Genomic DNA, 144179 nt, shown 5'->3' with positions numbered 1-144179 from the left:
CGACCTTCTAGAGTGGAATAGATTCTTACAACGATTCTATACTACACAATCAAGTTTTCATCAAGGCTTCATCAAACGCCTCTAATGGAGGTTTAACCTTGATTCATCAAACAATCCTTTCCAATTGAATTAAAACTAGACATAATATAAAGATTTGAACTTTACTAATTTAACTACTCAAGAATTCAATTCAAAATTAAACAACTAAGGAATGAATAACAAACTAAGAATTGAAATGAGATCTAAACAAATGTAAATGACAAAATCGAAATGATCAAGAATAAACTATTTTATTTATCTAATGAAGGATAATGATTCAAATAATTACTCTAAAACAAGGAATGAAACCAATTAATTAACTAATTCCAATTCAAAAACTAGATTTACAAGCTATTCTAATGGCTACTTTCTATTTTAAGCTATTTAACTATATTTTATTAAGAGCTAAGTCTTGTTTTATGTAAAGGAGGAGACCAGATCCACAATTTCGTGCATGGGCTGAGAAGCCATGTTTTGGGCCGGAAAATAGAGCCCAAAGCCCAATTTCTTCAGTCCACAGAGCCCGTTTCAGCTGACTTTGACTTCAGCAGACTTTTTGTCCACTTCTGCTCCTCTGATTGGGTCAAGACTTAGACCATTGGAAATCTCTTTCCGAGCCGGTCGGTTTGACGTAAGGTAGGCCCAAATCCGAGGCCTGAGTCAAAATATATGGTCTTCGGAAGTTCTGCTGACTTGTGCACTGTTTCTGCCCGTGTTGACTTTTCAGCTTTTGACTGGGCTTTATAAAGGCTTTGTCTCCTTAAATCTTGGCTTTTATCACATAATGTTTTAGCAACCATCCCTTTGCTCCTTTATATCGCCAAAGTGGCACATTTCTACACATAATTGAGTTCCATGCCTAAAATACATAAAATCACGTAATTATAGCATTAACTCTTATTTATTACTCGCATAATTGGTCTAAAAGTAGTATTATTAAGGGGTTAAAACTATAGTTTTGGGGTCTTATCAAACCACCGCCAAACAGCATTTTGCTTGTCCTCAAGCAAATATGAGAAATTAGTATAAGTGACCAAAAATGGAGTTCTAACTAATCTCGTTTCGCCGAGTGCGATTGCATTGACCATATGCAACAAGGCCTTAAACTACTAGGAATTCCCTAGTGAACGAGTTATAACCTCGTGAGAGTTTTTCAGTGAAGGTACTCACAAACTTCATCTATACTACAACGACTCAGAAATAAAACTATTGTTTCCTTATCTATGTCTCAATTATTCATACATCTCACTAGCAATGAATACAGAATAATCAAGTCGAAACCTAAGCTAATATATGCATAATAATCTATCATCTACGAATAAACATATTTACAATGAGTAATACTATGAGATGAACTAGCAGGTTCGTTTATGAAAACTCGGAATAACGTCTTTAAGTAGGTCCTCACATAGATGTCAAGACAAAAACCACTCTGATTTTTCCGCTCAAGTTTCGCTACTCCAGTGTGTAGTGGGCACATTTTACTTTACAAATCAATGACACACAAGGAAGCCGGAGTCGATCAAACACATCTGTCATTTACTATCACACTACCTATTCCTAATTGAGCTAGAGGTCTTTATTAGGTGTTGCGGGGATTAGGAGATGGTTTTAAGAAGGAAGGAAATGGATATTCAAAAAGGACAAGTCTAAGATAATAGAGGCTTCATATTATGTAACTAGAGAAACCCTTGTTCTTTACTTTTGCTTCTACACTTTGTTTCCATCTTTAGCCATATTTTTCTTTTTTCTTTGGCTTTCGACTCCTTTGATTCTATTTTTTTTTTGGAGTTCTAATTTTTTATTTTATTTTATTTATTTATTATTTATATATATATTTTTATTTGGATGGAAACTTCCTTTTCTATCTGAAGCGACTAACGAATTCTTGATTTCAAAAGTTCTTCTCTTTTCTATTCTTCATCTATATTCTCAGACTTATTCAAAGAATTGGGTAGGTTGACTTTTTTTTTTTTTGTTTTGTTTTGTAACATGGTAAAGGATTTGTGGTTTATGAAAGGCTAAAGAAAGGCTTAGAGGGGCGACTAACGGAAAATAATTCATAGGTTTGAATTTCTGGCTATATCGATCCAAAGAGGGCCTAAATTCTCGCTTAGGATATGGTATAGTAATCAAGCAAGTTGACGTGTGATTTCTCTATCCGGATTTTACTTCTCCCTTGTGTTATTTCTCAAATGTTCACTCATATAAGGCTTTAGGCTATATTCTCACAGGATTTGTAGAATAAGTACTCTAGCCTAGATTTCAGAAACTTACTGCCAACAATCATAGATACTCATGTAACATATTTATAGATAGATGTAGGATTATTACCTACATATTAGCCTAAGTTTCTAAAAACTATTCTAATGCAAAAGCTACGTGAGACTTCTAGATTATTGAGAGCATAGAGAAAGAAAACAATACCAATATTCCTAAGTGTATAGCATACTTTTTATTTATATTTTTAAAAATTTTGAATTTTTTAGCTAGAAAACAAGTGCATATTGTACATATCTATATCCTAACAGATGCCTTAATTACATGTGTTTCTATGCCCCCCAAACAAGAAGCATGTTTTGTCCTCAAAGTATTTAAATAAATAGGTTAGAGAAATACTATTGAAACGCGTGAAATTCTGGAACATCTGCAAAATAAGGTTAAACATACTAATATAGAAAAGAAAAACTGACACAACTCTATAAGAGTTCCACCCGTTATGGGGTTAATGAGAAACAAATTGCTTGGGACATAAGCAGATACTAACTGAAATAAAAACTAACCTTAACTCTCATTTAAGCATTTCCCTCCTCATCCTTAATAAAAAAATGAGGTTCCTTCGCATCCTGCCATGCCATGATAATTTTCCAGGCTTCACACCACTTATCATCTACTATAGCTAACCTGTCAAGCGCCACTTGGTCGGATGGGGTGTAAGGCACAACCTGATGAGGTTGTATCCTCCACCCTTGCCAAGTCATTGCAGGAAACGATCGAATAATACAATTGGTGGGTCTCACAATGTCGACCCCAACCCAATCCGTGAAACGGGCACAAAAAATAGGCAAGAAACATAGCATTATACGACAAATTAAAACAGGCACAAGAAGGTACTCATGCCTCTTGCTATGGGCTCGGGCTAAACTAGACATTAGGGTATGGGGAATATCATAGAGTGTACGTCCCCAAGCTAAAGCAAGGAAAATATCACAAGTTTCGTCATTCACAGAAGAATAATGCCATTCCCTTCTAATGTTTAGCATAATCCAAAACATAACAGTGCCCACGTTCATAACCCCTTGGTCCTCTATCCTAAAGATTCCTGCCCCGTAATGCTCATGCAAATCATCATAGTTATACATGTACATATTATCTACCAAATAGGCCCATGAGTCTTGTATTTCGGCCGGCATAGCCAGTCCAAGCACAAAGGCTATCAAGAACCTGGAAATTTCCATTAGTTCATCCCCGATGGTGATGGAGAACACTTGTTCTCCATCTAGTCTATCAAAGAACTTACAATTATCATAAAAATAAGATGTAAGTGTGAGAGAATAAAGTTCATCAGGACTTACCAATAGTGGCTCCCAGCCTGCTAGAATGATCACTTCGCAAAACCATGCACCATAGGTGTCACTTTGGAACAAGTCTTCAAAAGACTGTTCCGGTATGATACGAGGGAATGTCATCCCCAATAAACTTACTGGAATATATAGCTGCGAAGGATCCTGGAACAACCCACAAAAAATTAGAATTTTTCTTGGCCACGGGGTTCTGGGCGCGAGGTGCGCTCCACCTATGCCTGGGTAGGGCGCGGGGTGCGCCTTGGTGATTTTTTCGAGTTCCGAGCACTTGGCGCGAGTGTGCTCACTTTGTGCCCGATGGGCGCTGGTCGTGCTCAAGATGAAAACTGGAATTCCAAAGTTGTTGTGCAGTCGCTCACTTCGAATTGGTAGGGTCTTGGTCGCTCGATGAAATTCTGTCAGACAGTGCCTAGGCCTAGAAGTTTGCGTTAATCAAGTACAAGGCCTGGCTCGGAAATGAGAAATTGGCGATAGTGCTAAAATGGATAAGAAAGATGGGAATCGTGGGAGTGAAAGGTGAGAGATGAAAGTGAGGTGTAGTGTGTGTTATTAGTGTAGAATGAATGAAGTTTTTATAGGTTTTAAGTTGCTAAAACGAATCGGGAAGTTGCCAAAAAGTTTTAAGGCAATTGCCGAAATTAAAAAATTTTCAAAACCGAAAATGGAAACAACCCATATTCTCTATTCCAAAACAAACCTAATATCTTTTAGGTTGAATTTAGGATAGAAACTGCCTAACTCATTGAGATTTCATACTACCACAACATCTAATCATAGGCATGCCCATATCGGCAACATCCCCAACAATCATCGCAAAATTATCTAATAAATTTTGGATCATATAAAAATCATGCTAGACTAAATAATACCACCCCCAAACAATTCGGGAAGGTGGGATTAACAATAAAATCAATGCACAATTTGAATAGAACCAAATTAAATTCAAATATAATTAACTATCGAATTCAAAATTTAACTACTGAATTCAAAAACTTAACATCCGAACTAATAAAAACAATAAAAAACAACATCAACACAACAAACAACAAGAAATCTAGCTACGAGATGAGGAAGGGATAAGAATAGGAATTTGAGTGATCAAGAATGGAAAAACCAAACACCCTACCCCCAAACATATTTTTGAAAACAGGTTTTTGAAAATTTGTTTTGAAATGTGGGTCTTTTAAAGTCAGATTCCCGTAGACTTAATGTGGGGTCATTTTACGTCAGATTCCCCTAGACGGTGCACACCCCCGAACAAACAAGAAACTGGGGTGACATAAAATAGATGATGCGTGGTCAACTATAAACTAGTAGTCGAAAGAGTTTGGGGACTAACCATAAAAACATGATACTAAATACACCCTCAAATAGAATAAAGTTGTATAATTGGAAGCAATCATGTAGAAGAATGAAAGAAAACTTATGCAACCCATCAAAGAACATATGCAAAGCATCATGTTGTTGCTGTTTTAAAGAGTTAGAATGACCCAAAAGATGAATTAGTGATATTTTATGTGAGAAAGGAATGAAGTATAGATTTTGATGTCTTTCTTCAGGCTTAGATGAGGAAAAATAAGACAAACTAGGTTTCTCACTACACTCGGTCAAAGCTTGACTCTCAACTACAAGAATGGTGTACTTATAGGATTATGTACTAGGCAAACACTCTTCACCGTGAGGGTTGAAAAAATTATAGAGGGTCTCTGAGGCAATAGGCTCAAGTGCAAATTTGAGGTTCTTCTGAAATGGTGGGTGAATGGATGGCTTAGTTGTGGTAGATGGTTGGATTGTAGGAGGTGGTAACTCAGGTGGATGGTGGTCAGTTGATGGTTTATCAGTTGGTGGATCCTCACATGCTCTTAAGAAATCATAGAATTCTTCATCTAGCTTAGCTGAACCTATAAAGTTGTGGTTCATGGCTTTATCTGTAAGAATTTCACCTATGTTTTCCATTGTTATTTTCTCAGCTGCCAAACTAAATTTAGATTCATATTGCTCTAAAGATGTTACTTCCTTTAATTCCTGCACATTACCTTGTTCATGCCTTAGATTAGAATTGTTGATTTCTATTTCCTCACTCTCGTCCTCTAAAACAATATAAGTTTCCTCAATGGCATCATGGTCATCCGAAACAAGTCCTACAGAGTCGTCTTCAAGAATTTCCTCATCCAGGTTATGTGTGGAGTTAATATAATGGTTAATAGGAGGGTCATGGGAAGGTAATGGTTCATCTTGTGTGTCGATCTCTGGCAAGGTTGAAAGTTCTGTGTTAGGTGAGAGGATCATGGAAATCATTTTGGCTAGATTCTGAAGCATAGTTTGGGTTTCTGCATTTTGTTCTCTAAACATTTTTCCATTGTTGGCTATTTGTTGGGAAATTTGGTCTGGGAAGGGTGGCGAGCTAGATGGGTGGGTGATTTCTGGCATGGTGGAAAGGTCTGGCGTAGGTGAGGTTAGCATCAATCTTGTCCGTTCTAGGTTCTGAAGTATTATTTTGTTTTGGGCCATTATTTTATCAAATGTTGTTAGTGGAGGGGTAGCTTATTGGTGTGGTTTGGGTTGATACGGTGTTTGATAGTCATAGTTATTGGCGTTTGAGTAACTCTGGTTGATTTCGTACTGTGCTGGGTTAGGTTGACTCCATGTATAGTTTGGATGACTAGAAAACTCTTGATTGTATTGGTTACTATGAAAATTTGAAAATTGAGGCTCATAATTATTATTATATTCTATAGTAGGTCCAAACTCTTGGTATGATGGGCAATGAGAAGCCCCATGGTAAGGACTACCGCAGTATGAAGACTATGAACATGGTGAAGGGTTTACATAATAATCACATGATTGTTCATCTACATATTGATATGCCATATTGGTTTTAAAAATATATAACTATAAATTTCTAGATAGGCATGTGCGTTGATGTTTACGAAAAAGAAACCTGATTATACTAGAATTAAACTCCTCTGACAGAAGAGGCGAGGAGTGGAAGAAGGAGTACTTGAATGCCTCCTTGCTACGTGTTTGAATAACGTCTTGTATACGCGATCTCAGTGTTTGTATAATGTTAGAAACACTGAATAACTTTGAAGAAAGGGAAGTTTGAATCAAACCTGTGGAAATCGGGCAGTTTCAGCAGAGGGCGCGGTCGCGCTCAGAATAGGCTTAGGCTGGGCGCAGGTCGCGCTCAAGTCAAGGTGGAGTTCCAGGCGGGTGGGCGCAGGTCGCGCTCCAAGTTAGCCTTGGGAGGGTGCAGGTCGCGCTTAGGCAAGAAGTGGAATTCCAGGCATGTGGGCGCAGGTCGCGCTCAGGCAAAAAGTGGAATTCCAGGCGTTTGGGCACAGAGTGCGCTCCAAGTTGGCTTGCCCGGGGCGCGGGTCGCGCTCCGAGTAATTTTTTCGAGGAAAATTTCAGTGCTGAAACAGACAACCACAGTGAGAATCAAACAAGGGTGGGTGGGTTATGGGACTTTGAAAAACTATCAATTCTAAAGAAAACAATACTAAAGAGTACTAAGATGGCAGTGGCCATTTGATAACCGTAAAAACGATAGTCTTACTCACAAATAAAGCGATAAAACTCTAAACGAAAGTAAAACTATAAACTATTGCTTATACTAGACTTATCAAAGATATTTGTTTTCTACTCTCGAATCTATTGACGTAGAGTTGGAATAGAAGATTCGTTCCACTCCTAGTCCTTTAGCATTAAAGTTTTATACAATTGATGGTCTATCCAAAGTAAATAAGAGATTTACGAAGGGAAATTTATACTACGATGTGAATTCAACTAACAAGATACGAATAATGAAATAACATAATGCTAAGGTTTGAATCTAGATAAAGAATTAAAGGGGAATTGAATCCGCCTTGAATCCAACTTAATAAACTAGCATAGATTTGTTGTAAACCAATTCTTACGTTCTTACGGTAATAATTGGTCGTTCTAATCCCTAATTATACATGACATTTCTACCAATTCATAACTAGCATGTGAGGTCATCCACCCATTCTCATGGCAAATCAACGACCTTTTAGAGTGGAATAGATTCTTACAATAATTCTATACGACACAATCAAGTTTTCATCAAGGCTTCATCAAACCCCTCTAATGGAGGTTTAGCCTTGATTCATCAAACTATCATTTCCAATTGAATTAAAACTAGACATAATATAAAGATTTGAACTTTACTAATTTAACTACTCAAGAATTCAATTCCAAATTAAACAACTAAGGAATGAATAACAACTAAGAATTGAAATGAGATCTAAACAAATGTAAATGACAAAATCGAAATGATCAAGAATAAACTATTTTATTTATCTAATGAAGGATAATGATTCAAATAATTACTCTAAAACAAGGAATATAATGAAACCAATTAATTAACTAATTCCAATTCAAAAACTAGATCTACAAGCTATTCTAATGGCTACTTTCTATTCTAAGCTATCTAACTATATTTTCTTAAGAGCTAAGTATTGTTTTATGTAAAGGAGGAGACCAGATCCACAATTTCGTGCATGGGCTGAGGAGCCATGTTTTGGGCCGGAAAATCGAGCCCAAAGCCTAATTTCTTTAGTCCATAGAGCCCGTTTCAGCAGGCTTTGACTTCAGCAGAATTTTCGTCCACTTCTACTCCTTTGATTAGGTCAAGGTTTGGACCATTGGAAATCTCTTTCCGAGCCGGTCGTTTTGACGTAAGGTAGGCCGATATCCGAGGCCTGAGTCAAAAGATATGGTCTTCGGAAGTTCTACTGACTTGTGTACTGTTTCTGCTTGTGTTGACTTTTCAGCTTTTGATTGGGCTTTATAAAGGTTTTGTCTCCTTAAATCTTGACCTTTATCACAGAACTTCTTAGCAACCATCCATTTGCTCCTTTATATCGCCAAAGTGGCACATTTCTGCACATAATTGAGTTCCATGCCTGAAATACATAAAAGCATGTAATTAGCATTAACTCTTATTTATTACTCGCATAATTGGTCTAAAAGTAGTATTATTAAGGGGTTAAAATTACAGTTTTGGGCTCTTATAAGTTTCGAACTTCTTACTTAAATTTGACTTGGGCCTAACTCGGTTCTAAGCATATTGGGGGTGGGTAATTAAAACTAAAATTTGGGTGTACTAGAAGTGAATATTTTAGAATACATTCTTGGTCTTGATGGGCTTTAAGCTCTTTTCAAGTGTCATATGATGTACAAGTATATATATTATTTCAACAAAAGGCTTAGTGTGTATACTTATGGCTTTCTGAGCAGGAAGATTAATGTTTACTTCCAAGATATTTGCTGCCATATTTAAGCCTTTCTTCTTCATGTAATACCACAAGAATTGATCTAACATGTATATAAATAATTGATTTATGTAAATCAAATATATATAAAAACCACCATACATAATTAAATAAGCAAACAATAATTAAAAAGATCGATTACACTCGCCCCTGATCTTTACATCGATCTTCATCGATAAGAACTTCTGATGGCAGCGATCTCAAGCTGCAACATGATAATAATGCATATTGTAAGAAGAAATAAAAAAGAAATTTGTATTCAATTAAGCAAGAAATTAAATTTAAGCTTGAACAAAAGCAATGAGATGATGACGAACATATCAAATTCTTCTTTGTCATCGTTAATTGGTGGTTTTGCAGTCTTGATGTCATCGATTGAGGTGAGCCATGATCTGCATGTATATGAACACATGGAATTTCAACACTCGGTCAGTTAACAAATAAAACATGAACCAAGATTTCCCTCTTCACTTTGATGATTTCACATGAGTATAGTACGTACTCCAATTTCCAAACGTTTGATTCACAATCTTTCTACAAAAGTAATAAACATAGCAACCAAATCAACGAACTAGATTCATGATAAGTTAACATGGGACGTCATCCAAGATTTACATATAAATCCAGTGATATATTCATTTGAGGTATACTGATATTTGACCCAAGTACTATACCATGCTGTAATAGAGAATTGAGCAAAGTATATCAATATAGTCTAAGAAATTAATGACGTGTTTTATAGTCTTCTATGTTTGCCGACTCTTAAACACTTTGCATGATACTCAAGTGATGTCTCCACAATATATTTAACATACACCAAAACTCTACTCCAATACTAAATATACATGTCACGACATGAAAAATTCATAGAAGAATAAATGAATTAATGTAGACAGAAAGGTATATAAAGCAGGTGAGGGAGCCAAGGAGGTACCAATACTAACATAATCCATGCAATAAGATTAAGTTAAGTTAATAAAACTTTGAGGGAACTCTAAAAAACAAAAGTGGTCAAGAAGTGGTGATTCTTACTACCTCAAGAAGATGATAGTTGGGTCCTCAGGAGATGGTACGTATATGCTCTTAGCCACTCAACGTGTTGATCTGCTTTATTGAAACTACAATTGACATATAAAAATCAAAGAGGAAGCAAGCAGTTGCTTATATTGAAATGAAGTTCCCTGATCTTCGTACAGTATGTAAGTCCCAAAACTTAAAATCAAAACAGGAAGTTGCACAATCTAACTCACACAACACATCCGTATAACCACCAGAAATAGACCCCCTCCCTTTCTAATATCTCAAACAGTCTCGCTTAAATCACTATCCAACGCTTAAAAAGTGTTACTAAGTATGCAACGGTAAACAAGTGTTGGTAAGTGAAAATATTGTGTGTTGCTAATATCCAGTTATCATTGTGGTGCCTTGTCCTATATATTGAGTTCAGTAGTAAGAAGACAACCAATGTGTACTTGTAACAAGCACATGCCGTCAAACAATTACTCATTAGCTTAAATCCACATTGCTTTCAATCTTCTATGCTTATTCCTTCCAAGTCTCCAACTAACACTAGATAGCTAGCTTTTCTCTTATTGGTGCTACTATTTCCATCGAACCTTAACATATAATTTTACATCATAGAAACCAAGTAACCCTTCAACAAAATAATTTCCAAACCTCCAACATACACCAAAGTAGATCTACATAAAATATGTGTGAGTGTGTGACATTCAACATAAACAAAGCTCACCTACTTTCTGGCTTTTCTGCTCCAATCATACTGCCTGACCCCAGAAGCAAAAGCAAATTGAAGAAGCACTAATCCCTCTTTCGACAACCTATACGCACTCGACTGCACCCATAATCAACCATTAAACAACACATCATAGAACCCAAAATTTGAAGGTAATCAAGCCATTATATTATTTAATACGAAATATAAATCACCAAATAGTTCTACGTTCGAAATACAATCTTACTGTATCAAGTATCAAATGTGTTCTCATTTCTTAACTTTAAATATGGGCATTGAAGTGATTGAACACTCCTCAATAGCACATGTACTAAAATTGACAATTTCTCATTCAACATCCAACCAAAGGTATGACAACACTACAACAGTATTAGCAAAAACCAGAGACACTAGATCACAACAGTTTATTCTATTATTAATTTATTTTTTTAAATTGTGAGTTTATAGAAATGGTGCAATATAGTTGTAAGAAAGATGAGGGACCTCAACTAGATTCTCTTTACAGTTTACACCTTCCTTTTTGCCGCCTCGCAAAATACATCACTCAAAAGCAAACCAAGTACTACTTCCACCAGCACCGCTATCAACAGTCAACTTTGAGTGGACTGCTAAAAGAAAAAAAAATAGAGGAAAAGAAATGAAGAAGAGAGTGTAGAGAGTGTAGGGAGGCTGGAGAAGAAGTGAAGAACAAAGAACTGAAGAAGAAAAGAAGAGAACTGAAGAACAGAAGAAGTGAAGATTGAAGAACAATAAAAGAAAAAAAAAATAGTAGAGAAGAACGTAACTGGAGAGTTCAAAGTTGAGACGAAGAGCACCAACAACCAATATTTCAAGTTTAACACAACAAATTGGCAACAATATCAACACCTAGATTATTCTCCCCAACCAAGTTTATCCATAAAAAACCAACTTTTATAATAAATACCAAAGTAAACTCACTAACGTACAACACAATCCCCAACTCCTAATTCCATCAAAAAACCATTTTTTTCTTTGAATTACTTACATTCAATAATTCAAAAGAAAATAAGATGTACCTGAAGACCAGCTCGATTTGATGGTGGTTCCGACTTCTCACTACAAGAAACGGGGTCTTTAGTGACAAAAATAAACGTCACTGAATATTTATAAAACGTTGCCCATGATATTTAGTGACGATTTTTGGAGTGTTTCGACATCGTAGCAAATGATATAGTTGGCAATTATATAGAGCCGCGATTTTTTAACGTCGCTAAATGTGGCACCTTTAGCGATGATGGTAACTGTCGCCATTGTCCGAATTTCGTTGCTAATTTATTTTCACATTCTCAATACAATAACGTCGCAAAAGGTGAATGTTTTGCGACGTTTGCCAAATCGTCGATAATGAGGCCTTACTTAGCAACGTTTCTATCATCAGTAAATGCCCAAAAAATTTGAAAAATTTAGTATTATTGGCGACGTTTTGATCATCGTTACAAGTCCAAAAATTTTGAAAAATTGGTGTTATTAGCAACGTTTTTATCGTCGTCAAAAGTCTAAAATATTTGAATTTTTAGTGTTTTTAGCGACATTGTTATCGTTGTCAAAAGTCTAAAATATTTGAATTTTGAGTGTTTGAGCGACGTTTTTACCGTCGTTAAAACTCTAAAATATTTAAATTTTGAGTGTTTAAGCAACGTTCTAATCGTCGCTAGAGGCAATAGATATGAGACTATTTTCATTACTAATATTGTCGTTAATTTTGCACCATTTGCACAATTTTCACCTGTCCCCCCTCCCAATTACTATTCAACAAATAAACCTAAAATAAAACAATTAGAACATCAATTATTTAATAATATATAATACACAATAAAATTTTAATAAATAAAAATGATTCAATTCACTCGATTATAAACAAAAGAGAGTTGCATCATCCCCTTTCATAAATTTTTTCTAAAGTCATCTTAATAAAAATATTAACTTAAACAAACACAATTCTAAATAGCCCTCAAGTAAGTTGCAAATGAAACCGTCTTCACAAAAATATAAAAAATTGACCAATAGCATTTTAGATTCATCGGAAGCCTCTTGTAATTCCTTATCACCATTTCTTCACAAAAAATAATATCACTTCTCTTTTGACGTAAAATTATCTGCACATTAAAATGTTATCCATTAGATCACCCAAAAAAAATGTGAAACCAAAAATATAATAGTTTTATCACGTCAAAATTAAAATCCAGTGAACACAACTAAGAAAGACAGAATTCAACTAAGATAGGCCACCAGACATGATGCAGCACCACTACCAAGAGACATATAAATACACTTACACCCATTTGCCAATGTTGATATCTAATCGGAAAAATAAAAAAAGATGAAAGATTAAAGATTACATTATTTTTTTTGTTTTGCCCATATACCACTGGAATAGTGTCAGTTAAGTGCTCATTGACCGATGGCGATCTTTGGCGAGCAAAAACAAAGGTTACAAATAGTTCCATGCTATGTCATGCAGATCAAGGACAAGTCATGTGAAATAAAATAGAATGCAATATAGTAGAAAATTACACCTTAAGCAAGCCTTCCATATCCCAAACTATTAAGATTCCTAAAATACGTGTTTAGTTCACATACAACCACATGACAAACTCCTATAACAAATAAGAAAATGAGACTGCCTTAACCTACTCATCCAATTTATTAGGCATCTGTCAAGCATATTTAACTAAATATATTAGCTAAGTAATCATGTCCCAATCTGAAATACATATTGCCCATTGCCTCATAATGATATCATCTGATCAAGGAGAGTTCACTTAGCCAATAAACTGAACAAGCATATTCAACATCAGATCCCACTAGTGTAGAACAGTAACAAAGCTATCATCCACTCCTACTTCAGGAAGTGACGAAATTGCTAATACATATTCCACTACACCTTTGAGGAGATACAAGTATGATATTCAGGTTTACACCAACTTCATCATAGTGAAAAGCCCAGGCAGAAATTTCAATGAAGGCAACCCAGATAGCGATGCATAATACGGAGGCTTATTCATTCCAATGGTGCAGTGAATTTAGTTTTCTATGGGACTTCAAACAAATTAAAACCCAATCAATCAACACCACCACAGATCAGAAAACAATTAAGTTCATAAATCATACCACATTGAAGGAGGACCACCAAACTTCTCTATGAGAAAGTCCAACTGGCGTTTTTGTTGGTCAAATTGTCTCGTGTGCTGCTTGTGTTTCTTCAGCCGCTACCTTCCATGCTCGCAACTCTTCAAGTTGAGACTCTGCCTCCTCTGCCCTTGCCCTCACTAGCTATGTCATGCTATTAGATAATAATTGACTCACCAAATTGTAATCTCAAAGATCTTGAACTTGTGTTTACAACCTAATTAAATAACCTTAAGTCTAACCATATAAAAAAGAAAGATATAGTACCTTCGGTACGTATAGTAGTTCATTTTCCACCAACGATTGTTATCAATCCAGGGCATTCGACATTTACAATATGATCCATGGAGATGCTAGAAGTGTCTTTCGATGAAGGATCAGTGGCCAAAGGACGTATTCCACTCCACGTGGAGAGAATATCAGATCTCTGAACCTGAAATCCAATTAACTTAAGTACCACAAACCTTATCACATATTACCGTCTTAAAACAAGGTAGCTATAATCTAATTAAATTTTTAAATAACAATATCAAGGTAAACATATAGCAGGTGCAGTTGGTAGGTACCCAAATAACATGCGTATAGAGTATCAACCTAAACTTGCCTGAAGCTAGGATTTGATCTACGTACAGATCAATATATATGAGAGGTATAAAATGTTAACAGCAAGCCTAGGCATTCATTTAGAGATGATAGTACAAGAAACTTTCTTTTTCTACTAGTTGGGAGTTTTCTTTTAATCTGAACTGAAATAGTAATATAGGGCCAGGTAAGAAAGTGTACCCGGCCTGAACCATGGCGAGATGGTGCTGTTCCGATTGTCAAAACAGAAAGCTCGGTTCAGCTAACTAGCAGACGCTCAAGCAGCTTTCCCGTTGCCGAAATTTGAAATAGCGAGAAAATGCAAAGCCGCGATAGGACTGATCTATTATCCCAATTAAACACGAGATCTGACTACTAGTTCTGCCCCTAATCCGTAATTTTGACATGTAACAATTCAGACTGACGAATTTGTCCGTATGTTATCTCAGTTTCACAAACAGTGATGCCTAGAGAAGAAAAAAACAATGATGCCTAGAGAATGCCATTAATTTCATTACGACCATGTAAAGAGAGTAGGTGCCCTAAAACTGCCATTAGTTGAATGTAACTTGGTGACATAACACTGTTGGGTCAGAATGAAACAATGTTCAAATTTTCATATAGGTAACATTGGGAGGTCTTTTCTGCATTTTCAGCTTCTACTAATGTTCGTAAACTTTTGATTACTGAAAAGTGAAAACTAAAAACTTTCCAAAATTATAGAGCAGCGAGAAGTAATATAGCTCTAAAAGAAAGTGTTAAGCATGGACCACTAGACCTAAAAAAACAAAAAAGATAAAAGAAAAAGAAAAAATAGATGCCCAAACAGTTTGTGATAATGATACTCAAGGAAATACATTTTAGGGTACATTTTAAACAGAATTACAAGAACCTACAAGGAATTGAAAAAAAAAATGGTTATAAACAGAATCTGAAGACATTACCATTTAATAAAGGTGCTAACAGAATACAAAACTTTACTGCAAAATTATATTGCCAGTATCTGACATGTGTAATGTGTATTTATGATTGTTTAGAGTGCCCACCCCTCCCTTCACCGTAATCCAAAATTCAGGAAACATGGGTATGAAGCAGGAGGTGGTGGTCTTATAATTTTACTAAATATATCTATGACTTTGACAGCTAGAAACTTCTACATTCGATCTCAGATATACAAGATGATAGAGCTTCTCTTACTTGAATATTATTAGTATCCATAGAGAGTGCATCTTCAAGAAGGCTTTTTGCCCGATCACGGAAGCCTCATCTTCTCCTTTTAGCTTTGCTTGGCCGTAGGCGTGATCTTTGCTGCAATACCACACCTCATCTGAACAAAGCTATTTTACACCACAATGTAAAACGAGCATGTCAAAATTATTTTTCATAAAGATGCCAATTTCTTCAAAGGGGCATATCGAATGAAACAAGCGCATACAAAAAAAAAAAATGAACCAAGTAATTTTAAATTAAGACGATAGAAGTATCTAGCGAAAACCCTGCATTTGAGCAACACTAGCTAACTAGGTGCTAATATGTTACAGGGAGTAAGAGAATTATACCATCACAAAGCCATGGGTTGGTGTATTGATTTGATCGGTGATTCATTGAAAAAAGATGAAGTGTGAGAAGAGGAAAGATGGCTCTCAAATCTGTTTATTTCGTCCCTTTTCTATTTACTTAAGGTTTTCAATTTAACTTTTTTTTTTTTTTGTGGTTGGGCTTCTCTCTGTTTTATTAAAACAATGGGCGGCAATAGGAAAAATTGAGCAGGCTCACCAAAAAATATAGCGCCATCAATAAAACATTTGTCACTAAACTAATGAGATAATTTCCAACGATAATTTTGTCCCTAAAGTGGATTAGCGATGTATATTATACTGTCGTTGAAACTCCATTACTAGCGACGATTTCAAATAACGTAGGTAATAAAATACAATCAACACCGCTCTAATGTAGCTAAATATAAAAATCAATTTACAACGTTGAAGTCGTCACCAAAAATCTATTTTAATTATAGTAATTATGATTACCACTTTTGCCAACGCTAAAAACGTCGGCAAAAATAATTTTCAAAAGTAAGTTAGAATAGTATGGGCGACGATTGAAAACGTCATCAAAAGTGATTATTGGCTACAATATACTGCCGTCGCTAAAACTTTTGTCGCCAAAGACCCTGTTTCTTGTAGTGTCTAATCCCATCAACCATCGGAGCTCCATTCTCAGATTTTGTTTTTAGGGCTTTCAATTTTCTGTTTCTCCCAAAGTTAATGAGTTGATGGGTTCTAAATAACTTATATACTCCGCTGATTTTGTCACATGTATAAATTCGAGATGGCGTTTATTAGGATCTGGGGACAGCGTGTGAGCGCTAAACGCAATTGAAATCGAAAACATACAAGTAAAGGATTGCGTTATATTTGGCAAACGCAATGGGTATTTTTGGGATAGCTTTTTTTTTTTTTTTTTTTTTTTTAAATGCAATTAAACAAATGCAATCTATTGACTTTATCTATTGACTTTTTTTAGTAGTTAGACAGATTTGGATAGTGCTTCTTGTGATTGGTTGATGGGTGTTGGATGAATATGTGCAGTTACATGATTGTTCTATGTAATGTTGTTGCAGAGTCAGATTGTTCTTTCTTGCTTTTAAGTTATTATATATTTTGTACCGTTAAATCTCTTCAATCATTAGCTAATGATAAGTTTCAACTTAGGGATTTTTAATGAATAGGGTTAAATTCGGTTGTTGGAAACCCAGCCATCACTTAAATATATACCCACTTCTAGTTATATCTGAAAACATATAACATCCCAATTATAATTAATAAAGCAAAACTTGTAGACATCAATTGTGTTTAGGTGGCTCTAAATAATTGCATATTCTCGAAAAATAAAAAAGTGGCTGTGACTGTTTTTTTTTGTTCGATGATGGTGGCTCTAACTGTAACAACCAATTTTTTTAATATGGATTTTCTATTTAAACCCAATGTGCCATGTCCATTTTCATTACAGCATTCAACCAGTTCTTCACAAATAATAACTTCACACCAAAACCAAGAAAAATGAGTTCAATTCAAAACTTTAACTACCTTACACCAGAAGAAGAAGAAGAAGCATGCTTATATGCCATGCAATTATGTAGTGCAGTAAACTTGCCCATGGTACTGAAAGCAGCTATAGAGCTTGATGTATTTGAGATCATTGCCAAATTTGGTCATGGTGATTATATCACCCCTTCTGATATAGCTTCTCGAATTTCTACCAATAACACAAATGCACCTATTATGCTCGACCGTATGCTACGTCTACTTGCTAGTCACAAAGTGCTAAAATGCAGCCTTCGCAATTTAGATGACGGAAGGGTTGAGAGATTATATGGGCTTGTACCTGTTTGTAAATTTTTCATTAGGAATGAAGATGGTGTCTCTTTGGCTCCTTTGGCTCTCATGGCTATGAGTCAAGTTTTTATTCAAAGCTGGTAAATATGCTCCACTTTCAAATCAATATGCTCCACTAGTTACTTCAATGTCCTCTAGATCTACACCTTACAAACGACTAGATAGCTCCTGGTATTGCCCATACACTCCACAAAGTTTCTAGCTAGATACATGGTAATGGTAATTAAATCACGTTGGCTACTTAAAAAGACTTCGAAATTTGCTATTATTTTTTTTTGGCACATAGCTTTCATAACAACAACAGAATTGGAATAGGGTTTCTAAGAATTCTATCCCTATTTTATTGTGTTTATAAGAAATACAAGTATGCAAACCATGTTATGCATCGAGGTTTTTTTTTTCTTGAAGTCTTGAAACCCGTCATTCGAGATCCATAATTAGCATGGTTTTTTGGGATTCTAGTTGTAATTACATAGGGGAGGCACATCTAATTTAATATAAGGGATAATTATATTATTTAAGTGACATTAGGGAGTTTTTTTTCTAAATTATTAATAAAAGAGGGATTGTTCTAAATTCAGGGAGAAAATGGAGAATAATATAATTTAAGTTACATTAGGAGGGTTCTTCTAAATTATTAATAAAGGGGGGGGGGGTTCTAATTTTTGTGAGGGAGGTGTTTATAAATTGAGCAAATATAAGAGATTTCAATTTGCCTACTCGATAGTGGAGAGTGGGTTCCTCAAAACCCTCATATAGTGTAGAGATAAGCTGACCCAGCTATCCACAACTTTATAGGTACTACTTGAAGGATGCAATCGTTGATGGTGGGAGCCCTTTCAACATATGTCATGGAATGGCATCATTTGATTACATCAGAAGAGATCCTATAACGAGCAAGTTGTTCAACACAGGAATGTCGGTTCACTCAAAATTAGTAATGAAGATGATTCTTCAGATTTACAAAGGATTTGAGGGCTTGAAAACTGTGGTTGATGTTGGTGGCGGAATTGGTGCCACAATCAACATGATTGTTGAAAAGCATCCGTTAGTTAAAGGCATTAACTTTGACTTGCCTCATGTGATAAAAGATGCACCAGCATATCTAGGTGAAGTAATCCCATTTATGATTTTTTTCATTATAAATCTTTTTCGCTTTTAAATAATGACGGGTGTTACTTTTAGGTTGTGTTTGATAGGAGCTATGGCAAACACAAATTTTGTCACCATTTGCCAATGACAAATTTGACGTGGTAATCAAAGTGGCAATTGTAAATAGTTTGTGGCAAATCTAGATTTGTTGTTGTTTGATGTGTGTGTAATTTGTTGTGGCAAAATTTACATAGCTCTCTCTCTCTCTCTCTCTCTCTCTCTCTCTCTCTTCAGTAAATTTTGCCATCAAAATCATAGCAAATCACTAGTTGTGGTAAAACTCAAAAACATTTGCCATAGGTTAGAAATCATATCAAACAGTGGTAAATAGTGGCAAATGTGTGAATAGTGTTATTTGTCATGATTTGCATTTGTCACAACTCCTATCAAATACAACCATATTGTTAAGTGCAAAAGGGTGAGTAACAATTGTTTGTCAATAAAAGTTTTGAATTGAAGAAAAAAAATAATAGGGATTCAGTGAGGATACTATAGAATTCATGTCGCCCAATTTAGTTTTTATTTTCTTTTAAGTTGTCAATTTTCCAAATGCATACATACATGAAATAGCCTTTAGTTTTGTTCTTGTTCCTTTATTTATGTTCTCGTTCAATTCCTTCATTTCTTATACATCTAAACTATTCAATTCTAGCTGTGCAGGTGTAGAGCACATTGAGGGAGACATGTTCGTTGGTGTTCCAAAAGGAGATTCCATTTTCCTGAAAGTAAGAATATCACCTCGCTCCATCAACTTGTTTCTCATACGAGTGCTGAACGCTGATGCACCAATAAGCACTCGAAACACACACCCACCCACCCACCCACCCACCCACTCACCCCCGCACTGTACCATATATAAGTCCATACTCCATAACAACGATGAATTTCTCTTTAAGTCACAAAAAATCCTTAAAGATCATTTTGTGGTAAGGTTTAAAGATCCTTAAAGATCTTTAAGTCACAAAAATCCCCCACCCCCCCTGCATTGTACCATAAGTCCATACTCCATAACAACGATGAATTTCTCTTTAAGTCACAAAAAATCCTTAAAGATCATTCTGTGCTAAGGTTTACACTTACAAAGTCAGACTCCCAATTGTTTAAGAAGTTAGTACCTGATTTTTGGTCTTCTTATTGTTGGGAAACTTTTCCGACAAACTTAGCAAACTAAATTGCATGCAAGAATTGCCAGGCAAAAATTGGGCAGTGGGGGGACTGAGGTAGACCCCTACTTGTTTCATTAAAACATAGCAAAATGCTTACGAGCTTACAATCCACCCCACCCCAAGAGTATGATCATTGGGGAGGGGGGGGGGGGGGGGGGGGAGTTCATTATGAAGAAACTTAGATCACCTAAGAAAATTAGTACAATTGTAAGAAATCAACTTAGCCTCTTTGAACCTTAACCATGAACACAACAAGAGAAGAACAACATAAGCCTAATATTTTCAATTGAACCTATAACACGGCTAGGCGTACGTAATGGAGCTCTCCATTGACCACCCTAAACCTCTATCTTCATCTTGTTCCTTAAAGACACAAGCAGCTAGTTGAGTCTCAAACATAAAATCATAACCACGAACCAAGGCAAAGTCCATGAATCCGATCCATTATGTACTGTGGGAACTGGGAAGAAGTAGGAACTATGGGTTAAAAAACAACCCAAATTCATCATTCCTTTTACCCGATTCAGAGAAAAGAGAAATTTCTCATTTGTTCCTGCACAACCCCTCAACCTATATTTCAATTTTTAGTTCGTTTCTACTGCGTTCAAGGTAAGTAATCTTCTATGCATTGTAGTTGATTTGAAGGTTTTGCGTGGTGGTTTGTGGTGGTGAAAGCTGTTTTTGCTATGGAAGTTACATTGCGATACTAATTAATTGATTTCAATATGCACGTATCTCTACTACTTTAATAATTCGCGACCCCTCATCTACCTCCAATATTGAAAAACTATTTTTTGGGTTTTAGTTGCAATTAGGATTACCCCCACCATTATAACTTGAATTAGTGATTCCCTTTTACTCTCTCATATATATTTTTTATTATTATGTGGGTCCCACAAAACTTAAAAAACAAATGGGGATTAGTGTTTGTGGGACCCACATTTTTTAAGAGATTTTTTTTATGATGGGGCCCATAGAAAGAAAAATCAATTTTAAAGAAAAAACCAAAATTTTTTTTTTTCTTGTGGCCCCACAAAAAAAAAAAAAAAAAAAAAAAAAAAAAAAAAACTATGAACCCCACTTATTTTTAGTTTTCTTGTTTTTTAAAGTGAATAAAAAAATAATAAAAAATGAAGCGAGGACTTAGTGTTTGTGGGACCAATATTTTTTTTGAGAAATTATTATTTTTTCATTATGATGGGGCCCATAGGAAAAAAAATCAATTTTAAAGAGAAAAATCAAAATTTTCTTTTTTATTTTCATGTGGCCCCACAAAACTAAAAAAACATTAATTTTCTATTGTGAGCCCCACTTATTTTTAATTTTCTTGTTTTTTAATTATTTTCTTATTAAAAACATTGAGAACATTTGTTTTTGTGGGGCCCACAGAAAAAAAAAATAGGAGAGTAAAATGATATAAATGTACGTAATTTCATGTGCCTTGATTGGTCAAAGGACGGAAAAATTAGTCGACTGTGTTTCACTGTCAATTTGGAGGGGGAATTACTAATTCAAGTTATATTGGGCGGGGGGTATTACAACTACTTGGGGGTGGTATAACTCTTTCTTTCTATGTATCTCTAAATCTCTTGGTCACTTTTTTCTCAAAACTGTTTTGCCCCTATTAAAAAAAAGTTAAACTCCAACCAACATTAATTCATAGATAGATGAGTAAATATCTAATTTTTTTAGGATAAAAATGTAATAGTAGTTCTAGAGTACACCCTCTTATGGGTGCGCTAGTACAATCCACCCTTGATTAAAGACTCTGCCATGCAATACACCCTCACCCCTTGCCTGATGGAGGGCCCAGATGTGATAGCGTAGGTACAACTTGCGTACTCTAGAATTTGGTAAAATGTAATTATGAAATTTAATCAACAATAACGGCTTCACTACCCCCACCATTTCTTTTCTTTCTCATACATGAGCACGTGCCACATACTAGTGAGTATAAAACCACCAAAATACATTAGTGTCAACCTCCTTTTCCATCATATATATATAAATTTTATAGAGCGTTAAGATAGACCCACACTGGTTACAATAAAAAACCCTAGTCCGAAGGCTGCTTACATTGCCCAAAGGCTCATCTCCCAAAGGGAACCTAACTCGAAGGCTCTCATTGATGTGTCATTTTGAGTAGACCAAACCGCCTCCACTTTGTCTATGAAAACTTGTTTTTGCTCCTTGGTCTATTTATCGTAGCAGCACTCTATCTCAAGCCTAGAGGCTTACCTAGCCAAAGGCCCGTCACATAATTACACAAGAAAAAATCACAACTAACACTTAGTAGGATTCTAACTTGCAACTTCTCCCATGAAAAGAGAGATACACAACTAATTGAACTAAAAGCTCTTGTGTTTCATCACAAATTCTGTCTTACAGGCTTGAAAAATTATCTTTTATGTGTATAATTATATAGGCTTGACTAATTATCTGTATTGTGTATATGAATCACAGAGCGTTCTTCATGATTGGAACAATGAACATTGTTTGAAAGTTTTGAAAAACTGTTACAATGCATTGCCCGCCAATGGAAAGATGATTATTCTGGATTCAATTATCCCTGTATACCCTGAGACTAATGTCACTGCGAAGCACATATTCGGTCTTGATACCGCTATGATGGTTCACACTTCTGGAGGAGGACAAGAGAGGACCGAGAAGGAGTTTAAGGATTTGTCACTTGGAGCTGGATTTGCTGATTATAAAGTTATATGTTCGACTTTTGGCATTTCGGTAATAGAATTCTATAAGAAGGCATGAGCTCGAATTTATCAGAATGCAACTTCCTTGGGAATTGTTTACTCCCAATGATAGTACGTTGCCATGTCAGTCAATTTGCTTCGTTAATAAAAGTATAATAATGTGATTTTTGTAACAAGTTAGAGGGGAGTATGTATAAGCTCCTTCCTTGCTTTATATATAGATAGAAATTACCCGTGATTTCATCATGATGATAAATTTGGGTTGTGTAACTCATTTTAAACTAGTTTTCGAATCCGTCCTACGAACGGGGCGATGCCGCTATATGAAATTATTCTTAAAAATGGCTTTAGTGTTTTAATGGCAATAGGGTAAGCCAATTACAGGTACAAAGCATAAAAAGCAACTTGTATCCCCACACCTAAAAGTATACCAAGGATTCGCTCTACAAGATAAATTACAACATCAAAGGTTTAACAAACACAAATAGAGCAATAGGGCAAAAGTAGCCACCTGAAACATATTGGCATCCACAGATGACTTTCTCAAGAGTTAGATTATAGTATGCACTCTCAAATTTCCAGAACAATCATTATTGACTCAACAACTTTAGGAACCGCAGCAAGCTGATCTCTCAGTAACTGTACTTGAACCTTTGTCGGGATCAGGTTTACTAATCCTAATGGTCTGGGGCTGAAAAAACAGGAATAAATTAGTCATAACACACTATTCAAGGTATTAATCCTCATTCCACGAATTAGTTCAAAGAGTAGAGTGTACCTCAGCTTTAGAATCACTTTATGCAAGTCTTTGTTTTATGTCCCTTACAATAGAAAAGAAAACCTGCTCGGCATTCAGGTTGGTTTTTGCACTCTGCATAAAACAGGTTTCGTGTGGGTCAATATGTTGACAATGGGTTAGTGGGATGAAATGTGATACTGGTATGAACTTACCGTCTCGAAGAACTTGATGCCATATTCATCAGCAAGTGCTTGACCCCTCGAAGTTGGCACAACCTATTAAAAAAAATCAATCAAGCCCAATTCAGAAAACTCTTGGGGAATTTGACATTTTGATCCAAGTTTGGTGTTACCCTCTTGCTCTCATCCATGTCACCTTGTTTCCTACTAATATTTTGTTCACATTATCGGATGCGTGTTGTTCAATGTTGCGGATCCAATTCCTAATGTCTACAAATTCACAAACATATAGAATTGATCGACGAAGAGTGTTTGGAGAAGATAAAAAGAACGAAACTTCTTCTGTTTTCTCTGTTGTTGTTTTTGTTGAGGTTATGGGTGACATAGAAATATTTGCAAAAAATTTGGATTAAGATTCGGATATTGGAATATCCGACTGGTATCCAACCGTTCCCTGCCCTACCTCTATTCCTTGTAACACTTACACATTGTTTATTGGTTTAGGCATTTAGCAATTATTCCATATGTATAGAGCTCGAGCATTTGTAGTTCTTGCGGCTCCGAGGAACAATGTAAAAGGTTGTACATTTTTCATTATGTCTTGACATTTTCTTCGAACATTCACCCCAAATTTGTTTAACTACACACGAAAAAGAAGAATACATAACCAACTGACTAAAAATATTGTTACGCTATGCATCCTAGATTCCCATGTGTGGAAGTTTGTACGTCTTCCATATACTACCAAGGTTCATTGATCGACGTTGGATGCCTCATTATGCCCACTCTACACACAAAAAATGTGACGCTAGATGAGTTGGGATTGAATTTATCGTGCATTTCAAAGAGCAAAGTAGTATCCCCATCATTGAAGAAAAAAAATCCTCTAAATGTACAAATCACATTGTAGGCAAAGTATGTACTGAGCATAAATCATATTTCATTGATTTATACATAGATAATATATTGGCGGTGATTAGACTTCCCTAGAATATATTAAAAGTACCCAAAAATAATATCAAGATGAAACTTTCTTTAAAATAATTAATCTTGACAAATTACATTAACAAACAAACAAAATATAAAGTAATCATAATCAGGTTGAGTAGTTGAGTTACATAAATAAAACTTGATCTACAATTTATCTTGCAATTGAGTTCTCTAAACGTCTCCCCATGTGCATATAATATTACTGGGATTATTTTTCATTATATTCTACCATGGAAAATATGAGGAACGACAATTCTAGTATATGTGAATGATCATGGTAGGTTCCGTAGGGAATGATCATGAGATTTGGTAAGCCCATCTAGTGATGTGGTCCAAAACAAACATTTGCAACTGATAATGGGAAACAAATGTGAGGCACACTGATCAGTTGATCTCTAATAAGAGGTGGCGTGTCAAGTATTTTGTAAAATCAAAGAAGTCTCGTAGTTCTGGTTTCAAGTTTCAACACAGGTCTAGGAACTTTTGTTTTCCTGAAAGACAGGTCCTCCACATTTATTGAATACATGCAATAGCTCTCCTGAATATGAGTTGTTAACCAACATGAGTTGGTGAAAGGATTCGTAGTTGATTGTTCGTTAAGTAGCTTCCTATTAGAAGTTGTTTTCGTACATTCAAAACAATTGGGATCTATAGTAGTTTCCTTAGTTGTATACAACACTCTCAAAAACCCATGTGGCAGAACCAATTCAAGGATTTTAAGTGATCCATGTGGCAGAACCAAATATCGGGAAATTGCCACATAGGAATCTCCAAATCCACCTCAGATGTACTCTGCTTTAATATAGAGAGAGTTGATACCAGTCCTAATAAGGACTTTAAACTTTAACTTCCAAAGTGATTTCTAATCTCTATTCACAATGCATTGGGTTAGTCTCGGTCTAGCATCTAAGTTATGGGGAAGGATATAGCATAGCATGGTATCTAAGTTATGGGGAAGGATATAGCATAACATGTTTAGTTCACGGATTCCTAACCACACAACGCAATCCAAAAATAACTTGAATCAGGATTCATCATACAAAATAATTTACGTAAGAAATACAGAAATCACATATAATAAAAGGATATTACACAGTGAAAGGAAGTAGACAAATCATAAACAATAACAGGCCAGAGCTCCACTGCTGCCTTCCTTCAAATGGACTCGTTAAGATCGTCTGCAGTTATTTGGTTGCAGTTAAGTTAACTCTCATTCCAAAAAGGTCAAAGGAAATTACCATATTTGTATAATTGAGGGCCAAGAGCCCATCTAGAAAGTGAGCCACATCGAGGTGTGCTCTTTACTTGCCCACACGATTTGGTTCCTAGAATGTACATCACACAATAGAGGTAATTGGTTTATGTTCTAACATACACCCAATTACAATGAATAAAATCAATGAAGCGGAAGAAACCAATTACAATAAAATAAAGGCATATACCGCTCCATCGGGATTCAGGAGAACTACCACATAAAGCCTAACATGACAACTTGAGATCTGCAATGTGACTTAATCAACTAATCGTAGATACAATTTCAATGATGATGGACAAACCCTAATTGTGTTTTACTTCCAAAGTCAGTTCTAATCTCTATTCACATATGTAAGTTATGGGGAAGCATATAGCATAGCATCTTCAATTCATGAATTCCTAACCAAATAACATCAATTCAAAATAAGCTTGAATCAGGCTTCAACACACAATTAATTAATTAAATTACCAAGTACAGAAATGACATATTAAGCAAATAATGCACAACAAAAGGAAATAGGAAATACTTACTTTCACACTTGATCGTCTTGATAAGGACACGGAATTCTCAAGTCATTTCTAATCCCAAATCACATTTCAGTGGGTAGGTATGGTATGTATGTTATAAGACAGCATATAATAACATCTTCAATTCACGAACTCCTAACAGCAAAGCCTCAATTCAAAGATAATTATTCGAAAACAGATCTAATTTGGAGATGAAAAAGGTTTTGGGATTTTTGAGGATTGGGAATTTTTTTTAGGGTATGCGGAAGAGAAAAGAAGAAAGGTTTGGTTTTTAAATCGCGGGGTTTTTTTGGGTTTAGCTTTCTATTTTGAGTGGGAGACTTGGAGGGCCACTTTTCTCGGGCAGTTTTTTTCTCCTGAGTTTTCGTAATCCCCCTGGATATCCTTAGAGAGCTTGAAAAGGGACTGCTATATATATATATATAAAGAATAAAGAAAAAAAAATTGGTCTAAATCACAGAAGTATCACTAAAAAAGGATATACCCGTATATACTCTACAGAGACATACCGTACTCACATGTTTCCTACAAAAAGGTGCCCTTGCATCCAAAAAGTTACAAATACTATTAATCTCCACTTCGAGATTTATTCATTACTATTATAAGTCCACGGAAATAAGAGTAATGATTGGATTACAAAAAAAAAAAAAAAAAAAAAAAACTTACGAATTTGAAGACGCTTACAAATCAACTTAAACATGAAGATAGTGTGGTGCAAGAAATCACAAAATCTAGTTCTTTTAGCCTTAAATTGCAGCAGGAAATACTTAATTAATACACCCAAAGTATAGTTTGCTCACTAATTCCTGTAATATATGATATTAGCTTTTTTTTTTTTTACTACGTTAGAGATTTGACTCTCTAATTTGATGCGAAAGCGAACTCAAAGTTCCTTACTCACGATCTTCGTTTCGTAAAGTTGGAATAAGGATTCGAACCAACCTAAAGTCCAGGACATCTACAAATTGGTTGTTACTCTTAGGGAACTAGTGAGTAAGTTTACTACTACTGCTAGGTTTCTTTCCTATACAAATATTAAAGAAAAAACATTAAGATTTGAAATCATGCAATTAATACAAAATTCAATTTACTAAAGAAAAGGTGGAGAGCTAATCCTCCTCATGTGAAAATAACATTTAGTTGTTGATTTGAATATGTTGATTTGATTCTTCCTAGACTCATAGACAAGTCCTAATGGAAGAAAACTTGATCCTTAACATGTATGGCTCATTAAAGATCGAGTTCATACATGCTAGCAAGTGGAACCAAGCAATGACTTATCTCTAAGCTCATTACTTTGATTCCTAACTAGACACTACACCAACTATCATTTTGGGATAGGATGTAGGTCTAGTTGTTCTTCCTAACAACCTACCAAGCCAACCACAAATATTCTCCCTCACATGAGATGGATTAACTCCCCAAAAGAGAAGTTAGCTCATGATCCTTGGGAGGATGAATTACAAGCTAGAAGAACAAAAGAGAGAGAAAGAAGAAGAAGAAAAACTTACTAAACTCACTTGCTTTTTATTTATTTTCTAGAAGAAAACCAAGGTTTCCTCCATTAAAACTATTACAAGCTTTCTTACAAAACAAAAAACAAAAAACTAAAAATGGCTAAGGAACTAAAATAATACAAGGAAAGGAAAATAAGTCAAGGGAGTAAATGGAGTGTCCCCCCCATTATTTTGTTTTCTTCTCCATTTGAGAGACATCTAATTTCCTCCCATGTGAAACATCAAACCACATTTACTTCATTTTTATCCACCACATTAAAACAAAGTGATACCTTGCCTTTTTTTCACTATTAACACCTAATCTAATAAATTACATGCAAGGTGTCAACTTTGCACCAATAATTTGTCATTTTTGTCTTGACATGCTCCATGATTGATGACTCATCCAATCTTGTGGGCCCGCATAGTGGGTCCTATGTGTAGTCCAGTGGCGGTCCGGTCTTTGGGCAATTTTACAACTTCCCGTCTATGCGTAGAGTTCATCGCCCTGATTGTCTGAGCAGCTCACTTGTCGCATTCGGAGTCCTGGTTCAAGAGGTAGGAGCTTCGGAAGTTTGATGCTTCTGTGTGGATTTGGAAGAATTCATATATATGTCGTTCCTCGTGCTTTATCGCAGGTTTAAACCATATTTCCATGTTTACTGCGAATACCTACAAAAGTATGAAAACATATTTATTTCATGATTATTAAACACATAGTTAACCAAATTTATATGTCTCAACGGGGTTTCATAATACACTTTTGGGTACTTATCACACTACCCCCAAAACAAAGACTTTGCTTGTCCTCAAGCAAAGAAGAGACATTAAAACAGATAAGTGGCCAAAAATGTGTAGTCCTAACTAAGTCTCGTTTCGCAGAGTGCGGTTGCATTGACCATGTGCAACAAGGCCTTAAACCACTAGGAATTCCCTAGTGGACGAGTTATAGCCTCGTGAGAGTCTTCCAGAGAAGATACTCACAAACTTCATTTATACTACAACGACTTCGAATGACGAAACTTCGTTTCCTAAATTAATCTCAGATATCCATACATCTCCTTAGCAGGGAACGAGGATTGATTTCTTTGAAACTCAAGTTAATATGTATTCAATAATTAAAACATCTACATATGATTATGCATGCAGTGAACTTTTCATTGAAATGTACTAGCAGGGTTATTTCTGGATCCTTTGGAGAGCATACCTAAATGGGTTCTCACATGTATGTGTTGAAACACAAATTCACTCAAAAAATTTCCACTCAGGTTTTGTTAACTCCAGTATACACTATTCCCAAGATCTCCAAGAGCTTTCTCAAGCATCTGCAAGAAAAAATAAGAATGCTTACAACTTTATATTAGCACCAGCTTGTTGTGATTTTTCGAAACTGGTTTCAAGTTAGTGCTTAATCTGATGAAGTCAAGCATACGACTTAAAAGACCTATATAACATTAGAGCTAGGTACCCTATCCTAAAAACCAATGACATAACCTGGAAACTAGTCCTCAAGAGACTAAACAAACACCCTGACGAGATTTTGGTGCGACCAAGGAAGTTGCACTAGCAACAAAAGTAATATATTTACACTAAGATATAAAGAAAATCGAACTAAGCGTATAAATATATTTATACTAAGTATTAAAGAAAAGTATCAATAATTTGAAATCCGCTACATATTGGGTGCGTCTGAGAAAAAGGTATACAATACCAATTGAATGACAATATATGTTGTTACCCCTAAGACATATCAAACACACCAATTAACCAAATTGAGCACCTACTGTTAACATACATACAATAAAAACAATGATCCATATCACAAAGCTGGAACCATTTTAATTAATTTCATCTCCAATCTAGTAGGATGCAATTGTAGTATATTGTAACGTAAAACAACGAGCCAAGCCGAGTGCTTGCGAGACGAGTACCAATTTTTTTTGTTATTTTCTTCTTTGATACTTGAGTCACTAATTCAATTCTCAAGTAAGGGGTTCTAAGTCCAATCAAGCTGATGACATGCTTAATGGCTGGATTAATTATAACATTGAGGAACTGATGAATAAAACTGAGCGGCATATGATTAAATTCTAACAAAGGCAGAGTTGAAAAATAATGCCCTCCTGTTTGTTTCTAATACTAAAAGAAGGACCATATGTCCATACATTACTCCATCTTTTGAGTAAATCTATAAATCAAATTTCTAATATAAATTAGAAATTTTGAGTAAACCTTCTTTTCTTCCGTGAGCTTACCTGTAAGTGTTACTTTTCATTTGTTCAACGGATACAATATTCATGTCTAGAAACTAGATATCTTTAAAATATAAATAACTAAAGCACCAAGTATGTGTCATCCAAAGCAAGAGAGAACAACAAAATAAAAAAGTTCTAAAAGCATAGAAGCCTTCAAGATGTTTCGAAACAATTCATATTTCATATCAATGCCGTGTGAGATAATAGAAACGCTGAACCAATGTAATTACCTGGTGAAGTTCAAAATTGAGCCGTTTTAGCATAAGATCATGAGCACTGTCCTTCGACATTGAAGTTTCTTTAATATCTTTAGGCACACTACTGAAAAATTCTGCCTCGGGTACAAGTTCAATATCAGGATACTTTGACTTGAAATCTATGCAAGCCTTGATGGCTTTCAAATAGTGTTTTTTCTCATACAACAGGTTGTGAAATGTAGTAAAGTCAACTGGAGCCTTTGCACGTTCAGTTTCAGCTTTAACTCGATCTTCTTCTAGGAAGATGGAACGATTTGCCTACATCAAAACCATAAAATATGTTTAAAGACCTCATCGTGAAGTATATATACATTTTATGAAAAAGCGTCTTCATTTCAACCAATAGTTCAATAGGAGCTGTAAAGATTTCGACTTGAATGGAACAACAACAACCACCAAATATAGACATAGAAAAAAACCCCGAACCCGATTTAAGATTGGCGAGATGAATAGACATAAGAGTAACAAGTTCTTTTAATTCAGATTTCGATCTTCCTTCTTTTTAATAAACAAAAATTGCCAAACCAACCTGACTCTCTCAGTTTATTTGCCTTGCCCTAATTGTGAACTAATTGCCAAGACAACACAATGCTACCAAAAACAGAAAAAGGGAATTAAACTCAAGTAAATCTCGCCACTACCTTTGTTCAAAAGCCGTATCTCTTATCTCTCATATTATATGAGCTCAACAATTGTAGTTTTAGTTTCTATTTGAAATCCAGTAAATGTTTTCAAATCAGATTTTGCTTTCCAAACCCTAAATACTCAAGAAATTAGGCTTATAAGAACTAGGGTTCTCGAAAAACCAAAGCTTCAACATTAATTCAATTAAACATGACAAGTGAAACCCCAATTAGCGAAAATATAAAAAAGATGGTATTTGTAGAATTACCTTACGGAAGAACACAAAAGAGATAATTTTTTACCTTTGAATATCGAAATAAAAAGAGGCGCATCCGTCCTCCACCCATAAATCCCAACGATTAAATAATAACTCCGATTCATCCAGTCACAAAGTGGGAGTGGCAGATCTTCTCGTTGGTTTCAAGTGTTGAATACGAGCAGCTTCGAGCTGTCTTTCTAAAGTTTTCTTGTGTTTTAGATAATATGTGATAAGGTGGACCTTTGCCTACGGCTTTTGACAACATAACAAGATCTAAAGCCGTTCACACATGTATCCCACGGTTGAAACCGTAGCAACAGCCACGGCTAAAAGTGTCGCTTAATAGTGGCTCTGAGTTCCAAAATAGTGCTTCTGGACTTTTGAGCAGATAGCGGCCAACAACATCTGTTGGATATTTAGCTAGGGTGATTAGCCGTGGGTAAAAATACCGGGCTTCCGTGGCAAAAAGCCCATTTTCTTGTAGTGATCCTATTTCTCATACTCATCACTTAGGTAGGTTCTTTTATTTGGTTTAATAGATGGGTAAGGAATTTTTTTGGTGAAAGTACGTGAAAGGTTTGATGAAAGGTTTAGTGGAGTGACTAGCGGTAAAATTTGTAATAGGTAAGAATTTTTAGCTATGTCGATCCAAAGATGGCCTAAATTCTCGCCTAGGGTTCGGGTGGTGATCAAGTAAGTAGATGCGTGATTTTCTCTAATCGAAAACTACTCCTCCGTGGTCATCACACACAAATCACTCATGTCAAGGTTTTTGTTAGATTCTCCAGGATTTATAGTTTAAGTAACTAACCGTTGGTTCTAAAAACTTACTGCTATGTACAATCAATGATACTCAGTACATGAATGTTCATGAAAAGATGTATAAACTATTGCATACATATTATCTTAAGTTTCTTAAAAAACAAATCCTAATTCGGATACTAATGTGAGATTTCTAGACAATTTTCATCATTGAAAAAGAAACAAGACTTTGTCACTAAGTACAATTATTAACATGAAATAAAACTATATACAGGTTGCAATTTGCCTAATATTTGCTACAGGTTTAAAGCACCCCCAACAGAATGATGCTTAGTCCTCGAAGTATCAATAATTAAAAAGAGAAAGTACTTGAGAACCGTGAGCAAAAATTAGGGCTAGATTGGAGAACGAAAGGTTGGAGAACATAATATATTATTCGAAAAGAACAAGAAAATGTTCAATAGCACACTAAACATAGCACCACCTAAATAAAAACAATAGCATACGAAACATGAAAAACAATAGCACACCAAATATAAGGTTTAGCTAGATATATGTACAATGGCAAACTCAAGTTTACCATCCAGCAGGATGTGAAGTTCTGGCGTCCTCTTGAAGGAAATGCATTTCCTTAGCATCGCGCCCGCCAAAAGATAATAGTTTGCCAAATTTCTGCCCATTCTTCGTTTCCAGATTTCCTCAAATGTGTCTACATATTTTCATCCTTCGGGTAACAACGAACATGCCTCAGGTACCAAGCGGGACGCTTCCATTGCCTAAACCTCAATGAACAAATGATTCTGTTTGCTGGGCACATAGAATCTACGTTGACCCAGTCATGAAAAGTAGCTGCAAACTGTGGGAAATGTGTCTTCATGATTTGACAAGCGGTGACCGGTAAGAGAATATACTGATCCTGAAAAGTGCGAGCTCGTTTTAGGTTGGAGATAACACAACCTATGATGTTAAAAAATGTATGACCTTGAGCTAGGGCACCGAATACAACGCAAGCAGCCTCATTGGCAGTAGAAAAATGCCAATCTCCCATAATGTTCAGGAGTACAAATAACATCGCAGTCCCCATGTTCATGGTCATGCTTGCTAAGGGAATGGTGACGTCACGCCATGCCACATGGCCATTTCCTTCTTGTTTAATCTCAAGACCATCACCATAAGTTTCACGAAACGCTTGCCACTGAAAGGCACGGTAAGAATTATGATAGATGTAATGCCATGATGCAACAGGATCGTGATATGGAAGAAAGTTAGTGCAAGTTGTTGTTTAGAAAAGATATGAGGTGTGTCACCAACTTGGATTGTGAACCCGTCTAAGTAGAAACCATGCGCATGGTTGAATGCTGGTGTGTCTTCCATATTAGCATAAAAGTATGCAGCCAAACTCGGAGAATAAGTTTGGTCAGGTTGAAGAATTAGGGAAGACCATCCGATGTTTGTAATGTAGTCACGGAAGAGATGTCCATAGGTATTGGAATCCATCATGGACTGAAAGGATTGCTCAGGAATGAGTTTGGGAGGTACCATGTTTGATGAAGATGCAATTGATGAAGACGCCATAGTGGATGAAGTAAAGAAATAGGTAACGACAAAGGCAAACTGGATGGATAAGAGAATAGACCCTCCCCTAAAGCACATGTTAAATTATATTAGTCACAACGCAAAAATGATGACAATCCTTTTAAGCATTTCATACAAAAGAAGACACAAAAGTAAGACAAAATTCATAATCTGACGAAAAATATAATAACATATATGAGTATTTATTTATGGACTTAGTAATAGTAGAAAATTATGGATTGTTATGTTGATCTTGGAGACGATATCGTGCACCGTGATTTTTTAGGTCTTCCATTTGTTGGCCGAGTTGCATCCCGAATGTCCCTTGGTCGGGCAGACAGTTTGATTTTCCATTAGGAGAGCGTGATTTTGCAAGGACTGAGAATGATTTTCCAAGATCTCTTTCTGTTCAACATCATGCATTGCTTGACGATCTTGGAAATCCTGAAGAGTTGTGATGATGATATTCTGACGAGCGTGTAGTTCCCTCAAACCATGATGAAGAAGTTTAATTCCTTCCATGGGATTAATAATGTTCAGCATGACATTTTCATCAAATAAATGGTCAGAATTTGAGCTTGGGTCGTTCTGTTCCTTTATTAGAGTATCATATCAGGAGTCCAAAAACCAACGGAGTAATCTGTTTGGAGTACTTTTATTTGTGCTCTTTGAAGGGGTGTCTCTGGAGAAATTACTGGATAACCCCAACGCATCATAATCTGAGTTACTAAAGTGGGTAGGGGTGCTGACCTTCTTGTTTTCTTGGTGATTACGTTCCAGAGGTGTTGGATTAGACAAAAGTCATCTATTTGAGTCTGCAAAATCCAAAGTATGTGAAGTTGAGGCTTTGTGACTTCTGATTGGTGTGATGTACCTACCACATTGTGTCCCAACCAGTGGAGCACAACACGTTGATTCTGTTTCAAAGAGCGTTGAAGAACAATGTGATGTGTATTTTCGACTTCGTCATGAGATACGGTAGCTCGTAGTAAAGTTTTGGCGAATCAAATGATGACTCTTGAAAAAGGGACCCCTGGGTATTCACTGGGATTTGAAGTATGTCGGAGATCATTTCCTTAGTCAATTCCGAACGTTGTCCATAGGCATTGAAGTAGAATTTTCCATTTTCAGATCCGCTAAATTGGTAGAACATTAAAACCAATTCTCATGAATAACCAGCTGCTGAATGATATAGATGAGGCGTCCATCCGCGACGTATGATTTCGGTGTCAAAATAAGGAGAAAACCGGCCATCTTCGAAAGTTTTCAGGTAGTCTTTCTCTGCCGTTATTTTTCTTGGTTGATCCATTGGTAGTATTACTGAGGGAAGGATAGGGAAAATTGTTTGAATAAGAATGGCTGAAAAAGAAGAGATTTATAGCCAATCTATGAGTCTGTACCAATCTGGAGTCCAAGTGTAGTTAATGACCCATGTGATTATGAACAACATCATAGGGGATCCACAGTAAGTCTTTGTCATGTCAGATATCCAAATACAATTAATGAGATGGTTTAATGTTAGAAAATACGGAGGAAAGTTTCACAGGGTAGTTAGACTTAGACATAATTTCAGAAATGATGATCATAACTCAGTAATAAAACATGGATAGAATAATCGAGTCAGTATGTGACAAGTGTTATCGCGGACCTTGTAAAAGTCTTGATTTTTCTCTGAACACCATGTGTATCCATTAATTATTTTGGTGAGTTTTGGATGGCCTTTCTTTGTTATTGTTTGTTTATTTATTTACTCATTATTATTTTTATTTTTTTATTTTATATATATATATTTTTTTAGAGGAAAAGACAACTAATATACACAAATATTTAATACGGAACTTCTCCATTTAATACGTAACCAGTACAAATGTGTGAGAATTATTTAACACACCATACTAATATACAAAATGAAAATCAGAAAAAGAGACGGTTACATAGATCTAGATGTTCTGGATCATGTTATGCATGAGTGACAAGAGAATAATGATAAACACTGTTATCACGAATACTGTGATAGCCCATTTGCGTTGCTCCTTTTCCCATCACTCTATTTGATTCATTATGTTCAAGAAATTGAGAATTTGTGAAAAAGAATTTGTGAAGAGGGAGAGAAGGGAATGAGGGAAAGTGGAAAAGGAGAGTTGTATTTATAACTTGATTTCTGACCGTTGGGCATCTGACCGTTGGAATCAGTCCGTTTGGTTCTGACCGTTGGGCTTTGAGAGTAGGCCCAATGCATCAAGGGACAACTAATATAGTAGGAATCCATTATTTTGGATTAGGTCCAATATTTTTGCCCAAGCCCAAATGATTTCCCGAAATTCCCCTTATGTCCCGAATTGTTCCGAAATTTCAAACTTGGAATTTCGATTAGTTTTAACTCCAAATTGAACCAATGATATATCAAAACGATCGGCATTAAAAATTCCATCCAATGGAATATGACATAATCACATTCAAACTCAAATTTTTTTTTTCTTTTTTATGTTTATTTATTTACACTTTTATATACAAATGTACAAGACGAAAGGAACATGTCAACAACACCGGAAATCTAAATAAAACAACACATCACAATAGCTTAACTCAGGCAACTTTCATGTCGGCTCTGGGGCGAACCCAATCCTGCCAGACTGTGGCTTAACCTTTATGTTATAGGGGCCTAGGGTTCAGGACGGTACCATCCCTGACCAATGTGCAATGGTCTAGTAATAATATTACCCTTAGTACATATGGTATAGCCTCAAACCGTCCCTTGATACAGTCACATAGAAAACCGATCGGGGTTGGCCTGGTGGAATCCATTGCCCGCACGAACTAGGAAATGTCCGATGTTGAATATCACGACTTTCTTTGGGCACCATGCTTGGTGCTAAGGGAAAAACGAGTATATACATGTTGAGTCTTTTAACGTCAGATCCTCAAGACGAATGTGAGTCTTTTAACGTCAGATCCTCAAGACGAATCCCAACCTGTGGGAATAACGGGACGACGACGAAGTTTATCCCGCCGAAAGCTGGTGTCGGACAAAATAATACCTTATACCGGCTCATCTCGGATAGAAGATCAAGACCTGGACAAAAAGGAGTTTGACAGTTCATACACCACCCCATCCTTTTCGCTTGTCGCTTTCGAGCAAAAGCACTACGACCATTACCTATTCGAGATGGGTGAGATTTGAACCAAATGATGAGTTGGAGTCCGCGAGGAAGAGAATAGAAAATGGAGGAGAAAGAAGGAGTTGAAATTTTTGGTACCCATTGTTTTCCAGGAGGCACGTTTGCTCGATTATCGAAGAAGACATTTATACTCGGTTCGAAGTAGAGTTTTTGGGACTATGGTTCCGCTTTGCAACCACACACTCTAGGGATTTGTAGAAAAGAAAATAGAAGAGGGTCCGCTACCCAAATGGGCGTACTTTCTGTTTAAACACATGGAAAGAAGTACACCATCGAATCTATTAGTCTACGTGACCGGGTCATTGAGAAGAGTCTCTTCGACATCCGGAGAGCGCAAACTCATGATAATGTTTAAAGCGTTGGCCATTTACTTGAAATTCGTTGTCATCATTTACGCTTTTCAAAGAAATAGCCCCATAAGGGGTGACAAAGAGATCGCGGAAAGGACCGCACCATCGAAGTCTTTAATTTTCCGAAAAATGTGTAATCTTGAATTGTACAACAAAACTTTTTGACCCACTTTGAATTCTTTTCTCAATATGTGCTTGTCATGCACTCTTTTCATGTTGGCTTTATAGGATTTCGAGAGATCATAGGCATCACTCCAAATTTCCTCAAGCTCGTTTAACTGCAATTTTCTATTCAGCGCCTGCCGCGTTAGTATTATAATTGAGGCTTTTGATGGCCCATAGAGCACGGTGCTCAAGTTCAACCGGCAGATGACAAGGTTTTCCAAAAACGAGACGATAAGGAAACATCCCTATAGGTGTCTTAAAAGCTGTTCTGTATTCCCACAAGGCATCAGATAATCGTAGAGACCAGTCTTTTCTAGATGGATTGATAGTTCTTTCCAAAATGGATTTGATCTCTCTATTAGAGACTTCTACTTGACCACTGGTGTGAGGATGATACGGAGTTGCCACTTTGTGCGTGACTCCATATTTCTTTACTAATGATTCAAAAATTTTATTGCAGAAATGTTTTCCCCCATCACTAATTATAGCTTTTGGAACACAAATCGAGAGAAATATTTTCTTTTACGAACAAAACGACCGTTTTATGATCGTTAGCACGACATGCCAATGCCTCAATCCATTTTGACACGTAGTCAACTGCTACTAGTATGTATAGGAAGCCATGTAAATTTGGAAATGGACCCATGAAGTCGATGCCCCATACATCAAAGATTTCCACAATTAAAATGGGATTTAAGGGCATCATATTTCGTTGAGTAATGCGTCCTAGCTGCTGGCAGCGATTGCATGCTTTGCAATGTTCATGTGCATCTTTAAACAGTGTTGGCCAATAGAATCCACATTGTAGGACCTTGGTCGCATTTTTCTTACCACTAAAATGACCACCACAAGATTGTTCATGACAGAAAGATAACACATCATTGTGTTCCCAATCGGGGATGCAACGGCGGATTAGTTGGTCGAAACAATACTTGAAGAGGTAGGGATCATCCCAGAAATAAAATTTCACAGTGGATAAGAACTTTTTCTGGTCATTACGAGACCAAGATGAAGGGACTTCTTCGGTAACTAAGTAATTTACTATGTCAGCGTACCAAGGAGACGAAAAAATAGAGTACAAGTGTTCATCCGAAAAGAATCACGATAGGTTCTCAGATCGAGATCAACATCATTGACAAGTCGTGATAAATGGTCCGCAACCACATTTTTGCAACCTTTTTTATCTCTAATTTCTAGAGTAAACTCTTGCAAAGGGAGAATCCATCAGATCAACCTTTGTTTTGCATCTTTTTTCGTTAATAGATAACGAAGTGCCGCATGGTCAGTGTAGACAATAGTTGGAGAACCCACTAGGTAAGAACGAAACTTATCCAAAGCATATACAACGGCAAGAAACTCTTTCTCAGTGGTGGTATAGTTACGTTGAGCTTCATTAAGGGTTTTACTCGCATAGTAAATGACAACTGGCTTATCTTCTCGGCATTGCCCTAGTACAGCTCCAATAGCATAGTCGCTCGCGTCACACATTAATTCAAAAGGTTTAGACCAATCAGGTGGTTGAATTATGGGAGCGGTAGTTAATGCATTTTTTAAAATTTCAAAGGCTTGTTTGCAATTGAAACTGAAATAAAAAACGACATCTTTAAGCAGGAGATTGGTTAAAGGTCGAGCAACCTTTGAGAAATCTTGAATAAATCTCCTATAGAAACCTGCGTGTCCTAAAAATGCGTGAATGTCTTGAATAGATTTTGGTATAGGAAGTGAAGCAATTTTTTCTATCTTAGCTTTGTCGACTTCAATTCCGTCCTTTAAAACGATATGTCCTAAAACTATTCCTTTTGTAACCATGAAATGACATTTTTCCCAATTAAGAATAAGGTTTTTTTCTTCACAACGTGTAAAGACTTTTTCAAGATTTGATAGACAACTATCGAAAGAATCTCCATATATGGAGAAGTCGTCCATGAACACTTCCATAAAACGCTCAACCATATCACTGAAAAATGTGAAGCATGCAAATATGGAAAGTACCAGTGCATTACAAAGGCCGAAAAGGCATTCGCTTATATGCAAATGTACCAAATGGACAGTGAACGTTGTCTTGTCTTGATCGCCAGGTCTATGACTATCTAAAATAACCTGAATAACCATCAAGAAAAAAGTAATATGCATGACCGGGCTAAACGTTCGAAAGCATCCGATCGATGAATGGAAGTGGAAAGTGATCCTTACGAGTAACGACATTAAGTTTGCGATAATCAATGCATATTCGCCATTTCAATCGATACGAAATGAAATGCATTCATCTTTATCATTTCTCACAACTCTAATGCCAGATTTCTTGGGAACAACGTGTATTGGACTCACCCACACACTATCAGAGATAGGGTAAATAATACCCGCATCGAGTAATTTTAAAACTTTCTCTCGTACCACATCTTTCATGGTAGGGTTTAGTCGACGCTTCGGTTCACACGCCGACGTCTTAGCATTTTTTTCAAGGTGTATGCGATGGGTGCACACAGTAGGTTCAATGCCTTTAATGTCAGCGAGGGACCATCCGATAGTAGAACGATGTTGTTGAATGATATTAATTAAACGAGCTTCCTGATCGTCAGTTAATTGTGAAGAAATGATAACTGGGTGACGACCATTTGGATAAAGCTGTACGTATTTTAATTCCGAAGGAAGAGGTTTTAAATCAGGGGTGGGCGGAGTGGGTATTAAAGATTCTTGAGGAAAGTCATCATCCATGCAGTAAACAGATTGATGTTCATCCAAGTTACTGGACATTACAGTCGTAGGGTCAAATAATGGTATTGACTCTAATAACTCATTTACTTCTTGTGTATAATCCTCGTCCTCAAACTCGGATTCGTTAAAGGAAAGAAATTGGTACACTTCATCTTTTGGAAACGAGTTTGTTAAATACTCTTGTGGAACGCTGTCAACCCTGTTCACCTCACCATCAATGTCAGGCTCTGGAATTTGTTTCATCAACTTGAACACATTTACCTCTACCGATAGATTTCCAAAGGACATGGTCATTGAACCATCCCTACAGTTAATAAGAGCATTAGAAGTTGCTAGGAACGGACGTCCTAAGATGATAGGAATGGAATCACATGCAACTTCTGTATCCAAAATAACAAAGTCTACAGGATAGAAAGTCTTGGACTTTTATGAGGACGTTTTCCACAATTCCTTTTGGATACTTTATAGAACGATCGACTAACTGTAGAGTCATGGTGGTAGGTTTGAGTTCATGAAGACCTAGTTGTTTAAATAAGTAATATGGAAGTAAGTTCACACTAGCTCCTAGGTCTAGTAAGCTAAAGAGTCGTATATTTGTCACCTAAGGTGCATGGAACCGTTGGTCTACCGAGGTCTTTGTATTTGACTATACCATTGTGTTCTCGGATGGATGGAAACCGCTCGGTGAGGAACGCTTGTTGAGGAACATTAGTTCTCCTTTTTGGTGCACATATCTTTCAGAAATTTTGCATGTTTTGGTAATAGTTTTAAGGCATCGAAAAAGGCAAGTTGATTGTCAAATTTTTAAAAAAGTCTCTCGAATTTCAAAGAAAATTCTCATCGTTTTATTCTTTGCTGCCGTCGCGAGGAAATGGTGCCTTAGGACGAATTTGGAAAAGGGGTCTTCTTGCTTATTTCCTAAATTCTGAGATGTTGACTTTATTTGATCCGTGAATCGTCCGTAGGTTCATTATTAGTAATAGGTTCATTGAACCTTCGATTCCTTTGGTTGATCATCCGCATAATGATTTTGATTGTCTACCATTTTTCCGGATCGTAGAGTAGTGATTGCATGCACCTCACCTTGATTGGAGGTGCTTGTACCAGCATTAGTAAGTTTAAAGACCGTGTTTTGCCGGTTTAGGGCTTGGAACCGCTTGTCCAGAAACACGCCTTTTCTCGACTCTTTTCTTCTTGCGCCAATTGTTGAAGTGATTGTTGGATAGACGTTAAAATTTGAGACTGTTGGTTCATGTAAGCTAAGAAAGTCTCGTTTGTCCTATCCGAAATAGGTTGCGCAGGTTGTGCAACAGGTAGTAGTTCACGATTATTGCTAAGAAGTTGTTGATTATAATTGGGATCCGGATTAGGGAAACAAGGCTGCGATTGGTTTGATAGTTAGCATTGGAATTATTTTGAAATTGACCTTGTTGGTATTGTTGATTATTTCCTTGGCGGTATGGAATAAAATTGTTGGTAGGTCGAACAGGTGGAATAGCGAAACCTGGAGGAGCCCCCATTTGTTGGTTATTTTGGCTTCGCCGAAAATTCGGATGTTGTCTCCACAAAAGCATTAGGAATGTTGAATGCACATGCCTCCTCCGATTGTTTAGTAGGGGAAGCATATAACAAGGAACAATATGCATCGGGATGGTCGACTAAGACAAAGGACACATGGGCGGCGTCAACGCTCATGACCGGTTTTGGTAGTTGATCGTTTACTTAAACCGCAAGGGCATCTACTTTTTAGTTTGGGATTCTATCAAATTTTTATTTCGATCGGGTTTTACCTCAAAAATAGATGTGGCCTTTGTAACATTGTCCTTTGATGACCGAGACGACTTCGGTGTTACCCCCCAAAGGTGTACCTTTTTTTTCACTTGTTTTCAAGAAAAGTATAAGCTTCGTAGCTCCTTTGTCCATGAAGCAACCGCCGTTCATTATATCAAGAGTTTCTTTTTGATGATCAGAAAGACCATTAAAGAATGAACGAACAAGGACAACTTTGTCCAGTTGGTGATGAGGACATTCTAACGTAAGATCGAGTAAAACGACTCTATGCTTCTGTAAATGATTCATGAGGATTTTGACGAAAGAATTGAATTTTCTGAAGCATTTCGGTTGTTTTTATCTGAGTGTAAAACGAAGCATGAAAGCTTGAACTAGTTTATTCCATGTATCTATGGACTATGGTCATTGTCCCCGCTAGCCGATTGACGCTTTTTCTCGCTAAAGTGAATGGAAACAAATCGAAGCAAGAGTTGTTCCTTAGAGACTAGATGGTGAAATGTTGTTGCCACTTGTTGAAGCCTACGAAGATGATTGTAAGTTTTTCGTGCTCCAAACCATGATATATAGGTAACAAACCGAAAACATTTTGGTGGGATCTGAAAATCACCGACAATGTCCTCAAGTTTGATCTTGCAGGGAAGAAGGTCGTTCTGTAATGTAGTATAGAAGTCCGAGAGGGCTTCTCTGGCATTAGGAGGATCGTCGGCCATAATGACGAAGTTGATGGCGGCGAAGGATTGTGATGAAGGTAATTAGCGGAAGAAGAACAATTTTTAGGTGAAAACTTTACGCAATTGCTTATCGTATTTTTTCGACGATAGGTATGTTCAATTTCTTTAGTGGAACCGGACCTTAATCTCATGCAAGCCTAAAATTAGATCTAACTTACGTAAGGAATTTAGTAGGACTCGAATTTTATTATTATCTTAAGCATTAGAGTTGAAGAACATATGCCTAAACTGCTGCTAACATAGCAGTGAAGCTAGGAATACGTGTGCATAAACCAACAGTCAGGTCACAAAAGAGATATGAGGGAGGCTTTCCGTGCAAGCTCGGTTCTAATTAAGTAACCTCAATCTTTCAAGTTTCCTAGACACCATTGGAATATGATTAAGATTTATGGAATTAAAATTTATGCAAAGGCGATATTAATTTTAATTTTTTTTTTTAATTTTTTTTAAAATTTATTTATTTATTTATTTTTTTTAAGATTTATGCAAGGGTTAAAATACAAACATGCAAATACGATCTACTCATACAATACTAGGTGCAGTAGCATGTGAAGATACTCTACTCATATGTATAGCTATACGAATAGGCAAGCTTGTGTCATCGATAAATACTTCCATACGTACAGGCAAATATACATCAGTAATACGTATATGTACGCTAATTTGTAAATTGATATTACGTAAACGTATATCAATAGTAACATGCAAATTTGAATCACTCATACGTATCTAAATACATTAGCATGCGAATATAGTATACATATGCAGAATAATACGACAAAACTAAACATGCAAAGTATTATACATAAACTAAAATATGACTCTTGTATTGCATAATAATTCGATTTCGACAATACTCATTGAGATTGCGAGTGTCATATAGAGAGCAGCTTTACCCCGTAGGGTTTAGAAACAACTTACCCAACTCAGATTTTAACCCTAGTTGGAATGTTCTCCTCTTTCTTGACAAAATTGATTTATTAAACAACACCATTTTCTAAAATGATGATTTTGGAGGGGAAAACAGTTGATTTTGACCTCGAAAATAACCTCCACCAACTGATGCTCAGTGGAGACAGCGTGCGCGCCATCAAGATCTTTCTGAATTGAGCTCACACGCGTGATTCAGAGAACCGTAGCCAAAGTTATGGCCAAAATACCAAAACACATCCTAATTACTATGTATAACTCCTAAGTTATAGATGCTAATATGCAAATAATCACTCATTCAGTAATATATATGCTAAACATGTGACTTAGATATATATATATATATATATATATATATATATATATATATATATATATATATATATATATATATATATATATATATATACATATATGTAATTCATGACCAACCGCATATATATATATATATTCACAAAGGATTCATTCATGATTCATGCATATTACTAACCTAATACGCAAAATATAGTCCATTAACTACAACATAATAACTACATACATGTGAAGCATGCAAAAATATTTAAAATTTGGACCCGCAAAGCTTCCCCGCAAGTCCACCAAATAAAAGAAACGCGGCACAAATGACCAAATGTTTCACAAGAAGCTTAGTGATTGTTGTAGCCTAGTTTCCGTGTCCTAGCATTTGGAACCCGGTCACCAACCAAAACCGAATGTTTATCAAGAGCAAAAATGTGGGAAATTTAAAAAAAAGAAGAAAACATAAGAAAAAGAAATATATTAAAGGATGAGCGTGGGGGGTTTCCCTTGAGCAATTCCAGTTGCAAGCATAGGTCTTTTGGTCTTTAGAATGGCAAAGGGTTTTTTTTGAAATTAGCTTTTTTACTACGTTAGAGATTTGACTCTCTAATTTAATGCGAAAGCGAACTCAAAGTTCCTTACTCACGATCTTCATTTCGTAAAGTTGGAATAAGGGTTCGAACCAACCTAAAGTCCGGATGGCTACAAATTGGTTGTTACTCTTAGGGAACTAGTGAGTAAGTTTACTACTACTGCTAGGTTTCTTTCCTATACAAACATTAAAGAAAAAACATTAAGATTTGAAATCATGCAATTAATACAAAATTCAATTTACTAAAGAAAAGGTGGAGAGCTAATCCTCCTCATGTGAAAATAACATTTAGTTGTTGATTTGAACAGGTTCATTTGATTCTTCCTAGACTCATAGACAAGCCTTAATGGAAGAAAACTTGATCCCTAACATGTATGGCTCATTAAAGAGTTCATACATGCTAGCAAGTGGAACCAAGCAATGACTTATCTCTAAGCTCATTACTTTGATTCCTAACTAGACACTACACCAACTATCATTTTGGGATAGGATGTAGGTCTAGTTGTTCTTTCTAACAACCTACCAAGCCAACCACAAATATTCTCCCTCACATGAGATGGATTAACTCCCCAAAAGAGAAGTTAGCTCATGATCCTTGGGAGGATGAATTACAAACTAGAAGAACAAAAGAGAGAGAAAGAAGAAGAAGAAAAATTAACTAAACTCACTTGCTTTTTATTTATTTCCTAGAAGAAAACCAAGGTTTCCTCCATTAAAACTATTACAAGCTTTCTTACAAAACAAAAAACAAAAAACTAAAAATGGCTAAGGAACTAAAATAATATAAGGAAAGGAAAATAAGTCAAGGGAGTAAATGGAGTGTCCCCCCCATTGTTTTGTTTTCTTCTCCATTTGAGAGACATCTCATTTCCTCCCATGTGAAACATCAAACCACATTTACTTCATTTTTATCCACCACATTAAAACAAAGTAACACCTTGCATTTTTTTCACTATTAACACCTAATCTAATAAATTACATGCAAGGTGTCAACTTTGCACCAATAATTTGTCATTTTTGTCTTGACATGCTCCATGATTGATAACTCATCCAATCTTGTGGGCCCGCGAGTGGGTCCTATGTGTAGTCCAAAAGGTCCGGTCTTTGGGCAATTTTACAACTTCCCGCCTATCGTAGAGTTCATCATACTGATTGTCCGAAGCGCACTCACTTGTCGATTCGAGTCCCGGTTCAAGAGGTGGGAGCTTCTAAGTTTGATGCTTCAAATGCGGATTTGGAAGAATTCATATATATGTCGTTCCTCGTGCTTTATCGCAGGTTTAAACCATATTTCCATGTTTACTGCGAATACCTGCAAAAGTATGAAAACATATTTATTTCATGATTATTAAACACATAGTTAACCAAATTTATATGTCTCAACGGGGTTTCATAATACACTTTTGGGTGCTTATTAATATACACAATCATAATATGAGAAGTTAAACTTAAATATCATTGCGATATCTAGGATTCATAATTCTATATGAATATACCTTCCTTAAAAATTATTAATAAGTATAATTTGGAACTCATAATTGCATTGATGCCAAATTGCTTCCATATAAAGGAATCTCCATAGATCACAGATAAGTGTATGAACCTAAAACCTACAAATATGAACCGAAGAGTTTCCCCCTTGTTCTAGATCTCTACTCTTCTCCTTTCTCTCTTTTCTCCCTCTTTTTCCTCTCTTTTCCTCCCTTTCTTCCCTTTGACAAATAAGTCTCTAGGTTTCCCTCTCTCCCCCAAGTTATCTTATTAAGTCAAGCATTCCACTTTTGTCCCACTAACTTGAGTCGCCTCACTCTGGATCGTCCATCTCTCCTTCCATCCCTCAGTTCATCTTATAGTCGTACTAGTACCATGTCCTCGGTCTTGGGGTTCCACGGACACGATCCTATACTCCCCAGTCCACCTTGTTATACTACATTCCCCCCTTTGTCGTTGTCCCAGTCCACTATTTTCTAAGGTATCCAATATAGTATCCAATCTATTCAGACCTTAAGGCCTATAAATACCAAGCACACTACACTTGCATTTCATCAAACAATTTTCTCTCAAATCTACTGCAAGACTTTCTTTGTTGTTTATATATTTGTGTTCAAAAGTTTGAAAATGGCAGGTATCATGAACAAGATTGGTGACGCACTACACATTGGAGGTAATAAGGAGGAACAAAAACATGGGGAGGCCCAAAAGCATGATCAGCAACTTAAGCCAGGAGGTGAACCCCATAAGAAACAAGGTGAACAAAAGGAAGGTTTCTTGGAGAAAATAAAGGACAAAGTTAGTGGGGAAGGGGGAGCGAACAAGGAAGGAGGAGAGAAGAAGAAGAAGAAGGAGAAGAAGAAGAAGGGAGACGGTAAGGATCATGGTAGCAGCAGCAGCAGCGACAGCGATTAGAAGAAAGGGTTGGATCGATGTCTAAAATAATAACAACATGTTATTGTAATTTTTCTAGGAGAGTGGCTCTTTAATTTTATGGTTGTGTTCTTCACAAAAAAAAAAAAAAAAAAAAAAAAAATTATGGTTGTGTTCTGTTGGTCAATTAGCTTTGTTTCTATGGTTGGATCACATGTACGTACATGATCGATGATCTTCATGTTACGGTTGTTGACTTGTTGAAGATCTAGGAATGGCCTGAATCATCTATGTTAATGTTGGAGTCATGGAAAATTGGTACTGGTATGAAAATAAATCTATCGTACGTCTATGTAATTAAGTCGATCCGTCTCCCTTTTATTTTCCTCTTTTTTACTTGACTTCAATATTTTCAAGACCAACCGCTGATCTCGGAACTCTTGTGGACAGAATTACAAATACATGTATTCGATATACAGTATTACAACTTCAGACGTTGCACAGTATGTATAACTTGTAAGCCATCTTTAATTACTCTTTGTGGTCATCCGTCATCAGATCATGTGTTGTAAACAAGAAAACCAACTTAATGAATGAGTTCAACCGGGTCACACTGTATTTTGGAATTTTGGCCGATATTTGGAATTTTGGGTATGCAGTGTTGACAATTTGTTGACAATTTTGAGCATGATGTTGTTATGATTGTGTGAAAATGAAACCACAGATAAAATTTTCTACGTTTGGTCACATGCAATTTTATCTCCAGTCATTTGTACAAATTCCTTCTTGGGTGGTTACTTCTACCGTTGGCTCACAATTGTTACCTTTGATCCGGCCCTCGTTTTATGTAACACAAAGATAATTTCCATAATTCATGATTTCGAACAGTCGATGGACAATGTACTCATGACCATAGTTCATGATTTCGAACGGTATCGGAATTCCTCCAGGTATTTCGATTTTTTTAAAAATCGAAACGGAATTGGAACGAAGTGATTCGATATGTTTGGAAAACCAAATTTTCCGGCGAAAAGAGCATCACCACCACCTAAACAAACTGTGATTTGAGTATATTTGACGAATTTTAACTAAACCTAGATTTATAAACTTACGAAAAACCATTGAGGAAGAAAAAGATAATTAAGGAAAAGACATTCAAAATCGTCTCCAACATATTTCCAGACTCCCAGTGAAGTCATCCACCACCATCTTCTTTTATGTTTTTTCATTGTGGCTTTGCAAAATCCATGGTGGCATCCACAAACCACCGTTGTTGTTGTGTCTTAACTTATTAACAGTGATGATAAAGGATGACAATACACTCATCTCAAAATCCAACGGTCCAGATTTGGTCACTTTTAATTAATTATGATATTTCAGACCTTGCAGCACATTTCTCGACCCGTCTGGCTAGTGGTGATATGCGAACGAATTCGGTTTTGGAGTTTCCGGAATTCCGCCATTTTCGATATATTGAACTTGACTCATTTCCAGTTTTGTGAAGAAACGAAGTTTGTTTTTGCATTTTGCCTAAAATGGCACATATTGATAACTCCACAACTACCAAAGCCATTAAAGTTTATTTAGGGATCAACTACAAGTCTACAGCTCATCCATCTTAATCTCACTTAGAAAAAAAATCAAATGGCGTTTTCTAGAAGTGCAGCAGTGTTTCTCCTACAAGCTTCAAATGACTTATGATATTGTTGAAGCTACTGGGCATGTGAAAGAAATGGAGTACTCCATGGTCAAGGTAATGAAAGATTGGGTTTCTGAGGCTCGGGCTTAATGACATTTTTTTTTGCAAAAGACGAGCTTGATTACTTCCCTAGCTAGCATTCTTTAACGAGAAGATTAGAGTCCGCAACCACATATAAAGATCGACCTTTAGTCATCATACCAGCATTCTCTGTGATGAGAATGGATTCACTCAGTTCTACTTGGTGGTTTATTTGATTCTCAATCTTCACTCTACTACTCGATCTAGTATGTCTGCTTGATGACCAAATAATATTTACACATATTTGTCTATTATCTTCCATATTATGACTGTTTTTGTAAATTATTTTACACATGGACACACATAATTTGCACTTTGTAATCCATAAAAACTTTACCAGTTTGAATGTGTCAAGACTCAAGAGTGTGACATGGTCTTGTAACTGAATGAGAACGGTGACATATTGGCGCATTTCATTGGGCAGGTTGGGTTGCTGAGCGCATAGTAACATGGTTTTTTTGTTTCCTTATTTTTTTGTACTGTGTCCGTGTGTGTGGGGAGGTTAGTTTGGTTTGGATGCGCTAAGGAATAAGGATGTTAGCCCAAAAGAAAGCCATACAATCAAAAGTGAAGAAGCCCTGTGTCATGTGTGGTACCAAATTCAACTGTTAGAAACCACTTCTACTGTTTTACATAACCTTGTTGCTATCTATTTTCAATTTGTCATTTCTATACAAATATTCAAGACTGTACAAACATATTGAAACACAACTGAAAGTCGGAAACCTTCCTATGGTTATGAACTTTTTGCAGGAAAACACACCTAATGTATATAAGGTCAGAGATAATACAGCCGACAAAAACCAATTCGATGCAAAATGGAAGTACCTGATTATTGGGTTGGTAGTGGGGGGGTTGACGAGTTGCATTTTCAGTTTGGTTGTCTATTTCTGGTGCTGCAACAAAAAGATGCAACCCCCAATCTTTGACATTGAGCTACCAAGCCTACCAGCAGCACGACCCCCATGTCCTTCACTTGCAGCTCCATATGCCGCCTCATCACTAGCAGCAGGGCGTAGTACTTCAGCACCATCTACCTCAGAGATTCACGAGGTCGTGTAGGGATCTAATATTGTAATGACCCTGAATTTACCCAAGGGTACTTGGGTAGTTTTATTGTGAGCATAGGGTTACTTTGGTAATTATGTTAACGTAAGTTATCTTGGTAAATGCTTGTGTCGTTTCGAATCGGATTTATCTAATTATTACTATTGGTATTGTTTATCCAGATGTTTGATTATACGTAGTTCAAATTAAATTCTTCTTTATTTTTTTTTATATATATATTATAGCTCTCCCTTCCTCAATTGAGGAAGGAAGCGTTGCTAGAGTGTTCACGTGTCCAAACTAATTACAATAAATCAGAAGGAAAAAACTACAAAAATTAGGAAGAGTCGCACGAAATTAAATCGAAAACCCCATAACCTCTTTCTTCTACGTCTGCGAAAACTAAGAAGAGTCTAACGAAATTAAAACAAAACCCCATGTCTTCTTTCTTCCACTAACTCATTCAAAACCCCAAAACCTCTTACTTCTCGCTCACTCATTCACTCGTGGAAATCAACAATATTTCTTTAACTTTCAAATTAGAAAAAACCCAAACATAGATTTAGACAAAATACTCTTTTTGGTATCCCTGATAAGGAAGTTGCTAAAATTGCACGATGGGGAACAAATTGAGTTCATAAAGGAAAAGGTGTCGGAGGAGGGTAGACAAGAAGATCTCACACCTGCCCAGGTTTTATGAATTATCATATCAAATTGTTTCTTATTGTTTTTGGAAACTTTTGAACTCTGCATGTACTCTGTAATATGTATCGTTGCTTCTGAAGCTTAGCATTGCATTCCTTTTGTGAAATCTCAATTTTTTCGAATTTCAAGACCCCGTAGTTGCATATGACAATGCGTCAGATGCAAGTTAAAAGAACTTGAATTTTCTAATTGCAATAGGTGAGAGATTCCTTGCTCCAGTGCATTTTTTTAAGAGATATACATTGAAAGAATAGGGCTTTGTACTATGCTTACTCATTGTTATGTATCAGTTTTGAGCAGTTCTGTATTAATTTTACATATGAGAAGCTACAATATCATTTCAACCAGGTTAGATATCTTTGAATTGGTTTAAGTTTTATGAATGAGTCCACATGGTTTGTTGCGTCTTAATCTTAGCTTATAAGGATTTTATTTTGACAGCATGTGTTTAAGATGGAGTAAGACGAATATACAAAAGAAGAAATTGATTGGAGTTACATAGAGTTTGTTGACAACCAAGATGTATTGGATCTTATCGAGAAGGTTATCACTGTCCCTTAACTGTAGCATTTCCAGACTAGCTTAATATGTATGATGCAATATTCAATTACATCGACTAGCTTTATATTTGTGCAGAAACCTAGAGGAATCATTGCGCTTCTGGATGAAGCTTGGTATGGAGGCGCTAATCTCAAGTTCTTGAATTCATAGCCTAGAAGGATTTTTTAATATTCTACGTTCTTCCAAAAACTATGACGGTTGAATTCTTTTATGTGAAATATTACTTTGCATACTCTGATTTACATTATATTCCTTGCAGCATGTTTCCAAAATCTACACATGAAACTTTTTTTTAAAAATTGTATCGAACATTCAAAATAACAAAGCGCTTTATCAAGCCAAAGCTTTCTCGCACTGATTTTACTATATCTCACTATGCTGGGGAGGTATTCATGGCTTTGTCTCAATATATATGATTATCTTTTTCACTCTTAGTAGTCATATTGATTATATTTTAATATTTTATACTCTCTATATAGGTGACATATCAAGCTGATCAGTTTCTAGACAAAAACAAAGATTATGTAGTGGCAGAACATCAAGAGCTGATGACCGCCTCAAAGTGCTCCTTTGTAGCAGGTTTGATACCCCCAACACCAGAGGAATCCTCAAAGTCTTCTAAATTTTCTTCGATTGGAGACGTTTTAAGGTACTTTTATTCCACTTTTATCCCAACCTTTTCTTATTAACAGCATGGGTTTGATGATAATCTAGGGATTGAAATTTATTTCGGTGAACCCTTTTGTTGGTTCACCAGCACGTGGTCTACTGTGCACATTTTATCCCCTACTCCTATTTTATCGATCGGGAGAGGGTGGAATAAATTTATGAAATCAACAAGGAAAGCTTGGTACTAATTGTATCCCATGTTCTCATAAACAACATAGGACACCAATCTAATTGAGAAGTTCAGAGTCAGTAAATATGAATAACTAGGTTAATACTTTGAGGCATCTGATATATCTAAACTGATGATTAGTATTATTCTCCCAAGAAGGCGGAGGTGATATTTTAACCTCTTAACCTGTGCAAGCGAAGTTACTCTTAGTATATATTAGTAACTTATTTGAGAACTTACGACAAGGATTGAAGACTCAGTCTATCGTTGTAAAACTTCTAGACATTGAAGGTTTTCAAGGACACCGAGAATGGCTGGTAATTGTTTTTACTTTGCTTACTAATGCAGTGCAAATATTATTCAGATAGTTCGCCTACTTTCTTTTTCATTCATCTATCCGGTTAACAAATTATAGATTTTTTGTTTTAAAGAAACTAAATATTACACATTAATGCCATTAGAAAGTCTCTGTTGTTATGGAGCTTATTCTATTTATAACAATTCTTAGTATGTATAAGGGTCATACAAGTTTAAGCTTTGGAAGTCGTTTAATCTTTTGGTTTAAGTTTACTTACCAAGAGTTGGGGATTCAACCTACTTGGACCAGTTGGATGTGCTAGGTGAGTAGTGTAACATCACGCTCGCGCATCTCAACCCAACTTGGGGGTTGAAGTTCTAATCTTTAACGAACACTTTCCAAGCTTTTACATGACAAAGTTTAAGTTTTGGAAATTTAGTCTTTTAGTTTAAGTTTACTTACCAAGAGTTGGGGATTCAACCTACTTGGACCGGTTGGATGTGCAAGGCGAGTAGTGTAACATCACACTCACTCATCTCAACTCAACTTGGGGGTTGAAGTTCTAATCTTTGACGAACACTTTCCAAGATTTTATGTATCTTGTTTAATTAATCATTAGTTAATTAGCTAAGCATAGTTAATTTTTGTGTTTACCGCTTTCATAGTTTTAACCCCACCCACCCCTCCCCTCATATCCTGTGTTCTCATAAACAACGTAGGACACCAATCTAATTGTAGAAGTTCAGAGTCAGTATAGTAGAGATGAATAACTAGGTTAATACTTTGAGGCATCTGATATATCTAAATTGATGATTAGTATTATTCTCCCATGAAGGCGGAGGTGATATTTTAACCTCCATTTGGTTTATTATAGTGAGAGAGATGATGCAAGAGATAACTCGCTTTCTTTGATCGCTACCCATGGGAAGGAGATTGGATATGTGCATTTACCAATAGATTTATTATTTTCTTGATACCGCCATCATTTTTTCTCTAGGTTTGTTCTTACATACTTGATTCACAGCTGATGCAATGTTGTCTATTAGCCTCTTAGTCTTTGGTTATGACTACATAAACCTAGGTATCATTTTTTTCTTATCAAAAGTTGTTAGGTGATAATATGTGAACAAGATATATTAAGAAAGAGACACATTGGAATCATTTTGTGGAAGTATACAAAATTGTGAAATCGAATCAGAGAACGAAGCAGCAAAACAAGCTATACAATTACTCCACAACGTGTATCAATTTGAAGTTAGAGATTATAATTTCAAAGAACTCCAAGAAGCCAAGAAAGAAAACAAAGAACTCCAAAAGATAAGGAACAACACAGAAAAAGAAATCAATGAACTAAGGGAAGCTAATAGACAATTTTTTGAAATGAATCAATATCTTCACAATGACATCATGGAATTTGGACAAGAAAACAGAGAACTCAGGACAACCATTCCAAAATGTCAAGATAAGGATGTAGAAATGGCAAAGAGTGAAGAACACGAAACAATATACATCAGTGATAGTGAAGAGAATGATGGAGTATTAGAAAATAACGAAGAACACTTGACAATATACATTAGCGATAGCGAATTTTTTTTTTTTTTTTTTACATGGGATTATTTCATTATATCCTCCTGTTCAACTTATTTAAATTTCAATAGTTAAATGGAGCTTCAATGATAGATTATATATATATATATATATATATATATATATATATATATATATATATATATATATATATATATATATATATATATATATATATTTATTTGATTGGTAAGCTTGTTTTAAATGAGATCAGTAACTCTTTGATGCTGGCGGGGTTCGAACCCCAGACCGGTATCATCACCCAAAGGCTTTACCAATATTAATATATTTAATTGAATATATGATGCTTAAATAGGATAATGCCCAAAAATATTTTCCAGGTACATATTTGCTAGGTAATGCTGAACTCTTGCCAAGATTAAATAATTAATGTAATTAAACAAAATAGTAAATGAGGATTTATGAGTTTCAATATTACCCACGACATTTCCAACTGCAATAGCTCCAATGATTGGATCAAGAGATAACACTAGAAGGAAACAAAAGAGAAGTTTAAAAATGATACAACTGCCTATAGAGAAACAAGAAGCACTATAAAAAATAACCAAAGAATATACTACCTCCAAAGAAATGTCATAGTTTTTAGAGTTCTTTTCAGCAAGATATGGCAACGGTTGAGGATCCTGCAAAGTGTAGTGTTACAAAAAAAGCTTTCACGCAAGAACTATAATATAATTTGCATTTGAAAATTTAGGATTACTGCCCCACAAAAATAATTCAATAGAAAATCAATCGTTCCCTCAATGGCAAGTTTCTAACCAAGAAGAAAATGTTTGTGTTCAAAATAAAGAGGAAGAAGTAAAGAATTCACAGAAGCAACGTCAGACTCCATCTGAAGTGGATATGATGCAACAGAAATCTGGATCTGAAATTCAAGTGCAGCAAAGTGGTCAGGTGAGGGAACAAAGTCAGCTGCAAATGCAATAGAAAGATGATCAGCTAGAAAGGCAGACATAACCGAATCCTTACCAGCTTTCTAAGCAGAGTGGGATCCAAGTATCTGAACAAAATCTTGTTCATTATGGAGGACAAGACAAAACACGGCAACCAGAAAACCAACAGCAATTCCCTAATATACAGAAAACGAATACCCCACGATCACGGTATGGCGTCCGAAAAGTCGCGATGCGAGGTATCATTTGGCGTTATGCTTCCTGTGTTATTGCCTCTGCTTGAAAATTTCAAAGCTATGCAACTACATGCACTCTATTTCAAATTGCGGGTACCTTTTTTCTGTATTAACTTTCTCTATTTATGTATTTCAAATTGTGCTCAATTATCTTTTTTGCAAGTACCTTTCAAAATAGAGAAGAAATGGCAACTCCCAATACTAACTCAACCAAATTGTAATGAAATAGAATTGAACTCCTACCATAGGAAGTTGAGTTCCTTCAAAAATGTTGTCAGAGTTGAGCTTGAAAAAATATTGGCCACCTGAAAGGTCGTTACAACTTCATAACCTATATAGCCTGTTCGGTCGAAATACAGACTTCATTAGTAATACAGAATGACCAAGGGATTCAGATTGCTCAAGGAAATTAAGTCAATTACACTCGCCTTCAACACCAATTTACCACTGTCTAACTTCACTTTAAGGAAGACAAACTGATGACCTCTGGGTGTGAGCCAACAAAGAGACTAAAAGATATGGAAAGCTGTCGAAGCATTGAGGTCCACCACAATGAAAGGCCCCGGAATCCCAGTCCTCGCCATATGACGACCAGTGAAGAAAATATCATCGGCTTTGTAAATCTTCAGCAGCAGAAAATACCTTTTTACTTTGTTGCCAAGAAAAACATCCGCAGTCAGAAACACAAAACACCAAATTGCATACATGATCAATTAGAAACCAAGTACATCGACTAAAAACTCTAAAAATATTTGCAATACTGAGCTTATAGAGTCTACAATGAAATCCTGTAAGGAGTCTCAAATACAAAGAGAGGATGTGAGAAGTAACATTGTGTCTTACTATAATAAAACTTATGTATTGAACACTCTACTTACAGAAGTTCTAGATGAATCAATAAGTTGAGCAAAGACATTCATGCCTTTAGTGTGGCCTACGTTCTTCTCAGCTTCTCCAACCTTCAAAATATTCTCAAGCCCTTCCAAACAAATAGTAACTATTATTGGATCAGGGCAGACAAGTAGATCACATAGTGGTCTTATACAACCCTGGCTCACAAGGTACCTAACATCCAGGACAACAAACAGATAAATGCACATTCAAACTATAATAATTAAAGAGGAAATTGAAAAAGAAAATAACCATACTTAGTTTGCTCATTATTACCACCAGAAGTAGCCTTTGAGATTGCCCAAGCAGCTTCTTTCTTGATATCAAACTCAGCAGTTTGCAGAAGATGGACAAGAGATCTAATAATATTAGCTGCAATCACAGCCTGCACAAATTAGAAAGTAGAGATTAATCTCATGATCAATCCATATATCGCAAGCGGCCGCGACACAAAAGATTAGTAAGTACATCAACGGTGGTAATAAAAAACACAAGTGTTCCTTGAATTTTTAACATGTTCTATATCAAGTGAGTTAATTTCTTTTATCCATTTAAACTTAATGGTTTAATAGATCTGTCACAAGGACGTGCCAATTCCTAAAGAAAACCTATAAGAGCTAGAAATTGCTTTCAACAATCTACTTACAGAAGTTCTAGATGAATCTACAAATTAATCCCTCCTGAAATACCTTTTAAGGCAATAGAATTTTTTTCAAGTTTCTTCAAATCATCTTTATAACAACATAAGATACATGTTTTTGAATGAGTACCAGATGTGCATGTCTCTCTAATCATCTTTCGTTTTCAGGCTGCAAAGCATTTCATCAAAATTTTGCAACATTTGATTACAGATATTGGTCAAGATAAAAAGTGCCTATTTTTAATACAAAGCAAAGTTCACTGGTTAAAGTCATACTCAAATACTACCTTTCGTAATATGGTTAAACTTCTGAAAGTTAATCTACAATAGTTCATCTAATTATGATAGTGCGTCAACAAATTCAGAAGGCATGGAAGAACTTGCTGATTGATGATGAACTGGGGAAAAAATATAAATTAAAAAATTAAAACACAATGCAACCAAGCATTATTGAGGTGTGACAACTCAAATGAGCAACTTCCTACATCCTAGGATCGTAAAAACCCCTAATACACACACACCTACTGCTTCTTAGACAACATGCATGGTTATTGATTTTAAACTTTCCTGTTCTCCATTATTATCTACAAAGACTACAATAAGAAGACAACGTGGTAAGCTGCACAAATTCTAACAAAATCAAGTTCCCACTTCATCTCAAACGTGTAAATCCGAACTTCAATTTTGGAAACAAAAATTCAACTAAGTTTTTGGAACATTAATATCTATTCTTCTCCTTTTTTTTTTTTTCATGAAATCATTTGATGTTATTGTGTTAATAATGCAATTGATTCTACTAATATTTGTTTTTTTTTTTACAGTTATAGTGTGGGACTGTGGGTGTTGAATTGTGACCCTTTCCTTCAATTAGAAACTCTACAAGCTTATTGTCTTCAGTGCATGTAAAGAAAAATAATTGGATGTGTAGTAATTCTTTGTTTGCTAATCTGTCCTAAATAGGTGGTTAGCATTGGGTCGCTTATTGTCTTCAGTGCATGTAAAGAAAAATAATTGGATGTGTAGTAATTCTTTGTTTGCTAATCTGTCCTAAGTAGGTGGTTAGCATTGGTTAAGCCAACTACACGTTGTTAATGGTAGAAAAATAGCAACAAGGGGATATTGTTGTTCCTCAAAACATACAAGAACACAAAATAGGCTATGGTCTTCAAAATTAATGAATGGAAATGTAGAACAATAAACAGAAGAGCACAAATCCTTTATTAGAAACACAGAATAGTAAAACTTTGCAACGGCAATTTTGCGGTATATTGAACTCAATGTGTTTAACAAGCAATCGAAGTTTATGGCTTACCAAAGCTTTTTCCAAGGAAAGCCCAAAGAAGTACATATTCCCATGCCTGAATATCCCTAGTTGTTGATGAGAGAAATAGCTCTAATTAATTTAGATTTTAGCGTCTAAAATGACACCTCTACAGCTCAAAATCTAGATTCCGAGAAGGTCCAAAATATGGTGTGGAACTTCCAACTGGATGAGCTTGCCCTCTGTCAAAGAGAAATAAAAGATCAGCTGAAGAGTATGATACACTAACATTCATCAAATTCAAAGATAGTCATAGTCTAATAAAATAGGAGGTTACCATATAAAAATTATTAAAAGTTGGAGGATCCAATCAATATGTAAATTATAAAAATGCAAAGTGAACTTTTCAATTCCACTAGATGTCAAAGTAAGGCTTGACTGGTGATTCAGGGCACACCTATTACAGACCTACTCACAAGAATTAGCACAAACTACTCAACTAGTTAATCTCCTCATCAATTGAAGCCTTTCCAATATGGTACAATAAATTACTAAAAAAAACCAGGGAGAACAAAGCAGAAAATTAGAACGAGAGTGAATATATATGATATGATGGTGATGATTGTTTTTAATTCTTTTTTCTTTTACATTTCAGTTTTTGCCTGTTAAATCTATCATTTACCGATTGATGGACTCTTTATCAAAACCAATATATATATATATATAATCGCAATACAAAAAAGTTAATAATGATAAGAGAAAAAAGTATACTTGAAACTGTTGTAATTGTTACTCAGATAACAAATTCCAAGCCGTCATTCATGATCAATTTAGGTTCATCACCTTCATTGTTAAATGCAATGCTCCAAAAGATCAACCATGAGAAAGAGGAAGGAGCAGCACTAGAAAAGACTAAAGGTAGGGGTTTATTGTTCAATTGAACGTAAAGCTCAATTGATAAAATACTAAATTGGAAATGAATTCGTAATCAAAAGGATTTTTTGGCGGGTAATCGATCAAAACCTTTAATTCGGATACTTTATTCTTTCAACTTCAATGACTATCCGAGTTTATTGGGGTGGTTTATTAGGGTTTCAACTTCAATGACTTTATTGGGGTTTATTGTTCATTTCCAATTTGGCAGGTAATAACTCGGAGGAAATCACTGTTTACTTGAAGACACATGCAATTCATGAAAAATATAATGGGTTTGAAGCCCAAGTTAAAGTTAAGGACACAAAACAATATTTCCGTATACGGGTCCTTTCTCTGTTTCGTCTTCAAAAATCTTTAACAAACCACTTTCCGTATACTTTAACAGTAGCCAAGCTATATCCAAATTAAAAGAAGGAAAAATAAATGTTATAATGTATGCACTCTCATACAAACTTCGGTGCAAACTTCGCATTTTAGCAACTATGCATATCCAGACACACCGTTGCCTCACCTGCAAGGATTGTCGTTATTGCACATAGCATTTTAGTAGTGTTAAACAAACCCAACTTAATATTCGTCATGGCTTAAGGTATTGGTAAGGTATGCAGTATGCTATTAATAATGGTCTCTAGCTCCTGCAGTCCTGTAACTAACAACAGTAACCAGCTCTACATCACGTTAAAAACATTTGGCAGGTAAACTTACACACTTTGACACTCTTCTGTGTGAAAGCATTTGTTGTTTGGGTCTTAAAATCAAATTTAAGATGGGCGTTCTCCACTGTGACCAGCAGAATAATATCAAAACAAAAAAATATTCAATGAGTCTGATAGGTCTAATAAAAGGAAGTGAATATTCTAAGAGAGAAAAAAGGACAAGAAACATTACACTAAACATTACACTGTGATCACCATAAGCTAGAAAATCATTTAATTGACTGAAACACACAAACTTGCAAAGTATCAAGACATATTACAATTCAAAACAAAAAAAAGGGCCCTCCAAAAACAAAAAAACTAACCCCAACTTTCTAAAACTAACAAAATAGCATTGGGTATTTCTTAACAAAATCCACAGCTAGCTCAGTAGCCAGCATATGTGCTTCATCCTTGAACTTTCCTATCCATTTTTGTGTTTGCAACAACCACACATTTGTCTTCCCAATCATCCATACTATGACATATTACTCCTCATTTAGGTTTACTACTAAACCTGTCAAATCAAACATAAAATATTCAATTCAGCCAAAACACAAATTAGGAGAAAGAGGAAGAAACGGCAAGTAGGTGATATAAGGGGAATAACCTAAGAACGTGGTTTGGAGGGTTTATACAACAATAAACATACGCACAGAGAAATTGCAAGGGGAAAGAAAGCTTATCACCAACCCAATCTGTAACACAAACATTTTAGGACTGTATGGTACATGTGTATGTATCACTAAGAATGTGAAGAGACTCCATACAGATCCTCACACACTACAAATAGGAAGGGCACAAAGAATAAATAAGCAAAAGATATGTTAACTACTTTTGTTCAATTGCCAAAACACTTAACCAATTTCCCTGTTGGAAGTGGGAATGGATCAATAATCCCTTCCAATTGCCTAAATCCATGTCATCGATATACAATGCCCTTATCTAATGCATTTGTAAGCAAATCCAACTATCACACCTACCCCAGAGCATGACAAGTCAATTAAGCAACAAACAAAAATAAATAACCTTTGGCTAATCAAGATCATGCATGCACACATATCAGAACGCCACCCAAAGATTACTTGAAGAACTACTCTAACCATCTTCAAGAAGTTAATCAAAACAGGTATCTAAAATATAAAACAAGGGACCAATGCAAGAAAATATTGCCTAGAAGATAACCTAGAATATACTTAGGTAAATTGACAAACACAACCAAAGCTTGAAAAAAAATAACACTGCTCAAGCAAGAAGACATAATCAAAATAGTAAAAAAAAAAAAAAAAAACCTAAATTGTAGTAACAACAACCTTAATTCCGCAAGAGAAATAAATGCAATCATATAAGGTATACAATTAAAGAGGAAATGATAAAAAACAATTACCTATCAACAACTTTTACTGCTAAATTCTTCTTTGTCTTTTTTTAGTATTCACATTCCGACCACTTGAATTTTCTTCATCATAAAGTTCTTGAATGCTCTTCATTTTAAGACAAGGAAACAATCTCTCCATCAGATTCATTCAAATTAATATACTTCGTAAGAACTTCAACCAAAAATTCCATACAGTTCAAGAAAGTTAATCCTTCAACGTTTTTCTCATAATACTCGAATAAATTATCCACTTCATTATTTACCCAAAACATCTTTATAGCACATACGAACGAACACAAACACTTCAAACACACACACACACACACACACACACAAAATTAATAGCATTATAAGTAATTAAATTTAAAAAAAAAACCAAAAAATAAATAAATAAAAACTTACTCATCTAATAGGTTTCTAATCCTGATAACCGACTTTTGAGTTTCACTATTTGCATAAACATTACATACACCACAGTGTATACAACACCTCTTCTGCTTGATTTTTTTAATTAGATATTCAAAAAAAATCAAAAACAGTAATGCAGTCATAATTATATTGAACAAATGTTTCTGCTAACCATTTGTCTTTTGGAGAACCAAAATAATTATGAAATTTACATGAACAATCTCTACAAAACATAAAAAAAAATAGACAAAGAAATTAGTAATCATAAAAAAAATAAATATTTAAACATAAAAATAAATGGATACTAATACAAAAATAACTCAACTTACACTTCCATTTTGATAAAATTCCAAGATAACCTGAAATATTTTAAAATAGTGCATTAAACAATGACTTTCTTATTTGACAAATCATATACTTAAATTTGAAAACTCATCCTAGCAAGGTCTTCCCATGATAATAATTAGTAATGAGAGTTGGTGATGATACACTCAAAAACTAAGGATTCTTCTAAGGAGAAATGGCTAATAGAAATCAAATTCTACATGATCAAAACTCCCTTTCTTCTCTAATGATATAATGGATGGCCCTTCCCAGTTGGCCTGAACTTCCAATTGATTTAGTTTCGTATCTCAATAGGAAAAGCAACTACACCTATGCCTTAGCGCAAGATATGAGAAATCCGAGCGATTTAGCCTAAGTAACTCAACTGAGAAAGGTGGAAATAGACCAAGAAATAATATTTACAAACAGAAAAATTATAGCTTTAGATATATAATTTCAATATCAAAATAATGTTTTTTTTCCGGATAAGAAATTTGATAACCCAACTCAATTAAATGAAAATAATGATAAAAAGATAACAGTACATTTCCTACACTCATCTCATTATCAAAAGTGTCTAAGACTTCTATTGTAGTTCAAAACTGTAATACGATATTCTCAAATTGAAGTTCAACTATATGTTCAGAATTTATATTTCTTAATGAAATAATTCAAAATAGAGGAAAGGATACCTATAACTATCGTAATTGAGTTCTTCATAAAAACAAAATGTGATATCTCAACCAATTTGATTTTCAGAAAATGAGGAAGAGAAAGGATGACCATTTACTTTACTCACTTCAACAACTCACATACATGTTAAACATCAACAAAAAACTGTCTTACTTGATCACACGTGCTATTCATGTATTATATTTGGGCTTTTTATTGACTAACTATGAGGCCTAATCACACGCAGCGTTTGGGCTTTTCTTTTAAGATTTTGGGTTTTGTGATAAAAAAACCATGAGGCCCATTGCAAATTTGGGTTGGTTTGGGAATTTTTGCTTATCAAAAGTTGTTAGGTACTACTATGTGAACTAACAATGTTTAAATTATATGCCAAATAGATACTTTGTTCTTGGGTTTGGCAAATTTCTTCCCTTTGAAGAGGCCCATGATTGTACCTCTTTAGCTTCGTTGCTATGTAAAGCTTTACAGTGGTCTTTGCATCTCCCGCAATCTCTGAAAGTCTGGTATGTCAAACTTATTTTCAGGAGTCACAATGCCAATCGATTGGGTGGTATGATCAAGGGACTCTGGCTGAGTGCCCATTCTATATTCATAATGTCGTTTCTTCTCCCCTTGGTTTTGCTACTATTGTGGTCTAGCTTGGGTTGATTGTTTGCGTTATTTTCTGCAAGTTGCAGCTTCTCTGGAGATTGAGAGCTTGCTTGAGTTAGCATGGCAAAGGGTGAAAGACACCACAACAAACTGTTTCACACTTTCACCCAAGAGGAAAAGGCGACCTTGAGAGACTGGACAATTGGGCTTTTGGGGTTTAAACAAATCTATTGGATGTGGATGGAGCTTTGGGTGTTCAATAAAGTTTTTTGTGGCTTTTAATGAAGTCTTATGGTTAGGAAAAAAATATGTTGTCATTAATAAGTCTCATAGTAATGATAGATGATAGTGACAAAAAGCAAGATTCTTAGATTCATATGCTTAAACCTATTGCCCCAATGAAGTCTGCAAATACCGTACTAAACTTGGATTGGTCAGGCCTTTAACATACTAAAAACAATTCTATTTTATATAGTTATCCGTTTCTAATTTAGATAAGTAGGATGACGTCTGTAATGAAAAACATTTTTACACTCTTAGGTAGCATAAACCTAATCGCTACTCACTCTTCAAATGGGTATTGACAAAGTAGCGATTTAACTGCACAACTAGGATGAGATCACTCGCTTTCTCTGATCGCTACCCATGGGAAACCAAATGCAACTGCATTAAACTAAACTCATAGAATAATTGGTGGGAAATCGGAAACTAAATGCAAATGCATTGAAATAACTTCAAAGTATAAATAATCAGAAGCTAGATGCAGATGTATTGAACTAACCTTAAAGAGTTATTAACGAGAAATCAGAAACTGGATGCAAATACAATGAACTAATCTCAAAGACTAATTAACGAAACATTGAAAAATGGATGAAACTGTATTGAACTAACCTAAATAAATAATTAACAGGAAAATATAAATTTGATGTAACTGCATTGAACTAACCTCAAAAAATAATTAATGAAAAATCAGAAACTTGATGTATATGCATTGAATTCACCTCAAAGAACAATTAACATAAAATCGGAAATTGGATGCAACTGCATTGAACTAACCTCAAAGAATAATTAACGGAAAATCAGAAACTGGATACAACTGCATTAAACTAAAATCAGAGATTAACTAACGGAAAATCAGAAATTAGATGCAAATGCAATGAAATAACCTCAAAGAATAATTAACTGGAAATTAGAAGCCGAATTTAATTGCATCGCACTGACCTCAAGGCATAAATAACTAGAAATTGTAAACTATCGAATTAATCTAGATCGAAAAATAATTAATGGGAAATCAAAAACTGGATGCAGATGTGTTGAACTAACTTCAAAGAGTAATTAACGAGATATTGAAACCTGGATGCAAATGCAATGAACTAATCTCATAGACTAATTAATGAGAAATTGAAAACTGGATGCAACGTAATACATTGAACTAACCTCAAAGAATAATTAATGGAAAATCAGAAACTTGATGCAAATGCATTGAACTAATAACCCTAAAACATGTTTATATAGTTTTGCATTTTAAGTAGTGTTTATCATAATAATTCTTCTATTATGATATGATTGGGAATGTCTTTGCTATTCAAATAGCTTCAATATTATTTTCGTCATATTGGACATTCTTACAAAACTTCAATAAAACTTCTATTATTAAACCTATCAACAAAAAAAAGTCGATGGATTTTAATTATCAAGGTCTGGTGCTTCATTTTTATAGAGAGTGGTGCAATAAATTTGAATGTGTGATTAATATAATTTTCATATCTCATAGATATGTATAGTTGCTAATATTTTTTTAGAATAATTTAATATAACGGCACCCGTTCGTAGGACGAGGTTCGAAAACTAGTTGTAATCTTATAGCATTAATATCGATAATTATTTGACTAGGTTTGATACATTGTTATTGTTGTTGTTGTGACTTTTCGGCATTGGTGCAACTTAATTAACTAACATACGAATGGGTTCGAAAACTAGTTGTAATCTTGTAGCATTAATATCGAGAATTATTTGACTAGGTTTGATACATGGTTACTGTTGTTGTTGTTGTTGCGAGTTTTCGGCATTGGTGCAACTTAATTAACTAACAAGGACTATGTTATCATTACATGGGATTGCGATATAATTCGGTTCGAGTGTCAATATACTAATATAGCGTAGCATTGGCTCCTAAGTCACACCCTTGCTCTTTTGAGGGCCGCCTGAGACCAAAAGTGAAGATTTAATTTGGTTCGTCTGGAGTCCGAAGTCTCGTTGTTTATCGGTTCCAATCTTTTTGCGTTTCTCTCAAGTCTGCGCTACCTAGTGGGTGCTTTCTGATCCGGATATTAAATAAAGACTAGGATTAATAAAAGATTCACTAGAGATTTGGTATAATAATGTATGAGTCCGGATTCAGTGAGGGTAACCGCACAAGTCAACTTGTGTGGGCGCAACTAATCCCATTAGATTAACTTTGAGATTACGATTAGATAACGAGTGATTAACACCGTTTTCTATTACCAATGGACACAAATCCAAAATTCAAAAGAGAGCCCGCCCAAAAACTCATCTTCTTCCCTCCTATTGAACCCATGTAACTAACAAATGAGCCGACAAATTGATTTCGTAAACTACAAGCTATGCACACCAGACCCCGTTTTTGCATTCCCCGCCCCCATTGCCACATCTTTATTTTTCTTGCATAGAAGTGTGTACACGCGTCTAAAAGACGTATCAATCAAAATCCCAACTGCTTAATAAACAAGATAATTTTGCTGAAAATTTCTACCTACTAACCATTCAAACCAATTTAAATGGGGGTAGTATTAAGGGGGGAAATCTTCCCAATTATAAAGTTTCAATGATACATAGCCCTGAACTAGAACAACTAATGGGTGTTCATCAGATACAAACAAACAACAACAACAACTAATGGGTGCTATGAAGAAGCTCTCCAAGATTCTCATTCCATAGGCATCAGGTTCTAGCCTAAACAACGTACAATCCCATTAGAGAAAAAAAAAGATGACCCGCCAAAACGAAGATGCAGATAGCTATCTCTGGTTAGGAGAATTAGTTGATTTGATTCTATTTTTTCTCTTCTGAAGGAAACTTTGAAGAGACTTCTTCATAAGCATGCCATTTGGACTATGCAGTTGAGATTGATTGAAGGTATGGTGATCCAGGTTCTGAATGAGAATCATGTGAACTTTTCAACTTTTCATCAGTTTCTCTCCTTGCATGGTATATGATTGCTCTAGCCTGCATTTAATTAAAACCAAATTATCAGTAAACTTAATCTTTAAACAAAATTATCACTAAACATTTGAATGTGAACTCCTCCATACTTCAATTTTTTGAGTCGATTTGGTTGTCACACAAGTAGTTCAGGAGCACAATAGGAGAGAAGAAGATGAGTTTTTCGCGGGCTCTCTTTTGGATTTTGGATTTGTGTCCATTGGTTTAGATTTAGTTACTTAAATAAAAGATTTTGACAGCTAACGTAATAGAAAACGGTATTAATCACTGTTATCTAATTTTAATCTCAAAGTTAATCTAATGAGATTAGTTGCGCCCACACAAGTTAACTTGTGCGGTTACCCTCACTGAATCCGGACTCATAATGTATTGAAAATTTCAATATTACATGCATATGAAGGGAAAAACAAAATATTAGAAAATTTCAATTGAGATTTTCTTAACTAACTATTTACTCGAGCAAAAAAAGCTGAGTCTTAATTCCCGCACTCTCCTCCAGGTCCACCATAGACAATTTCATGTCCAATGGCTTTCCCTAGATATTTCATATACCCAATTTCATAACATCTAAAAACGTCTGCATATACTTCTACATCGTCTTCGCTTATATTCAACCAATAAGATGAATCGGATAACTGGAGCAAACGAATATATGCTACCTCCGTAACATCAGGTTCATCTGGATCCGGCTTATTGCTATTCCCTAACGGTGGACTTGTTACATATGTGAACCCTTGTGCTAGCCCACCCCAAGCAACATATGAGGCACCATTTTTCATGTCAGGAACTGAACTTGATGGCCAATATCCAATATTTACGTCATTGTTGAGTTGTAACCACCAATTTTTTGTAACTTTATCCTGCCATGACAAGTTAAAATCATATGCTTGTGAATTGAAAAATAGAAAAAGAGAGAATTTGATGCACCAAATTTTAGGAGAAGAGAACAGTATAATGGTTGATCATATAACTGATAGGTACATATAGTCAGAAATGCATTTACGGGTTCGTAACTTCGTATAAGCAAATCACTATTAAAGTTCCCGAATTAGGCATGATGATTGATGAGTAACTTCAGGAACGTTCAAAATAGTGAAAATACTACTTATCACAATTTTTTTCTTAAAATGAAAATAGTGCATTTGGAAGTGGAACTTACTTGATAGATATTGATTGGAATTACATATGGTACTTCATCATATGTTGATGTTTCATTGAACACAATGTCGACTGGATTTTCTCGGTCAATTTGAACAAAGTTGCTACAAAGAAGATTGAAACAACCTTTGTTCTGCAAAATAAGGAAATATTGAGAAGTTGAGAACGGACTTATTTAAAGTTGAAAACTTACATATGAAAAAAAGAAAAAAAAAATACGTCTATACTTACATAGTTAAATAAGGAAAATACAAATAAGCGGGTTTTAGTATCTCCATAAAACTGTGGCGAAACCTGTTACACATCCGTAATGTGTTACAATCTGATGAATTGACCAAGTTTATGACAATGTACTAGCAAGTAACAAGTTCACATATAAGATCTGAGGGAATGATTTACGTACCATCCATCCAGTTTGTAGGCTGGTGACTTTATTATTGCCTAAGCGGGTTTCAATCCACATACGCGCCGAACTAGTCTGCCCAGGTTTAACTAAGTTTGAAAGATTATGCAGGGAAATGATTCCCGAAATACCGTGAACTGTTTTCGTACCTTTTGATCTTAGAATTGCAGCCTGCAGAATACAAAGAGTTGGTTTCATACACACTAAAGTACAAAGAGTAGGCTCCATAGACACTTAGAAGTTTAAACTACTTTTCTTCAAACAAAAGAAAAAAATTTAAAAACTTAAAATGGAGAAATAATGAAAATGTTTTCCAACAAACAAGCATACTTGTTTGGTTACAAAAACTTTCCTTGGCAACTTGAACTAGAACAATGTAATAGTTGAAATAAACTCATAAGTTTATTTTTTTCTTTATTTCTTTTTTAACAATGTTGCAGACTGGGGAGGTGTTTCCAGCACAGTTAATAAAAAGGGCCTTAAAATATTTTGGTTCCCTTTTTTTTTAATGAAAATTCTGTTAGAGTGTGTGGACCAAAAAAAATAGTCCCACATTGAACAAGAAAGGAGTTCATCATGGGTTGATAAAGTGGGAAGCTCACTAACTAGTACCGGGCCTTTTAAGATAAAACCCCACACCCATGGCCAAGATGTGGCCCAAGCCCGATGGGTGGTTAAGTGGGGACAATAATAGTTATTATCCCAGTTATCCCATGGAGGCCGAGGCCCGATCATCGATCATGGAGGGATGTTGTTGTAGGATTCGAGGGTGTAACTTCGAGAGTTGGATCTAGCAGCAACATGGAATGATGTTCGAGGTGGAGTAGAGCCCCTCCCTTAGACCTTAGAGGCCCGGACTAATAAAAACCCCACACCCATGGCCAAGATGTGGCCCAAGTCCATGACGCAAATCGGTACTATATCCCATTTTGGTTTAAGTGGGGACAATTTTTTTATCCCATGAAAATTCTTCATTAAAATTTATTAATTTAATCTAGGATATGCAAAATATCTACAGGAGAATACATGTAAAATGCCAGAGTACCCATGTACTCAATCGTGAAATATAAGAGCTTAGCAAAACCCGCGTGACACAAATTTTCGCGCCACATCCACAGACCTTGGTAAATTCAGCTACGATGTGACCAAGAGGTTACCCACCTTTTTCTAGTTTCTCTGTGGATGCGTAAAATTTGATGCCCGCCTAGAAATGCTCTAAGGGTGTGTTTGGAATCTGAAAGACTCGAACTCCACAAGTCCACATTTTAGTTTAAAATTTCACTGATATGAGAATGATTTGGTCAAGCAAATTACATAGAGGGCCATGTAGAAACACATAAGTTTATTTTTCATTATTTATTTGTTTATATTTTAAGTTATTTGTGCAGTTGTGCAAAGGTCATTGCTTGGACAAAATATATATATGGGTTATATTGACATACCCCGCATTAGTTGTAATTAGGATTACCCCCCATAATAATTGAAATTAGGATTTCCCCCCCAATTTGACAGTCAATAGGAGTCAACCAACAGTTGCCGTCAGTTGACTGGTCAAGGATCATGAATTGTCCTAAATACCTTTTTTCTGTGAAAATTACGAAATTAGCCATTGACACTGTTCAAAATCCACAACTCAAAGCCCAAACTCGAAAAAACAAGTTGATCTCAAGTTGAAGAGGTATGCCATCACCACTCAACCCCCAGTTTGCTTATAGGAATCAATCAATTGTAAAGAGGTATAAGTTGATTTTTTTTTTGTCAGGTGAAAAAACCGAATCCTAGAGAATTGAACCCGTATTTTAAAGATGATGGGAGTGGTTACCCAGATGATGTAGGACTGACAAATTCTGGTCGATCTTCCTCTGTTGTTGGAGATGGTGGTGCAAGTTGGCGAATTAAAGCATTGAAACGTGCACAAGAACAAGCTGCTCGTGAAGGGAGAAATCTCAAGGAGGTAGTTAAACTCACCTTCCATATAACTCACTAGTGACATTATTCATGTCTCTGTAATTTGATTGATAATCATTTGTTCAGGTTGCTGAAGAACGCTGGGGTTCCCTAGGACGGTGATCAGATCTCTGCTCATCATCGCTGCCCCCCTGCTCATGCTCATTTGCATGCCATAAAGGATATGAAGAGGGGAATAATGAAAGAAGAAAATGATTTAGATGATAAAGCCAGACAAAAGGATGAAAAGGATTATGGTGCTGGAGGAGACTACTCGAAAGATGTATCTGTCCGACATCCAGGCATGAGGGAGCCTAAAGTGCACGATTCCTTATCCTGGAGAAAAAGAAAAAGGGCTGATTTTGAATTAAGCAAAATCATGAACTATTGCTCACTGTGCTTAAGGGGAAGCTGGAAGTTGTTGGATGCAATGTAAACTTGGATGTCACTGATACGCTTGATGAGTCACTGAGTACATGTGCATTGAGAGTCGAGATTGCAATACATCCAATTATGCAGTAGTGCCTATTGGGTATTTTAATTCATTTTTCTTATTTGGTTTTTGTTTGAATAATTTTATTAGGTAATTGATTTTTAAACTTTGATTATAGTTTTATTTTTAGTTGTATTTTAACTTGTTTTTTCGAGTTTGGGCTTTGAGTTGTGGGCTTTGAACAGTGTCAATGGCTAATTTAAGTAATTTCCACGAGAAAAAAAGGGTATTTAGGACAATTCATGATCCTTGACCAAATCAACCGACGACAACTGTTGGTTGACTCCTATTGACTTGTCAAATTGGGGAAATCCTTTCAATTTCCCTAATATAATATTATGGTCTTTAACCTCTTTGTGTGAAGCCTACATCTGACGGCTAACAGTTAATACAGTCAGTACATCTGACAGCTCATAGATATATATATTAAATTATATCTCATAGATATATATATTAAATTATATCTCATATCTTCATTCCGATATATATCCACAGGATTATATCTCATATCTTCATTCGGATATATATCCACGGGAAGGCTATATAAATCTATCCAGACTGACGTAAAATCTATCCAATTACCACAAAGCACAAGCCCTACGTAAGTAAAATCGGAAATCATAAAAAACAACATCCTAGAATCTTAGGATAATCTTAGGATAATAGAGAGTCCTAGAGAAAATCTAGGTAATATATTAATACTTGAAATAGAGAGTAGGAAGAGTCCTAGGATAATAGAGAGTCCCAGGAAATAGAGAGTCCCGCACTCATCTTCTATATAGACCTCCAAATGTCCACGCACATTCATCAACTTTAGCTGCTAATGTTAGTACTGCTGCTATTGGTGTTGCTGCTTCGTCTCTGTTTAGCTAACAGTTAATACAATCAGTACATCTGACGGCTCATAGATATATATATTAAATTATATCTCATATCTTCATTCCGATATATATCCACAGGATTATATCTCATATCTTCATTCGATATATATCCACGGGAAGGCTATATAAATCTATCCAGACTGACGTAAAATCTATCCATCCACCACACAAAGCACAAGCCCTGCATAAGTAAAATTGGAAATCATAAAAAACAACATCCTAGAATCTTAGGATAATAGAGAGTCCTAGAGAAAATCTAGGTAATATATTAATACTTGAAATAGAGAGTCGGAAGAGTCCTAGGATAATAGAGAGTCCCAGGAAATAGAGAGTCCCGCACTCATCTTCTATATAGACCTCCAAATGTCCACGCACATTCATCAACTTTAGCTGCTAATGTTAGTATTGCTGCTATTGGTGTTGCTGCTTCGTCTCTGTTTATTTTGAAGCTTCTTGCCTCTCTTTCTTTACTGCCCCATCGAAATATTTTGTAGGTCTCTGCGCCTGCCCATCGAAATATCCACGCACATTCATCAACTTTAGTCGCTCTTTGTTAGTACTACTTCTCCTGCTATTGGTGTTCTTTAGCCGTCTCGTTTATTTTGAAGCTTGCTGCCTCTCTTTCTTTACTACAGCCTCTCTGCCGCCCCCCGAAATGCGCTTCGTCTATGTTTATTTTGAAGCTTGCTGCCTCTCTTTCTTTCTTTTGCGATCTCTGCGCCCCCATCGAGGTATTTGCACTTTTAAGCCGTGTATACAATTACTGATTATATTGATGTAAAGTTGGCGTCCCACAATGTAACATAAAAGTGTTTCCGTTTGGCGGTCCGAAGGGGTCTCTTTGGTATACTACGAAGACCAAGCTTGCTACCTCTCTTTCTTTCTTCAGCGGTCTCGCACTGAACAACCGTTTGGAACCGTAAGCTTTTGTTGAACCTTGATGACCCAACAAGTCTGCACGAAACAACATTGAGGTCTGCGTTTACAACGATCGGAAGTCATTTCACGGGCCGCAACTTTCTTGGAAAGGTAAGAATTCATGGCTCTAATATAGTTAAGAAGGGAGAAGAAGCTCGCAACGGTTCCAACTAGAAAAGAAGTGGCTTTTCTCATCTGTAAAAGGTGAGGTTGGCCTTAAGGTTTATATTTCACCGAGTTTGAACCCGAATCTCCTCCCAAGTCCAATCAATCACCGGAACCTGTTCCTTCAACATCAAAGACATAGTCCAGCAGTTTCTACCATCGATTCTACTTCCAATAACACAACCTCTGCGGTTGCTACAACAACCGAGGTTACCACCTCTAAACCTTATGTAGAGTATCTCTCGGTGCCTAAAACCTCTGCTCCTGAAGTAACAGATACATCGAATGCTGCTGTTTCTAACACTAAACCTTCACCTCCTAAACATGCAATTGATAATAGCAGTGGTGCAATTGTTAATAGCAGTATTTGCACTTTACTGATTATATTGAAAGAATCAGGCCTGAGTCTGAAAGCCCTGGGCCAATATTCCCATGGGTAAGTCTTCTTACTTTTCATATTGTTATGTTATCTTGAATGAAACTTTTATGCATATGCATTATTAGTATCTAATGAATACATGAGATATCACGCCAATCAATGAATATATTTGAAGTAAGAATCATGTCCTGTGAATAAACTTAATCACGGACACTTCACATTGAAAGGTTGAGACTTGGGAGTGGGTAGGCATGAATTTTGCGTTGGATTACTGATGATTAGTTTTATTTCACAAGCTATTCAATTGTCAGTGTCCTAAGAAATAAAAATTGTCACACCTTTTTATCATTTTTCAACTGCAGGTTGGTTCAGTACATCGACTCTTATGATCCACCACTAAAAGGATTGCAGGAGGACCTTAATTTTGTCAGCCCACGTCTTGGAGACCGAGCTTTGTCATCTTTGCAGCCATTAATGTATGTATTCTATGCTAATGACTAAGTTACACATAACTTTGAAACAGATAGAGTTGCTAAAAGTAGAGGTGAAGATTTGCAGATGAAGTGCTTGCTCGAGCTTTATGGACTTAAGGTAAGTTTATGGCGCCTATAACAGCATAATAACATTAATAAGCCATTTTATTCCCATATATGATATAGTTTTACTCATGAGATAAATGGAAGTTTGTGAGTAAGGTAGGGCTGATTATATCACCTTTTTATCGTTAACTCTTAGTCTGGGGTTAATGCTGAGCTTATGGACCAAGTTGCATAGAGCCACATTGTCCTTTATACTGCTGTATGAGACTTAAATTTGATCCTCTCTCTTAGCTAATGGACGGGGCTTGACTTCAGATATCTTACAACACTGCACAAGAAATTCTTGATTTTTTTTTATCAAGTATCCTTCTCCTTCCACTCGGCACTACTTTCTTTTAGTCAGCATTTTTAGGTTTTTTATATCCATTGTATATGTTTGGTATCTGTGAATCTGCAATACATTTAATTAAGTATGATTCTGACTTCAAATAAAATAACTCTTTATTACTAAGCTTGGTCGCTAACATGACAAGATGAGTCTAGATTTACAATACACCCTTTGAGGTCGAAAAGGTGATTAATATATATGTGGTGATTAAAGGATGAAGGTTGGTAATATAGACATCTCCCGTATATACTCATTTTCTTAGTTCATATAGGAAGGATACTTACAGGTCATAAGTCACAATGGTAGATGAAGTCTTGAATTGATAGACAAATACCTCATCACCTATAACGACATTTTACTGCTGCCTAAACTAAATTAGAAAGTTTCATTATTCTGTTCATCTCACATGGTCCCTATTACTTACCGTTTAACTTAGCATGGTATGAATGATGATTCCCATGGATTCTTTGCATTCCGTAAACATAGGAGTGAAGGTTGACAATGAGTGTATTTCTATTCAGTTTGTTATTTTCCAAAACTTCTAGCCTTCATTTGGCTGAGTAGAAAACTAATATTTCTTGGTTTAAGTTGTTCATTGATCTTTAACATTCAGTTATCTTCTACCAGTGAAAGTGTCTTCTTTAACTCTTTGCAGTCATATTTATTTTGTTTTTTGCTCAACAAGTTATTAATTATCAATATTTTCTAGTATGTCATGTTCTCATAAATATTTTATTGTTTTCCATTTTCTCCTTAGCATGGATAAGACACAAACTATTTCTACCAGTGATCGTGTTGCATTTGCTGAGGTATTTTTTCAAGTTTTTTTTATCTTCTTTTATTCTTTCACGTTTTTTTTTCTTTTATTCTTACATGAATTGTAAAACTCCACAATCTATACAATGTTTGTTTTATGCTTACGTTAATATTGTTAATTTTAAATGTATTTAACCTTTCACCAATTACAAAATAAAGGTTATGAACAAACAGCTACATAAAAACCATCAAGTCCAATCAGCTTATGAGGTTGTCGAGATACCTCCACGGTCAACTCTACTTAGTGTTACTCCTTTTAAGCGCAAGTTGGCTCAACGCACAAGAAGGGAGAGAGAGCGCATAACTGCTAATTCGTCAACCTCAGAAATACCTTCACATCAAGTCCAATCAGCTCATGAGGTAGTGGTCGCACCTCATCCATAGTCAACTATTACAGTTATTCCAACCAATCCTAATGCTAAGGTATATATGTATTATATTGATATATACAATATTTGTTTTCTGTCATACGCTAATTTTGTGATGTACAGGTTATTAAAAAACAATTGCATGAGAACCGCCAAGTCCAATTAGCTCAAGAGATTGTCGTGACACCTTCACAGTTAACTCTTGGAGTCAGTCCCACCAATGCTTTCTTACCTTCGCAACTTTCTAGGCACAAGTTGGCCCAACACACAAGAAGAGAGAGAGAGCGCATAAGTGCTAATACGTCAACCTTAGAAAAATGTTCGCATCAAGTCCAATCAGCTCATGGGGAGGTGGTGACACCTCCACAGTCAACTATTACTGTTAGTCCGACCAATGCTAAGGTATGTATTATATTTTCACAACATATGCAATATTTGTTACGTTAATTTGTGATGTCTTTATTGTTTTATCAAATACAAAATACAGGTTGTCAACAAACAGTTGCAATAGAACCATCAAGTCCAATCAGCTCAAGAGGTTGTCGTCACACCTCCACAATTAACTCTTGAATTTAGTCCAACCAATGTTTTCATACCTTCCCAGCTTTCTAACCGCAAGTTAGCCCAACGCACATGAAGAGATAGAGAACGCGAAAGTGCTAATTCGTCAGCCTCAAGCTTGAGGAAACACACTCAAAAAGCGTCTTCCGATCGAACGTTGGCACAATGGACAAGAAGAGAAAGACAACGAGCTCAAAATGTGGCATTAAATGTCACTACTCCACTTCCTATTAGTGTTTCTGAATCAAGAGAATTCCCCTTAGTAACAAGTTTTAGGGTGAGGAGCAAAAGAAAGCAAAGAGTCAATGATGATTTGACTATAATTAAAAAGAAGCGGACTAGGAGAAACTTAGCATCAAACTTTCAGAATATTCCAGCGGTGTCTCACACGTAAGTTCATTTATCTGTCTATTTTTTTTTAGTTTGTTTTTTTTCTCGATCAAAATATTATCTCTGACATACTTTTTATTTCTTTCCCGACTTAACAATTTTTAGCAATGTTACGACTCATCTAGAGGAATCTTCTACTGATATGCATATTCACTCCGGACATTATCTTGGAAAGATGGATGTGGCATGTCCCTTCTGTAAAGCACTGCACTGGATGGATGAAAGACTTGCAAATTCATCGCTTAGTAGACCTCTTTTTGGGATGTGTTGCAAACAAGGAAAAGTCAGTCTTCCTTTACTTAGTCCATTGACTCATGCGATTCAAGATCTATATGATGGTAGTGACGCCAAAGCCAGGTCTTTTAGACAACATCTTCGTCAGTATAACTTGGCTAATGCATTTACCAGTCTCGGTTGTCAACCGGATGACCGAATATTCAGCGGTAGCGGTCCTATTCCATTCACCGTTCATGGTGAGTTACGCCATCAAATTGGATCGTTACTACCAGAACCTGAGAAAGATCCGACTTATGCTCAACTCTATGTTTATGACCCAGCCAATGCCCTTGATGTGCGTTATCGCCGAAATCCATAATTGAGACGTGATGTTTTAGATGTCATTCAGAGTACACTGTCGGATTGTAATAGATTTGCTGAAAAATTTCGTCAGGCATATGATATATTGAGTGCTCGCACAACTGAGGAAAATGACGTGGCAGCTTATCTCCATTATAATACATCTACTAACCGACGTCGATACAATCTTCCTTCAGCAAATGAAATTGCAGTTGTTATACCTGGGGATGGAACTGAAATCAGAAGCACAAGAGATATCATTTTCATTATAGATCAGGTAATGCACTGAAGCGGATTGATGAATGTAATCCCGCTTATCTACCCCCGTGCATTATCCTTTGTTTTTTCCTCGGGTGAGCTTGGATGGTCAACCGAAATGAAACTTTATGATGTCAATGACGACGATTCGAGGCGATTGACTCGGATGGCGCTTTTATGCATATCGCTTTGTTTGAACGTCATCAATATTCAAAGAATACTCCGTGGTGGAAAATTATTTCAGAGCTTCGTGATGCTTGGGCTTCTATCGAGCAAAATCGGCTATACTATCATTATACCCACCAAAAGGATCTTCGTCTTTGAAGTGTACATGAGTTTGACAGATTTAGGCGAGGATACGGATCCCCGATCGGTTGGTCACGGTTTATTTTGCCATCATCGCTCATTGGAAGTCCAAGGTACATGTATGAGATCTTTCAAGACTCGATGGCTATAACACGTTACAATAAGCATCCAGATATATTCCTTACGATGACAACTAATCCTCACTGGCCAGAAGTGCAAGAAGCCCTTTTAGAGAACCAAAATGCATTTGATCGACCTGATGTTCTTGCCCGTGTTTTCGGCGAGAAAGAGAAGAGCTTTAATGAAATTTATCAAGAAGAAAAATGTATTTGGCCGTGAAGTAGCTCATGTGTACACCATTGAATTTCAGAAGCGTGGCCTCCCGTACATGCATGCACTCTTTTTCCTCAAGCATGAAGATAAAATTCGTACCGCAGCCCAAATTGATCGAATTATATCTGCAGAATTTCCCGACCAGAATAAGGATCCCTTGCTCTTTGATACAATAAAAAGTTGTATGATCCATGGACCGTGTGGTGTTAAAAATATGAACTCACCGTGTATGGAAAATGGCAAGTGCACAAAGCATTTTCCACATGAGTTTACAGACGCGACAACCATACAAAAAGACGGTTATCCACTTTATATGCGTCGCAACACGGGACGTGTCTATATGATGAAAGACAAAGAGGTTGACAATAGGAACGTTGTCCCATATAATCCACAGTTGGTGAGGATGTTTAATTGTCACATTAATGTCGGCGTGTGCGGGATTGCAATGTGTTAAATACATCCACAAGTACATCTACAAGGGCAATGACGTAACAACAATGGTGTTGGACGGCGAAATGAGATTAAACAAGACATTGATGCCGATATATTGGACCACCGTAGCGACTTGGCGGCTATTTGGGTTTTCCTTACATGAAGAGTTTCCAACTGTTGTAAGGTTATCTCTTCACTTGCCAGGTATTTAACACCTAATTAAACAAATTTCATCAATATACTATTAAGTTATACTGGAATGCCATACTATTAAGTTATGATTTGTTGTCAGGTATGCATCATGTTGTGTTCAACCCTAAGGAACCGATGGAGAATATTCTTGAGAGGGCGAAACAACAAAAGTCGAGTCTCACTGCATTCTTCGACTGTTGTGCTTCAAATCCAGATGCTCGGCCCTATACTTACCAAGAATTTCCCGAGCATTTTGTTCGGCACAAAACAGATAAGGTATGGACTAAAAGAAGTAGTGGTTATGCTATTGGCAGGATGTATTTTGCCAAGCCCAACGAGGGAGAGAGGTTTTACTTGCGTCTACTATTGACCATCGTAAAGGGCCCAACATCATTTGAGGATCTACGCAAATTTGAAGGTATTCCTCATCCAACATTCAAGGCTGCATGTGTTGCACGTGGACTTCTTGAAGATGATGGAGAGTGGATACATTGTTTAGAAGAAGCGGCGATAATGAATACTGGATATCAGCTAAGGAGATTGTTCGGCATTATTCTCGTTGAATGCAATCCAAAGGCAACCACATTTGTTGTGGGATAGATTTTCAACAAGTATATGCGACGACTTGGCGCACAAATTACGAACTATCTTCAACATTCCTAATCCATCAAAAGAGCAGGTGACAGATATTATATTAATGCCTCCTTCATGTAGCCTATATTATATTATTAATACACAATTTTCCTTCAGGTGACAGATTACGGGTTGCATCTATTGGAGCAGTTCCTCATGGAATCTAAAAACAAAACTCTAGAAAACTTTCCTCCAATGCCACGCCCACTCAAAAAATGGAACAAAGGGATTGGAAATAGACTAATTTGGGAGCAACGCCAACTCCAGTTTGATTTACAAGATGAACAAATCAACCGTAACATTGATCGTCTTAACAATGAGCAACGCCATGCGTTTGATACCGTGGTTGATTCAGTCATGCAAAATGCAGGGGGAATTTTCTTCTTAAATGGAGCTGCAGGTATAGGAAAGACATTTGTGTATAATACGATTGCAGCTAAATGTCATCATCTAGGACATATTGTGATTGCAGTTACCTCATCTGGTGTTGCGTCGCTTTTATTAGATGGTGGTAGAACAGCTCATTCAACTTTTTCTATTCCTTTTGATGTGTTGGAGAACTCTATGTGCGGCTTCAAAAAGGATTCACTCCAAGCAGGTCTGTTTAAAGATACAAAATTGATAATTTGGGATGAAGTCTCGATGCAGCATAGGTTTTGTATTGAAGCAGTCGACCGTTCACTCCGGGATGTTTGTAACAATGAAAGACCATTTGGTGGAATCATTGTTGTTCTAGGCGGTGACTTCCGACAAATTCTGCCAGTTGTACCACAAGGTGAACATGAGGATATTGTAGGTGCATCACTGAAAAGGTCTTTGCTCTAGAAACACGTCAATGTTTTATCTTTGGTGCAAAATATGAGATTAGACAGTGACTTGCCAGAGAACGTGTTGTTCTCTAATTTCTTGATCGAGGTATTACTTAATTTCTTGAAAAAAATAATGTTTTTGGTCGACCATTTTAAATTATACACAATCACTCATCTCATATGCTGCTCATTTGAAATTTTCGGGTTGGAATGAAACCGAAGAAAGTGTTCAATTGCCGCCGGAGATTCAAAATTGTAGCAGTCTTCATGACTTGCCAAATAATGTATATCCCGATCTAAGTGAGCAGTATGAAGCTGACCCAAATTATTTGACCAAGCGGACTATCCTTTCAGCACGCAACGATGACGTTAGCACTATAAATGCTAATGCACTAGATACGTTTCCTGGGGAAGAAATTGTTTGCTTAGGTGCTGACAAGTTAGGCGCTGCCAGTGTTGTTGATAGTGGTAACGCAAATAGCTATCCAACAGAGTACTTGAACTCACTCGATCCTTCTGGGTTGCCTCCATTCAAGCTTACGCTCAAGAAGGGATGCCCAGTAATGTTGCTGAGAAATATAGCGCCAACAGATGGACTTTGTAACGGCACCCGCCTGATGATTGTGTGCACAAAGCCACATGTGGTGCAAGTTCTAATCTTAACTGGAGAAAAAGCAGGGAATGTACGCTTTATCCCGAGAATATCATTAACGCCTTCAACCAATGAAATACCATTTCAAATGACCAGACGACAGTTTCCAATTCGATTATCGTTTGCAATGACGATAAACAAATCACAAGGACAGTTTGTTAAGTACGTTGGTATTGATTTGCGAAACCCGGTGTTTAGCCATGGTCAATTATATGTGGCGTTATCAAGATGCACTTCTTCAAAACGAATCAGTGTCATCCTCCCTCCTGATTCTTCAAACCACACAACTAATATCGTGTATCCTGAAGTCCTGCTTTAGTTTGAGAGAAGGTATATTTCGTAACTTTTGAGCTTTAAAATTTATACAAAATTACTTCTAAAGTTATTAATATTTTTCTTGCGGTGGAATTATCTTATTATGCCGCATCATTAGCTTAATTTTGAAGGTAATTAACATACTACGACAAGCATAACTATTTACATTCATTCTTTGTTCAAGGTTTTCAGTGACATCCTTTTCTTTGAGGCCAAACTCTTCAATAAACTTCTTCATATTGTCATTTTAGTTTGAACAGAGGCCAAACTCATGCAAAGCAACTGGAAATGTGGCCTACTATATATGGAGAAAACTGCACAAAGTGGGGGAAGCATAGAATGGGTGATGAGTGGCATGAGAAGTGGTGGAATATTACGATGCCTCTCGCCAAGCTGAGAACATTACTATACATTCGTATTGTGAAAATGTCATTCAAGTTAGATCAATTCTGTACGATTATTTGGAAACATATGCAATTTTTTATCGCCTCCACAAAGACTAGATGTAATTTTTACATCCATAATGACTTGAGTGATATAGCCACGGGTTAAATTCTAGTATATATACAGTTTTGCTGGACTTCCCGGATAAAAAAACTTCCGGACCAAACAAATTCACGTGACTTTTTTTCTCTCTCATTTCTCTCCACTTTTTTCTCCAACCCCACTCTTTCATCTCTCCTCTCTCTTTACTTTATTGATTTTCTTTGACCCCACACACTCTCTTTCTCTCTCTCCACTTTATCAAACAATTTTACGTACTTTTTTTTCTCTCTCCTTTCTCTCCAATTTTTTCTCCAACCCCACATTTTCTCTCTCCTCTTTTTTTATTTTATTGATTTTCTTTGACCCCACACACTCTCTTTCTCTCTCTCCACTTTATCAAACAATTTCACGTACTTTTTTTCTCTCTCCTTTCTCTCCACTTTTTTCTCCAACCCCACATTTTCTCTCTCCTTTTTTTATTTTATTGATTTTCTTTGACCCCACACACTCTCTTTCTCTCTCCACTTTATCAAACAATTTTCACGTGCCTTTTTCATTCTCCTCAATTTTTTCTCTCACGCCTCTCTCCTCTCTATCTTTTAATTTCTTTTTCGACACTTCCCAACTTACCCCACCTTCACACTCTCACCTCAATATCACCACCACACTTTTTACTTTTTTTTTAGTGTTCCAACGTGGAACAAAATAGTCAACACTATACTATTGCTTTTCAAAGATCAAGACACAAGTAAGCTCAATTTTTTCCCCGTTTTTTTTTCTCAAATTTTTATTATTAAATGTTAATTAATTATATTCCGTTTTTAACATATTGGGTGGTATGCTCAATTTATATACATTTAATTTCTTAAGAATTATTATTAAATGCCAACTAATTATAATGTTGCTCATATTTTGAAATTGATATGTGTAGCATCTATTGAATGGATATGGAGTTTGAACATTTGGACTCAGATGAAGAAGAACAGTCTGATATGGTTTATATGCCTGAAGTAAAAGAAGATTGCAAACCGAAAATAGGACAAGAATTTCACTCTTTGGATGAAACTTATGAATTTTACAATACTTATGCAAAAGTGGCTGGATTTAGTATACGAAGTAATTCTACTAAGAAGGATAAAGAAGGCAATGAAATAACTAGGAAGGAGTACTGTTGTTTCAAAGAAGGGAAACCTAAACAGAAAAATAAGAGAGAAAAAAAAGAAAAGGCGACGGGGGATTGTTCGTGAGGGTTGCAAGGCAAAATTGTCAGTTTTGAAGAATAAATTGAAGTCGGGTTACAGCGTCAGCCAATTTATCGAGGTCCACAACCACTCACTTTCAACCCCTCATAAAGTACATCTGTTGAGATCTCACCGTGGCATATCTGATACAAAAAAGTCATTGTCTAATCTTTTATCATCTGCTAATATACCTATAAACCAGCAAATTAGTATTCTTTCAATGGAAGCGGGTGGAATAGAAAATATTGGTTGTACAGAAAAAAACCTTAGAAATTTTGTTAGAGATTCAAAGAGCTTAGTAGATGGGCATGATGCAGAGATATTGATGGAATATTTTTTGTCAGAGCAAGAAAAAAATTCTTCATTTTCTTTTAAAACTGAGATCGACGAAGAAAATAGGTTAACTCATTGTTTCTAGGCTGATGCAAAGGCAATAAGGGCGTACAAGCTTTACGGTGATGTAGCAGTGTTTGATACAACTTACAAAACCAATAAATATGGTATGATATTTGCACCATTTGTAGGGGTGAATAAACATAGTCAGACTGTAATATTTGGTTGTGCATTCATGTGTGACGAGACGACAGAATCATTCATTTGGCTACTCCAAAAATGGATGGAAGTAATGTCAGTTGCCCCTCCCAAAATGATTATCACCAATCAAGACCCTTCTATGTCAAAAGCTATTGCTCAAGCTCTTCCAAATACATATCACCGGTACTGCATTTGGCATATTCTGAACAAGTTTTCTGAAAAATTAGATGCAATCATTTATAGAGATCACTATACTGCGTTTCAAAAATGCATTTGGAATACAGAGTCTGGGGAAGAGTTTGAGGCAATGTGGCAAGAAACAATAGGGAAGAGCGAACTAAAAGATAACACTTGGTTAGCTGCATTGTATGGTATGCGGTCCAGGTGGGTTCCATCATTTGTGAAACACATTTTCGCTGCCGGCATGTCAAGTAGTCAACGGGCGGAAAGTTCACATGCATTTTTCAAGAGGTATGTCTCTAAAAAAAATTCTTTAAATGAATTTGTTACGCGATTTAATAGGGCACTTGAATACTAGCGTCATAAAGAATTGCAAGCTGATCATGTTGATAGCAATGAGCGACCCGTGATGAAAACCCCAATTTCTATGGAGAAGCAGATGGCAGATATTTATACATTGTCTATTTTGATTAGATTTCATAATGAGTTGTGGGAGAGTTTGGAGTATTTTATTGAAAGTTCGGTAGAAAATGAAAAGCAGGTTGTCTACATGGTGAAAAGGCCAAGTGCAAGAGATTCTAGACCGCGGGAAATTGTATATGATATGGCTCTAAATTTTGCTACATGTAGCTGCAAGAAATTTGAATTTGAAGGAATTCCTTGTAGACACATTTTGGCTTACTTGAAAGTTAGTCAAATTGTTTACTTGCCGGATGCTTATATACTGAGTAGATGGAAGAAAGACACAAAATTGGAAGAAATAATATCAGATGGTGGGAAAGAGGTGAAAGAAAATAGTAACAATGACTTTATGTTGTTGAGGCACACAAAATTATCTCATCTTACTTCAAGGGTACTTGATGACGCTGTAGCTTGTGAAGAGGCAAGTGAAGTATATGAAGAACATTTGAAAGTGGTACATGAAAAGATTAAGGAAGTGTCAAGCTATTAAAGGAGTTGGAATTTCTCCAACGTAAAAACGATCGACATGTGACTTTGAATGAGCCTAATCTTGTTAAAGCAAAAGGCAGTGGAAAACATAGATTACAAGGGGGAAAAGAGAAGGCACAGGTTCAAGCAAGTCAACTAAGGCGTTGTAATGGATGTGGACTTACTGGGCAATCACATGACAAAAGAAACTGTCCGAAGTTGATTGGTAATTTTCGATTGCTTACTATTTTTATTTAATAATGCACTCTTTTATTTTTATTTGTACTGAGCTTAATATTGGATGTTATAGGTTCAACTGGCACTCAAAGTCCGGCTGATGATGGTGGTAACTCGTCAACCTCTACAGAAGTTGAACGCTTGCCTTGAGTGGACCATATAGTGAACTGGTGGCTCTATCCATTTGTGAAATGGAGTTAGTAGTTTTTTTTTCTTCAGTAAATTAAATGGGGTTCGTAACTAGAATTAGCAATCGTTCTTTAGTATATGAATTGAGGTGTTTCTATTTTATTTTTTTAAAGCTAATGAATTTTTAAACTTCTAACTTTTAATGACATTCACTAGTTCTCTCAGACAAGTTTGTTAAAGAATTTTATTCAAGTTTCCAACCAAAGGACTATTCATTGTTTCCTTGTTCCACTGTTTCTAACATAAGTTTCTGACAGCACAAATTGGTTGTCACAAAAAGTTCCACACCAAGAGTACAGTTGTAGTCCCACACCTTTTCCCCAACTCCTTCAAAGCCTTGGTAAATTTGAACGCATTTCAAAACGCAGGACACACACACACACACCAGCAACTGATACGGGTGAAGTTAATCTATTAAAAGTTTTATTATTGTTTTTTGTGTGATCTAGTGAAAGTTAGTGATTTTTTTGTTTGTGCAATCAACAAAGAATAAAGAATGCAAAGGCTTTTGAAACAATAAACCCCTCTTTCCCCAAGAACAGAAGTCCGTAAAAGTTATCCCCGCTTAGTGATCATCACAACTCTATAGTAAGTATACCCCGAAATTGCCAAATTTCTCCTTAACCTGTCATATAATCATATCGCCATATCCGAAGTTATAGGCCACAAGTCGGGCATATCACAATCCTAGTGTCTAAGATCTAACTCAATCCAACATTACTCGTGAAATAAATTAAAGCTCCCCAACAAGTATCATTCTATCCACTCTCAAAAGAAAGAAAATTTCAAGAACAAAGAAAATACACCGTTTGACATCACCACAATTTAGTAGTTTACACACAAAAATCCAAAGAAAACCTGTTTTAAATCAAGTCTCGCTTTGGTCCGCACCATATGATATCACATTAGATTCATAGAACATCAATAAAAATCACATTATGGTAAAAGTCGTCTGTTCATAGAACATCAATGAAAATCACATTATGGTACAAGTGACTGGCTCGTGGTACCCGTCCTTCCATTCGTTGGTACATATTTGATTCAGACGGTTTGTATGTGAAGTCAGATGTATCAAAACGCATACTGGTTATGCAACAGAGAACACAGAGATTAGAGAAGGGTTTCGTAGTAAGAATTGCAAGAAATTGACTATAACAATGAAATCCAATGTAGACTGCAGTTCACTAAGAATGCACAGAAAAATGACTCCCTACATATTTGCCTCAAGTGTAAATAGAAATGCAAGGAATTTATGGAAGTAAAGCACACCTTTTCCCTCGTCCGTGCGCTCCAAGCATTATTTCTATTTGGGCGATCAAGGGTGCCAACTGCAGGTTCGGGCCAGAAAGCAGAGCTCCCCTGCCTGCTTCGAAAGTGGTCAGGGAACTTTACACTTGGAAATTACAAGGTGCTTGTCATCACTTTCATAGCTTCAGAATTCACACAAATATAAAATGTAGGATAGTAACAAGCGACAAGTGACAACCTGCTTTTCATTTTCTACTTACGTGTATTGGTGGATACGTCAGGTGAGGCTTTGGTTTTCATTGGTAACAGATAATTCTAAACAATGTAAAAAACTTATGATTTCTATTGAGGTGGAATTAGAGTGGCCTTTATCTCTTAATTGACTAGAATAGTTAATTTAATGAGTGAAAGATACAACCAGAACCCCCACTTTTGGGATGGAGTAGAGGTTTAGCTTTGCAGATCTTGCGATCACACCTGTAAGTAATTTCGCCAATGTGCCGTTCCGCCACTATATGGTCCCAACTTTTCTCCATGATGGTGGTAGCTTTTCAGTAAGTTATAATCATGATAGTTTGTAGTCCGGCTGAAGAACTCCACTAACAGAATGTCACCAATGAGCGTAATTCCATTACCTTTACTAGACAGTTTAGACACCAAGAAACTTGTAGCGGGGTCACTCCATTTTTTTTAATTTCTCTAATTCGCATTAATTTTGTTTCCCACCTTTTAAGAATGCATGTGGGCACACTAAAGCACGATTGTTATATCGTATCTTTGGGTCATTCCTTGGTGACACTAATGTGTTGAACTCTCACCTGTCATTTTATGGGGTTTATGTATGCTTTGTTATGGACATGCATATTTTTCAAACTAAACAAGATACCTCCAACATGCTGATTTACCAAAAGTTACTACTGCCTTTAATCATGCGGTTATTAATTAAGAAAAAGCGTAATGAAAAAGAAGATGATGCTTGGATTGTCGCTCATAAAGTCATAACTCATAAGTAGATTTGGATCCGACTCTGTAGAGTGTTTGTTGATGTGTTATATTCTTCCTAATTTCTCTTAAAATGAAGCACTTATTTCAATGTTCTATCTATAGACTAGATACTTGGACCAAGAGGTTTATTACCAAAAGTCAGAACCATTTATGTCTTAGGAATGAACTTTACGGATTTTTCTTGTTGCCGCATGCTTTCAAAAGCACCGGTTGAAAGTACTTTCGAGAACTCTAAGATTGCCTACGATTTGCATGAGAGGTTAAGCTTAATAAGGAATGCAAAGATAAGGTTGGAAGAGAAAGGAATTACCCCATCAATAGCGGTAAAGCAAATTATTCCTCTTACGATTGTATTTTGTTGCCCAAATTTCTTCCTCCGCTTGCGCTCTATCTTACATAAACTTCTTTCCTTACGGAGAATCGCAGAAAGCCTAAATATGTCCGAAAAGAAAATTAGGAATGCTACTTGAGGTACTAAATATGGGAAATTAATTTTTTTCGACAAATAATCAAGCTAGCACTATTTCCATCCTTTCCAAGTTTCCTTAAAAGAATAATCTCTCCCCGCAGCAACAAGTAAGGTATTCTCATTGACGGGGAGGCCTTCCCATCTCTTAATGGTCTTCCGGGAAACACTTCATAGTGTAAGTATAGACATCTTTATAGTGAAACTGCGGTTTTAGTTCTCGCGACTTACGCTGAAGCTATCTATTTCATTACCTGAAATAAGGGACTTTGTAATGCAAAGATATTGCGCGGATACCGGACTTCGAGAACAACCCCTCGCACGGGGCTCGATGAATGGACGCCAAGGTAATTAAATAAAGAAGTAAACTAGACATATTGTGTTTGCATGACTCCAAGACTTCACCATTGAGGTCAATTTACATCGGTAAAATTCATTTAGAGATAAGCCTCACCTCATGCACAACTCTTACCCGGGTCCGAGGCTATGAATTAATTTCATATATGCTTTACTTGTCCTATAGTTGTTCAGATCCTTACCTCTAAAAAACGGACGCACCAACCCATGGGTTGTGTCCACATCGGAGACGGACGGCATGGACGCCAGCGTCGCGTCGGACGCGGTCAACACCAGTTAATACGCGGGACTTAGATTGGCATACTTGAGCTAATTTTCCTTGAAGAGGGATCCATATATCAGCAAGATCCGATATATAAGATTTTACAAAATTGATTTCAGCATGTCCTAGGTATTAGGAGATCAGGGAGATTTGAGAGATCGAGGAGAAAGGGAGATTGGGTTGCTGGGATTGAAGGAGAAAGGGAAAAAAGAGTGAAATGAGGGAGAAAAGTCTAAACTATTTATTTAATGTGTGAGAGAGTGCCTGGTCAGAAATGATAGAGAGGAGAGAGAGAAAGAGAGTGTGTGGGGTCAAAGAAAATCAATAAAGTAGAAAGAGAGAGAGGAGAGAGAAAGAGTGGGGTTGGAGAAAAAAGTGGAGAGAAAGAAGAGAGAAAAAAAGTCACGTGAATTTGTTTGGTCTGGAAGTTTTTTTCTCCGAGAAGTCCTGACTAGAGCAAAACTGTATATATATATATATATAAAAGATATCTATAGATTTAATAAACCTTCTGGTGATCCAATTAACATTATTGAGTATTACCAAATAAAAAAAATACTAGTAACAAAACTTACATGTTCACCAGGAGCAAGTGGTGTAATTTGTGTTGGCTGATGTACATTAGTAACATACGATTCACTGAAAGTCTTGGCTCTTATTAGATCTTCTTTTACAATCCTTCGAATGGGGACTTCCTTCAGGGCAATCTACAGTTATAAGATTTTCTTTAGCAATCTTTAAGTGTGTATCCACTGACAGGGTTTCACTAGACATTCGTCGTGGACTAGAAGTAGGGCTCATCTGTAAAAGTATAACAATTTAATGAATTTGGCAATGTATAATAACTAATATAATATGTTCATATATATACTATGGTTTTTATCACGCCGGTTACGAGATTAGTTAAGAGCTAATCTATTGTAGATGTGATCTACCAACCATGGAGAACTACTCCAAAAAAAAAATACAGCTCATTATATATATAAAAAAGGGATAACTACAATGACAAGAAATGGAGATACCTGAATGCCATGATTTTGAAGCAATGTATGATCCAAAGATGGCTGCTTTTGGATGTCAATACAATTATAGATGTCGCCCACAATGGTCTGGAATACAATTATAAATATATTTGTCAACGTCGCATATTTTGTTTCAAAAGACAAATGAGGGCATATATGTGTACCTGCGTCAGTCTGGGAGTTTATGTAGTCGGAATGTATTTTAAGAGGAACTTCTTTTTGTTACACTGTATGTGTATGTGTATGTGTGTGTGTCAGCACAGGGCTTCAACAAGATTAACATGGAAAAAGTAGGTCCTATTCAATATAGTGCTACTTAACCGAAAGGAGGAAAAGGAAATTAAAGCTCTCTGTAAATTTGAACAAGAACTAAACACATTAAAGTTGCTGAAAAACTTCAAGATAGATTTGTTAGGTTCGAAATTTCAAAACTATTTTTCTTACAACATCGATGCCACCGAGATCATCCTATAACAAGAACTCCGCGTATAAACAAATCAATTTGGAGTCTTGAAGCACCACAAAAAGAATGTTCGCCGATAAATTCATCATTTGTCCCAATCACGGAAAAGATAAATACTTTAAATAATCTTTTTCAATAATTTAATTTAGAAAAATGGAAAAGTATAAAGCATGTAGACAGGAATCATGTATGACATTAGAGACAAAATAGACCATGGCGTACAATGAGGTAAAATGAAAATGGTGAAATACAAAAAAGAAAAAGGCAAACCTTAATTGTTTTGACGGAGGGCTTATTGAGACTCTTGAGTTGTCTCTCCAGCACCAAGTCGTCTTCTTTAGATATAGTCCTTCCTCCATGAATTCCATTGCAACTCAAACTGAGAAAAAAAACCAACAACCACAACAATGTAAAGGTACTGATCAAAGCCATTGGAGCCATTTAAGTCTTTTGATTTGGTACGATTCAATATTTGGTCTTGGTTCGATATTCTTAAATAAATTGAGAGCTGTATGTTTTCATTAAATTTCCATTAAATTTAATTTATTAACATAGAACATATACGAGGAATGTTTTATCAATTAAGGCAGCAAAATCATGAACAGATATTCATCGGATTTAGAGAATCCCAGGGCAAGTTTCTAACAATAAATTGATCGCTCTTTGGCAACTTTCTCTATTGTAAGCAAAACTTTATTGGAAATCAATTGCAATTTTAATTGGTGGCTCTTTGGCAACTTTCTCTATTTGTAAGTAAAACTTTATTGGAAATCAATTGCAATTTTCTTTACGGTAAGCAAAACTATATGGGATAATGGGAATCAATTTTCCTGGCATCATATCAGCTATAACTAATACATGGGTAGTCCGTGGTCTCAATGTGTTCTCTGAATGGAGCATGTTGGTAATCCATTACTGCAAGGTACCTTCAAATCCTCCTCCGAAAAAAAGCAAAGAATGTGCCAATTCTACATTACCATCACCAGCTGAAAACAGGCACATATGTCAGCTAGAGGGCATGCAAGAATTTAAAGTGAAATTCAGTAGATGAAATGACACTGACCAATCTAACAGCAGCTTGTTGGACTCTTGGAGGAACAGCATCAGATTGCATTTTGTTCAATTGGATGATTGCCAACCTTCTCCGAAGATCTCCACTTTTCAGCGGTTTCTTTCCAGTAAGTTTCAAACAACAGCGTTACAAAACTTGCCCCCAGCTAGCTGCAATCTTCAAGGAACTAAGGGTGTGACAAACAAGTATCATCACTAAAACTATTTTGATTATAAATACGAAATGGAAAACGGAATTGATGACTAGGGTCACCCGCAAAACAAACCTCCAAAGTGTTGTTGTGTAACTATCCTTCACTTTGATGAATTTTGAAACCAAACCCTTCACTTTTTATCTATCAAAATTGTCAACAGGATCTCAGTATGTGAACTGTACATTTATGCGGACTGTCCAGAAAGAATACAAACTCATCCCTCAACTTCTGCACCACCTCTAACTCCACTTCACAATCCTGATATAGATTACTCAGAGCTACGTAAAAGATCCATTCAGAATACATATGAAAAAATGTTTCTAGAGAAGTTGTTTGATTGGTTCATATTTAGTAAAAAAGTGATGAACCTTTGAAGAGCTTCCAGCTGACTCTCTTCGTAGGGAACAGACGTCAGTGAAACTTTTAACATTTTCAACATCCTTTCTTCTAATATTAAGCTCATTCTCACCGACATGGATTCTTCACGCTTTGGCATCAACTTCTTCTTTCTGTCAGATTACTCTTTTTTACAACCACTTATTTTAGCTTTGAGCTGCTTCAGATCTGTTTCAGCACTCCCACCTGCAGTTTTTGCATCACCAAATTAATCTTCAAGGCACTTCTCCTTATCCCCGTTGCTCTTACCAGCTAAGATACCGTTTCAGTACTAAACAGTAATGACATCATTTCCTTTGAAGGCTGTTTCATCATAGAACTGCACTATTCCATATGCAAGAGATGGAAAAATAATGTCAAGTTACACTGAAGCAACATATTAAAACACGCACAAGGAACTTGTTTTATACCCACCTAATTCTTGGAGAGATCCTCAAATCTCTTTTTCAGTTCAGCTACTCCATCCTCGGATTTTGAACAGCGGCATTCCTCTCTTCAAGAAAATTTTCAATGTCTTTAATACTTTCCAAGACCTATATATACAGCAGACGTGAGTATGAAAATTATGTATTCCGTACTACTGGCTAGAAATAAAAAAGGGGAAACAACATAACAGACACAAAACTAAATCAATATGGCAACAGACAATGAGAACAGCTTTGCCTTTTCAGCATTTCTTTTGTTCAGTTGTCTATCTATCTTCCTGATTTTCCAGTACGGTTGTTTCCTCCACAAGATCACTAGAAAGAGAATCTACTTTCTCCAACAATGTTTCATCTCACCTCCTGTCATCTGATCTTTTTCATATATTCAAACAGATATTTTTGTTACCAATTCTCTCTTCCTGCATCCTTGCTTCACCATTATCTATCTCCACATCTTGGCCTTTATATGCGCCGCTCCAGTTACTTAGCTTTGTTTCTGTTGGTCAATTAGCTTTGTTTCTATGGTTGTGTTCTGTTGGTCAATTAGCTTTGTTTCTATGGTTGGATCACATGTACGTACATGAGCGATGATCTTCATGTTACGGTTGTTGACTTGTTGAAGATCTAGGAATGGCCTGAATCATCTATGTTAATGTTGGAGTCATGGAAAATTGGTACTGGTATGAAAATAAATCTATCGTCCCTTTTATTTTCCTCTTTTTTACTCGACTTCAATATTTTCATGGCCAACCGCTGATCTCGGAACTCTTGTGGGCAGAATTACAAATACATGTATTCGATATACAGTATTACAACTTCAGACGTTGCACAGTATGTATAATTTGTAAACCATCTTTAATTACTCTTTGTGGTCATCCGTCATCAGATCATGTGCTGTAAACAAGGAAAACCAACTTGGTGAATGAGTTCAACCGGGTCACACTGAATGGGTGACCAGCTTACCTTTTCAGTTGTCTAAGCTAATTCATTGAGTTCCCCCCCCCCCCCTCCCGACGATATTTGGAATTTTGGATACGTAGTGTTGACAATTTTGAGCATGATGTTGTTATGATTGTGTGAAAATGAAACCACAGATAAAATTTTCTACGTTTGGTCACATGCAATTTTATCTCCAGTCATTTGTACAAATACCTTCTTGGGTGGTTACTTCTACCGTTGTTGGCTCACAATTGTTACCTTTTGATCCGGCCCTCGTTGTTTTATGTAACAGAAAGATAATTTCCATAATTCATGATTTCGAACAGTCGATGGACAATGTAGTCATGAGTCATGACACATGACCATAGTTCATGATTTCGAACGGTATCGGAATTCCTCCAAATATTTTGATTTAAAAAAAAATTAAAACGGAATTGGAACGAAGTGATTCGATATGTTTGGAAAACCGAATTTTCCGGCGAAAAGAGCATCACCACCACCTAAACAAACTGTGATTTGAGTATTTGACGAATTTTAACTAAACCTAGATTTATAAACTTAAAAAACCATTGAGGAAGAAAAAGATAATTAAGGAAAAGACATCCAAAATCGTCTCCAACTTATTTTTCCCATCTTTTATGTTTTTTTCATGGTGGTTTTGCAAAATCCATAGTGGCCTCCACAAACCACCATTGTTGTTGTGTCTTAACTTATTAACACTGATGATAAAGGATGACAATATACTAATCTCAAAGTCCAACGGTCCAGAACTCCAGATTGGTCATTTTAATTAATTATGATATTTCAGACCTTGTAGCACATTTCGACCCGTCTGGTTAGTGGTGACATGCCGAACGGAATTTCGGTTTTTAGAGTTTCCAGAATTCCGCCATTTTCAATATATTGAACTATGGTCATGACTCAGGAGTAGGGGTGACAGTTTTGTACACGACCCGCTAACCCGATACGAATCCGACACGAAATTAGCTGGTTTGGATTGGAAAAAAAGGCTTTTGGGTCATTTAAGGATTGACCCGCCAAACCCGTCAAATAAATGGGTTGGGTTAGGGTCACACATGTTAACCCGAGTAACCCGTTAGTATACCCGATTAGTTCCCGGGTCCAATGGGTCGGGTCATCAACCAGTGACTTGTATGACCTGTTTTAAGTCCTTAAACATATATGTTTCCGAATTTTATTAAATCTCATAATCCCAATTACCTAAAAGAAAATACTAAACAGAAAATGATCAACTAGATTTAGAAAGATAAGCCAAATCCAAAGATATAGAATATTATAGATTCATTTAATAAAATATATTATCACGCATTAACATTGAACCCTTACCCTAAATCTTCGATTATATAAAGAACAACAATGAAGCCGGCCAAAGTCACAATAATATTTGCATTTATTTAATAATAGGTTTGCCCAAGAAGAGCAAAAGTGGATAAACCTGACATGCATGGTTGTTGTTTTCTAGTTTGGTTATGTTTTTGTTTGGCTAACAAGTTGTTTCACTTGTTTGGTTCAGCGCGTCAAAGATGCATGTCTTCAACAACTCTTGACTTTTGCAAGTTCTTTTATTATTTAGATTAATAAATATTCTTTATCCAAAAAAATAAATAAATAGAACTTACGGGTTATATGTTAACCCGATCCAAAATTGACTGGTTGGCTTAGCGGGTCACCCGTTGGGTAACCCGTTACATAAACGGGTTGGGTTTGGATTTGACAAACTTGACACGATTAGTAATTGGGTCGGGTTTGGGTTTTCTCTCCTAACACGTGACCCGAGTATGACACGGCACGAACCCGACCCAACACGACCCATTGCCACCCCTACTCAGGAGTCGGGACTCATTTTCAGTTTTGTGAAGAAACGAAGTTTGTTTATGCATTTTGCCTAAAATGGCACATATTGATAACTCCACAACTACCAAAGCCATTAAAGTTTACTAGTCAGTGGCACGTGTCTCTATTTCTCTTTCTGCTTTAGGATTTCTCTTTTTCTCTCTCTACTTTACGTAGCTATTGTTGACTTTAGAAACAAAAAGACAAAAAGACGAAATAATTGCCTCTGCAGTTGACGATATTAACGATTTTGACATACCAAAAGACAAAAGGACGAAGTAATTGCCCTGTAGTCGACCATATTAATGATTTTTGCAATACAAAAAGACAAAAAGGCGATGAGTTTTAGAAATATATTAAAAAATATTAAATAACTATTGCCCTACTATAGCTGAGGGTCGCGAGAATTAAAGTATTTTAGATTTAGGGATCAACTACAAGTCTACAGCTCATCATAAATGGATATGGGGGCGGCGGTCGCACTCCGTGAGATTAGAAAAGCTCCACTACCACATAACTAATTGTATAGAAAAATTTTCTAACTATAAGGACTCACACCACTAATTCTTTTTAGCAAATTTCCACTACCGCACCCCCAAAATTTTCACAATGTACTATAGTAAAAATATTATTAACAAAAAAATAGTATGAAAAAAATTAATAAAAAACATTCCAATAAACCAGTTTTTTTTACTTCCCTTTTTGCCCTTACAAAATTATCATTTATCACTTATTTTAAGTTTATAACCAATAACCATTAAAGAGGGATAAATGTGTCTTTGAATATTTGATGGGTTGATGAGACTAAAACAAATAGCCAAAGACCCAAAGTCGAATCGGTCAGTTTATATAATTCTAATCACCCATAACAAACTCGTATGCTCTCTTTCTTTTCTTTCACTCTCAATTCTTAAACAAACAGTCAGACCTCAACCCAAAAACAAAAAAAAAAAAAAAAAAAAAAAAAAAAAAAAAAAAACACAAATACAGAAAGGGCTTGCGATGCAACGTAGCTTGTTGCACGCTTGTCCTAATTATTTGTAAAACTCATTATCATTATCAATAAAATTTCCACTTAAAAAAAACAAAACAAGATAATTTTTTTATTTTCAATGTTAATATTTTAGAAGTCTATATAACATTATATATATATATATATATATATATATATATATATATATATATATATATATATATATATATATATATATATATATATATGTTGTAACATTATAAGCCTATATAATGTTATATATACTTATAATGTTATAGGAAGTTAACAATTTGTTGAATTGTTGTAGATTTGCGGACTAGATTATGTAGATATATATAGATATTGTAGTATCAATTAATGGCTTAAGTGCTTAAATAATTAACTTCATCAGTCCATATTAAATTCTTAGTAGTGCAGCAGTGTAGCTCATCCATCTTGATCTCACTTAGAAAAAAATTTAAATGGCGTTTTCTAGAAGTGCAGCAGTGTTTCTCCTTGTAGTGTGCATTTTCTACAAGCTTCAAATGACTTATGACATTGTTGAAGCTACGGGGCATGTAAAAGAAATGGAGTACTCCATGGTCAAGGTAATGAAAGACTAGCTTTTTGAGGCACGGGCTTAATGACATTTATTTTTTGCAAAAGACGAGCTTAATTACTTCCCAATGCAAGCTAACATTCTTTAATGAGAAGATTAGAGTCCGTAACCACATATAAATATCTTTAGTAACCATACGAGGATTCTCTGTGATGAGAAAGGATTCACTCAGTTCTACTTGGTAGTTTATTTGATTCTCAATCTTCACTCGACTACTCCATCTAGTATGTCTGCTTGATGACCAAATAATATTTACACATGTAGTTCTAGTAGTTCTCTCTCCAAACTTTGCTATCTTTCTCTTTTCTTCGTCTTCCAAAATAAACCATTCATTGAGCATCAAGTCATCGACTCTTAATAAGAGTAAAAGATCTACAATGATAGTTGGTTGTTTTAAGTTTAGGAGATGGAATCACCCAGGGCGGGCCCTATGTTTGAATAGGCCCAATGCAAGGTAAGCAAAATGAGACCTTTATTTCTTCTTGCTTTTTTAGATAATAATGGGCTTTTTGTGTGAGTTTTTAACATTATAGTAAGATTTTTCGAGCTTAACAGGGCATTTTGTTTTGGTTTATATTGGGGGCCATATGCAAGGCCTTAGACAACATTAGCCCAGGGTCGGCCCTAGGATCACCCAGTGTTCTAAAAAATGCTAGGCGGTAGTCGGGCGGTAGGGGAGCGCCTAGGCCTTCTAGACGGTGCCTAAATGGGCTAGGCGGTAGGCGGTTTTATTTAATTAATTAAATATTTAAATATATATGTATATATGAAAAATGAAAAAATAGAGCCAATATATATATATATATATATATATCTATCTAATAAAACACAATGGTGTGGGGCCCGCAGGGCCTCCATCCATTGGTTACCATTGTCTTTTCTAAGTTGTGACATGGCTGTTTCAAGCTATCGTAAGTGGTGTGCTATTCTCTAACTTTAGGTACAGTTCCACAATATCATTTTCTTCTATAATATAGGGTAAAACTTTTAGGTTTGATTCTTTCTTCTTCTCTTCCGGATCTGCCACTCTCGGACCCATGTCAGGTATGCTACTCTGGTTTGACTCGCAAATGTTGCAAATTCTTGCGAGGATTGTTTCGCAGCTTCATAGGGACACGTTCGTATTTGCTTGCAAGAACCTGTTAATGATTTATGTCATTTTTGTTTGATGCAGATTGAGACAGCAGATAAGATTACACTTTCTAAGTTTGTTCAAGTTTAATGGCACATCCTGGTCCTATAGATATATTATCCTCAGATAGTGAAAGTGAAATAGAAGTTTGCGTGGAAAATGGAACATCCTTAGCAATGGAATCTGCACGTTACTAGAATTCCCGTGAAGCTTCCATCGTGGGCATCTATCATGCGAGCACCCAACCAAATGGTAGAGTATCAACATTTTGGATTCACAAAACTGCTTCATATTTCATTGTAATGGCTTACTCAAGTATTATGTTGTTGTGTGAATCGCGCAGTTACATCGATCATCGCGAAATCACCAATTGCCTCAAAAGAGCATCTTCTTCAGTGGAATGGCACTCAAATCATAACCACTCTTCACAAGTAAAGTTACGTAAAACATCCAAGCTCTACCTACGAGAGATCATATGACCTTTGCTGATCGTCCAGTAAATGATTTTCATGTTGAGGATGTTGATGGGAGTGTCAGCTCTCACCACAAAGACATATCTGGCAATATTACCTGCATCAACTTCCAAAGCTAAATCTTCAATGGAAAATGGGGCGCTCAGCAAATCTTACCTGCCATTTGCTTCAAATATTATTGATCCCAAAGTTTATCCAAAAGATAATTTAGGCGGGAAAGCGAACGATGTAAGTAGTAAGTACGACCACACTGGAGGTAGGCTCCTGCCTTCATCTTTGGCACATGGAAAGCTTCTTCCCAATGTACAATCTGATGGCTCAAGTGCCCCTGCACAGACGAGAGACTCGTCTTTCAAGCTGCATTGCAGGTATACTCTCTGGTCCTTCATCACTGCTATAAGAATAGATAAACTATTTTGTATTTTCTGCTAGAATTGACGTTGTGTGGTATAGGCTGTTGTAATACTTGTCTGATGTGATGCATTGATAGAAGTCTGAAACTTGGGATCTGACGTTGTAACTTTGAAAAAAAATTCTTAACTATTTTGCATGTAGTTTCCCTTTTCCACAATGCTGAGACCAGTTGCCAATTGACTTATTCCACTTTGTCGTGGAACCTTTCTTTCTTACGATTTCTTTGCGTATTACGAAGCCCAATATTCTTTCTTATGACCGTAGGGAGTGGTGTTACAGCTTCGGGTTTTTTCACCTGGATCGACTTTCATGAACAGATGATTTGGTTTTGAGAGGATTGGATCCTTTCTGTCCTTTGTTCACAGGAAAACGTGCATATTTAAACTAGGACCAAAATGCAATTCTCTTACCATTTCAAATTTTTTCAAGGATTGAAGGTTGCCTCTCTCCAAGGTGCCCTTCTTCACCAGGTGTTGTATCCTTGGTTCAGCGTCAGTAATCTTGCCATCTTGGGCAAACATGTCGGATAACGTGCTCCCTTTGTCCTAATATTTTATGATTACCAATCAATTTGTCAGATAACTTTGCTTATGATTATCAATTAATGGCCTGATACATTGTCCATGAAGTGTTTCACTGCCATTTATTTTTCTACACGTACTCGTGCTTATATACATATTACGTTGTCATAAAATCTTGATGTTATGTTATGTTCATAGTATCTATCAAGTTTAAATTATGCTTCTTAGATATACATCAATCTATTTATTAATAATTGACCCATTTCGGCTTTTTGCTTTTGTTTTTTTGTCTTCACTTTGTTTTTTATTTCATATTTTCATACTATCTATTTGACTTACCAATTATGCTTCATAGATATATGTTTATTGTGTTGGATTTGGACATATACTTCTTTATAGATATACATATACGTTCTCCTAACACTCTTTAAATTGAACTTCTTTAGCGTTTTTGAACTCTCTTAATTTCAAAATATTTGGTTTATATAGATTGCAATGCGACAAATTCTCAACAAAGGGAAACGCCATATGCACCTTTATGTCAAACCTTCAAAGCAGAATATACGTACTTTTGTTGCCCCCAAGATAGGCTCAATTTTCAACCGGCCTCTTGGCTTCCCGGTATTTCTTGCTTACAATTATTATTGCTTACAACTGCTATTGCATTGCCAATCCAAGGGGTATTTATTTCTTCTTTTGTTTCAGGAATTCATTGTTGATACATTGGCTGCCATTGAACAAAACAGATTGCGGTACTACATATTCATACAGTATTATAGAGAGCATGAAGTTGATAATATGGATGTGGTTCTATACAATCCTTATATTTTTAAAATGATTGATTGCGCTGGGATACGTTGTGTTAAATACATTGACAAGTACATATTCAAAAGACACGACAAAACAACAATGGTGTTGAATTTAGCTTCTATTGGTAAGTCATTTGCTCCATACTTCTTGGGTCAACACTAACAGACGCAAGTTCTTCTCGAAATATCTTAGTGTAAACTAATTTCCCAAGAAGTTGTTTAGAAAATTATGAATTTTGTGTTGTGATGTGTTGTTGTTGTTGTCCTCTTTCTTCTATAAGCAATTAAATGATTTTCAATTAGTTTGATTTGTTTAGTAATTCTTAGTATGTTGTTGTCAGAATGTGTGGCATTGATGACAAAGGATGTGACAATTGTCAATTTGAATGCTCCCTTCACTGTACTCAAAGATACAATCGTCATTTTTAGCTATACTTTTTATACTTTAGTTTTTTTGTTTATTGGGTACAAGTTTTTCAGTGTTAGTGGATTAGTAGAATCCTAAAGCTGAAACTATTTAACCAATTTGATTGGTTAATATCAAATTTTCGTTTAACAGTTACTGATATTTGATTGAGTCTCATTTATTAACTTCACTCTCATGTACTCAGTATAGTAAAGAGTCAATGAGGCTGATTGTGGTTAGATATTTGTTGCATGTTAGCTATTCTCGTCATTCTGGGTTTTCAATCTCAGTTAGATGATGGTGTTCTCTTTCAGGAGTGTCCGAACCTCATGCTTTTGCCTTTCGAATAATTTTTTAATCCCTTAAGTTGGATCTTCCCTAGCTTGCTCATCTCTTTTATTTGCCAACTTATTCATGCTTTCTATTTATTGGCAACAGGTTCAAGATCACGGATTTAAGTGGAAATCTCATGCATATATTGCAGCTAAATAGTTATTCAACCATATTTGCTCGAGAAATGTGTTCAAGTTTTCTGCCTCACTTGAAAATGTGAACTGCGAAATCCAAATTGAATATATAGTTTTCATGATGCAATTCGACGGTGTTGTAATTATTTAACTTTGTTAAATTGTCAGTTATTTTGTTGCTTCAATTCGTAGGCAAACCAGATTGTGCCTATAATAGAACCTATATGAGCACACTTTTCAGTTGTGCTGACTTTTTTTTTCTTTTGTGTTACTTCTCAGTTAATCATAATTATATTGTTATTCAAATGCTAGGTAAGTGGGTAGATTCTTATGAAATTTTATTTGGATATTGTTTAAATTTTAAGAATGCTATAATTTTGTCCAATATTGTAATTTTGTCCACGTCTGGAGGAGATGACACATGTAATTAGAAGATAATATCATCTAATTTGTGGCTCCAGGTATATGTATCTCACTAGGGTAGCTCGAGGTGAGCTAAGCTTTCGCCTCTGGGGGAGTTTAGTATGTACTAATCTTTGGTTTTTAAGATAGTGCCAAAGGTGTGCTGAGGTTATCAGTGCCGTACGGCACGGGCAAACCCTAGTATATATATAAACGGGCTGGCTAGGTAGACAGCAGAATTTAAAACAACATCCAAACAGCAGAATATCGACCGTTAGATCATAGCTGATCAGATCAAGATGAAAAAGCAATATTTCGAAATTTGGGTTTCAAAATTCTTCTTTTTTAACGAAAGGTTTGGGTTTCGAAATTTCTAAACAGCAAACAGCAAACTACGATCATCAACCAACAACAAATTCAAAATCAAAACCATCGAAATCATCAACAACAAAATCAAACCACTGAAAAACCCAAAAATCAAAACCCAAAAACCCAAAATTCAACAAACTACGATCACGAAGGTTTTGAAAATTCATAAAAACAACAAATCATCAACAAAATCAAAACCACCAAAACACCCAAAATCAAACCCAAAAATCTAAATTTCATGGGCGATCCAACATCACTGTGTTGGAGACTACAACCCTTTTCTAAATATGGCAATTTTTTGTTTTCTTCTACCCATGAATGGTTTTTTAGTGGTAGTTCACTTTCTATGTTGGTGTTTGATCAAGTTTTGTTGTTGGTGCAGGGAAGTCTCTGATGTATGTAAAAGCTTCATTTAGTAATGTAGTAAACGTCCTACTTGACTGGGATGATGTGCACAATGGATATCACTGTTCATGGCGTGGTGTTTCTTGTGATAACCACAACTTCTCTGTTGTTTCACTGTAAGATTTGTTTTACCTATTCTTATTAACTTCTGTACTTGTTTCTGGCTTTGGCTCTTTTTTTGTCCCTTGGTGTAAGAAGAATGTTGGTTATTTTTTCTCTAGTGTAGGAATCTATCAAATTTGAATTTGGGTGGCAAAATTTCTCCTTCCATTGGTGATCTGAGGAACTTACAGTCCATGTATGTAACCCCTAACCTTGTATCATTTTAAAGTTGTAGCAAAGTGTGAAGTTTGATTATTGTTGTTTTTTGGTGTGCAGTGATTTGAAAGGGAATCACTTGATCGGGCAAATTCTCGATGAAATAGGCAACCGTGGTGATCTAAGAACTCAGAATCCCTCAACACCTCGGTGGTTTGAAAATTTTAAATTCACAATAAAAAAGGAAAATTAGAATTTTGTATTCATTACATTTGTCTAACGTCTTCTATTACTTGGGATCCCTATATGTGGGGGTTAATCAGGGATTTATCTGGGAATTTGCTCTATGGAGATATTCCCTTTTCGATATCCAAGCTTAAACAACTTGAGGAATTATAAGTTACCAGTCCACCCTGTCCATATTTAATGTAGCTTTTTAGTGTGTTTATGATGATGTTATACATGGATTTCATTATCGTTATCGTTATTATTATTTTTGTTATTATTGATATTGTTATTATTCTTATTGCTATTTTATGTGTTGTTGGCAGTTAGGAATGATGATGAATTGGGGTAAAGGTGCTTAGTTTTGTTGGGGTAACTGTGTTGTTTTTAGTGGTTGGATAAAGGTGCTTGGCATGGAAAAGCTAAAAGTAGAGTTGCAAGCACGCGGGATTGAAATGTGGGGGTACTTTGCCAGAGCGTGTTGACAGGCTCTTCTTGCTCAAGACTACTCCTTTAGAGATGCTTCCTAAGAAGCTGTTAGCAAAGAAATAAATGGAATCTTTCTCTTTGGTCTGTACTAAATGGAGAAAAGAACCATTGCCGCTTAAATCGTTTGTACTTTTGGAAACTCTGTTGAGAGAATTACTCAACCTTTTGTGACCATCATCTTTCTCTGGGGTAACTGTGTTGTTTTTAGTGGTTGGATAAAGGTGCTTGGCATGGAAAGGCTAAAAGCAGAGTTAGTGATTGGTCATGTACTAAATGGGTGCTCAAGACTACTCCTTTAGAGATGCTTTGTACTAAGAAGCCGCTTTGTTTAGTTCAATTAGTTATTACCACAGATTGGATGTGGTGAAGTTTAGATTTTTCAATTTTGTTATATGTTAGAAAGATGGTGGTATTGTTTGCTATTTGTATTGTAAAGTGATGAGTTTTTTGTTATTGGGATTGCTTTAGGCCCTAGCTTAGTTTTTGGTTGCTTCATAGAAAAATGAGTGGTCTGTACAAAAAGGAATTGGCCCGGTCTATAAAGGCTAGTTTAAATGAGTTTTTGGCCCGGCCCGGTCCTGCAGACAAAAGGAATTGGCATGGTCTGTACAAAATGAGTTTTTGGCGGTCTTCTTGGCTAGGCCAAAAGGAATTGACCTGCTCTTTAAAGGCTAGCTTAAATCCTTATGCCCAGTTCGAAACTCGACATAAATTGTTAAAGGCCCGATTCGAAACTCGGCGAGAAATTGCTTCTCATATGCCCGGTCTTGAAACTCGATAAAATCCTTAAAGGCTAGCTTCTCATATGCAGTTCAAACTCTTTAAACTAAAGGCTCTTTGTTATCGGTTTAAGGAACTTAAAGCTGCTTTGACAAAACTAAAGGCTGCTCTAACTTGTTATGATCATTTCAAAATAAACTCACATGAAACTAAACCAATATCAATCAATATGCAATATCAATTTTCTCTAACAACTAATCAATACGCTAATATCAGTTTTAGCTAATCAATATGCAATTTTCTCACAGAAACCATTGAAACTTACATATTGCGTAAGCCTAAAGCCAAAACCTCTCAAAGTGAAAAGAAACTCAAACTCAAACACAAAGCAGTGAAAAAAAGAGATAATTACACTAGTACAAAAATTTTGAAGGCACTGGACTTGTAAGTGATGATTCTCAAATTGAACTCCCTTTGTTATGTCTATGATTTATTCATATTATGATGATAAGGTGAAAAGTAGTCATAATCAGAAATTTAATTACTCGTAGTCATTTCATAAGTGAAACAAACATTAATGAAGTATTTAACTTAATATGCCTTTCAATATAAGTAGTCTCTTTTGAACATGTAAGGGTGCATTTAGTAAAGTACACCCATTTCTAATTCTACAAGGGATATGATGATGATTTTATTTTTCAACTTTAGCTAATGCCCAGCTTCAGTTAGTTCTTGCCACATTAATGGAACTGAAAGTGTAAGAAACCATAAATATCATGGCTTCACTTTTAGTGATTCTTTTAAGGAACCACTTCTTCTAATCTTCTTCTTCATCTTTGTTCATCCAACATATGCTATTTCTCTCATTTAATCAAGCACAGGTTAACCAACCAGGAAACTCTATACACTAAAAGGAAACTATGTTAAAATGTATCAATCCATTTCATCTCCAACCCTTACTAATCAGTCATTCAACAAAGTTATAAATAAACCAACACATTGTTGGACAAACCCTTTCAGATATACGACCATACACGTAACAACCATCTTCCTAACATCTACAACCGAATAATTAAAGTTGATAAGCAAGTGTCCATCTGAATAATCCACCAGCTGGTTCATTCAAACAATAGATATTATACTAAAAGTAACGAGCAAATATAATACAAACCCGATAGAATGGGGCATATCTTGAAAAGGACCAATTTGAAGCAACAATTACGTAAGCAATAACCGAACGTGGAAGAGAATCATGGAATAAACGATGTTGATCTTTAATGGAAAATATTGTTCTGAATGGACTTCCACGTATTGGTTTTCCAATGATAATGCCAAGAAAGATTCAGGGTTCTATTTAAGAAGACATATGACATCTAAGAAGGTAGGTTACAAATGTGCAAGAAGGAGCTACTTAAGGTGCAATTACTCTCAAGTATCAAGTCTGCATTCCATTCAAGAAGCAGGAAAGTAATATCGCTTCAAGTATCAAACCCTTCGTTAAAAAAGAAGAATTTCGAAACCCAAATTCTGAAATATTGCTTTTTCATCTTGATCTGATCAGCTATGATCCAACGGCCGATATTCTGCATTTGGATGCTGTTTTTTTTTTTTTTTTTATCTAACAGTTTCCGATTTCATTAACAGATAGCGAATAGTTCATTAACATAGAATATCGCACATATTCTCTCCCCTCACCGATATTCTCTCCCCTCACCATATCATATCGCTCTATTTTCCAAACCAAACAATATTAGTGGCTCCTAAAAAAAAAAGAAGGCACTAATAATTAGAAACACCTCTCCAGATTTGTTTAAATCTCCCTAAACTATTTTTCATTATTTTCTATGGTCTCCTCAAAGTAAAAAAAAAATAACAACCTTAGACACATTCTACTGAAAATCTATTATTGTACTCAACCCCATCGCTTTTTGATTAGCGAAAAAAAAAAATAAATAAATAAATAAAAAAAAAAAACAACAAAAAACAACAACAACCATCATCTTTTTTCTTCTCTCCTGTTTAAAAAAAGCCTCAAATCTAAAACAAGGCAATATCTCTTCCGTACCCAAAAATTCTTTCTCTCCTGTTTAAAAAAAACTTCAAATCTAAAATAGGGCAATATCTTTTGTTCTTCGGATTTCTCTTGCATAGAAATTTTAATCGTTAGTAATGTATTGTGTTGGTAAAAATTTGCAGGACACGCATTTTGTGACATATAGCATCTGAGTTGAATTTGAATATGAGGAGTGATGGGTATGTGAGGGTGAGCGATGTATTGAACTTAATATGAAAACTTTTGCTGATATTCCGATAAGATCACATACGGTGGAAGATATTAGGGAGGTGGGTTCGTTAAACTGTTCGTTTAGTTTGTTTATTTGTTATTGTTTTGGTGTTGGTACAATTGTGTGGTCAATTTATAACAAATAAAGTTAAGTGATGATCAAATCGAAACCTATGGTCCTCCCGTTTATAATAGTTACATTTCGTCCAGTATAGTAGTATTTAGTTCCGTCTCTCACATAACACCGTTTGCAGGCTGTTAGGAAAGATAATAAGTAGCAGTTTAGCCTCTTGGAAGAAAATGTTGAGATGTTGATACGTGCTAACCAAGGGCACACTGTAAATGTAATATTTTCTTGGAGCAATGTATTTGTTCTTTCCTGATGTTTCAGATAGTGGAAGCCATTGCCCAAAACTATCAATCATCATGTTAAAAATTATGTAAATACAGGCAATAGTCTCTTCTCAATAGTTCCTGCCTTTGTTAGTCTGTGAAGATATGTGTTTAGTCACATGTAGCTTCAGTGAGAAGTGTTATGTCCTAATTTTCTAACCTAATTCTTCCTCTCCTCTTTTATCAGTCCCCCCTTTCTATTAGGTTTTCTCTTCTCTCTTATACTCGGTCCTCTGCTCTCTACGCTTAACCCTTGATCTTGTTTTCATCCATCTACTGTGCTACTCCCACGTGTCCTCTACTACATGGCACATACATGTCCACTGCCTAGCCAATTATTCGATATCCTCCGCTCTATGGTTTCTGCGTACTCCTCTTTGGACTTCGTCCTAATATCCCATTTATTCCTTCGGACCTACGGAGCCCATTAGGTTCTCCGGACCTATGAAGCCCATCCATTAGGTTCTCCGGACCTATGAAACCCATTAGGTTCAAACTAGATCGTAACAAGAAGCAATTATGAATTGTGGAATTATCTGTTTAAGACCATGACTAACATATCAAAAATGTTTGCAAGCATTGCATCAAATCATTGTCTTATTTTTCTGTTAAATAGATGGCATGTAGAAAAATGAAGAATGAAATACCTATTTAAAAAATAACAACAAAACTTCCAGTTAATTTTGTGTGCATTTTGTAAATGATGATTTCTTAGTCTGTGCTCTACTTTTTATCTAAAGTAGTAGTTTGTGTATTTCCTGGGAATGCTGCTTAATTGAAGCAGGGAGGTTTTTTCATTTTGTTGCCCGGTCGCCCCAAAAAGAGTTATATCTACCATGAAATAATAGCTAATCAGTGAGCAAAATGAGAAACGCGTTTGACATTCAGACTACTTAATTAGACAGTCCTAACAACAACATCACTGTTTTAGGACTCCAGGGGATTATTGAATTATTGTGGCTTTTCGATTTGCACTATTTATTACTATCATCAGCATGTTTTAGGAAATAATAAGGGATGGATTTGTTTGTACTAAAGGAAAAGGTTGGTTGAGCTGCAATGTTGATGAAGACAAACCGAATGGACTAGACACTATGCTAAGCAGAAGGCTAAGATGAGGAGGAGCTTTGTTGTCGGGGAGAACGCTAGACACCTTATTGTGCAGTAAGTTAGATTACACGGAAAACACAATGTATAAGTTAGTTTAAAAGTTTAAGGGAGGCGGTTCTAGGGACATATATATATTATAAAAACACGTAAACAAACTCAAAATTGTTAGGGCATTTATAAATTTTAGATTAAGCTAATTTTTTTGTAGATATGATCTCCTAATTATTCTAAACATTGTCACAAATAATAAAAAAAATAAAAAATTTCTAAACTTTAATGAAATGGGTATTGATTGTTTAAAGCAAACTTGAATATGGGTCAAGTCAATCTATGAGCCCTCTTTCAATTCCGGTAAATTTTTTTGTTTCAATTCTATTTGCATTGATTTTAGACTTCCGGTCCTTTATATTTATAAGAAGGTTTTGCAAATCATTCCACTAATTTTTTTTTCCCAATTCTACTTGCATTGATTTTAGACTTCCAGTCCTTTATATTTATAAGAAGATTTTGCAAATCATTCCACTACAAGTGCCATTTGATTGATTTTTTTAAAAAAAAAAAAAAAATTGTGGATATTTCATTTCACTGTCTTGTTGATTAGGCTTGGCTGAATAAAATGGCTTTCTTATTTCCGGTTGGCTTTTGTGTGTTTGCCATGACCCCAATTATTCTTGCAGTCTTATCAGTCTTATTCGATGCAAATCTTGCTCGATTGAATGCTTGAATTTCAGATAGTAGCATTACTTACAAGTTTATTTAGCAACACTAAGTTCTTATATCTTATAATGATTGTGTATATTTTTCCGAATTTTGATTGTTTAAGCAATTAGTTACATTCTAGAATCAATAAAAGTGGATGACGGTGGATTGATACCAGTGAAAATGCAAAGTGAAAGCTTTGCATACTACTTCTACTAATTTTCGTGGGTTAATCAATTTGACATCACAAACCTAAGCTTTATTGGAGTATTTATATGTATCTCTGGGGGTGATTAGAAAATAGAGGATGTTTTGTTTTGTACCAAAAGCATATGTAGCATAGGATGTCACGAAGACATTTTATATTTATGCACATACTGGCCAAACTGATCCTATTGTTCCCTCACACTTCAACTGAAGTTCGTATAACATGACTTTTCTTTTTAAATTTCATATAGAATTCAGTATTACGAAATTAGTTTATATTTATATTTTCATGTTTGATTGTTATAGAACTTCTTGGTAAACTTTACATGTTCATTGAAATTCAAATATGGCGATGATTATATCAAGTACTCACCTGATTACTATGTTATTTGATAAATAGACTGAGTCTACTTCAACCACCAACTTAAGAACATACATCGGGACTCGCAATACTCTCTTAGATTTTGACCCTAGAAACTTGCAGTAAAACATTTTAGCTCCATACTACAAATACAAATATCTCTATCAAACACGGGTTTAGTGAGAATCTACCAATCAAAGATCTCTTTTTTCCCTGTTGAACTATACTTTTAAGCTTTTTCATAATGATTGATTTTGGTTCCTTTATTTTGTCTAGGTATCGAGTTGGGGAAGAGGCGAGCACGTTAGCAGAATATTGCAAAAGGTATGATAATGGGTTCTTTTGATCCTGTAACTGATTTATGATTTAAAGTCAAGAATTTATTTTCATGCAATTAACTGTATGAATATATATTGCATGGTTTTATTGACTCTGAATTAACTTTATATTATATATGAAACTCATGCTTCCGTTCAACATAAGATTAGAAAACTCATCATGGGAAGCAACATAAGGCACATACACAAGGGTCTTTTAGCTTCTAAGTTCTAACCCCAGTAACCCATACCTCAAAATGTTTTCTAATCAATTTTGGATTTTCTTTGATTTGATATATTTCTTGATTTTGTTTCAATTTTGGATTACATTTTTTTGGCGTAATCTAGACTTTGATTGCTCATTTTCTTTTATTTTTTTTCCTTTTATATTTCTTTCATTCAACTGAATGATATATTAAAATTTTGTAGCATTGCTCACGATAATAGTACACCATTGAATGTTTTACTTGGATTTGGTTTCAAATATGGAGGGGCTTTTTTGTTTATTTTTATTTTTCTTTTATTTTTCAAAGACACCATATATTGTCAAATTGTGTTGATTAACAATAGGTTCATTCCTTTATGGTTTCTCAGATTGTTAGCTTTGCATATTAGGTTCATTTTTGCCACTTTGAAACTTATGATTTGTTACACAAATGTGTCTCAAGAGTCAATATTGATTATGCATGTACAACGGTTAGCGTTGTACAAACAAGTTTACTCTTTCGACATGATCATCTCAGGTTTGCATATATGATTGTTTGTCGATGTACTAACATGTATTGATGCTTGCACAATAGTTCTAATTATTGCTAAGTTAATCACTCCAGTATGCAAGGGTGATGGATGTATTGAGTTCTTTGCAGCTTCGACAATGTATAGTATATAGGAAAGTGATTCAATAGTTAGGCTTATTATAAGTTGCATATATATGTTTCCAAGTAGTATATTATGAGCACTCACTTAAATCGGTGCTCATGGCTATGCCATTCATCGTCTTGAAATTAATCCATGTTGCCCTGTTATAACTTTATTAGCACTTAAGGGTTAATGAGTCATCTCAAGTCTTCAGTATTATGTTTAATATCTGGAGTTCACCAAACATTGAAGTGGATTAGCAAACATCCTTGGTAAGCATAGAAGAGCAGTTGTACTTGAACTCTAGCTTTGGAAATGGTATACTAATCCATTTTCAGTGATAATAGTCCTAATCTTGGAATTGCATCACCAATGAGTGCACTGCAAGTTGGGTGGTCATTTAATGTATCTGTTGCTACATGTGTTTGTGAATGATCAATATGAAGTCCACTCTGACTAGCTAGGCCAGAGCTTACCATTCCTTATTCAATGTACAACATGTAAGTGAGATGAAGAACATCTACTAGCATAATTGTGCTTATAGAAAAAAGACCAATATGATGGGAAAATTTTCTAGAATAATAGCAACATAAAAACATCTTTAACAAAATTAAATGAAACCCCTACATCTTAGTTTCAATTTGATTTCATCGGTGTGTTAGCTCCTTCAAATCTCCACTATCCAACTTTTTGTTTACTAAAGGTAAATATCTATTCGTATCCATCACTCCGATGTAGGACATTGATTGGGCAATACAGTAAAAGGGGTTTGTAAGAATATTTATGTGTATCAACTACTTTACTATGTTCAATTTTTAAGGTTTTACAGATTCATCATCTCTTTAATCTTGGACTAATTGTATAACCATCTGTTAGTGCGCAATTTAATTACTTTGATATTCGATTTTCGTGTTTTTCATCCTTCATGCATAGTTTTTCATTGGTGGCTCTTTTGTGGCAGGTTCTTCTTTTTTAGATGATGTCAATTGGACATGGCAAGGGGATGACATGATTTAGTGAACAAAAGTAGATTTGATAGAGGATATTCTTTAGTTTGTCAGTTATAGTTTGATGAACCGACCACAAAATTTCTTCACAGACTTCTTTTCTAGCGTGGGTGTGCATCTTCCAAAGTAAGGTAATTATTTAAGGTTGGTATATTTGCATTTGATATCGACATAATTTTGCGATATGTTTTTTTATTCTCTTGCTTTGATAAATAGGAATGGTTACTGTATCATGGTCATTCCAATCTAGAACTTTTAATTAGCAGGTATGTACTGATCATTGTAAAATTTTATCATCATTGAGATCATTTTTAGCTTTAATATTTGTATAGTTTTTTTTATTTGATTTTTTCCCATTAGCACTACTTACTGTGATTATGCCAAGTTTTAATAGATTTTTCATGTTTGACAACTTTCATTGATTTAATAACATCAAATCAAGAGGGTTACATTCTAACAAGGATAATCATTGTAAAATTTATTTTTGCCCAAGCTGATTGGTGGGCATATGCCAAACAGCAGTTAAATTAGGTAAATAATTATGTTCGAAATTGATGTTTAGCATACACTATCATGCAAAATTTGTATTCATCAACTTATGTGTTTTGCTAAAGAGCATTATGGATAGGTCAACCTTTTAGATTTGGGCTTTGTTTGCTTCAAAATATCATATAGTTTAAAACATCCGCTTTGTCTTTGACTCTATACAATTAGTATTTTGAGGCATCTCACCTTTTGATGTCGAGGTATGGACACACATCATTACATCATGTTTTACTTGAGGGCTTGAGGTATCCATGCTTTTGAGTTGGGATAATGTTGCTTCATTTCAGCACTATATTGTAGAGTGTAAGGTGTTAGTATTCATTTCTTCATTATTACAATGCATACTCTAATGCATACTCTAATGATAAATATATGCCCACTTTTTGTGTACCTTCTAGAGGCCCACAACCATTGATAATTCCTCCAGAGAGACGAATAATAACTGTTGCCATTTGAATATTACCTCATGAAAAGGTCTATTTGGAACATTTGAACACGTCAATTTTTGGATTTTAAGAATCATATTGGGCTTGCGCAAAGTCCACTGAGGATAATATATTAGATTGATGATCCATTTATATGTTATGCGTACTTGAGAATGGTATTGTATACTTCCTTATAGTCAGTATAATACCTAATGCTTACACTGATCTCCCTTTCCCTTCTGAGATTTGTTCTTACGTTTGGAAAATGTGCTTAGCCATTGATGTGGTTTGCACTCCTTTACCCTTAGTTTCTCCTTTACACTGTTGAATGCAATAAATTAAATAATGCGAAAAAATTGAATCTTGGACTAATTGCAATAGCTTCTGTTTTTGCGCAATCAATATACTTTAATTTTTCACTTCTTTCATATTTGTCATCCTTCCTGAATGGTTTTAATTGGCCCTTTTGTGACAGGTTCTTCCTTCCTAGATGGATTCAATTGGAAAAGGCAATGAGATGACATGATTACGTGAACAGGATGATATGACAGGTCGAATCTTCAACCATACGTTCATCCTAATATTCCTGTTAGATAATATGCAAATTTTTTCTTTAATATTGGAGTTATTTCCTTAATACTGCTTCTCATGTGCTGTATATTCTATTTTGGAAACTCCTTTACATCTATGTGGAATTTTTGGTGCTTAGTGATTTTCCGTATGGTGTGGATTTTCTTTGAGATTTAAAGCTACTGAAGTTGCTTTCTTCAATGTATGAATTAGCTGCACCTCAAAGTTGATATTGGATTTTCTAACTAAGATTGCATAGTTGGATTCAAGAATGCCACGAAAAAGGCTTTCTTATTCGCAACAACATAAATTCTCACAAATAACTAATTTGATTTGCACTAGCCTTCACATCCTTTTCATTTTGCTCAAACCAACACCACGACTTCTCATGACACCGTCTAGAAATTTAGATACTTCCCTTTGGACATGGATAAACTTTTGTCAATAAGTTATACATCCTTGGACCTAGAATGGTGTCTGTAGTGAGTCTCTCATTGGATGCTTGATAAGCACCCAAAACTGTAATATGAAACCCTATTGAGACATATAAATTTGGTTAATTATGTGTTTAATAATCATGAAATAAGTATATTTTCGTACTTTTGCAGGTATTCGCAGTAAACATAAAAATATTGGTTAAACCTGTGTTAAAGCACGGGGAACGATGTATATATGAATTCTTCCAAATTAGCTATGTGAAGCCCAACAAATCTGCACAGAAGCATCAAACTTTCGAAGCTTCTACCTCTTGAACCAGGACTCCGAATGCGACAAGTGAGTTGCTCAGACGATCAGTGCGATGAACTCTACGCATAGGCGAGAAGTTGTAAAATTGCCAAAAGACCGGACCGCCACTAGACTGCACGTGGACCCACTATGCTGGCCCGCAAGATTTGATGAGTCATCATACAAGTCAAGACAAAGGTGCAAATAATTGGTGCAAAAGTGACACCTTGCATGTAGTTAATAAAGTTAGATGAGATTAGGTGTTAAGTGAAAAAAAGATAGGTGTCACTTTGTTGTGGATTGTGTGGATAAAAAAGAAGTAAATGTGGTTTGGTGTTTCACGTGGGAGGAAATGAGATTTCTCTCAAATGGAGAAGAAAACAAAACAAAACAAAGGGGGATGCACTCCATTTACTCCCTTGACTTCTTTTCCTTTATTATGCATTATTTTTTAGTTTTTAGTAGTTTTAGTTTTAGTTTGGAGTTTTGGATAAAAGCTTGTAATAGTTTTAATGGAAGAAACTTTGTGTTCTTCTTGTTATAAATAAATCTAAACTTCTTAATGCAAGTGAGTCCATATATATAGTTTCTTCTTCTTTTTGTTCTCTCTCTCTCTCATTTTACATTTATATTCTGCACTTTTCATCTTTTATCCCAAGGATCATGAGCTAAACCTTCTCTTTGTGGGGGTGATGCTCATGTGAGGGATAACCTTTGTGATGTGATTTTAGTAAGTTGTTTAAGAAGAACAACTAGACTTACATCCTATCCCAAAATGGTAGTTGGTGTAGAGTCTAGTTAGGAATCAAAGTAGAGATAAGTCATTGCTTTGGTTCTACATGCTAGCAATATGATCTTAGAGATGAGTCATAGTGTTAGCAATATAATCTTTATTAGGACTTGTCTATGAGTTCTAGGAAGATTAAGATGCAAGAACTTAAAATCACACAATAGAGGTTATCTTCACATGAGGAAAATTAACTTTCCACTTTTGTCTTAGTCAATTTTTATCTTTGTTTTAGTTGCATGTTTACGTAACTTAAACTTTTCATTTTGTGCATTAAAAGAAACCAAGTAGTTAGTATTAATACAATCATAGCTAAACTTAGTCACTAGTTTCCTAAAAGAGCAAAACCAAGTTGTAAGTGGCCGTAGAATTTAGGTTGGTTCGAATCCCTACTCAAAACTATATGCACACGAAGATCATGAGTAAGGAAAATTCTTTGTTTTCGCACTTTGTCCAATTAGAGAATCAAATCTCTAAGATACTCAAAAGGTGAACATCAAAATGGCGCCGCTTCCGAGAAAATTCTTGAAACAAAAAAAAAAGTATCATGCAAAAAACAAGAAAATTCTTCCCCCTAAAAAGCCCATTTTGATGTTCACCTTTTGAGTATCTTAAAGATTTGATTATCTAATTGGACAAAGTGCGAAAACAAAGAATTTTCCTTACTCACGATCTTCGTGTGCATATAGTTTTGAGTAGGGATTCGGACCAACCTAAATTCTAGGACCACTTACAACTTGGTTTTATTCTTTTAGGAAACTAGTGAGTAAGTTTAGCTATGATTGTATTAATACTAACTACTTGGTTTCTTTTAATGCACAAAATGAAAAGTTTAAGTTACGTAAACATGCAACTAAAACAAAGATAAAAATTGACTAAGACAAAAGTGGAGAGTTAATTTTCCCCATGTGAAGATAACCTCTATTGTGTGATTTTAAGTTCTTGCATCTTAATCTTCTTAGAACTCATAGACAAGTCCTAATAAAGATTAACTTGATCCCTAACACTATGACTCATCTCTAAGATCATATTGCTAGCATGTAGAACCAAAGTAATGACTTATCTCTAAGCTCATCACTTTGATTCCTAACTAGACTCTACACCAACTACCATTTTGGGATAGGATGTAGGTCTAGTTGTTCTTCTTAAACAACTTACTAAAATTACATCACAAAGGTTATCCCTCACATGAGCATCATTAAACCCCTACAAAGGGAAGGTTTAGCTCACGATCCTTGGGATAAAAGATGAAAAGTGCAGAATATAAATGTAAAATGAGAGAGAGAGAACAAAAAGAAGAAGAAACTATATATATGGATTCACTTGCATTAAGAAGTTTAGATTTATTTAGAACAAGAAGAACACAAAGTTTCTTCCATTAAAACTATTACAAGCTTTTATCCAAAACTCCAAACTAAAACTAAAACTACTAAAAACTAAAAAATAATGAATGATAAAGGAAAAGAAGTCAAGGGAGTAAATGGAGTGCATCCCCCCTTGTTTTGTTTTGTTTTCTTTTCCATTTGAGAGAAATCTCATTTCCTCCCACGTGAAACACCAAACCACATTTACTTCCTTCTTACCCACACAATCCACAACAAAGTGACACCTATCTTTTTTTCACTATCAACCTAATCTCATCTAACTTTATTAACTACATGCAAGGTGTCACTTTTGCACCAATTATTTGCACTTTTGTCTTGACTTGTATGATGACTCATCAAATCTTACGGGCCAGCATAGTGGGTTTACGTGCAGTCCAGTGGCGATCCGGTCTTTTGGCAATTTTACAACTTCTCGCCTATGCGTGGAGTTCATCGCACTGATCGTATGAGAAACTCACTTGTCGCATTTGGAGTCCTGGTTCAAGAGGTAGGAGCTTTGAAAGTTTGATGCTTCTATGCAGATTTGTTGGGCTTCACATGGCTGATTTGGAAGAATTCATATATACATTGTTCCCCGTGCTTTAACGCAGGTTTAACCAATATTTTCATATTTAATGCGAATACCTATAAAAGTACGAAAATATACTTATTTTATGATTATTAAACGCATAATTAACCAAATTTATATGTCTCGATGGGGTTTCATATTACAGTTTTGGGTGCTTATCACACTACCCCCAAACAGCACTTTGCTTGTCCTCAAGCAAAGAAGAGACATTAAAACAGATAAGTGACAAAAAATGTGTAGTCCTAACTAATTCTCGTTTCGCAGAGTGCGGTTGCATTGACCATATGCAACAAGGCATTAAACCACTAGGGATTCCCTAGTGAACGAGTTATAGTCTCGTGAGAGTTTTCCAGAGAAGATACTCACAAACTTCATTTATACTACAACGACTCAGTGACAAAAACTCGTTTCCTAAATTAATCTCAGATATCCATACATCTCCTTAGCAGGGAACGAAGATTGATTTATGTGAAACTCAAGTTAATATGCATACAATAATTAAAACATCTACATATAAACATGCATACAGTGAGCTTTACATTGAAAAGTACTAGCAGGGTCATTTCTGGATCCTTTGGAGAGCGTACCTAAATGGGTTCTCACAGGTATGTGTCGAAACACAAATTCACTCATAATTTTTCCACTTAGGTTTTGCTAACTCCAGTGTGCAGTGGGCACACATTTCCTCCATACTCAATGACAGTCAGAGGAGCCAAGGTCGATCAATCACATCTACTACTTATTATCACACCATCCTACTCCTAATTGAGCTAGAGGTCTTTATTAGGTATTATGGGGCTTATGTGGTAGTGTAGAAGAAAATGGAAATGAATAATAAAAATGGGGTTAGTTAGACTTACCCCCTCACGCTTTTCAAAAATATTAGTGATACCCCCAATTGCAAGATCCAACGGTTACTGAGATGATTTTTTTTTCAGATGAAGAAATATGACCGTTGGATCACTCAAATGGGGGTAAGTCTAACTAACCCTAAAAAATGATAAGTATGAGATAATAGGGTCTTCAAAATATTTAGACTCGAGAAATCCTTGTTTTCTTTTCCTGCTTCTACTTGAGTTTTCCTACTTTGTTCTTAAGCCTTGTACCTATTTCACACTCTATTTTTTTTTTTTTTTTTTTTTGAAACAAGAAGCCTTCAGAAACATAATTCTATTTTCCTTGGCTGAAGCAAGTAATTAACTTTTATTTAGGTCAAGTCTTTCTCTTTACCTTTCTACATTTCATCCTATTTCTCATACTCATCACTTAGGTAGGTTCTTCTATTTAGGGTTAATAGATGGGTAAGGAATTTTTGGTGAAATTAAAAGGTTTAATGAAGGTTCAGTGGAGTGACTAGCGGTAAAATTTGTAACAGGTAAGAATTTTTAGCTATGTCGATCCAAAGAAGGCCTAAATTCTCGCCTAGGGTTCGGGTGGTGATCAAGTAAGTAGACGCGTGATTTTCTCTATTCGGAAAAAAATACTTCTCTATGTCATTACTCACATATCACACATATCGAGGCATTTTGGTTAGATTCTCTCAGGATTGATCGTTTAAGTAACTAACCGTTGGTTCTAGAAATTTACTGCTATGCACAATCGATGATACTCAGTGCATGAATGTTCATGAAAAGATGTATAAACTATTGCATACGTATTATCTTAAATTTCTTAAAAACAAATCCTAATTCAGATACTAATGTGAGATTTTTAGACAATTTTCATCATTGACAAGGAAACAAGACTTTGTCACTAAGTACAATTATTAATAAAAACTATATACAAGCTACAATTTGCCTAATTTTTGCTACAGGTTTAAAGCACCCCCAAACAGAATGATGCTTAGTCCTCGAAGTATCAATAGATAAAGAAAGAAATTACGTGAGAACCGTGAGCAAAATTAGGGCTAGAGTGCTGGAACAGAAAGGTTGGACAACATAATATATTATACAGAAAGAAACAATGAAAAACAATAGCACACGAAACATAACTATTTAGCTAGATATATGTACAATGACATGCTCAAATTTACCATCCAGCAGGATGTGTTGGTCTGGCGTCCTCAATAATGAAATGCATTTCCTTAGCATCATGCCAAAAGATAATAGTCTACCAAATTTCTGCCCATTCTTTGTCTCCGGATTTGTTCAAATATGTCCTCATTTTTTCATCCTTTGGGTAACAACGAACATGCCTCAGGTACCGAGCGGGACGTTTCCATTGCATAAACCTTAATGAACGAATGATTTTGTTTGCTGGGCATATAGAATCTACCTTGACCCAGTCATGAAAAGTAGCTGAAAACTGTGGGAAGTGTGTCTTCATGATTCGGCAAGTGGTTACAGGTAAAAGTATATACTGATCCTGAAAAGTGCGAGCTCATTTCAGATTGGAGATAACACAACCTAAGATGTTAAATAATGTATGACATTGAGCCAGTGCATTGAATACTACGCAGGCAGCCTCATTGGTAGTAGAAAAGTGCTAATCTCCCATGATGTTTAGGAGTATAAACAACACCATAGTCCCCATGTTCATGGTCATGCTTGCTAAGGGAATGGTGATGTCGCGCCATAGCACATGGCCATCTCCTTCTCGTGTAATCCCAAGACCTTCACCGTAAGTTTCGCGAAAAACATGCCAATGAAAGGAACGATAATAATTGTGATAGATGTAATGCCATGATGTGGCCAATTAGTGATATGGAAGATCCAAAGTTAAGGCAAGCTGTTGTTTAGAAAAAATATGTCGTGTGTCACCAACTAGGATTGTGAAACCATCTAAGTAGAAGCCATGCACATGGTTGAATGTTGGCGTGTCTTCCATATTAGCATAAAAGTATGCAGCCAAACTCGGAGAATAAGTTTGGTCAGGTTGAAGAACTAGGGAAGACGACCCAATGTTTGTGATGTAGTCATGGAAGAGATGACCATAAGTATTGGAATCCATCATAGACTGAAAGGATTGCTCAGGAATGAGTTTTGGAGGTGTCATGTTTGATGAAGATGCCGTGTTGGATGAAGTAAAGAAATGGGTAAGGATAAAGGCAAACTGGATAGATGAATGAGTATGGAAGAAAATAGACCCTCCTGTAATGACATTGAAAATCACATGTTAAAATTGGTCTTGTCACAACGTGAATTATGACTATTCTAGTAGGCAATTCTTATAATAGAAGACACAAAGATAACAACAAAATTCATAATACGACGAAAAACGTAATAACATATTCGATTATTTATTTATTTACTTAGTATTATTATTCTATTTTTATTTAATAAGAAAATCATGGATTATTATGATGATTCTGGAGACACAAATCGTGCACCACACTGTTTAGTTCTCCAATTTGTTGGCGGAGCTGCATCTGAATGTCCCCTTGGTCAGAGAGAGTGTAGTTTGATTTTCCATTAGAGAGCGCGATTTTGCAAGGGTCGAGAATGATTTTCCAAGATTTCCTCCCCTGCTCAACATCATGTATTGCTTGACGTTCTTGGAAATCCTTAAGAGTTTTAATGATTATTTCCTGACGAGCGTGTAGTTCCCGCATGCCTTGATAAAGAAATTGAATGCCTTCCATGGGATTAAAAATATTTAGCATGGCATGTTCATCAAAGAAATGTTCAGAGTTTGAGCTTGGATCGTTCTGTTCATCTGTCAGAGTATCAGGAGTTCAAAAACCAATGGAGTAATCTGTGTTGAGTACACTAATATTTGCTCTTTGAAGGGGTGTCTCTGGAGAAATTACTGGATAACCCCAACGCATCATAATTTGCGTGACTAAAGTCGGTAGAGGTGCTAACTTTCTTGTTTTCCTGGTGATCGTGTTCCAGAGGTGTTTGATTAGACAAAAATCATCCCTTTGAGTCTGCAAAATCTAAAGTAGGTGAAGTTGAGGCTTTGTGACTTCTGATTGGTGTGATGTACCTACCACATTGGTGTCCCAAACCGGTTGAGCACAACTCGTTGATTCTGTTTCAAAGAGCGTTGAAGAACAACGTGATGTCTATTTCTGACTTTGCCACGAGATACGGTAGCTCGTAGTAAAGTTTTGACGGAATCAAATGATGACTCTGGAAAAAGGAACTCCTGAGTATTCATTGGAATTTGAAGTATGTCGGAGATAATTTCCCTAGTCAATTCAAATCGTTGTCCATAGGCATTGAAGTAGAATTTTCCATTTTTAGGTCCGCTAAATTGGTAGAACATCAAAACCAATTCTCGAATAACCAAATTTCTTTGAATGATATAGAAGAGGCATCCATCTTCGACGATAATTTCGTGGTCAAAATAAGGAGAAAACCGCCATCATCAAAAAATTCGTGTAGTCTTTCTCGGGCATTATTTTTCTTGGGTGATCCATTTGGAAGTATTACCGAGGGAAGGATAGTGAAGAATGCTTGAAATGAGAATGGCTGAAAAGAAGAGATTTATAGCCAATCCATGAGTCTGTACCAATCAGGATTCCAAGTGTAGTTAAATCCTAAATTAATATGTGAAAACACAAGTGACTCATGTGTTGTTGTGACACATACTTTTAGGAACAACAACTATGGGTATCCATAGTAAGTCTTTTCATGTCAGAATCCTAAAAACAATTAATGAGATGTTTCAATGTTAGAAAATACAGAGGAAAGTTTCACAGGGCAGTTAGACCTACACGTAATTTTAGAATTGATGATCATACCTCAATAATAGAAGATGGATAAAATAATCGAGTCAAAGTGCATGACAAGTGTTAGCGCATCGCAGTAAGCGCGTACACGATCTATTCCGAAAATAGTAAGTTGAGATTGATTTATTTTGGTGCGTTATTGATTTTGCTTATTTGTTATTGTTTTGATAACTATTTTATGTTTATGATAAGGTAAAAATACAACTAATATACACAATTATTAAATAGGGTACTTCTCCATTTAATACGTAACACGTACAAATGGTGGAGAATTATTTAACACACCATAGTAATATACAAAGTGACAAAGGGAAAGAGAGATGTCGGTTACATAGATCTAGATATTTTGGAACATGTTATGCCTAAGCGACAGTAGAACAATGATAAACATTGTTATCACAAATACTGTGACAGCCCATTCGCGTTGCTCCTTTTCCAATCGCTCAATCAGATTCATTGTTTTGAATGAAAAGATAATATGTGAAGATTAAGCTGTGGAGAGTGAGAGAATGGGATGAGTGAAAGTGGATGAGGAGAGTTGGATTTTATAATGGAAAATCTGACCGTTGGGTATCTGACCGTACACGTTTAGACCGTTGGGCTTAGAGAGTAGACCCAGTGCATCAAGGAACAAACTAATATATTAGGAATTACAATAATTGCATAACATAAATAATTTCTCATTCAAATCGCCTGGAGATACAAAATTATGAGAAATCAAACGATATATAATTTTTCATCACTGGAAAAATAAAAATGCGGTGCATAAAAGGAACAAGTCGCATTGTGAATCCCTAGGGTTAGCAGAAGATGAACCAGGATTTCTACTGTGCCGCCACCTAACGCGACCTCCCCGGCCGAGATGACCGGTCCGAATGTGGCCTAAAGATCAGAAAGCGGTTTATGAACGCCTCGTATTTTTAAATACGTATTTTCATTTAATTAATTAATTAAATTATTTATTTATTTTCAAAATTCAGATTGACGACTCGATGATACGCGGTTTTGGGCAAATTGAAGTTGAACTTTGGGTTTGGACCCAAGATATAAAAACACATTTTTCTGTAAAATAGGGTTCCCGGAGAATAGAATATTAAAAATGGAGGCGAGAGAGAAGTTCTGGTTTTTTTTGAATATTGGGAAATACGACGAATCGGCTGTGAGGATTCGATTCGAGAGCTATTACGTCAGTGAGTAAAATTTTTTTGCTATTTCACCAAGAGTTATAGTTTTCGTATATCGGTGCATGGGTTTCTGTTTTTATATTTTGGTTAAACTGTGGAACTGTAATACTGTTAAACTGTTGAACTGTGATTACTCTGAACTTAAACTGTTGAAAGCTCGACAGAGCGTTAATGTCGGTTAACAAAACTAAAATAAAGAAGTCGTACTGCCTGTGTTGTTTGAACTCTTAATGGAGGTTTGAACTGTCGAACCTTGTTTATTTGGCGGCGGCTAAAGCCCAAAGAACAATATCGGCCAGTATGTAGATTGAACTGTTGTATGATTTTGGTTGGTTGTGTGATTATGGTTTGATGATGGTGGTAGTGGACTGTCGATTGGGTGCTGGAGAGTGGGAGTTCGAAGCTTGAAGGTCCATCAATGGCGGACGCCCAGACGTCCTCCAGTAATTCGATTTTGTTAAATGTTTTGATTGTTTTGTTGATTGTTTTGGTATGGTGGGTTGGGAGTTTGATGTTTGGTGGTAGTGGGGATGGTTGGGGCTGTCGAGTGGAGGTGGAAGAACCATTAATGGTGGCCGAAATGATTTTTAGATCTAGAATTGATGAAGTTAGGATTGTATGAATTAGAGTTTTTGGTTTTATTAAAGTGGTGGGGGTTTGCACCCTCTCCATTTTCGGTTTGTTGGAATTGGTGGTTGTGTGGAGGAGTGGTGGTCGGTTTTGGTGGCAGTTGGGTGAAGATGATGAACAGTGGATTTCGGTTTGGGCCTTGGGCCTTGGTTGGTTGTTTGGGCCGGTCTAATTTGTTTTGAGTTTGGGCCGATCCAAATCTTTTTGGTTGGGCCGAAATCTTTTAAGTTTTGTTTGGGCCCGATTTTTATTAAGTTTGTGCCAGTTCAAATTTCAGTGGCTAGGCCGAAATTTCAGTGGTAGTTGGGCCGAAATTTCAGTTTAATTTTCAGACCACATTAGTTATGTTGGGCCAGTTCCCTTTGTTTCTTTGGGCCGACCCAAATTAAAGTGTTGGGCCAGTTCCAAATTAATTTGTGGACCAGTTTACACTAAAGTTTTTGGGCCCGTTTCTAATATTGCTTGGGGCCAGTCCATTGGACTTAAAATAAATCTAATTGGGTCAGGTAGAATAAATAAGTGGACTTTTAGACTTACGGGTTTTAAGGTTTGGCCACAATGTCCGAATCCACGACCTTGGCCATGAGCCCACGAAATGACCACGATCTTTTGACCTTAGCCAAAGAAACCACGGCCATTTATATTACTTAACCCGCCGAACACCTAAAACGACAGTTTGACTTTGACTACGACAGTTTGATTTTGACCATCGACCAGATTGACTTTGACCAGACGGTTTTTGACTTTCACCTTTGACTTTGACTTTTGACCATGGACGGTTGACTTTCACCTTTGACTTTGACGATGGCCAGTTTGACTTTGACCATGACATGTTGAGTTTGACCTTGACCACGAGGTGTTGACCTTTGACCGTTGACCGTTGACTTTGACTTTGACCGTTGACTTTTCCAGTTTTTTCATGTTTGTTTATATGGATATATATATAGAATAAAATAATCGGCCGGATATCAGATAACTCCTTGGTTGATGATCTAATTTAGATTTGACGCGTGAAGTAGTGTAAAAGATTGGGGCTTTGATTGTGATCGTGGATTGTTTAATTGTACACGCGTTTTATGTGTATATTATATGGACACATATAGTAATAAAATGTTGTGGAAGCTTGTATAATTTGGTGGTCATTATCTAAGAAAAGATTTGACCTTGATGTTGTTACAGATTTTTGACACGCGGATGATATTGAGATGTTAGGAGACATTATATTCCTAATACGCTATAATAAAAATGTATGTGATCGTTGAAGATTATGACACGATATCATATGTTGGGATATTTATATTAACGCAATATCTTGGAGAAACGTATATACACTCCATTATTTTATATGTGAGATGCTAATATAAAGCATTGGTGAATATTCGCCACACCTTGAGTGTGGTGTAGTCTGAAGAATAATATATTGCAAGACGTGAAAGAACGAAAGTGACTATGAGATATAATTGAGATGTTTCTAGATATTATGGCTTAGTCAATAAGGTAATTGACCGCATGACGTGATATAGTAGAAATGTTTATGAAATATGAGGCGTTTGACACTGAATAAATTACGAATCCGAAAATCCTAGAACCCGACTACCACAACTCATGCGATTGGCCCTTTCCGGCGCGTTTGATTAAAGACGAATGGCGGCTTCCTGCCGCTTCGCCGTTTTTAAAAATTTGAATGGCCTTCCCTCCCTCAGAAATTTAAATAGTGGCTTTGATTATTCCGTTCGCAAAATAACGATGATGCGCAATATTTTATGCCGAATAGTGGCGGTTACATAGATTTGGCTTCCGTGTGAGGATTTACCCTGTCGCGGCATCCCGCCGGGGGTTACGCACGCGAGTGGCTCATTATGTAAAGGGGAGGCATGTGGATGTACATGTTCGGCGTTATTGGGTTTTCGATTGTGGTAGCCAGGAAACTAGGTAAGACATAGATACGACGCGAATTTTAGGGACACGCAAAGAAAGCCTGAAATAATCTAATTATGGTAATATATTTAGTTGGTTATTTGTTTAGTTAGAACCTAAGGCGCCTCGATGGAGGAACTACATGCCTTATTTATTATACGTATAGTATGTTGGGTGGTTAGTGAGAAGTTAAGGCGCCTCAGTGGAGGAACTACCTGCCTAAATTATTATACTTAAAGATGTTGTAATAGTTGTTGAAAGTTAAGACGCCTCGATGGAGGAACTAACTACTGCCATTATGGTTTGTATATATATTGGTGGTATAAATATATGTTGTTTTAGGGCTCACACCAAGATTGTTTATAATCTCGACCGATTTGCATGTTTGTTTATCCGGGTGTGTTCATTAAATGAACATAGTTGATAAGTCTTGACGAGTTTTAGTGATGAAGAAGATTGGTTCTTTTCATTGTGGTTTTCGTTAAGCGTTAAATCTAAGGATTGTTTTTTTTTTCCTCGAGGTGATATAGATTTTCAAATTGAGATAAGGTTATTTGCATTTTCATTTGTAAATTGTTTTTGGTAATGAAGATGACCGTTGTTTAAGTTAAAATTTTATTGGTTTTATTATCCGCATATTTTAAAAAGCTTTATGGGTTTTGGGAGAGAGAGAGTCCACACCCTGGAGATCAAGAGTCGGGGACAAATAATGTTTTTCCGATTCGCCGAAATTCGGGTGTGACCTGATTGATCTTGGAATTGTCGTTGAGTAACCATCATCATTATCCGAAACGGCCTCAGCGATTCACGCGATTTCTTCTTTGGAAGTCATTTTGGGAAGTAAGCATCTCTTCCTCGACGAAGAAACATCCTCGCGTATGCTAGTGTTCATGGTCTCAAAAGCTTCCATACGAGTGCTTATTCTACGCATGGTATCCCTCATTAAAACAAATTGGGTGGTGAAGGAGGAGGAGGAGGTACGCTTATCACGCTTCCAATATCATCTCTAGCTATTGGGTCCCAAAGTCCGAACCACAAGTCTCAAATTTTTGAAAGACCTTGTTGGAATGAAAGGAGTAGCAGACCGAACCCTAATTTAAGCATAAGTCGAGTAACAAGTACAAAAGAGGAGTCGACCGTTTGACGCAGTCGTAAGAACATGGCCCAGGAAATGGACCATACAGAAGGTATCCTTCTTCTCTTGGAGGATCCACAACAGGTGCAAGAATGTCTTGTTCACGTCAGACGTCTTTGAAGTTCCAATGACGTTGTAAGCTAATCACTGAGTAACGACTAGTTGGTTTCGTCTGAGCGAGTGCTGGTACACGCAGCTCGAGCCATTATTGTACTCTCCCTTGAGAAGTGTGTCAAACATTAAGTCCATCGTATTAGGATACTCTAATATCAACAGGGTCGGACTATCGGAGTTTATCGGAATCTGTGATGTATTCGATATTAACTCCAGCGTGAGTTCAGTTTCTATCCCATCTACCGTAATCCAAAATTCATCACCCAGGAAACCACTATTGTTGTAAAACTTTAAAACTAAATCTTCCGAGTAATTAGCCTAAGACTTTGTGCAATGTGATATCCCACTCCTATTCGCAATTTCTTCGTCGAAAAAGGGATGAAACATGCCCAAATCGAATAAATTTTTAAAATTCCTCTCGACTGTGATTGGTCGACGTGCTGCCATAGAGAGGTCGAGATGCTATTCTGAGGGTTTAAATTGCTTGTAGTGATGGAGTAGATGGTGTTGGAGCAAAAGGCTTTGAATTAGTGGTGATTAGCCAGCGTGCGCAGGTCCAAATCAGGCTTGCTAAGCCGCGTTCGCGAGTCTAGTGTGAGGGGAACCAAAATCTGTTATTTAGGGGGGAAGAAATAAGGGAGGTTGACGCGTGGTATGCCTTGTGTGATGTTTTTTATGACCGGAAGCGTGATTTGGGTCAAGTCAAATTTTTGGCCCAAGCCCATATGAAATTCTGAAATTACCCTTATGTCCCAAAATGTTCCAAAATTTAAAACGTAGAATTTCGATTCGTTTTAACTCCAAATTGAACGAACGAGATGTGAAAATGATCGGCATTAAAAATGCCATCCAATGGAGTATGGCTAAGGCATATTCAAACCTTTTTGTTTTTATTTGGGGGGTTGAATCTTGTAAAAATAGAACGCAACCCCCCATTTTTAAAAAAAATTTTTTTTAAAGAAGTTTATTTATTTACAAATTTTATATACAAATGTACAAGGGGAGATGAACGTGTCAACAACACCGGACTTCAAGAAGAAAATCATTACTGTAAAATTAGGCAACTATCATGTCGGCTCTCGGGGCTTAATCCAAATGACCGCTGCTTAACCTTTATGTTTTGGGGCTGTGGTTCGGGATGGTAACATCCCGATCGATTAATCAATGGTTTAATAATAATATTACCCTTAGTACATATGGTATAGCCTCAAACCGCCTGAATCGTCATCAAATAGAAAACTATTTGGGGTTGGCCCTCGGTGAAATCCATTGCCCGCGCTTAAGCAGGGACCATCCGATGTTGCATATCACGACTCTCTTTGTGCACAACACTTAGTGCAAAGGTGAAAATAAAAGACACGAGTATAAACAAGTTGAGTTTTTAACGCCGATCCTCAAGACGAATGTGAGTCTTTTAACGTTAGATCTTCAAGATCGAATCCCAACCTGCTGGAGCAACGGACGACGATTTGTTTATCCCGCCGAAATGTGTGTCGACAATAATATACCTTATATCAGCTCATACCGGATAGTAGATCAAGACACGACGTAAAGGTGTTTGACAATTCATACACCACCCCATCCTTTTCGCGACGCCGCTTTTCGAAAGCAAAAAGTACTACGACCATTACCTATTCGAGATGGGTGAGATTTACACCAAATGATGAGCTGAAGATCGCGAGGAAGAGAATAGAAAAGGGAAGAGAAGGAAGAAGTGGAAATTTTGGGTACCCATTGTTTACCATAAGGCACGTTTGCTCGATTAACATAAGACATTTATACTCAGTTCTGATTAGAGTTTTGTGGACTAAAGTTCCGGCGCTTGCAACCACACACTCTAGGGATTTTTAGAAAAGAAAATAGAAGAGGGCCCGACTACCCTAATGGCGTACTTTCCCTGTTTAAATCACATGGAAAGAAGTACACCAGTGAATCTATTAGTCTATGTAGACTGGATCTTTGAGAAGAGTCTCTTCGACATCTGGAGAGCGCAACTCATGATAATGTTTAAGGCGTTGACCATTTAGTTGAAATTCGCTGTCATCATTTAAGTTTTTCAAAGAGATAGCCCCGTAAGGGCGACAATAGAGACAATGAAAGGACCGCACCATCTAGTTTTTTAATTTTTCCGAAAAATGTGTAATCTCGAAGTTGTACAACAAAAACTTTTGACCAATTTTGAAATCTTTTCTTAATATGTGCTTGTCATGCACTCTTTTCATGTTAAAGGCTTTATCGGATTTCGGTGAGATCATAGCATCACTCGAATTTCCTCAAGCTCATTTAACTGCAATTTTCTCTTTGTGCCTGCCACATTAGTATTATAATTGAGGCTTTTGATGGCCCATAGAGCACGATGTTCAAGTTCAACCGGCAGATGACAAGGTTTTTAAAAAATGAGGCGATAAGGAGACATCCCTATAGGTGTCTTAAAAGCTGTTCTGTATGCCCACAAGGCATCAAATAATCATAGAGACCGGTCTTTTCTAGATGGATTAACAGTTTTTTCCAAAATGGATTTGATCTCTCTATTAGAGACTTCTACTTGGCCACTGGTTTGAGGATGATACGGAGTTGCCACTTTGTGAGTGACTCCATATTTCTTTACTAATGATTCAAAAATTTTATTACAGAAATGTTTTCCCCCATCACTAATTATAGCTTTTGGAATGCCAAATCGAGAAAAAATATTTTCCCTTACAAACAAAACGACCGTTTTATGATTATTAGCACAACATGCCAATGCCTCAATCCATTTTGACACGTAGTCAACTGCTACCAGTATGAATAGGAAGCCATGAGAATTTGGAAAGGGACCCATGAAGTCGATGCCCCATACATCAAAGATTTCCATAATTAAAATGGGATTTAAGGGCATCATATTGCATTGAGTAATGCGTCCTAGCTGCTAGCAGCGGTTGCATGCTTTGCAATGCTCATGTGCATCTCTAAACATTGATGGCCAATAAAATCCACATTGTAGAACCTTGGCCGCAGTTTTCTTACCACTAAAATGACCACCACAAGATTGTTCATGGCAGAAGGATAACACGTCATTGTGTTCCCAGTCGGGAATGCAACGGTGGATTAGTTGGTCGGAACAATACTTGAAGAGGTAGGGATCATCCCAGAAATAAAATTTCACAGTGGATAATAACTTTTTTCGGTCATTACAAGACCAAGATGAAGGGACTTCCTCTGTAACAAAGTAATTTACTATGTCAGCATACCATGGGGACGAAAAAACGGAATATAAGTGTTCATCCGAAAAGGAATAACAGATAGGTTCGGTATCAGTATCAACATCACTAACAAGGCTTGATAAATGGTCTGCAACCACATTTTCGCAACCCTTTTTATCTCTAATTTCTAGAGTAAATTCTTGCAGAAGGAGAATCCATCGGATCAACCTCTATTTTGCATCTTTTTTGGCTAATAGGTAACGAAGTGCCGCATGGTCAGTGTAGACAATTGTAGAAGAACCCACTAGGTAAGGACGAAACTTATCCAAGGCATATACAACGGCGAGAAACTCTTTCTCAGTGGTGGTATAGTTACGTTGAGCTTCATTAAAGGGTTTTACTCGCGTAGTAAATGACAATTAGCTTATCTTCGGCGTTGCCCTAATAAACTCAATAGCATAATAGCATACGTCACCACACATTAATTCAAAAGGTTTAGACCAATCGGTGGTTGAATTATAGAGTGGTAGTTAAGGCGGATTTTAAAGTCTCAAAAGCTTGTTTGCAATTGAAACTGAAGTCAAAAGCGGCATCTTTAAGCAAGAGATTGGTTAAAGGTCGAGCAACCTTTGAGAAATCTTGAATAAATCTCCTATAGAAACCTGCATGTCCTAAAACTATTTTTGGTATAGGAAGTGAAGCAATTTTTTCTATCGTAGCTTTGTTGAGTTCGATTCTGTCCTTTGAAACGATATGTCCTAAAACTATTTCTTTTGTAACCATGAAATGACATTTTTCCCAATTAAGAACAAGGTTTTTTTCTTCACAACGTGTAAAGACCTTTTCAAGATTTGATAGACAGTTATCGAAAGAATCTCAATATATTGAGAAGTTGTCCATGAATACTTCCATAAAACGTTCAACCATATCACTGAAAATGTGAAGCATGCAGCGTTGGAAAGTACCAGGTCCATTGCAAAGGCTGAAAGGCATTCGTTTATATACAAATGTACCAAATGGACAGGTGAACGTGGTCTTTTCTTGATAAGCAGGGTCTATGACTATCTAAAAATAACCTAAATAACCATCAAGAAAACAGTAATATGCATGACCGGTTAACTGTTTGAGCATCTGATGGATGAAGGGAAGTGGGAAATGATCTTTACGAGTGACCGCATTAAGTTTGCGATAGTCAATGCATATTCGCCATTTCACTGGAATACGAGCGGAAATGCATTCATCTTTATCATTTCGCACAACTGTAATGCCAGATTTCTTGGGAACAACGTGTACTGGACTCACCCAAACACTATCAGAGATAAGGTAAATAATACCCGCATCGAGTAACCTTAAAACTTCCTCACGTACCACATCTTTCATGGTTGGGTTTAGACGACGCTGCGGTTTGCACGACGACTTAGCATTTTCTTCAAGGTGTATGCGATGGGTGCACACAGTAGGGTCAATGCCTCTAATATTATCGAGGGACCATCCAATAGCAGAACGATGTTGTTGAATGACATTAATTAAACGAGATTCCTGATAATCAGTCAATTGCAAAGAAATGATAACTGGGTGACGACCATCTGGATCCAGATTTACGTATTTTAATTTTGAAGGAAGAGGTTTTAAGTTAGGGGTGGGTGGAGTAGGTATTAAAGATTCTTGAGGAAAGACATATTCCATGGAATAAACAGATTGATGTTCATCCAAGTCAATGGACATCACGGTCGTAGGGTCAAATAATGGTATTGACTCTAATAACTCGTTTACTTCTTGTGCATAATCATCGTCCTCAAATTCAGAATCGATAAAGGAAAGAAATTGGTATGCTTCATCTTCAGGAAAAGAGTTTTTTAAATACTCTTGCGCAATGCTGTCAACCCTGTTCACCTCACCATCAATGTCAGGCTCTGGAATTTGTTTCATCAGCTTGAACACATTTACCTCGACCGAAAGATTTCTGAAAGGCATGGTCATGAAACCATCCCTACAGTTAATAAGAGCATTAGCAGTTGCTAGGAACGGACGTCTTAAGATGATAGGAATGGAATCACATGCAACTTCTGTATCCAAAATAACAAAGTCTACATGATAGTAAAAGTCTTGGACTTTTACAAGGACATTTTTCCACAATTCCTTTTGGATACTTAATGGAACGATCGGCTAACTGTAGAGTCAAGGTGGTAGGTTTCAGCTCATGAAGACCAGTTGTTTAAATAAGTAATATGGAAGTAAGTTCACACTAGCTCCTAGGTTTAGTAGTGCAGTAGCCGTATATTTGTCACCTAAGGTGCATGTAACTGTTGGCCTATTGGGATCCTTATATTTAACTATACCATTGTGTTCGGTGATGGATGGAAACTATTCGGTGAGGAACGCTTGTTAAGGAACATTAGTTCTCCTTTTTGTGGTGCACATATCTTTCAGAAAATTTTCATGTTTTGGCAATAGCTTTAAGGCATCGAGAAAAGGTAAGTTGATTGTCAAATTCTGAAAAGTTTCTTGAATTTCATCAAAATTCTCATCAGGTTTATTCTTTGCCAAGCGTGCAGGAAACGGTGCCTTAGGGCGAAATTTGGCAAAGGGGTCCACTTGCTTATTTCCTAAATTCTGAGATGTTGACTTTGTTGGATTTGGTGAATCCCCCATAGGTTCATTATTGGAAATAGATTCATTAGAACCTTCGGATTCCTTTGGTTGATCATCTGGCATACGTATTTGATTGTCTACAGTTTTTCCAGATCGAAGAGTAGTGATTGCGTGCACCTCACCTTGGTTGGGAGTACTTGTATCGGTGTGCATTGGTGAGTTCAAAGGCGTTGTTTGTCGGGCTTAGGGTTTGGAACTACTTGTCCAGAAACTTCGCCTTCGACTCTTTTCTTGCGCCAATTGTTGAAGTGATTGTTGGATAGACGCGTTAAAATTTGAGATTGTTGGTTCATGTAAGCTAAGAAAGTCTCGCTTGTCCCTATCCGTAACGAGTGGGCGCGGTTGTGCAAAGCAATTACTAGTTCACGATTATTGTTGAGAAGTTGTTGATTATAGTTGGGATGTGGATTGGCTGGAACAAGGCTACGGTTTGTTTGATAGTTAGCATCAGAAGTATTTTGAAATTGATTTTGACTTTGGTGGTATTGCTGATTATTTCCTTGGCGGTATGGAATAAAGTTGTTGGTTGGTCGAACAGGTGGATTAGCGAAACCTGGAGAAGCCATCTGTGGTGGAGTTGGGCGCCAAGCGAAATTTGGATGTTGTCGCTAAGGTGCATTTGGAATGTTGAATGCACATGCCTCTTCTGATGGTTGAGAAGGGGAGGCATATAACAAGGGACAATAAGCATCAGGATGGTCAGGACTGAGACAAAGAACACATGGGGATGTGTCAACGTTCATGACCTGTTTCGGGAATTATTAGTAACAGTTATATCCGTTACTTATATTTTTACTAACGGTTATATCCGTTAGCTCTGGGGCGTCACTCTCACTTAGGCCAAATTTAGTAACAGATATAACTGTTACTAATAATTTTTTTAGTAACGGATATAACCGTTACTAAAATTATTTGTAACAAATAGTCAACTATTGGTGGCCCGATTAAATTTGTCATTTCTAACTGATATATCCGTTAGCAATGGATGTGGTCACTTAATTTACTAACAATTGTTGTAACGGAAATATCCGTTAGTAAACTGTAGCCACTAAAAAAAAATATTTTTTCTTGGGTCAAATAATGTCCAATACAACTCTTTCTATCTTCTTGATTCAACACTTTCTGATGGTCTCTTCAAGTTAAAACCAGTAATTTCCCTTGCAATATTTTTTAAGTGACAACTTCATATCAGGTATCATAAAATGAAGTCTGAAATAAAAACAGCACACACCAACATTTGTATATATATCAAAATAGAAAATTGATAGTATTATTACAATTAACTAGTACTTGCACAATTACATTATATCAACTGAAGCATCAGAACTTCATAATGCCACCCTCGCTCAACATGCGTGAATGATTGAATGCCACCCCTTATTGCTATCGCTTGCAAGATTGTTGCCACTGCCGCCCTCCACCACCACCACTCTTTACCATATTTCCACAGCCGCCACCACCACCACAACCTCCACCGCAGCCTTCACTCTTTAATTATTATATTCCCACAGCCACCGCCACAGTCTCCACTCTTTACCATATTCAAAAGTTAAGTGTATCGTCACTACATAAAAACGTTATAACTACGGAACGATTCAAAACTATGATTTGTACTTAAAGGGGTGAAAGATAGCAAACATATTTACTCGAGATCAAAAGCTAGCTCTTAAAATAGTACAACAATAAAAATATTTCCTTCGTCTGAGTCTTACCAATATAGCTAACTTTCTTTACACAGTAATGTGAGCTATAGATGCATGTACACATAAAAGTGAGCTACGACATTCCAAGATAGCAAATGGTTCAACAACATGAGGCGACACTTGGACTATAATTCAACTTCAGACTTGATTAAACAAACATCTTAAACTTTCAACTACAAAGTCAGTGTGTGTGTATAATGCAGTATGATATGCCGAATTCAAGAAGTACCCTTTCAATAATCTCAATTCTCAAAGCACTGTATATATCAAATTCAAGCCCGGCTAGAAAAGATAAAAACTACTAGTAAAAGTTTAAGTCCAGCATGTCATTAAAGAGTTGTCATACACCCAATATTAAGACGAGACTACACATCTAAAGTCAAATGCAATTATGAACCGTACTTATTATTATATGTATATATAAAGAGAAGCAAACTAAAATTAAATGGCGATTGAAAAAAGGGAAAACTTATAAGTAAAATAGTCAGTAAATGAGATCGGCCACAATTGAACAAAGTTTACTGAGTAGAAATTAGTTTGAGCTCCACCACAGTCTCTGCCGCAGCCTCCACCCTTTACAAGGAAAGAACGCAATGGGGGAAAGGGTTACCTCATGAGAAGCAGCTGCCTATCCGATTCTGATGAAATAAAGTCATCATTATGTTGAGCACCATACTGGTTTGATCTGCTTGCTTGATATGGACTGCCATTTGGAAATCTCATCAGCTCTTGGCGCATGCCATTTGTGTTACTAATCATGTTGTTTTGCTCTTTTCCAGCTTCGACGGATTTCCTCACTGTAGCTACCTAATGAATATTATAACATGTCAGGAGATCCAGACTTATTTTTCAGATTACAAATCGTGCAATGCATGACACACATACAAGTGCTAAATATTAGAGGAGTGACACCCTGTATGAGTAAGATCCAATATTCCTATAATTAAAAAGAGAAAACTGGCAATCCATACATTGGTTTCAATCAACTAATAAAGCCAGGAAAAGAAGAGTTTCTAGTGATCAGTCAAATTTCTAGTGCTGGTCCATCTTTTTCGTTTTTCTAGCTCCACTTCATCGATACTAAAAAAGGAAGGATCTCTGGTAGCGACATCTATCATCTTATCCAATTCATCCACCTTCATATGCAAAAGTTGGAGTATTCAGAAGCCAAAGATAATTCTACAAAGAATCGTATCTATAATTTTAGAGATCTATAACTAAAAAGGATTAAAGCGATCTAATTCCATTGGAACTGGATATTAGACTTACGGCTTCTTGGAATTTGACTGTAGTAGCATTCAATACCATACAGCCAAAAGTAGAACAGGAGCTGATATGTGAGCACAGCTCTTAGAAGTAACAAAAATAATACATCTCACAAAGTAGTTAAAGTAGTCAATTGATATGTGGGCAAGTCTAATTGCAGCACATTCACTGATCATTAAGTCCAGGGGTAATTCAAGGATAAAAATAACTACCAAACGAACCAATAATAAGTCTAGGACCGTAACGACATACATATCTAGCTAAAGCATACTACATGACTACATTTAAGTTTCATAACAAGTCAGAGATGAAGCATTGATCGTACCGTAACATCATCATATAGTAGTGAAGCTTCATCAAAATAGTACGCTGAAACACAAATCAATTCAAACATTTTATCAACAACTCATAAATGTTCACAAATACATCAAAACCAACAAAGTAACTTTAGATAAATGTAAAATGGATTATTAGTTTTTTTTACCTTTTCAGGCATTCTGTCAAGAGTTCTCATCAACTGAACCAAAGTTCTAACCATTTTACAAGCAGAACTCCTAAAAACCCAATTATTCACATCGATCATTTAGTAAAAACTCAAACACAAACTAAAACAACAAGTAATTTTGTTATACCTCATCTGATTTGGAGTGATATCAGTAGTAGTATTAAACTTGAATGTTGCTCCTTGTTTCTTATTATTCCCAGTTTTACTTATATTCATCATCACTTCTTGACTATCCGAATTTGAATAACTAAACGAAACTGTAAACAAACAAACCACAATTTCCCACTTCAATTCCATTTTCTCATGATATATTCACGAGATATTCACGAGAAATTTATCTTACAAGCATATTCCTCAATCAATCATTGGTCCTTCTATTGTTTCACAAACACAGAAAAGTAGCGTTTTCAGGTACTTCTTATGCAACGCATCATAAACACCTTTTTCCATCCAATCAATTAATCTACGTAATTCAGAATACATCGGCATGAGTTTCTTTATTAATCGAGAATTTAGTGAAGAGATTTACCTGGTTCATCGAGAATTTAGTAAAGAGAAATTAGAGAAGATGCGAAGAGAAGCTAGGGTTCTTTAGAGAGTGTTTTTTTTTTGGTTTCTTGTCGTATGAAAAAAGAGGCGAGATTAAGTGTTAGCCGATAAAAATAAGAAAAAAGAACGCTTGTGATATTTCTTTATTTTTCAATTTATTATGCATAATTGTATTCCTTTTCTAACGGATATAAATGTTAGCATATCCCAACTTAACCATGAAAACATTATTAAATATTAATTCTTGATTTTAAGTAACGCTATAGTAAGTAACGGATATAACTGTTACGGATACAATAACAGTTATATCCGTTCACTACACCATAAGCGTAAGGAATAATCCTTTTCCGTTTGTAAATATCAAAAAACTAATTGAATTATTTTCTCATGGTATTATAAGGGGCTATTTGTTTTTTTGGGTTAAGTTATAAGACGGTCTTATAAGACCATGTGTTATAAGAGGGTCTTATAAGATGGTCTTATAAAGTGGTTTGTTTTTCATTTTAAGTTCCTCTTATAAGCACTTGTAAAAATAGAAAAAACAAATACATAACATCTTATAGATAGTTATTTGACAAATATAACCCTACTTTACATCACATTTAACATGAATAGATTAATTTGAAACAAAAATATAGTTTGATTTTCGATTTCAAATCAATTTTGATAATTAGAATATCGATTTTAGGAAACTACTTTAGTTGACAGTGGTGGTAGTGGTCTTAATAGCACAGTGGTGGTGGTAGTGGAAGTGATGATATTGGTCTTAATAACACGGTGGTGGTGGTAGTAGTAGTAGAAGTGGTGGATATCTTAATAGCACGGTGGTGGTAGTGGTGATAGTCTTAATAATACGGTGATAGTGGTGGTGATGGTAGTGGTAGTAGAGGTGATGATATTGGTCTTAATAGCACGGTGGTAGTGATAGTGGTGGTGGTGGTGATAGTCTTAATAGTACGGTGATAGTGGTAGAGGTGATGATGGTGGTGGTAGTGGTGGTGGTGATGATGATGGTGGTGGTAGTGGTGATGATGGTGGTGGTGGTGATGCTGGTGGCGGCAGTGGTGGTGGTGGTGATGATAGTCTTAATAGTACGGTGGTAGTGGTGGTGATGGTAGTGGTAGTGGAGGTGATGATATTGGTCTTAATAGCACGGTGGTAGTGATGGTGGTGGTGGTGGTTTTAATAGCAAGGTGGTAGTGATGGTGGTGGTGGTGGTGGTGGTGGTGGTGGTGATAGTCTTAATAGTACGGTGATAGTGGTGGTGGAGGTGATGATGGTGGTGGTAGTGGCAGCAGTGGTGGTGGTGGTTTTAATAGTTTGGTAGTGGTGGTGATGATGGTGGTGGTAGTGGTGGTGAATTGGTGATGATGGTGGTGGTGGTGGTAGTGGCGGCAGTGGTGGTGGTGGTTTTAATAGTTTGGTGGTGGTAGCTGGTGGTGGCTAGGGCAATGGAATTATTTGGAGAAGAAGATAATGAAAAGGAAAGAAGAGATAAATGAGGTTAGGGGTATATGGACGGGGGTGTTTGAGTCATTTTTCAAGTTATAAGACTTAGAGAATTGAAGTAGATCCAATTTTGGTACTTATAGAATTGGAGCCTCTTATAAGACATTTCTAGTAGAATGCCTCTTATAAGAGGCAAAAAACAAACCAAAAAAATGTCAAAAATCACTGGGCCACATTTTATAAGAGGTTAGAGGCAAAAACAAATGGCCCCTAACACTCAGTTGCTGCTGGAAACAAATAAAACAAATACTAAAAAAGAAAGGAAACCACATAAAACTTAAATTCATCGATCTCAAACTCACGTCAGTTTCAGAGAGGATAGCTCTCAAATCATCAACTCTTCCAAATTCGACAAAAGGTTCTTTCTACTTTCTCACCCTTTCTCACCTTCACTATATTCTTGTTCATTTGGTTATGGGAAATGGAGAAATCTCGGGTTCTAGGTATGATCTTCTTTAAATTCTCTCTTCTTTTTCATACTTAGGGCTTGAGAGGATACGTCGACGAGAGAATTAGTGTTTACAATCAGAATTTTCGATTTTCTCTCTCCAATTTTCAAATTTTAATTTTTGAGTTAGGGCTTTGTGATGTTACTTGATTTTTGGTTGAATTGTTTTAATTTTTCTTTCGGATCTCATTTTCATCTCTTTAATCGGACAAAACACGCACAAAAGTGGTTTGATTTATATTTACTTTGTTTGGTGCAATGTTGGTTCTATTTTGATTGATTTTGCTTTTTATTTTTGAATTTGAATGTAATTTCTGAATTTGTTATCTTCTTTATAATTATAATCATTTTTCTGCCATTACTTTGTTTACTGTTGTAAGTGGTTGGTTCACCTTGCATGTAATTGTTCTCAGAGTCGATACAATTAATGTAGCTTTCATTTAGAAAGGGTTCACCTACGACTGATCCAACTGCCACGTTCTGAAGATTTACATATGTGTAGGTGTTTCCATTACAATACAAGGCAGCTGTTTGGGATGAAAGCATGTAATCACTGTAAAGAATGGCAAGAAATGCTGAGCCAATAGCGTGCTATAGAGAACAATGTTGTACAAATTCCTCGTAACTTTCATTACTGGTTTATATGTAAAAAACAGTTCTTATTGTTGTCTGTTGCAGGTGAAAGATGATGACTTAAATAATTAATTGGTGGAGGGTTAAGATCAGCGAACACATCAAAGTCTTTCTCTTGTTTCTTGTTAAGTATAATCCTCATAGAAATGTAAGTCTAACTTTTTTTGTTTATACAACTACTATATCTACCTTTCATTTCATTTGTTGCTTGTAAATATAATGTCATCTTGTACGTATGTTAGCATTTACACTTGTTCTTCACATTCTTTAGTTTAGTGGTCAGTAGCATCGCTATAAGTTTGGTTTCCAACATATGCATGCATGCACCTAGCACATAATGTAATTATTATGTTGAATTAGTCTTTTGGTCATGGATTTTCATATCCTTTCTCTCTCTCTGGTTATGTCAAGTTGGATCATGGGATAAAAGCCTTGAATAGTTTAGTATGATATATGTCAAATTTCAAATGAACCGAGACTTCTTAGATTGTATCTACGTGAATGATGTTTGTAAGATACAATTAGCTTATCTGATAACTATAGTATGGTTCTATGTTTTTCTCCAGGTATGGCTTTCATTTGGATTATTGTCTCGCTGTGCAGTATTTAAGGTATTTGGAGCTAGCATCAACTCTTATCAAATGTGGATGTTTATTTATTTAATATTATTTTTCCAGCCTACGTATATGTCCTGCACATCATGTGTGTGTACCGCGGCTTGATTATTTGGTGTCAATGCATGATTATTTTACTTCATCAGCACAAGTAGCTAGGTGATCACATCCAACAATTAGCTGCTTAAATAATATATATCTTGTTGAACCCACATAAAATATATCAATCAGGAACACCATTGCTTGTTTTCTGAATGTGTTTGTTTAAGGGTCTTAATGTTCTTAAAGTGTATAAGTTTTATAAGGTATACCACTAGTTTTTCTAATAGTTATTTCAATTCCTAGTGGATTATTTTAGTGCGAAGAATCATGTTAGTTGCTTAAGGAACGTGCAGACCTACACAAAAGGGTACTCGGAGCATGTAGAAATTGGTGCTGGAGATATTCTGACCATTCTCAAGGGCACTTAGTTGCAGGTGGGTTTTGTTATCATTCATTGTTAACTACTCAGGTTTGATTGCTCCTCTCCAATTTAATAGCTATTTGATTTTTTTTCTGTTACTTTTTGTTCCTTTCTTAATTAAATAGGATGGTTGATTTTGTTAGCAACTGATAGCCTAGAGATGTAACACCCCATATTTAAGATTATATTTGGGCTTGGTAGCAATTAAACGGCTTTGAGACTTGTAGACTTTTGAGTGGGTAGCTTAGTGAATTGAGTTTAGGTCTATCTCAATAACCATTCTAAGATCCATAACCCACTTTAAAGGTTTGAGGTAGAACCAGAGAAACACAACACTGAATGTCAAATTCTCTTCATCCTTATCTCATTCTTTTTGGCCGAAAATCACAACTCACAAATGGAGAAGATGATGGGAACCTCAAATGCCCTGAATTAATGGCTGTTTGATTCTAATATATATGGTATATCACCACCCAAGATGAAGAAATGAGAGAGAAATCGGTTTCGGAGCAGATTTGACACCTTTCACCAAAATAATCATATCTTTCTACATAGTGATTAGTTTTAGACGCTGTTTGGACCGTTGGAAAATAGATTCAAAGAGTTTTCCAGGGATATATGGCTCACAGGGTGGTTTACAAGGAGATGTTACAGTTTTTCAGGTTTTTTATGGGCAGAAATTTATGACAAAGTGAAGTAGAAACTATGATTGGTGGGAAAGCTTGTATAGGTCGATAATGTGAATTCATTCATGACTTTTGATCAGTTTTGTGGACGTTTCCCTTGCTGTTTTTCAGTATGAATAATTGAGCCAAGTATATCTACAAGCTTTTCTTTCATTTAAATAAACTATGACCAAGTTTAGTTTTGACTTTGTCGACATTGTTACTGTGTGTGCACTTTATTTTAAGATTGGATGCATGAGTAGGTTAATTAGTATGCTGGTATTACTTGTTGAGTTTGGTTATTATTGTTATGTTAAACACCTACGTTTGAATTGAAATTTGTTTTGTTTGTGCTGTTGTGTTTTTGGTCATGTATTATGACTTGTGGTATCGATGAGTAAGTTATTGCTTGATTTAAGTATATATGTATGACAGTGATGCATTTCCAATATATATGTGGTCGGCTACCTTGACAGCCCCAGTTGACATATTATCTTGACAGCCGATCCTAACCATTCATATATCACTAAATCAATGCTCACATCTCGTTCTCTTTTAGCAAATAAGTAGAGCAGGGTAAAATAGGAACTTTCCTATCTAAATTCAACCAAAACCCAAAATTAATCCCCCCAATTAAAACCAAAGCGAACTCCTCATCGAGATTAGATTGAATTCTCATCTCAATTCAAACTCTCCCCTACTGAAGTGCCAACTTTTGTTTTGCTGCTAATTAGATGAAAAGCTCCAATCATTTGGTACTCTCTAACGAAAACTGGGTTGATTTGTGGAGTTTTTTTTTTTTTTTTTTTTGGAATGATTATTTAAAAAAAAAATCTATTTCTATCTATCTCAACATCATATTACATGAATGCTTGTAACTGAGATAACTCAAAATGCATATGGTCGGATATCTTGTTCTGTTGAATGGCAATGTAATGTGGTGCACTTTGAAACTTTGACTGCACTAGTAGGATACATAGTTTGAATATTCCTAGAATCCGATGTCATATTGTCGATGACCACGTATGCTCTTGTTAATCAAATGTTTCATTAGGATAAATATGTTAAAATTAACTTGTATGTATACGATAAACTGTCTTGTTTATATATATATATATATATATATATATATATATATATATATATATATATATATATATATATATATCAAGTTTAAATTGATCGGGACCATTGTTTTGTTTATAGTAGCTTCGAGTTTTTCTTTATCAATATATATTTATGGTGTACTGACTTAGAAACACACATACAAAGTCAGTGTGTGGTTTTTGAACTAATTGGAAAGGCAAAGTTAAGTTCTCGCCTCTCTCTTCATTTTTTAGTTCTATGCGATTTTTTGCATCTCTTCGATTTTGAACTTGTTGCACAAATTGCAAATCGATAAAAGCTTGCCACACAAGCCATCGTGCATGCCAAACACAACCACAATTCACTATTTGCTTTGTTCTAAACTTTCAATATTTGTGCAGAAGTGAATAAGAAGAAGACTGAGAGCTCAAAGGTTTTGTTGAAAGGAATGACTTATAATGAACTTGAAGTAAGTCTTTTATGTATCTTTTTGTTGATTTTTAGGTTGTGTTGAAAGTGGTTTTTTTGTGTTAAGTGTATAATGTTTTGGTTGAACATAAATGGGTGTAGTCACTTGGTTTTATGCCAGGGCGGGCTATCATGTTGTGGAAGCGGATTTTTGGACACAAATGAGAGCTTGGCAAAGAGGGAAGCTCAAATAATCATCTCTTCATCTTCGAGAAAAGGTTATTTCTCCTTTCTGATCATCTCTCTTTTATTTTTCATTTGGTTAGGGGGAGGGGGGGAATCTTGGGGTTCTAGGGTTTGATCTTCTCAGTTTTGTTTTTTAGATTCTCTCCTCTTTTTCATACTTGGGTTTTAGATCAGAATTTTGATTGTCACTCCAATTTTCAGTTTTTGAGTTTTGGTTTTGTGTTGTTGCTGATTTTTTTGTTGATTTGCTTTAAACTGAAAATTTTCTACCTGATTAACATATGGTTTCAGTGGAGTTTGTCGGGTTTAATTGCTTGAAGTGCCAAGAAAAACTTGAAGTTTGGATTTACAATTCCTGCTTTTAATAATCTAACAAGGCAAGCAGTTGTTCCAATCTTTCATTGATCGAGTTTTTAGTATAGAGGTTTAGCATGTATCAATGAACGATCATTTTCTTTTACTATGTATCTGCTTGCGATTAATCAATGGTCTTGGAGCATTGAGAACCAATTAATTTTTGACTGATACATAGGTATGCACGACACTGACATGGCTTTTATCTTTCCTTTGAGTTAGATAAAGTGTTTGATTTGAATGTGTTCCTCACAATGCTAGGTTCAGTTTATTCGCAGTACATGAAGGAATATGAGGACTACTGATGCATGAGGGTTACCATGATCTGTTGAATAGAAATATATTATTAGTCTTCATAGAAACTAACAACACACGTGTTTAGACATGAATCTTGTTGATGTGGGTATGAAATATATAATAAACTCCACCCCCTCTTGCATAGCAAATATTCTTACACACTTTCTTTTATGTCCATCATACACTTGATAGACTAATGGGTGTTATTGGTGTGTTGTGATTATTATCATCTCTATTCTTTTTTTGATATAATATGACAGAGCCATTTAATTATATTTGGGTGTTATTGGTGTAGTTGTGAAGATATTATCTCCATTCTCTTTTTGTCTCATTTGTTTTTGTACCAATTGTTGAAGAAGTGTACAATGCAAGTTATATCAGGTAGTACCACTAGTTTTTCTAGTAGTTGTGTTTTCTAATGTGATTTATTTGGATGTAATTTGATTACATATCTATAATTAGTGGGTGTGGTTTAAGGGGAATCATTTGGAAAGGTGCTGGAGGAATGCGATAGGTCATATTTGAAGAAACTTGAAAGCTGCACTTGAAGGCCTCAAGTGTTGTGTACTATTGCAGGAAGGCAAGGTAGTGGTGGCCTCGAGTTTAGCAGTGCACAATCCTTCATTGTAATGTCTATTTCTTTCATAGTGCAAAAAAATTCAGAATTTGCATATTTGGCGTTTGGTGACAAGTCTTAGTTATGTAAAACTTTTTGGTGATGGTAAATTTTAATAAAAGATTATATGATTGGATGAACTTGGAGGTTCCTTGTTAATGCTTTATACAAGTGTAGAACAGTAGAATACCCAAAAGAAGGTGGCATCTTTATCCACGTTTAGGTAGTCCAACCTTTTGGCATGGTTTTGGGAAATTAATTTTTTTTACATACAAAACAGTTTTCTAACTGTGAGAAACCATAACTAAGTTTGCATTGGTAACACTTATAAAGGCAACAAAACTGTTACTAAAGAATAAAAAAAACGTTAGGAATTTTATGCATTAGTAAGCACAAAAAACCGTTACTGTGTTTACAAAAGGTTAGTGCAATTAAGGAATGGAAAACCGTTAGGAAATAATTTCTGTAACAGTAAAAACCATTACAATAAATAATTATGTAACGGTTCTGAACCGTTACGAATATTAATAACGAATTAGAAATGCCAAAACTGTGGCGCAAAAAAACCGTTACAAATATTTTGAGTAACAGTTTCTGACCGTTAGGTATATCCTATTTTGGTATAGTGGTTACTAATTGAAAATTTGCACTGTTACAAAATAGGTATTATGGTGTAGTGATCGTTTACTTGAACTGCAAGAGCATCTACCTTTTTAGTGAGGGATTCTATCAAATTTTTTAATTCGGGATCAGATTTTACCTCAAAAATAGATGTAGCTTTTGTAACAATATCCTTAGATGACCTAGACGACTCAGTGTTACCCCAGTGGGTACCTCGTTTTGCTTGTTTGTCAAGAAAATTATATGCTTCAGTCACTCCTTTGTCCATGAAGCAACCGCCGTTCATTATATCAAGTGTGTCTTTTTGATGATCGGAAAGTCCATTAAAGAATGAACGAACAAGAACAACAATATCTAGCTGATGATGAGGACATTCTAACAGAAGATCAGTAAATCGATTCCATGCTTCCGTAAAGGATTCATGAGGATTTTGACGAAAGAATTAAATTTTCTGAAGCATTTCAGTAGTTTTCTTTTGAGTGTAAAATTGTAGCATGAAAGCTTGCACAAGTTTATTCCATGTGTCTATGGATTGTGGCGGTTAGCCTGCTAGCCAAAGTGACATTTTATCAGCTAAAGTGAAAGGAAACAACCGAAGCAAGAGTTGTTCCTTAAAGACGGCTGGATGGTGAAATGTTGTGGCCACTTGCTGAAGCCTACATAGATGATTGTATGGTTTTTCATGATCCAAACCATGATACATAGGTAACAAACTAAAAACGTTTGGCGGAATTCGAAAATCGCCGTTAATATCCTCGAGTTTGATACAGGAAGAAGGTCATTCTTGTAATGCAGTATAGAAGTCCGACAGAGGCTTCTCAGCTGGTGGAAGATCGTCGGCCATAACGACAGAAGTGAATGGCGACAAAGGATCTTGATGAAGGTGATTAACAGAAGAAGAACAATTGTTAGGTGGGAACTTACGCAATTGCCTATCATATTTTTTTCGACGATAGGTGTAACGCCCGTATTTAAAATACGTAATTATTTATTAATTAATTAATTTATTTATTTATTTAAAATTCGCTCGATTGGATTTGGGATATGTGGGCCTGGTTTCTGGGCCCGAGTCTGTGTTGGGCTTGGGTTTCAAACCCAAGTATATAATCACATTGTTTTAGAGAATAAGGTTTTTGGAGAATAAAAATAAAAAATAAAAATGGAGGCAGAGATAGAAGCTCGTTTGCTCGAGCGTGGGAGAGCAATGAATCAGACGATAAGGATTCATGGAGATTTTTATTAAGGTGAGTAACTACTTTTTATCTATTTCACCAAATCTACGGGACGAAGCTTTTATCATTGTCGAGTTTTGCTTCCATTAAACGATTTTTTTTTTATGTACGCTTATTGTCGTTAATTTTTCCTCTTGTTGTATTGATAAATTGTTACATCCGAAACTCGGAATTAGTTGTCGACGCTTTATGGCCGGTTAAGGGCAGTTAAAGCCCAATCTATAGAAATCGTCATTTTTCTTTGTTTCTCTGTTTGAACTCATTTTTTTTTTTTCTTGTGGCTTGGAATGTGGCTTGGAATTTGTTGATTGATGTCGGGGTTATAGGTTTGATGTTGGTTATTGTGGTTTGGATGAAATTTTGCTCAAGCTCAAGAAACATTAATGGCGCACCAAGAAATCGCCGATACAATTTTATGTAACCGGGTGGTTTTTTTATAAGTTGTTGATCGTGATGGAAATGTAGACCCGCGGGTTGGGGTTGGCGGAAGGGCTGTTGGAAGCTCCTAATACTTGTTAATGGCGGCTAGAGAATCGCCAGTAAAAGTATGGGAACTGTGATTGTTGTGTTCTTTGTATTGATTGAAGATTGGGGTAGAAAGGGGTTGAGGTTTGGGTATTGATGGTTGAATGGGTGCTGGAAAGAGGTATGATTGAAGCTTGAAGAAGCTTTAATGGCGGCGAAAATTTATAGATCTAGTTTTGAAGAAGTATAGGGATTGAATGATTTGATTTTTTTGTTTTCATTAATGTTGTTTGGGTTTTTATGGGGATTAAAACCGATATGATGAAAAGGAGAGTTGGTGGCCGGCGCGATTTGGTGGCTGGTGTTGGAGGAGAGAACTGATGGAGAAGATGACCGATTTGGGCCTTGGGCAAAAGCCTTTAGGTTTGTTAGTTGGGCCGGAGTTAAGTTAGTTGGGTTTGGGCCGATTCTATTTATTAGTGTTGGGCCAGTTTCTCTGTTGGGTTTAGTCTGTGGGCCAATATTCTTTTATTTCTTTGGGCCGACCCAATTAAAGTTTTGGGCCAGTTCTAGATTAAGTTCTATGGGCCAGTTTCATTTGTTTTGATTGGGCCCGGTTTTGTTTTAAGTTGTTGGGCCAGTTTAGCTTGATTGTTTGGGGCCAGTCAAGAGGACTTAAAAATAGAGATCCAAATTGGGTCTTTCAACATTTAAACTTTTGGGGCCGGGTTCTAAGGTTTGGGCTTGGCTAGTTGGGTCCGAACCATTACCTTAGTCATGAGCT

At 35.9% G+C, this 144179-nt stretch overlaps 8 protein-coding genes and 4 long non-coding RNA genes across 18 annotated transcripts; 9 read left to right on the top strand and 3 right to left on the bottom strand.

Annotated features, from left to right (window-relative positions):
* Positions 1-9013: 9013 nt before the first annotated feature.
* On the bottom strand, positions 9014-10046 carry LOC147483922 (uncharacterized). The gene is made up of 3 exons (XR_015205694.1): positions 9956-10046; positions 9238-9312; positions 9014-9125 (listed from the first exon to the last, which is right to left on the bottom strand). It is a non-coding gene; the product is annotated as an uncharacterized LOC147483922 (long non-coding RNA).
* A 7378-nt stretch (positions 10047-17424) lies between these two features.
* On the top strand, positions 17425-23172 carry LOC147483921 (caffeic acid 3-O-methyltransferase-like). The gene is made up of 4 exons (XM_086577061.1): positions 17425-17883; positions 18602-18912; positions 19616-19680; positions 22585-23172. The coding sequence occupies exons 1-4, from the start codon at positions 17468-17470 to the stop codon at positions 22888-22890; spliced, it is 1098 nt and encodes a 365-aa protein (XP_086433187.1). The 5' UTR covers positions 17425-17467; the 3' UTR covers positions 22891-23172.
* A 22555-nt stretch (positions 23173-45727) lies between these two features.
* Positions 45728-58791, bottom strand: LOC147483918 (importin subunit alpha-4-like). Of its 6 annotated transcripts, none has more exons than XM_086576752.1 (10): positions 58394-58791; positions 57674-57864; positions 55979-56106; positions 55709-55895; positions 55259-55484; positions 55074-55170; positions 54262-54770; positions 54120-54170; positions 49473-49746; positions 45728-45812 (listed from the first exon to the last, which is right to left on the bottom strand). In XM_086576752.1, the coding sequence occupies exons 2-5, from the start codon at positions 57707-57709 to the stop codon at positions 55437-55439; spliced, it is 399 nt and encodes a 132-aa protein (XP_086432878.1). In that variant the 5' UTR covers positions 57710-57864; positions 58394-58791; the 3' UTR covers positions 45728-45812; positions 49473-49746; positions 54120-54170; positions 54262-54770; positions 55074-55170; positions 55259-55436. The 6 variants fall into 6 exon arrangements, 3 of the variants coding, with proteins under 3 accessions (XP_086432878.1, XP_086432877.1, XP_086432879.1); XR_015204184.1 differs by lacking the exon at positions 45728-45812 and having other exon boundaries at positions 49292-49746; positions 54262-54324; positions 54461-54770; positions 55259-55479; XR_015204183.1 differs by lacking the exon at positions 45728-45812 and having other exon boundaries at positions 49292-49746; positions 54262-54613; positions 55259-55479.
* On the top strand, positions 46541-47225 carry LOC147483920 (dehydrin HIRD11-like). The gene has a single exon (XM_086576754.1). The coding sequence runs from the start codon at positions 46619-46621 to the stop codon at positions 46904-46906; it is 288 nt and encodes a 95-aa protein (XP_086432880.1). The 5' UTR covers positions 46541-46618; the 3' UTR covers positions 46907-47225.
* Positions 48353-49684, top strand: LOC147483919 (uncharacterized). The gene is made up of 2 exons (XR_015204185.1): positions 48353-48617; positions 49398-49684. It is a non-coding gene; the product is annotated as an uncharacterized LOC147483919 (long non-coding RNA).
* A 7575-nt stretch (positions 58792-66366) lies between the features above and the next one.
* On the bottom strand, positions 66367-91801 carry LOC147483914 (uncharacterized). The gene is made up of 12 exons (XM_086576750.1): positions 90498-91801; positions 90056-90407; positions 89760-89965; positions 89486-89660; positions 89349-89408; positions 88693-88801; positions 87960-88046; positions 87513-87738; positions 67452-67622; positions 67280-67342; positions 67050-67181; positions 66367-66750 (listed from the first exon to the last, which is right to left on the bottom strand). Exons 9-12 carry the CDS (start codon positions 67509-67511, stop codon positions 66367-66369), a joined length of 639 nt encoding a protein of 212 aa, XP_086432876.1. The 5' UTR covers positions 67512-67622; positions 87513-87738; positions 87960-88046; positions 88693-88801; positions 89349-89408; positions 89486-89660; positions 89760-89965; positions 90056-90407; positions 90498-91801.
* LOC147483917 (uncharacterized) lies at positions 69100-70115 on the top strand. The gene is made up of 3 exons (XR_015206311.1): positions 69100-69129; positions 69214-69405; positions 69486-70115. It is a non-coding gene; the product is annotated as an uncharacterized LOC147483917 (long non-coding RNA).
* On the top strand, positions 76578-78851 carry LOC147483916 (uncharacterized). Its single transcript, XM_086579678.1, has 3 exons — positions 76578-76761; positions 77494-77969; positions 78144-78851. The coding sequence occupies exons 1-3, from the start codon at positions 76578-76580 to the stop codon at positions 78849-78851; spliced, it is 1368 nt and encodes a 455-aa protein (XP_086435804.1).
* LOC147483915 (protein FAR1-RELATED SEQUENCE 5-like) lies at positions 82155-83560 on the top strand. Its single transcript, XM_086579676.1, has 4 exons — positions 82155-82534; positions 82718-83126; positions 83198-83399; positions 83484-83560. The coding sequence occupies exons 1-4, from the start codon at positions 82155-82157 to the stop codon at positions 83558-83560; spliced, it is 1068 nt and encodes a 355-aa protein (XP_086435802.1).
* Positions 91802-96525: 4724 nt separating the features above from the next.
* On the top strand, positions 96526-99426 carry LOC147483913 (uncharacterized). The gene is made up of 5 exons (XM_086579675.1): positions 96526-96754; positions 96835-96866; positions 97923-98054; positions 98139-98367; positions 99087-99426. Exons 1-5 carry the CDS (start codon positions 96526-96528, stop codon positions 99104-99106), a joined length of 642 nt encoding a protein of 213 aa, XP_086435801.1. The 3' UTR covers positions 99107-99426.
* A 428-nt stretch (positions 99427-99854) lies between these two features.
* LOC147483912 (LRR receptor-like serine/threonine-protein kinase ERL1) lies at positions 99855-100948 on the top strand. Its single transcript, XM_086579674.1, has 5 exons — positions 99855-100176; positions 100269-100407; positions 100518-100589; positions 100670-100762; positions 100873-100948. The coding sequence occupies exons 1-5, from the start codon at positions 100125-100127 to the stop codon at positions 100946-100948; spliced, it is 432 nt and encodes a 143-aa protein (XP_086435800.1). The 5' UTR covers positions 99855-100124.
* Positions 100949-138699: 37751 nt separating this feature from the next.
* LOC147483911 (uncharacterized) lies at positions 138700-141197 on the top strand. 2 transcript variants are annotated; one of them, XR_015205578.1, is made up of 4 exons: positions 138700-138825; positions 139558-139625; positions 139746-139842; positions 140757-141197. It is a non-coding gene; the product is annotated as an uncharacterized LOC147483911 (long non-coding RNA). The 2 variants fall into 2 exon arrangements; XR_015205577.1 differs by having other exon boundaries at positions 139727-139842.
* The last annotated feature ends 2982 nt before the right edge of the window (positions 141198-144179 follow it).

Source organism: Coptis chinensis, chromosome 8, assembly GCF_015680905.1.
Source record: "Coptis chinensis isolate HL-2020 chromosome 8, ASM1568090v1, whole genome shotgun sequence".
Taxonomy (NCBI): Eukaryota; Viridiplantae; Streptophyta; class Magnoliopsida; order Ranunculales; family Ranunculaceae; genus Coptis; species Coptis chinensis.
This window is presented reverse-complemented; position numbering and strand designations above follow the sequence as displayed.

Coding starts and splice junctions, on each gene's coding strand:
- LOC147483915 (XM_086579676.1), top strand. CDS start 82,155: ATGTCAGTTGCCCCTCCCAAAATGATTATCACCAATCAAGACCCTTCT. Junction 82,535..82,717: donor TCACATGCATTTTTCAAGAG/GTATGTCTCTAA, acceptor TATTTTGATTAG/ATTTCATAATGAGTTGTGGG. Junction 83,127..83,197: donor ACGCTGTAGCTTGTGAAGAG/GCAAGTGAAGTA, acceptor AAGCTATTAAAG/GAGTTGGAATTTCTCCAACG.
- LOC147483920 (XM_086576754.1), top strand. CDS start 46,619: ATGGCAGGTATCATGAACAAGATTGGTGACGCACTACACATTGGAGGT.
- LOC147483918 (XM_086576752.1), bottom strand. CDS start 57,709: ATGTACTTCTTTGGGCTTTCCTTGGAAAAAGCTTTG. Junction 55,896..55,978: donor GGTAATAATGAGCAAACTAA/GTATGGTTATTT, acceptor CCTGGATGTTAG/GTACCTTGTGAGCCAGGGTT. Junction 55,485..55,708: donor TTGATTCATCTAGAACTTCT/GTAAGTAGAGTG, acceptor TTTTCTTGGCAA/CAAAGTAAAAAGGTATTTTC.
- LOC147483912 (XM_086579674.1), top strand. CDS start 100,125: ATGGGCGATCCAACATCACTGTGTTGGAGACTACAACCCTTTTCTAAA. Junction 100,177..100,268: donor ACAACCCTTTTCTAAATATG/GCAATTTTTTGT, acceptor TTGTTGGTGCAG/GGAAGTCTCTGATGTATGTA. Junction 100,590..100,669: donor CTGAGGAACTTACAGTCCAT/GTATGTAACCCC, acceptor TTTGGTGTGCAG/TGATTTGAAAGGGAATCACT.
- LOC147483921 (XM_086577061.1), top strand. CDS start 17,468: ATGAGTTCAATTCAAAACTTTAACTACCTTACACCAGAAGAAGAAGAA. Junction 17,884..18,601: donor CAAGTTTTTATTCAAAGCTG/GTAAATATGCTC, acceptor ACAACTTTATAG/GTACTACTTGAAGGATGCAA. Junction 18,913..19,615: donor AGATGCACCAGCATATCTAG/GTGAAGTAATCC, acceptor CTAGCTGTGCAG/GTGTAGAGCACATTGAGGGA.
- LOC147483913 (XM_086579675.1), top strand. CDS start 96,526: ATGATTTTCATGTTGAGGATGTTGATGGGAGTGTCAGCTCTCACCACA. Junction 96,755..96,834: donor TAAGTACGACCACACTGGAG/GTAGGCTCCTGC, acceptor GCCCCTGCACAG/ACGAGAGACTCGTCTTTCAA. Junction 98,055..98,138: donor ACCGGCCTCTTGGCTTCCCG/GTATTTCTTGCT, acceptor CTTTTGTTTCAG/GAATTCATTGTTGATACATT.
- LOC147483916 (XM_086579678.1), top strand. CDS start 76,578: ATGGCTATAACACGTTACAATAAGCATCCAGATATATTCCTTACGATG. Junction 76,762..77,493: donor AATTTATCAAGAAGAAAAAT/GTATTTGGCCGT, acceptor ATTTGTTGTCAG/GTATGCATCATGTTGTGTTC. Junction 77,970..78,143: donor TCGTTGAATGCAATCCAAAG/GCAACCACATTT, acceptor ATTTTCCTTCAG/GTGACAGATTACGGGTTGCA.
- LOC147483914 (XM_086576750.1), bottom strand. CDS start 67,511: ATGTGGATTGAAACCCGCTTAGGCAATAATAAAGTCACCAGCCTACAA. Junction 67,182..67,279: donor TATTTTCCTTATTTAACTAT/GTAAGTATAGAC, acceptor CTTATTTTGCAG/AACAAAGGTTGTTTCAATCT. Junction 66,751..67,049: donor TTCCAATCAATATCTATCAA/GTAAGTTCCACT, acceptor TTGTCATGGCAG/GATAAAGTTACAAAAAATTG.